At 40.4% G+C, this 144,179-nt stretch overlaps 1 protein-coding gene and 2 long non-coding RNA genes across 5 annotated transcripts; 1 reads left to right on the top strand and 2 right to left on the bottom strand.

Moving 5' to 3' along the window:
- Positions 1-33,498: 33,498 nt before the first annotated feature.
- On the bottom strand, positions 33,499-44,704 carry LOC148659292 (uncharacterized). The gene is made up of 4 exons (XR_015940398.1): positions 44,034-44,704; positions 38,064-39,650; positions 37,251-37,425; positions 33,499-36,327 (listed from the first exon to the last, which is right to left on the bottom strand). It is a non-coding gene; the product is annotated as an uncharacterized LOC148659292 (long non-coding RNA).
- A 44,881-nt stretch (positions 44,705-89,585) lies between these two features.
- LOC148659291 (uncharacterized) lies at positions 89,586-127,583 on the bottom strand. Its single transcript, XR_015940586.1, has 4 exons — positions 127,480-127,583; positions 127,218-127,322; positions 126,486-126,624; positions 89,586-89,871 (listed from the first exon to the last, which is right to left on the bottom strand). It is a non-coding gene; the product is annotated as an uncharacterized LOC148659291 (long non-coding RNA).
- A 1,716-nt stretch (positions 127,584-129,299) lies between these two features.
- Positions 129,300-138,625, top strand: LOC148659290 (arrestin domain-containing protein 4-like). 3 transcript variants are annotated; one of them, XM_088641364.1, is made up of 9 exons: positions 129,300-129,450; positions 130,115-130,403; positions 131,862-131,940; positions 133,288-133,435; positions 134,048-134,150; positions 134,701-134,957; positions 135,222-135,384; positions 135,941-136,095; positions 136,685-138,625. In XM_088641364.1, the coding sequence occupies exons 2-9, from the start codon at positions 130,136-130,138 to the stop codon at positions 136,742-136,744; spliced, it is 1,233 nt and encodes a 410-aa protein (XP_088497490.1). In that variant the 5' UTR covers positions 129,300-129,450; positions 130,115-130,135; the 3' UTR covers positions 136,745-138,625. The 3 variants fall into 3 exon arrangements, with proteins under 3 accessions (XP_088497490.1, XP_088497489.1, XP_088497491.1); XM_088641363.1 differs by lacking the exon at positions 129,300-129,450 and adding an exon at positions 129,630-130,017; XM_088641365.1 differs by lacking the exon at positions 129,300-129,450 and adding an exon at positions 129,630-130,021.
- Positions 138,626-144,179: the final 5,554 nt, after the last annotated feature.

The following is a 144,179-nucleotide window of genomic DNA, read 5'->3' as shown; positions in this document are numbered from 1 at the left end:
CCTGCAGGGCACAAACAGTCAAGCTACTGTACCTGATGGACTGTGATTATGTCCTTTCTGCTTTGTGTTTGGAGTTGAAACTCAATATATCGATGCCTGGGCTACTCATTTTAATAACACACAGCTCTTTATGACAGACTGACAGACCGACAAATAGACAGATAAATAGATAGCTCTGGCTTTTGATCAATCGAGGACAGTAGGTTAGGGGAATCTAAAAAAGTAACCCCAGAACTCTGTGGTACTGTACGTTCCAAGATAGTACAGTATGTTGCACTGACCTTTTTCTTGTGTTTCAGTGATTTTTTTTCTTGCAGCTGTGCTCATGTGTACATTAGCGGAGGGCACAGAGCATCCTATTAAACCAAGGACATTGGAGAGATTTCTCACACGATCGCTGAAACCCCATAAATGTCTCAGACAAAAATGGCAACCATGCCGGGTGTCAGTTATAGAGCTATAACTGCTTTTAAGAAGTGCAGTAACAGTGCCATTTACTTGATCCTGACAAATGACAGGGAATATCACAGGCCTATTCTAGTTTTATTTTCCAATGATTTCTATTTGATTTTGTCAAACAGTTCCCCATATTTAATTTATTTACAGGGCCAACACTTTCAAAGACTCCTCAAGTAAAAAATAAGAGAATAGCACCCGGTAAAAAAAAAAGAGAGCTTTTTATTTCCAGAAAAATTGTAGTTTTTGAGGAAACAAGTGAGGAATTCAACTGATGGAGTGCCAGAAAATGTGGCTGTTTTATGCAAGGCTCTGATGAAACTCAAACTCGGACATGTTTTAGGTTGCACTGTATGAGAAAAACCTCCAAAGCAGGTTGAGAAGCATAAACACACAAAGAAATGTACAACAGTCAAGTGTCAAGAGTTCTGCAGGCCAGACTGGAAGGTGACTTTATAACAGGAAGTGCTGATTCTCATGACTGGCAATTTCCAGAACAGTAATACGAAAAAAAATGCCAAAGAAAAAACTGTTTGGATGCAAATGTCTGTTTAACCTATAATAAGAAGAAGAATTTAATAATTTGCTTGCATTTGGAAAGTGCTTTTCATTCCACACAATCCCAACATGCTTTACCTCAGGATGAGGCTCACTTTATCCACAGAGGAGGGACCCCCACCTGCCTGTGTGCTACACTGCAGCCCAGGAAGAGCAGCAAGACACTGCCTCATCAGTTCAATTCAGGGGGGAATTTATAAAGGTCCAGTTGTGCAAACTAGGGGTAGAATTTAGTCAGGACACTGATCTATGAATTGGCTTCATTACTCTGCTCTCCTCCCCGCTGATAGCTGATGTGTGGTGAGCGTTCTGGTGCACTATGGCTGCAGTCGCATCATCCAGGTGGGGCCGCACATTGGTGGTGGTGGAGGGGATCCCCATTACCTGTAAACGCTTTGAGTGGAGTGTCCAGAAAAGTGCTATATAAGTCTAAGCAATTATTATTATAATTATTATTATTATTATTATTATTATTATTATTATTATTATTATTATTATTATTATTATTAACATCTCTATCTCTGCTATAACATCTCTGGGCTGTAGCAGACACCACCACCTGCAGGTCTACAAGCAACATTAACAGAAGCCATGTGGATTTCCCCTGGAGGCCTCCGATCCCCATACTGAACAGTACTAACCAGCTTCAGCTTTGCTTAGCTTCTGAGCTCTGAGAATACACATCTAACTACATCACTGCTAAAAAAAACAAGTTTCACAGCCACAGATAAGAATGTTTGATAAGGATGTTGTTGAACAAAGGTGCTCACCAGTCATTCTTCTTGTTTTTCCCCCCAAGTGAATAAAACAAATAAAGTCTTGCAGTGTAATTTTTGTTGAAATGAAACGTTCTCATTTAATAAACTCTTTGAATCTGAAAAATTGATTTTAAAATGTAACAATGTTTAAAATGCTTTTAAAAAGTGGGAATGTAAAATAAAGTGAAGCAAAAGATAGATAATTGTCAAGAGAAGATTATCTTCAAATTCAGAATCAAGCCATAAAAGTCTCAAATGATTCGACTCCATTAAACAGTAGGAGGCGGATATTTAATAACAGATATTTAATAATAGAATCGAGTGAGAAAATAAATCAATCATTCGCAGTATTGGTGATTCTTTGCCGCTTGAAGCAGTATCTGATTGTGTAAGGTCATTACCAAATTAGAACTGAAAACCAGTGACAAAGTATTGTTTTTAAAGAACTTCACACTTTTCTTCACTCTGAGAAAAAATGTTTTTTACTCTGCATATGACCTTTTCAGTGTGAAAGGGCACCGATTGAAATGCGTGTTAGTACTCTTCTATGCTATTTATTACCTCTGGCTGTTTGTATGAAGAAACATCAGGTTACAAGGCAATTCAATCTCCGGGCCCACCATGTCTACTATTCATTTTAAACTAATACAATTAAAGGGCCTGATAGGAATAGAAATATAATGCTGAGAAAACATTCATCCCAGGCACAGAAAGCCACAGCCAGCGTGCTCTGGCCACTTTTCAAATATTGCTGTTGTGACACCTCAGCATGCTTGAATGTAAGTGTCCACTCCAGACACTGCAGCTGTCTGCCCAGTGCTGTGGAGCTCTGGTTTCTGAATGTGTTCATATACTTAGTCATGCAAGAAATGCCTTCTTTGCCCTGTGACAGCATTTACATTGAGCAGCAATAAGAGTATGTGTTCGAATTCTCATAGCCACAATGACAGTAGGACTGCTCCCCCTGGCGGTCACTGCAGAAATCACCTACGTGTCTAAGAATTTGGCTTCCTGCTACAGTTTAAACTCTGCGCTTATGAAAGTGCTGTTAGTCATGTGATTGAAAGCTTAATTCAATCCACAGTAGAGTCTCCATCTAATATCTCCTTCAGTTTTACATTTTGTGTTATTACCGCATTACACATTAGCCACATTAGTCATAGATTACAATCTATCTCTAAGAGCACTGTAAAAAATGTTTTCTTGATACATTTACCCAAATACTCCATGTCAAAGTGTATATTTTATCATATCTTTTTATCTCAAACTTACTTTCATAGAAACAAATAAACCTGGGTTAGACCTGGGTCAAAGCAATATTAAACTGTAACTCTCAGCTTTCAAGAAGTTCAAGAATGTAATACCCAGTCTTCTTAAAAAACACTGTAGCATGCACTATTTGATTATTTGCATTAAAATATTTAAACATTTAGTAACAGTATTGAGAATATTGAAATATCTAATCCATTTTTATTCCTTACAGCAGATAATCATTCTTTATTTCCTTACATACAGTAACATGGCTGTAGTGTATATTACTGTACTGTATGTCTTAAAATATTTGCAATGTCACTTATCTTACCTCTCTCACGTGGTGATCTGAACTACTGTATATCCTGAGATATAACCTTGGAGTCTGGGATCATCCGTGCTTTATTTCACCTTTTAAACATTCATCTTGTGGTCTTTAATTTCACCTGCCTGTGAAATGTTAGTGAACTTTTAACTTCGATTTCACTCTGAAATTAATTTCAATTTTCAGCATTCAGTTAAGTATTGAAGTGGTCTCTTTAGGATTTTTGCACTTTAACATTAGCCAGAGGTAGTACTGCATCACAACTCTGTCTATGTTTGTATGTTTATCTCTCTGTCCACCTAAATCCTTCTGTCCCCTAACACTAGGATTTTTCACCATAAATAGTATTTGCTTTTTTAAGTTAAGCATTGTAGTAGGGCTCACATATTGCTCATAGTAGAGACAGGCATTGACTCATTTTCAAACACTGAAGTAGTCTTATGCTAATTCTTTCAGCAAAGATCCTGTATGGTCATATGATCTTCTATCTTACATATAATCTCTATGGGAAACAGACTTGATAAAATATGTACAGTATGAATTTAAAATTTGTTCACAAATCAAGTTGCAAACTTGTGAAAGCATAAGGATTGGACAGATGTTTTTCTCTGTTGCATGAGCTTGAACTAAACCATAGCTTTAATGCAGACAACACTGCAGATACCCAAGACACTGTATCTTATAAGACCTCCATTAAGATTCATTACAGTATCTTGCGTCTTAAACAGGGCTCTGGGACATAGAGGATGTAAAAGAGCTCAGAAAGTCTGAGACACAGAGCCCCCAAAGGGTTAAAAAATAGAACAGAGCAGAAAGAGAAAAAAATGAAAAACTGTCTGGGTGTACATAAAGACAAACTCATCATAATTCAGCTGAGCCAATAAAACAAGGCAGACTAATTGCCCCACAAAAGCTCCTTGACAAGACTAAAGAGTTAAACCATTACTTTAGAGAGGGAGGGAGGGAAAGAGAAAGAGAGAGAGAGGGAGGGAGGGAGGGAGAAAGCTGTAATTTTTCAAGGATGACTGGAAGTGCTTTGGTTAGTCCCTTCAGTGGAGTATGTTGCCATGCAAGGGATTAGAGGCCTGTGAGCCGCCAGGTCTTGACCTGCAAGCCTGGGAGCCAGGCAGTAACCTGACCCGATACCAGGTGTATGCCTTCGGGTCAAAGGGTTGAGAAAGCACGCAACATGACCCAGCTCCTCCAGAAAACCCACACTGCTCTAATTAACCATTTTCCTGCCAGGTCAAGCTGAAAGCATAATCCCAAGTAGTACTCGATGTCTGTACAGAATATGCAAGAGGACATCTCTGAAATGGGTTTTACAGACAATCTGTAATGATGGTGCAATATTTTTTTTGTTTGCTTTAAAATATCCTTTAATACAGGAAACGCGATTAGCATTATTTCCCCTATTCACTTGGAGAGTACTATCAAATTAATTTACTGCATCTCTAAAAAGCCCTGTCATCTGCAGTCTGGGACCCATAACTGTCATGAAGTCAATCATTTACCCAGTGATCTCCCAAGTGCTAGGTGTTAATGGACAGAAGAAGTAGAAAACAATCTAAAGTGACTTACGCCTACTCATTATTATGTTTGGAATCTGAAAGAATATGTGAACACAGCCAATCCTTATGTATTAGGGTGGCTGCAGCAATTTAATTAAGCACATTGTTTACTGCATTTTAACATCTTTATTACCAGTGAATGGCACTACAGAAGCATTTAAAGACATTACACAGCAGGTTAGACGCAATATTCTGAAAATCTTGCCTGTAGTCAGAGACAACAAATATTTTCCCTCTTGCATAAAATATGCAAAGTAAGGTCCAGGCAAAGAGATAAAGGTAGAAAAACCCATTTGTGGCCCGAGCTTAAAAGAAAAGTATAGCAGCACTAGAGAAAGGCACAAGCATATACTGTACGTATCCAATTAATCCTCTTTTACAGACCAGCTCTTTGAATAGTTCCAGCCGCCCATTTTTAACTGCTTAGTTAGAAAACTGAGCCTGAGCCTATGCCAGGCAAGCAACAGGCACAACGCAGGATACCCCCTGGACAGGACACCAGGATGCCAGGACGCCACTCCATCGCGGTGGATATTTCATGTCCAAGCTAAAAAGATAAGATCACTTTACTGGCCATATACAATTTCTTGTAGTAGGCATTTGTCTGTTCGCATACCCCAGCTTGGTCTCCATGAGACACACAGACAGGGAGAGAAGCAAGTGGTAAGAGTGCAGGGTCAGCCATTTATATGTCATCCCTGGAACAGATGGGGTTAAGGGCCTTGCTCAGGGACCCAACGGAGTAGGATTCCTCTGCCAGCCACGGGATATGAACTGGCAACCTTCCAGCCACAGGTGCAGATCCTTAGCCACAGTACCACCACTCCGCCCCAGTCTTTGTGGACAACAAAATGGGTCTGAAAGATACAGGTGTAGAATCAGGTTATAGCAGTACGCATAGAAAACAAAGTGTCAAAAGCAACAGTATTCCTTGCATTGCTGGAAGATAACTGACTGAAAGGTACCGTAAATGTAAAGCGGTACAGCCAGGATGGAGCCCACATCAGAGGCACCAAGTTAAATCATTCGTGGTGAATCGTTTGAAAGGGATGCAAAAACTGATGTCTTGATGAACACAGAAGGACACAGTGGAGCCTGGAACCTCAACTTATGAGGGAAAACTGTGATATCTGTACAGAGTCAGAGGACCAGCCAAGCCTTCTCTCCAGATAGTCCACGAAAGCAAATGCCTACAATAGGTCAAAGCATGCATAGACAAGTTCAAGACACTCCTCTGCAAGGCAGGAATCGTTTCTAAAGCAGGGGAACCCAAGTGTCAAGACGTGCGGTGCAACTCTGAAAAAAGTGAAAAGAAAAAAGTTAATCTCACCACTACCAAGGCTGTAAATGTGCATACAAACAAATGCAATAGCAATTAGAGGCATGGGGTGGCCCCCTGTCCAGTCAAGGTGGTTCACTTAGTAGGTCCAGTGATGTCCATCTGTGTACTGATGTCTATCTGTAATATCCACATAAATAAAAAACAATAAATATTTATGTGTGATACTATAATAATAACAGCCCAAATGCTGATTGCTGTGAGATTTATGGCACCGTAAAATAAAATAATGCATACATGGGATCGTTTATATTTTTACCTGAGAACAGATTTTCATAGGTGACCTCATCATCAGCGGGAATTATTGAGACCTCTTGACAATTTGAAGATGTAACTTCTGAACATTTAGAAGGGCAGCATCTGCCACTCTCAGTACCTGATGTAATAACACAGATGACAGCAATTGTTGTTGCTCAGATCCATCTGTTTAATGGAGAACTCTCTCTCCACTAAAGTGTGGGAGCCATTAGTCATAAATACCAGTACAGACAGTGAAAAAAACACAACAATTGGTAGAACAGGAACTTTCTTTTCCCCTTGTTCCTGTTGTGATTCCAGTAATCTTTGCACATTTAATAATCTCCCTGTTATGTTGTGAGTAGCATACAGAATCAGCCAAAATTCATTCAAATCAAGAGCAATTTTAGCAGCAATTCCTTTTGCATTTGCACATACGTGAAAACAGATTTGTTTAAAATGTGATTACAGTATGCACACTGGCATATTCATACGAGAGTGTAAATAATGTTAAGTGCATACAGTATATTTAAATATCTTTATATACATTATTCAAAAGTCTATAGTTCATACTAAAATACAACTGACATTGCTGATGGGTTTCAGAATCCCCTATCAAAATCATTACGAAATATTTTTTTTACATTTTGTTCTTTCTTTAATGACATTGTCCTAAAGCATGCAATACTGTGCCATTTGCATTTGCAAGGTGATGTCTGTTGGCTCTGTTTACAAGATAATGGCCATGCAACTTTCATGGCTCGTGGCTGAGTAGATACTTTCTGCTGTGTCCCGTCAGCAGAGGGATCCCATACCGCATCTGAACAGTGCATTTCACAGCACAGGGTAATCTCCACAAAGTCACCAGACTCCCCATTTTAACTTTATAATACAGAGTTGGCCAACTCCTAAGCACCACGGTACGATGGAATACTACCAAAACCTCACTGCATTAAAATAAGTGACGTTGACACATGGCCCGTGTCTGCAGAGACCAGACCAAGCACTAAGAAGGGAAGAACAGTAAATGGTAGCTCAGACAAACGGTACATGCAGGGTCTAGTACTGTCTGTTGCCATGAAAAAGGTGAAATTTACACCATGGGCAGAGACACCCCACTTTGTAGGACAAGGCCAGTCCACTGTGTCTTTATCTACAGTCTTAATGTGATACTCATTATTTAAAACTAGAGGCTGGGGGAGAGTAAAATTTCAACAGTACACTGCAATTTGTAAACCCAGTAAATGGATCACAAGAGAAGAAGCTTGCTGAACGATTCAAGTGTTCATGTATGTCCCTATTGAACGAGTGTAAAGTAAATGTCTGTTTCTGTCATAGCAATTCTACTATTATATCAGCTTCTGTCTCATGCTAAAACCTTGAACTACATCAGTTAATCAGGATTTGGCACATGCTTTACAGTGAGCCTGAGTATGTTAAATAACAATGACACTGTGTGAATGAGATACTCCCTCTTGCAAAGTGTTTATTGGCTTCTCAGGGTTAATTGCAGAGGCTGCCCTCCCACAATGTGTTTGGATAGGTGCTCCTTGGAGCAAACACTCAGCCCTTTGTGTTGTTTTTTTTTCTACTTTAATCTATGACTTCATTAGGGAAGGAAATGGGAGTAAATACAAAAAGCCATTGTCTTTTTTAAGGTTGCAACACTTGATTCTCATATTTCATGCCTATCTTGTCTTCAAGTTTATAACACACCTGGCTTTTCTGAGTCGATCCAAAACTTGTTCAGCTGTCGCACAGACACAAAAGTGCTATCATGCAAGTGCCTTTAATTGGGCAATATTATCAAAATGAATATGTGTGTGGTTGCACTGCTATTGCCTACATCCTTATCTATATTTTGAGTGGGATGAACAGACTATTCACCAAGTAGTTCCATCCAGCTGTTACAATTATTGTTCTTTTTCGCATGAAACAATTTCATTGCAATGGCCTAATATAGTCATAAGACTAAATGTGCTGGGTGGGCTGATGAAAAAAAACTACATACTATACATATTAAAAAAGCAGGGTGCTTATCATTGAAAAATTAATGTGGGCACACCTTGGCAAATGATCATGCAGTGGAAATCATTTTAATAACATTATGATTATAGCTAATAATCAAAAGGGAAATGTTGTGGTGTGCTTAATTGCAAAACCAGGAGCTGGGAGATACCATAAAGGGAGTTATTGTACCAAAGCTGGTAGAGAAACTGAGCCCTGCAGGCTGGAACACAGGATGCCCCTGTTGTGTCTGCCTGCAGCGTAGTTAATGTTGTGGGTTTCTGTTTAAAGGTGCACCAGTGAAAGGGAATTTAAAAAAGCAAAAGCATGGCGTTGATAAGATTTTGCCAGTATTTCTCTGGGACATACATTGCCTGCTTAAAAATCAGAGAATTTGAAAAGGATGATGATGGTTCATAGGTTTAAAAAGAAAAAAGAGGCGAGAGAAAACACGGACATGTGAGTCTCTCCTACAGCCCCCATTCTCCTTTTTTTCCTCCTTATTAAAAGAGATGTCAGCAAATGCAAATTGTAACACGGGCTCCCATTTTTATTCATGATCTCTCTCCCTCTCGCCTCTCTCCCTCTGGTTTTTTGTCTCTTCCGTGGCAAAATGAATTCTGAGGCGCGCCTGCCAAGTGACCCATGACCGTGGGCGGACAAGGTTACAAGTTCTGACTTTTCACAGCCTCTCCTGTCTTCCTGCGCTTATACCTTCCTCTGGCTGAAATGGAAAAAGGTGGATACCAATAACGGGGGAAGAAAGAAGTCAGACAAACCTGCTAGCTCCGAGTGCCCTCCAGGCCTAAACTGACAAAAATATCATGGAGATGACAGTAGAATATGTGAGGTGAAAAGAAAATGAAGGGATGTCGGGGTGTGGGGGGGGAGGGAGGGGTGGAAGAGTGTTAATGTGGAGACAATATTAAAACATGCGTTTGCTGCTCTTAATGGACACTTTCAGATTTAATTATACATTTGCACTGTGGGTTTATGTGCAGGTACAACACAGTGCACGCGTCTTTTTGTTGTATATAACTCAAGGTAACACCGTCAATCAGAGGTTGATTTTATCTCTAATAGGATGTTATATACTCCTCACCCAAGCTATAGTGGCAATACATCAAAGGTATAATGAGAGTTGGTGCTCACAGATGTCTTATATCTGGAAGCCTTGTAATAAGGTTAGTAGCTCTATATCAGAGCCGGTATTATCGCAGTGATCCCTAATGGTAAGGTATGAGGATAACAGATGGAACAGAATTGGCTATGAGCTTGTATTTCAATCCACCAGCTCTGCCGATGTAACAGCCGCGGTTCAAAACCCAAGCTTTATAACAGAAAGAAAATGATGAGTCGGGCATATTATTTTACAGTTTGAATAACAGTAATGGGGAAAAAGGCTCTCCTGCTGTATCTTTATATGCATGAAAGGAATACTGAATACATGTTTTAGGCTCATAGAGCTTTCTGGTAACCAGCACAACTGTTTGGGCTGCCAAAGACTGTGGAGAAGATTCCTGGCATCTTGTGTTGAGGACCCAGCCTGAATCATCTTCATAGCTACATCTGTCTCCTTTATCCCTCCAAGAGGAGTGATGAAACCCCTGTGTGTCTGAATGTAAGTAGGATTTGGCCCTTCTTCCTCCTTGTGAACACGACAGAGCCTTGCAGAAGCAGAACCCTTGTCATGTTTCTTGCCTGCGGCGTTGCACATTCAGAGGAGTGTTCATATTAAAACAATGATTAAACTTCAGAGGACGTGTATTAATTGGCAGACCCTCTGAGATAAAATCATATAATTGGGGAAACAATAAGGTAATTATTATACCTGATTCGACACCTCATTATCCTGCCGCAGGGCAGGCAATTTGACAACTCCGAGCAAGGAAAATGTCACCCCCCTTCGTTACTTTCTTCTTGTGAAACTTTGGTTCTGAGCTCCTGAGCACAGTTCTTGGGAAAAAAAGCAACTTTTCAGAGAAATTATAAGTTATATTCCAAGAATAATGCACTGGAATCAAAACAGGTTTCCAGAATTCAGTATTGTTTTGCCAGTTCTTCGTTACAATCTGGTATTAGCACTGACATAATTCATGCTGCTGCACTAATGTCCAGCCTATTTGATATGATATGAGATATGAGCTTCCTCCTTCTATGTACCACAAATCATATTCTTATTCTGTACACCTCTGTTTGATTCTATTTATTCCTGTTAGGGGTTCCTAAGCCTTTCTTTTGTAGAACAATCAGAACTGCCAAATTACATTGTCAAATCAGATTATGCTTTGAGATTTAAACAATGTTCCTCCAAGGACTTTGTCAAAACCGCCAACAACCTCCAAATCAAATGTACTGTATATCACCAAAAGTATTGGGATAATACATTTGCTTCCTGTCCTGATGGTTTCTGGTAATGGTTCACTGAAGTGGGTCTATGCCCATTTATCTCTAATGTATTGTGACAGCATGGATAGAATATAACATTACAAACCTCAAATCAGCATCAGCTACAATGTGTACTCAACTTCTGTAACAATGTCACTCACAGCATATGAAGGAGACGAGGGGACAGTACATCACGAGGCACCGTTCTGCCGCGTGCAAAATGCACACAGTGTAGTGCATATCAGTGCACGAGATAAGCAAAAATTATCAAACAGATCATGGTTTTTTTCACCTTTATTTCGAACTTTTCTTCAATTTCACATCAGAGTCTCGCTCAAAGGGGCTGTGCACTATCAGGCTCTGAACATAATACAAACACATTACAGAGGAGCCCCATCAATCCTCTTCTGGTGTCGACTCTTGAGATTTACTTTGAGATCTCAATCTCCAACTTGAAGGGCCCTTCTCTCCTCTCTTTGTGTCTGGTGAGAGAGGGCGAAGGAGAGGGGGAGAGAGAGGGAGGAGGGGAGGCAGAAGAGAAAGACAGAGAGACAGGAGGAGAGAGAGCGAAAGACCGAGAGTTGCAGAGGGGCTAGAACTCTCCTGGGAGGCAGATCCTGTCAGAAAGATCACAACAAGCTGTCATCCACACAATCAAGCACAGGGGGAACGCGGTCCTCACCAAGAGCACAGGATGAAGAGGAGAAGGCTGGCAGAGGAGTGGAGAGGAAGGGAACCAATATCTGAGCTGGACAACAATCCAGTAAATAAAAATGTTGTTGTGGTGACAATAGTAGATTAATCACAGGACCTTTAAGATGGAAGCACATCAGAGAACTAGAGAGGCAGTAGTTTTACCTGTAATGGAGAAAAAAGAGTGGGTTATGATTAAGAGATACCCATCTCAGTTTTGTTTTTGAGTACCACAATTATCTGAGACTGACAAGTATGTACAGTATACAGTACTTATATTTAAAGTGAGTGCACTGCAAGTACAAACATACTCATTTATTTTTTTATTAGTTCGTCAGGAATAAAATTCAGTAAATGACTTAGTGCCTATTATATGACATGAGATGCTACACACACATGTATACAGTCGTATAGAAACAGCTAATGGTGCATATGATGCCTCAGTTAGGCTATTGTATCAACACCTTCTGCCATTTTTTAACCCTCTAAAATAAGCTGTGTTTATGAATTCTGAAAATCCCATCAACAATCGAAGCATGGGTCCTGCTCTCTGGGTGTTTGATGTGTGGCAGGGCACTTTTGTTCTTAGTTATTTCCATAGAGGATACTGTTATGTTGACACAGAGGAAACAAAGCTAATCCTTTCTTCGACCAGAATTAGAGGGTCAAGTCAAGTACTCCATCTACAGTAAAAGCCTCGTATCTCATTTGGAGAGATAGATTTCAATCCAGCTTAAGTCTGTTTTAAAATTTTGATGCCATGTTTGGCAGTCTGGTTCTAACCTTTCTCACGTTCTAATGTGCAGGTGACAGAATTGACAGAAAGCTAAATTTTTTTGTACACACACCTGACACCAAGGATCCTCTTAATGAAATGTGTGTGGGAGAATCACCTTTAAAGTGAGATGTCATGAAGCACATCGGTGATGCCTTTGCCACATTGCAACATACCTCCCATTTAGGCATATTAATCCCAAAGATGGACAAATAATGACATGTAATTAAAGAGTGCATCTGCTGTAGTATTTCACTCAGAGGAAAATAACACCATGACTTTGATCTGATCTTTGTTGATGAAAAGATTGAACATACAGTAGGTAATCATGTTACATTTACTATACATACAGCATGTTTGTTTAGGAGAAAATGTGCATTAACCTGTGCTTTACTGTCAGGGGTATACATTTGACTTTGATAAGATAGCAATAGCACCATGGTTGATGTGTCAAATCCATGTTGTGGCCATACAACACTGAGAGAGGAGTCTGTTGGGGTCAGTATGAGCTCTGTGTGGTAGGACCCACAGTTGGAGCCTCTAACTTAGTTCCTAGAGCAATTTTTTTTTCATTCAAGTAAAAAACACTACACTTTAGCTCTCACCAGAAGGAAAGTCAATTCCTCTTTGCTTAGAGTGCCTGTCTTGGATCCCATCCTTGGTAAATGCTTTATCATATGGCTGAATAATCTGTTGCATTTTAATAACTGGAACACATATCTCTATCGAAATATGGGCTTTCTTGGGCAGTGTGACAGAATGTACCCACTAGGGGAGTCCCAGGGGTCTGCATTTACAAAAAAAAACTCACAATGGCAACAAGAAGTAAGTCCAGGAGGCTTTATTTTGTGCCTTTTTAGGCAAAAAACAATTAACACAGAAGTCAGCACTCAAAAACACCCAACACCCCAAGCACCACAAACACAATTTTTCTAACACATCAGATTTCTTTACACCCATGTGAGACTGTACAATTCCCGAATCCTTTAACAATTCCCTTATAATTGTCTAATCAATTCCCAATGTGGCTATTTAAAGTAGTTAAAAGACCATATAGAGGCCTCTAGTGGCAGGTAGCTGTAATCACAACACTCTTTTAGCTGCCCTGCCGCTGGCACACGTGGGTAGAGGTCAGGTGTGGTCCTTTAGCTGGGTCGTGGTGTGCGTAGGTGGGTGGGTGGACAGGAGGCTTTCTCGAAGTTATTCTGGTTCTTGTAAGCACTAGAAAACATCTCCATGCCCCGGCATTCAGAAATGCAGAAAGACAACAAATGGAAAAAGTTTTTGTGAGAGGTCCACTGTGTGCAGTATCATCACAAGAGCATCATGTAAAGAACTGATCAGATGTCAGCTCCTAATTTCATGCCGATCTCCCAGTCTGAATGAATATGTTTTGGAATGCAAAGGAAAACAGCAGGCATGCATTTTTTGGGGATTAGGTTTGCTCATCAGGTTATCATTCAGCAAACAGCTAGAGAGGCTTTCTAGGGATAAAAAGGCAAAAACAATTAAATAAAAACACCCCAGTTCCCTGAAGCTGTACCTCCCTTTGTAGTCAGCGATTAATGACAGCCCTGAAAGAATCCGATGAGTCTAAAGCTGCAGTTGAGAATGAGGTGAAAGGCAGCCAGATCAGAACAGAGATACCATTAGAGAATCTCATAAATCACATGCGCTTATAGTGGGGATACAGTTTAAATACCATCTGGTCTTTTTAACCTCAGAATTGATTTCCAGCTTCCTTTCTGATTATTCCGAAAGAGCTATGAAGTGCAATCTTTAACTCACACAGAAACTTACTACTTTCTTCTTTTCTTTACCCTGTAGACAACCACATCACCCAGCATATCCACATTACAGCACAGTTTACTACCTCATGTGGTTCTCCTTACGCCTTCCTAATACTCTGAATAAGGCACTCTAGACTGATTCACACCTCCCTGGAAATCACAAAGTGGAAAAAAAAATCACGATTCAAAAGGTTTAAATCTAACCCCGATGATGGACAGCACTGTCCCTGCTCCATGAATCAAATCTCAGCCTTCCCTCATTTCCTTGGTTTGGAGATTTCTTAGCAGATGAAAGAATGGAAGAAACAAGGAAGTCAAATTTGAGTACTCAGGAAATGTTGGCAGTATTATTTTACGACACACTAAACTGTAAGAATGATTTACAGTTCTTTAACATTGTAACCTAGATTTGAACTTCTGTTCGAAATTTCATGCGGGGCCTTTTTTTTAACATGAAATCTGAACATGACTTCACAACAGTTAGAAGACACTGGGTTAAGATTCATTTCACCTCAGGGTGTCAAACATTTAGTTGGGCACAGGCAACAAGTTTTCTCAATCCTAGAGCAGGAACTCTAAATAAAGGCTCATTTCACGAACGCGCCTGGTGAGAATGAACACATTCAGATGTCTGTACAATGAATAGCTACAGATGTCTCGACATGTAATGCCACAAACAGCTCTTTGTCCGACCTCTCACATTGAATTTCACCTGCAGCTTCAGCCGGCACAGTCTTTGTTTCGGCCTGGGTGTCACCTGTCTTCAGAATCCAATCAATCTGGCTTGATAGACGATACGTATTACACCCGAGAAAAGACAGTGACGTCTCTGATCAGAAAGCAACCTGTGAGATCTGCATTGACTGAAAATTTAAGTACATTTAATTTAATTTTGATTTAATCTCGCACGGTGGATGTCATTTTCATCAGTCTCAAAACCCTAGATGGTTTGCAAAGAAGTGCGGGAGCTATACTCCGGCCAACTACAGTACATGCCTGTTTATATTGTTCTGAAAAAGTGCTTTATTCCGTATGCTATGAGGGTGTCATAGTAACAGCCATTGTTCTGCTCTGTAATTCTTCAGTGTAAAGGAGAGATATCCCCCATTAGAAGAGATTTAGAGAGGGTAATTTATATCGCTGCCTAAACTGGTTCTTTCCAATGCGGTTGATGTTAAGTGCCTGGTGCCACTGAAGGCACGGGGCTTCACACTCTCCGCACCAGAGCCCCCCGCCGCCTCCAGCTGCCCACCCCCTGAGTCCCTGCCTCCCGGCACGTCGTGGAGATAAGCACACCTCCTCAGGCCCGTGCAGTCCGGGCCACTTCCTGCCGGCCACCTCTGCCCTGCTCGCTTCCCTGATGGTATCAGGCTCCAGAACCCCGCCGCGGCTCTTTGTTGCTCGGGACTGCGTCTTCCGCCCGCACGCGTGTGTGTCACATTATCTGCCAAGAGGCCAGACTGCATTTCCCCAGCACAGGGATGCAGGAAGGGGAAATGAACAGAAGCAAGAAAGGGAGAGGGAGAGAACGGGCAGCTTGTACTGAATGGATGTAGCAGGGGTTAAAGGACAGGCTGTTGGTAAACCCTTTCGTTCCAGTGTCCTTGCTACGGTTTTTCTCTCCATGAGGAAAAGGTTTTTACTAATTCTGTAGAAAACCGTCCGCAGCCTCTTTGTCCTGCTGCTTTCAGGTAACTGAAGTGAAAGGCACACACTGTAAGCAAGGAAACGCCTTGTACCATCTCCTTTCCTTTTTCTAATGTCCGGGGGGGGTCTATTGAGTGTTATTATTAGGTCTATGAATTAGCTAAAATTATTCCTGCATTGTAAACGTGAGAAACAAAAAAGAAGGGATATGTCATAATATATGCAATGTCATATAGGAAAGGCACTGCATTTAGAATTCTTATTCTTAATATATTATTAGTAATAGTAGTGGTGGTAGTAGTAGCAGTAGTAGTAATATTGTTACCCCCAACACTTTCTGCCTGGATTTTTTCAGGAGGGTTATCTGCAGATGCTGGGAGCCTTTCCTAAGAATGGCAAAATTAGATCTAAGAAGGTATTAATTACTGTAAATGAATAGGACAGGTGGTTCTTAATACAAAATGTAAACAAATACAGTAAATAATTTATACCAAATACCATTGTATGGCTCCCTTTTACTTACAACAATTATGGGACCGGGTTTAAACTAGCTAACCTCTAAAGTTCCCCCTCACATTCCTAGATTGCTTTTCCCCGGTATGCTTTATTTATGATTTTAAATTATTGTTGGTTTAACCCTGCTGTCTTGCACATTATGCTGCTCTCTGACAGATAGTGTGGGATACAGGAATGAATGATAAATATATCAGTGGATGCAATGACATTTAAAGCCTCCCACACTCCTTTTTAATTTCCCTGTTGCGGGTGACAAAGTGCTGACAATTAGCTGAGCCTTGTGCTAAAAAGGCCAACACTACTTAAAGTTACTTTAGTGTCCCTAAGGCCCATGTATCTTCTCAAAATGACTTGATTGCCCTCTGCAGAACTGGTGTGGAGAGAGAGATTTCCCAGCCTCAGGAAAAGCATTACAGTCCAATTAGTGTGAAGATTGCCATGTTACTTCTGAACTGGATCTAGAAGCAGCACCAGTCCCTTGGGAGAGTGTGTGTGAAGACTCATGAAGCCCTAAAGACAAGAAGCCATATAACTTCACCTGTAAGTCCATCACATTCACATTCGAGATCCAGATTCTAAGAAGTAAAAAGTGAAGTGAAAGATGACAAATGGTGATTATCTTTGCTTAAAACAACAGGGGCCCTGGTAGATGCATTGGAGATTGAGAACATGTACATTCTGGTGCACAATATTCTTTATACAACAAAATCTATATCATATTTTAACAAACCACTTACTTCACTGTTGCCTTTTCCTGATTATTCTGGGATCCACTTCAAATTCTATGTGTTTACAATATAATGAATTAAAAACTCATAAAATTATGAGTTAATTTTATGGCTAAGCTCTAAAGTATATATCAGATTCTAATGAAAGACTCTAGCTTGATAGACATCTGATACAATTTACAGTATACTGAAAGTATGCCATTAGAGTATAATTACCATGTAATAGCAAAGTAATGCACATCACTTAATTCTATTTGACTACATTCAACTATAGGGATTGTCATCTGATGCGTGCATAAAATGTATTTTGATTTGATTCAGAATCTAATTGTATTATATGAAATGTGGCTCTGGGTATAACCAAAAGTTGAGATTTTTAACACATTAATTTAAAAGTTTTAATACTTTGGTAATTGGTATATTTGGTGAAATACTCATAAATGATGGTATCAGAATAATCAGATGCATGTAACGTCATTAGATTAAACAGCAGAAGAAGCCCACTGTTTTCATCACAGGCTTCATTGGTTGGAAGGACACCTCTTATCAAGGCTGGTGTTAAATTGAATTACTCAGTGGAAATGTTATGTCTTTCACCAATAAGTAAAGATGTATGTCATATTTGATGTTCAAATTTGCATCCAGACTTGTTTAGAAGTTCAGTATTGTAAATAATTACAATTTTATTTACATATATGTATTTTATTTACATATATAAGGAATTATATGACGAGACACTTGACACCAACAGGACTTGAAAGCTGACAACCTTTGTGTGTCATACAATCAATTAGCAATGCATCATCATCAGCAAAAGAAGTCACAGCACAAGACTAAGAGAATGTGTTGTGCTGGGTGACTTGGCTGGTGTATGAGTTACAGTCTGTATATGAGCTGGCTCCATGTCCTTGGCCAGGCTCAAGGCTCCTATTTCAATGGGATCCTAACTAGAGTTTGACTTTGAAGGCTTTGATCCCTGGGCTATGATTTGGCATTTGACTTCTAGCTAAAAAAAGGCAGCGTTCCTGACCTCCAGGGTCACAGAGATCGCTTAGCACTACTGAAAATAACCAGAGGCCAGCCACAATTTTAAGAATCCAAAAGAAGGCTGACATTAGCAGGTGCCCTTAGGTGCACTGGAGACAGCTATGCAGTGGGTCATTGACCTTGGACCACTAAGAAACATCTTCAGAAAAAAGCTGAGCACTTCTGTGGAGTGGAGTGAAAAGGCCTTGTATGTTTTTAATTTTTGGGATCATGAAAATCTGGAAAATGATGGTTCAAGTTTTATAATGCCTCCAGTCTGACTGCAGTGTCATGTCTCTTTAATCTAATGGAAAGTCTTACCTAGAGAAGTGGGAAGTACTAAACATGTTGTCCTTTTAGTTGTTTTTGCTATTTACATAGATTTTGGCTCTCAAAGAAGAGGGCACCGTATCCAGACGCTGTAAGAAGGGAAAAGCGCTCTGTCTCACCCCACTAAGGCAATAAGTACAGACGTGTCAAATGCTTTTGGACATGTGTATGAAGGTGACACAGATCACAAGAGAGTCGTAAAGAGGGTGATGGAAGAAAGACTTCTGGATTTTCTACCTAAAGAAGATGGATTTCTTTTCAGCCATGCTTCATGGAAAGGATATACAGTATCCCTGTGATTCAGTTCAGAATGTTCTTTCAACTTCTGCAAAATGTCAGACTCACTTAAAAATAATTTTAAGTGAAAATTATCATTTTTCAATGAAACGTTGTAAAATCTAAACAAGGACAAGACCCCAGAGGTATTTAATATGATCAGAGCATGAAATGGAAATCACACATCCTTGTTCAGAATGACATTGGAACTCCAGCAGAAAGAATTTATTTTTTTGTTTGTTTGTTTGTTTTTCCAGATCAATATTATTGTGTTCTTCCTGGGATATGAGTTCTATCTCACTTATTTCATTGCCAACCAATTTTAAAATTTCACACTCTTTGTGTGATTTATTTTGGTTGAACTTGATTCCACATAAAATTCTGACAACGTACAATAACTGAATCACAAGGATTTAAGATATTAACTGGCAAAGAGTACACTGCTGACAGTAGGGTAACCTTCATTTGTGAAAGACTGTGTCAAGTTTGACATTAACATTAGCCACCAGATATCTTACCTGAGGTCACCATTTAACCAAAGAGCAGAAAATGATACAGTATTTCTTTACACATTACTTCAGGACAAGCTCGGGAGGCAAGACTGTCAGATGCGATTCTTGTTTCATTTTTCATTTCTCAGACCTAATTTAACCAAGCATTATCACTGTTCAGCTTCTGTCCTTTTCAAAATAATGTACAAGGCTACAATGCAGACATTCTCTAACTAAAATAAAAAAACGTTATATTTTTTGTGGGGGAAGGAAAAAACTTTTACAGTATTCCCAAACCCATCATGTCATCCACCCGTCTAGATTATTAACATTACTCATTTTATTATTGTTATTATTAGCAGTGATGTGAAATATATTCAAAACTTCTATCAAAAAACACAAATCAAGAGCAGTGTGAAAATCTTCCTGTGAATTCAATTACTAAAACGTATTTCCCTTTTTTAGAACTTAGTTTAGCTAAAACCCTTAATCTCGATGTTACTTCATAAAAGGGAATCTTCTGGGACTGGACCTCAAGCCTGTGAGACATTGCACATCACTGTAGGACATTTTTTATCCATTAAAAAGGGAATGACAGGCAGAGGTCTTAACTTACAAAAACAGCGCTGATGGCCTTCAGGATGCCTGGAGTCACAGGGATCAATTCACATTACTGAAAATAACCCTTTCCGTGCCCCCCTCCTGCCCCCTTGAACCCTCCCCCCCCCCCATTCATACCACCAGCGGCCCCAGAGCTGTGTGACACCAGCAGGTGCTCTTTGTCATTGGACCTGTAGCAAATGTGCCTGTTCTCTCGAATAGCCACAGAGAGGTCCCTTCTGTGCTTCTGCTTTCCAGCCTCTGCCTACTGTTTTAACACATCCTTTGCCTGTGGGGCCAGACAGGCTGGCACCTACAGCATGGGGCTCTCCAGACCGTATTTAGGCCAACAGCAGGTTGGAAATGTGGACTGTTATCATGTCCGACATGCAGGTGTTCAATTCTCCCAGAGAGATATAGGTTTATAAAAGCCTCTGTACAGTGATCCATCTATCTTCCTGCATTATTTTACTCAATTGCTAGATCCGAACATGAATAGTGACATTATAGTTAGAATGCAATTGTGTCCTCAGAAGTCTGCGAATGCAAAATAAAACATTTCAGTTGATGCTAAAAGACACTGAAGATCCAGACATTTCTTCCATAATGGCAGCCACTCAGCTGAAAAGAGTGCAGCACTTTTACAAATGCCTGAGTTGACATAAATTTGGAAAACAGAAACCAACAATTTTAGAAACGGCCCACTAATACAAATGTATTGATCCCAGCTCATCACCACCATCATTGTTTTACTGTCTGCTTATTTTAATATTCATGTCATGCTCCTCAAGAAGCATTTTTATTACCCCGCTAAAATGTTTAATTGTAATATGACCTTGCAGTGTTTCTTTTTTAAAAATGCCACATGCTCTTTTTATCACTTGTTAGTATTGGATATAATGTGGCTCCTAAAGTCACCAAAAAAAGAAACAAAAACAATAAGTACAGGAGAAAATTACACTTTTGGTAGTGCTGACAAGATTTCCTGTCTAGGTCACATTCTACTACACGAGCACATGTCAGTAGAAATTTCTAGCCAAAGCAAAATAACATTAGACAACACACTATCAGGCATATGTCAGAGACAGAGTCACAGTCTCGGCCCAGAGTGGCTTCCATTTCCAAAGACCGCAACTCAACAAAACACAAAAGTTTGAATTAATGGTAAATTCATTCCTAGAGCTTGTGCTGTCTTGAGCAATAATGGCTTTCATTTGTTGTGCTTTAGAAGAAAAACAGATTTCTTGAGAAAGAAACCACACTACACTGAATAGTGAGCAGAAAGTGTTCCCTTGAATTCTGCCTTAGTAACTTGTGCATTCATACTGTCACATCTGACAATGTGCACAATATTATTGTTACAAAATGTTTTGTGTCTACAGTTCATTATAATCGCATTTTTGTGTGTTTTTAAAGATTTTCTTTACTGATTAATCTGATTCATGAGTGAGGCCTTATTAATTAATCAGAACTATTGCGTTGTTGCTTTAACAAACAAGGAATGGTGTAGGTCTGATTAAACATGTTAATTGCAGTTTGAAATGCACTGTTTTTCTCTTTCTGTTTGAAAGGTATGGCTTCATTACAGCTGTCTTACAACATGATGATTGCCAGACGTTCTGCTCTGTGCTTCTCAGGCCCTTGATGTAACGCTGACCCTTTCCAATTTGCACACTAGGGTTTCCTCCTTCACTCTTTTATTTCCCTCAAGCATGCACTTGTTCCCCTCGTGGCACATCACTCTCTCTTCTTGTAGCACAAGGGCAACTACAACAAATACTCGTTCACCTTGTCTCCAGCACTCTTTCGCTCTTGCTGAGGCTTGTACCAAAATCAATAGCAGAGTGCAATGTAACTACGTCTGGGGCAAGAGCATATAACCCTCTGAGGTTCAGCTGAGGACAAGTGACACAGAGGATTAACCTTCATGTTGCTTTTATTATGTGTTTCTTTACTCTACAATGTGGCTTACAATGTCAAACCATGGGCATTTTCATCCAAAGGCACATTTCCTATCATGATTTGCAAATGCTGTAGCCCCTCTTTTTCTGCTGCTTACAGTACACCTAATGATATGACATGATGCCCAATAAGAGCCATTCGATAGCATGTGTGCTCTTCTGGAAGATAATGTCCACAGGTGCCCTGGATTGACTTGGCTAGTTGCCTGAGCCTGTGCAGGTAAGTGATCTCAGGTGTTCCACAACACAAGCTGAGAGACTGGGAGTGGATAGCTGGGTCACATCTGCCTAAATAAATGAGGAAGTACACTCCCTCTGCAATTTCTTCTTCAAATGGTTGTCAAGCTTTGAGAGCAGCAATTCTCCTACACAAAAATGTTAATGGTAAAAAATAAAAGGGAAGAAGGGCCTTCCCAAATATTGAAGTTGAAGTGGAAAGAAAACTTTGGGGAAGCCATTCATTTACATAATCTATTAATGGATGATCAAATTCTAATATGTGCCTACGTCCAATTGAAATACATTTCAGAAACTCAGTTTCTGAAGTCTGTTGTATTGATACAGTATGACTTTAAACCACAAGATACATAGTATGACAACTCCTAGAAGTTACAAGGCTTTCTGATGAAGATATCCATTGTACTGCTTAGCTGCGTAGAAATTAGGAATACAAACCAGAAAAGCACCATGAGCTACTGGATTTGTTATGTATTGGATGATTGGCAGCTAGATTTTCTATAATTAATCTGGAACTTTAGCACATACTGTATAAAGAACCTGCTTGTTTGGAAACAAAGCAAGTGCTTAACCACACCTGAGCATCTGTAAATATTTGGCACAAGACCTGGTTTTTATTAAACGTAGTTCAATAACAATAAGCAAACAAGTGAAAGTAGAAAAAAATGTTTTTTCTCTTCAGTGCAGTATAGTTAAATTGGATTTAGCAGGCAGCCAGTCATCTAAATTTACTTTGAAAAAGTAGCTGAAGTAACAGATTGATATGACTAGTTTCTTCTAATGTCAACCCACCAGCCACCCACGTAGGACACTGGATTAGAGCATAAGATCCATCCCTTCCCAGACATTAGGCTGGTACTGTGATCCTTAAGTCAGCATAACAAATTATTTAATCTAGTGTTTAATAGATTCAAAGCAGCTGTTTAAACTAAAGCCAACTGCTCCCATCACTTCCGAACGCTGGCCAAAAATCCAACCAGTCTCGCCTCTGCAAATTATTATCCAAGGGTGTAACAACACTATCTACATGCCCACTGCTTTAATAGACAGATGGTACAGTATGTTGATTCTGATACACACATCTTTGACACTCACTTTGTGATTTGATACAAAAGGTTAAAAAGATGCCAAAAGATACCTCTATTTTTGTGGGTATTTCTGTAAGTGCAATAGGTAAAATTCTATTGTCTTTTTAAGTAGGAGCAAAAACATATACACTACAGTTCCAGAAGTTTATTTTGTCTGAATAACCATAGGACTTACTTGATATTACAGGTGTGTCATCAGCCAAACAGTAGGATTTATAGAACTAAGCTGATCAGGAGTTATGAGAGTGTTTTCATCTAGGACATTCTCACAGTTTAGGCCATACTGAAGAATCATCACTATACACACAGTAAAAGCTTTGCAACCTAACAAGCACACTTAACCCAGTTTTGGTCACCAGGGGAGAGAGTTGTAACTCCTGGTACATTTATCACAACGAGCGTGATCAGACAGAGTAAGTGCAGTGTCATCACATGAAAAAGGGCTGATAATCACTCATGTTGGAGTGGGATCCACACAGGCCAGGGGAAATCAATAGCAGGTCACTGGACACAACCACAAATGCTGCAAAGTAGGTTCCCAAGTATTTCGGTCCTTTACGCCTTTTTCTAGTCCCTTGGTTTCCAGCCCCCCCTCCTGTGAGTGCACTACACATGCAACTCCAAGCCAGTGCAGGTACAGTATCTGTGCTGAAGGCAGGACCCGCTGTTATTTAGCCAATGTAAAGCAGGTCCTAAAAAGCAATACAAAGACCTGTATTAAATTCAAACAAGGCCATCTCAAATCACAGTCCTTATACCGGATTAGGAGATTCTACTGGGTAAAACAAAAAACATCTAATTTCCCTTTTGGCCTCTGCAATGCAGGTTTGATTCAGTCCAGGATCCCCACTCCTGCAGAGCCCTGACAGATCAAAATGAGCACCTTGTGCATTCTCACTGTGCAGTACAGCGGTCACTGCCGTCAGCCAAGACATAATGCCAGTGGCACCTCCATAATGGGTAGGTGCATGAGAGAAAACCACTGGCGATTCTGAGCTTCTGGTGATAAAATCCTGGTTATAAAAAGTGCCACCAAAGGAATGAAACTGTCCTGGACAGTTGAAACTGGTAGAAATGCTGGCCTTCTGAAAGAGTGTGCATTAGGTAGCATCTGGTGCATGCAACCGAGCAACCAGATATGTGTTTGCTCCCTTTGGCAATTGTACGTCTTATGCTAGTTGTACCTTCTGCGACGGAGCTGTTTGGGTGGGTCTGTGGGTCAGAGGGGCCTGTATACAGGGGTTCAGCAGGAAGCAGTGCCACAGACAACACTTAACCTCCACAAATCTTTCCTTTCATTACGTCCTCTGCAAATTAAAAAATCACCAGGCTTGCAGTTACGACCCCTCTACTGCACACCGGAGAATAAGGGCACTTGTAGACAAGCCTACCTGTCAGTAAATCACCTTTTGAGACCCTAAACCTCCATGGTATCTTACAGGAGAGTTATCTCTGATTGGACGAGCAGCATGTCTCCCTCTCAGCTAGTTTACTGGCATCCCACAAATCAGAGTGACCCTAATTTCACTCAGTTCCACTGTGATCCATGATGGCCGTGGTGAACTAGCAACTGTCCCAGGTTGGTGGCATTTTGCCAGCTGTGTGGAGCACACCACTCATAGCTGGCTCCTAGGCTACAGGGCTCCATCTGGACTTTAAATGACTGAACCACTCAGAAGCGTTAAAAGATATTTACAGAGGACTAAGGAGATTTGAGCAAAGACTTCAAGATTAATTTTTTAAATTAAATAAATGTAAAGATTTCAGAGAAAAGACCTTATATTCTGGTCCTGCATCAAAAACAAGTGCTTGTTCATGGGTAATTAATCTTGAGTAAAATGAATGCATGTCATATATATCACAAATAAATGTTGATTTCATGTGTATGTAAAGGGACATTTTGTGTTGATTCACATACAATAACTTTATGAATATCGATAGTACTTACAGATATGTGTGCTTCCCTGTTTTAGATACCCTCTAAAATAGTCTCCAAGAAGCAGACATTAAGGAGGACTGAAAAACAGTGTTGTATTTTTTTATCTTAAAAGTACTGTACATTTTCAGAAACACTTAAGAACAAGAAAAACGTTAAGGCATGTCCCAGTTATATTTGCATGATATACTGGAACTAAGCACATGATGCACAGAGTCTGTATAAAGGCTGGCGATGTACTTATTACTTTTCACAAGTAATCAGTAATAGTAACTTTGTTTTAGTAATGGGGTATTTATTGACAATGAAGTGGTGATACAAGTCCTACAAGTGTCTCTTGTTTTAGGGAATTTTCTTCTGGATGTCTTTGTTTACATGTGATGCAACATGGTGAATTCTGTTAAACAAGGGGCTCTCCAAATTTCTTTAAAATTTCTCAACTCTTCACATGTATGAACTTTGTATTAATTCAATAGACAACTTCCATTAAAAGGAAAATAAGAATTTGCATGAGCTGTGCAATTAATTATGCATTGTGCCTCATCTAATTTGCTTCCCAAGACTTTTGCAACCTACCTGTGTGCAGCGGATTTTTTGTTCCTTAAGTTGTGATTGACCTTGGTTAATGTGAAAGTTCACTTGGAAAAAGGACAATAAGTTTCATCTGTCTGCCTTTCTCTTGTTTCATTTGTTCTTCTCTCTTTCACTCGCTGTCTGACTTTCTCAAAGAAGAAAAAAAAACATCAACCATCCAATTTCAGTGGTACAAGTTGCCTGTCACTAGGTTACTCAGCCAAACCTGAGCTGCTTCAAGCTGAATCCATTTGAATTCTCTCCTGCTGAAGCTCTTTCTAAAACAGACACACTATGTGACGATATGAACACAATTGGGACATTAAAGGCAACATTATTTGCAAAATAAAGATATCATTAAGTGGGAACTTTACATTAGCCAATTACTTTTAAAAGTTCACAATTTAAATGTAATCAGCCCACAAAAGCAATTTGAATCCTTCGACATTAACACTATGCTTACACTCTTTAAGGTAATGAATTGCTCATTGTAGAGAGAACTATCTTCCTCCAAAAGATGACAACCATCTTAAAGGCTCATCTTTTGAGAAAGTGTTGTGTGGAACATTTATGTTATGTGAATGAGCTGTTCAAAAAATACCACTGAATGAAGACAGCTAAAGAGAAATGACATTCTGAAAAATATAGAAGAAGCCAGAAAAAAAAAGATATTAGTAAAAATCTCAACAGAGCATTTTAACATCCCAGTAGGAAAGGAAATCATAATGTGGATGATTGCAAACAGAGCCTGAACAAAATGTTCTGAAATCCCAAAAGGGTAACAGACAGAATGTAGTGTAGAGAGAAATAAAGATTTAAGATGTAGGCTGTTAAATAAAAAATGTACAGTGCCCCAGTATTTCTTTTTTATAGGAGTTGTGTGCTTTTGTAACACTCCTGTAAAACACATTAGGTACTATGACGTTTCTCAAACAAGATCAACTGTTTCTTCTCTTCTTGAACTTAACTGCAGCATGTGTCCACAGGAAGTTGTGTTAATAATTAGTACCCGAACCCCCCTCCCTCCTTCAACCCCTTTTCTTTCCCTTAGCTCACTAAAAAACATTAATTACTCGGTGTAATTGATACTGCACATTTTGCATGTTCGCGATTTCACTCCACTTATGTTCTCATAATTAACAGAGAGCCATGGCTTGCAATATAATAAGCTTACTCATCACTTGCTCAAAAAGATGTTTTCTAAGCGATACAAATGAATGAAAATTTCAATGATACACAGTCAATCAACATTACTTCTGGGAAGCTGTCTTCAGTGGGTTCTATGTTTCCGCCCTAGTTTACTTCATAGACTGGAATAAAAAAAATCACTTTTTTTAATGTGTGCTGCATAATCTGGAGCTCTTAAAATCCTGAGGGACAGTCACCTATAATAAACAGAAAGCAATCTTTAGTATTTAAATTGCAAGATATTCGAGTTGTTAAGTGAATCACAGTCAACAATTCTAGTACTACCAGTGCAGTTCACATCTGTTAATTATCTAACACAATAAGAGTACCATGTTTTACTGTATAACAATAGTTTTTTTACAATATTCTACCTCCCAATAGAAAATGAATGCTGAAACAGTTTCACATTTTAAATTTTCATGAATACAGATGTGTCCTAAATCTACATATTTTCTTCACCTTTTTTATTTTCTCATCTATCATTTTCAAATGATTCTGATACTGTGTAGCATTTTGAAATTGCAAGAAAACAGGAACACAATGGAAATGTCGGAAAAACATTCAGACCGATATCAATATGGGTGTCAAAAGCATCATTCTGGCAACTGGAGAAGTTGTAAAGTAGAGCACCATTTTAAAAATGTCCACACACAACTTAACCCAAATATTCATTCACCTGTAAGGACATATAAACTAAATATGAATGTTTTGCAGAGCATACTGGCTTGATGTTGATGTTGATGTTACGTTCCCAGCCTTGTCACATCACACGTTTCGGTCAATGAAATTAACTCTCTGCTTCCAGATTATCATGGGACAATTGCAATGAACTATCAAAAAGCATCACCTTGATCTGCAGGTCTCCAGCATTGCCAGAATTCTGGTAAAATCTCAAAGGGGTTGCAATGATTTAGGTCCAGTTTGCTGGCTTTACATTAAGTAAGTTAAGTATCCATTGTAAAAACTAATTTCCACTTGCATTAAAAAAATCTATTGAATTGTAGAGACAAAGAAAATGACTCTGTGGAGCGTCTTTTCAAATTACATTACCCGCCATTACCCTCCTTATTTCACTGTCTGAGCCTGTAAAATGCTTTCTATAAGAAACTGCCTTTATGTATGGTACCCCAGAAAAGGATATAAAATGGGAGCTGTCATAATCTGCCACTTAGCACATCCAATATGAAACAATTGCTTGATGTCCCCATGGGTTAGGAAACTAGGAGACATGACAAAGAACAGAAAGAAGGCAAAAAAAATAAAAAAATGGATCAATGCTGCTCGGGGAAATAAGGTAGAAAAGGTTATTTACTTGGCATTGATCCGTTGCCGCGGCAGCACAGCCCCGGCCTGCTTCTCTTTTGTTAACCTTTAAGCCTGAGTGTACTCACAAACGATGAGGGAGTCAACTAACAGGTGTAAATTATAGATCGAAGGAGGTCACAGTACCTCTGTCACTGCCTGGTGCCTGTGTAGTAACAACCCTGAAGAAATTTAAACATCAATAGATATAATAAGGGCGAATTTATCAAGCCTGGGCCTAGTCTAGCATTGGAGCCTGCCAGTGCTGTGACTAGAGGCTCAGACTGAGATTCAATTGATTCAGACATGCTTTTTCCTCAATGGATTATCAATAGTGACACTGCACATTTGTTTGCTTCATTGTGCCATGCCTTGCTTTTAGGACAAATCCTGCAATCTACGTGATGAGAGGATAAAATAAAATAAATAGCTTCCTTGTAATAAGCAGGAACCCCTTCAGCGTTGCAAAATAAGCACTTGGATATTTATTTTAATTTTCAAATTCTATAGGTAAAAGCTACAGTAATTCCTCAAAACAATCATACCCGTTTTCACCTTTTGTTTTGTGATGACGTTTGAGAACATTAATCCAGGACAAAGTGGCTACATTAGGCACTCTGACTGACAAAGGTTTCTATTGTTGCTGGCACCTGACAAGGGTTTTAGTTTAGATTGACAGAAACAGGACCTTACCTAACCTAAAGGACCTTTAACTGACTTAAATCAACATGACCCATGGAGAGATCTCTAATAGGCCCTCTCTCAGCATGAAGGGTCTTCACAACCTCCTCTGCAGACAGCCACATGTTACTGCAAGACCAGGCCCATTGTCCACAGGTTTCTTTACCATCTGGATGATTGCACACATGGTTCAGAGAAATAAGTAAAGCATTTGACAAATGCAAGCCATCCATTGAATGACTTGGGGAATCTATAAATTATGTATACTATTTGACAAATTGAATTTTATCCACAGAATGGTTTTAAGTCTGTGACTAAATGCACTTTTCCCACATTAGGGTTTTTTGGTTCAGCTGTCAATTATTTCCTACTGCAAGCAGTCACACACAGTAGCACAGTGTAAGCCTGAGACATCGTCTTAATTCTAAATGTATTATAATCACTGCAAATTAACCTGCCACATTTCATTAGTCAAACCCATTTGGCAATGTGATTTGATGGGTTTTTCTGCTTTTCCTCATTCTCGGTCTTCCTTTCCTCCTCCTACCACACAGTGAATGTAGAAGTTAAATCTTCCTGTCCAGTGCTTAGTAAAATTGCTTACATGCTAGTGCTGTCAGATGGAATTTATTTTAACAAAAGAGTGCAAAAACTCTGTCAACACCTCCCACCATTGTTGGAAAAAAAATGGTTAATTTCATTAAAGAAATTGTGAGTAAGTCTGCAGTCAGAATAAGAGAAAAATACATTTGCAGCTTTCTGACCTGTAAACTATCCTCTCTAATCTATTCAAACTGGATATAAAGATATGACTCATTCATTAGTTGTCATTTTTCCATTATCTTTATTACAGAGGCTAAATATATTCTTCAGTTCCTTGCACAACTCTTTACAACAAAAGATGTAGGCAGTGTGCTGTCAGGGACCATTTGTGAGCAGGAAAAGTTGCACCAAAACCAAAAAGAATCTCTGGAAGCAGGTTTTCTGCCCAAATAGATGCATTCCTCTTGCTCTTAATTTGCTCTGATTTATTCCAATTTGAAGTGAATTTGACATTGGCAAATGAGAATTCAACCAATAATCCCCTCATCCACTGAAATTGCAGCACAAGTCTTCAAAAGACAGAAAACCCTTTTAAGGAGGACTGTGACTGGTTGCCTAAGTGTTGTCCTTCATTGCCAGCTGCTGCCTTACAGAACTTTATTTCTGTTACCTTGAGCCAGACCTAAAAGTGTCAAGCAGGAATCGGCGTCGTGGTGAAAACTCAGGGCTCCGATGTGGAAATCGGATGCAAAGCAAAGGCTGAAAAGTCAAACTTTTGGCAATTAAAAGAAGAGCTAATCGACAGGCAATGGCACAGAGCAGCGCAACAATTACAAGAAAGGTAATAGATCCTTTGAAAGCTGCCAGACTGCTTTGACAGAGAAAGTATTAACAGGCCTCACTCACCCAGAGGCCGTGCCCACACTGACCCTGCTGCTGTTCGTATTGGCCAGTTATCTGTCTGGCTCCTTCCCAGAAATCACTTCTGTACATCCATCATTTTTTTTTGTAATGGAAGAAGATGGCACAAACCTGATGCAATGGGTGGGTAACTGTTTATCCTTCCATATGCTGGATCTTGTAAACGGTTATGTCTTGCCAAATCTTGCCCTGTGCCAGCCAAGGACACATGTTTCTGCAAAGCCAGTCTGGCATGCTGTCAGCCGATCATGTAGTAATTTAGGGTTCTAAGAACACCTTTGATTCTGTGTCAGAGAAAGATCTGAAACACGCAATTAAGTTACTCTCTGGCCCTGATAATTCTGGAATATATCTGGGAATAGTACAGATTACCACCTGCTTTCTGAGGTTGCCATTTGCAGGAGATGTATAATACTAATCACATGGCGCAGAACAGACCCATCACAAGCGCAAGGATCCACATGACTGTGTGAAACACAAGTGTTACACATTTGGTTTTCTTTAAATCAAAAATGTAATATAATTCATTTAAAGTTAAGTATTATTTTGTTTGGAATGCACCATAATACATTTTCATACATAAATCACTAGTATTGGAAGTTTATATTGCTCTAATCAACTATCAGAGTTGCTGTAAGGTACAGACCTATTTGTGATTGACCTCTTCTTGTACTTTTTCTTGAGATATATTGTTTAAATATACTGTAAGTAAGTAATTCTTCTAAATATTTAAAAATCAATATTTTATTAAACAAATTAAGACTCAAAGTTCAAATTCTGGCATTAAATATTGTCATTTTTGCACAGTGTTGATCAATTACCAACAAAGCAGACAGAAAATATGGACGAAGACCAAATTGTTTTATGGAAGAAAAAGTTTTTCTCTACCCTCTTCTTTGTCCTCCTATTTTGATTGTTTCACTTTGAAACCCATTTTGAATTTGAACTTTAATAAATACAGGGCAGCAAGCATACTGTTTGTATGTTAATATGGCATTGCTTTTAGGAGTAAATACATCCATTGCATTTCCTGGAAGGTCAGCCTCTGCCATCCTGTTTTGCAATAACAAAGCAAGCAGAATCTTATATTAAGTTCTGAGTGTCAGAGCCAGGGTGCAGGTAGAAGCACTTCGAGAATTTCGTTGCTGTGCATTCGGGTGATTCATTTTCAGGTAAGAAGTGGGCCTCTGGGGTTAAATGACCCCAAATCCAGCAAATTTGTTTTTTTTCTCCCTTCTGAACTGGCTATATCTCACTTCCTGCAAGTGCCTGTCCCTCTCACTCACTCTCAAGGACTCAACCAATCTCCCTTTGTAAATAGAACTATGTTTTATAATTCTCTATTACTTTGAGATGGCCATATCAATAATGCAGGAAAACGCATCTGTCCAGAGAGATGAGATTATTTTTCTGATTTCGGCTGACAGTTATGGTAATAGTTTGGCAAACAATCTACTCCGGCGACAATGACCACAGATTACAGCTGTTTTTAAATCACAGCAGCTCATGAGAAGTCGATGATTGATTACGCTCAGAGAGACAGAGGCGGGCAATTCAGCCTTCACATCTCTCTTGTTCTTAACTCCTGTGATACAGAAATAATCCCTTTTTATCCCTTTCCTGGTGATGTGTTTAGCAGTGTAAAAAACACAAAACAAACCTGAAATTATTTTATGTCAACAGGTCTGTCTCACTTGTTTGGGTCTCTCCATGGGACTTTTGATCCACTATTTTAATGGAAACCATTCCTGCTAATGTACATAACGTTTGGCATTACTTAGCAGGCCAATGTATTTTTATATCTTAATCTGTAGGTATATGCTCCAATTTATTTTACTGCAGTAAAACCAGAAACCATGAAGCCTTCTTTAAACAGCTGCAAATGAATTGTTTTTTTGGAGGGACAAACTAGCAAAGAAAACTATGAAAAAGTAAATAGGACAGTGCTAAACATTCAGCAGTAAATTACCTCCTGAACTAAGATCACGGAGTTGATTTAGTGTATTTAGAATCAAAGTAATTTTGTTTTTGAAAATAGAATGTCCTTGTTATTAAATAATTATTATTAATTTTCAAATGTTATTTAGTCCAGAAACATTTCATGGTTGTTGTGTAGTTTGCAATTTTATTTACTTTGGTTTTTCTTCTTCTTTTGTTCTTTCTTTCCTGCCCTGTGATATTTGTACTGCATTTTATCTTTTTTGTATAAAGATTGAGTATGGATTCTAATAGGACCCCCTTGAAAATGAGATGATACTGTTCATCTTAAGGGGTTTTATCTTGTCAAGACAGTATCTGCCTTTCTCGTCTTCTTCTAGAACGGGGGCCCAATTCTGATTCCAGAACCACCCAGCAATTTTATACATCACTAACAGCTTCTCAATTTTCTCCTCCACTCTCTGAATTCTCTTCTTAAAACTGAGATCCTCTGGTCGATGGGTCCTATTAAGCCATAATTACATTCAAGTAGGTAAAGATGAGCACAGGTGGAAAGAATGCCGTAGGGCACTGATTATTCAAGAGCTTAACTGCACCACCTTGCTGCGAAAATGTTTAAGAGAGCGTTGTGCTGTCCCGCAAAAGAACTCGTCCTCTCCAAAGACTTTCTTAAGCCATTTCTTACATTCTGTAAGAGCTCTCAAGTGCCATGAAGACACCCTGAGCCAGGTTCAGGATGGGCTTCATGTAATAGAAACATGTTTTTTTTAAATGGCCTTTTCCATACCGAATACCAGTCAACCCCACGCGCCCAGAGATGACATCATTGCGCAACTGGGAGGGGCTTGAGGGAATCGCGCAAGAGGAGACGATGGAAACCCAACCCCCCCCCCCCCCAAACACACACAAAAGGATCCCCCATTAACAAAACCAACAAGCTGACATTCAGCCAGGAAAGCCTGGGAAGCCGGCCTGGTTAGTTAAGATACTGTAATAAGCTTGCAACAACAGTGCATTTTGAGGTGTGTGAATAAAACATAATGGCAAATCTACTTCCTGGCCTAAGAGGTCTCGAAAAAGCACGGGCTGTTCTTGTCAGACATCATGACCTAATTACTCTCATAAATAAATGATTACTTTTTTCAATTTAAAATCCCATGCTGTGCCTGTGATCTCAGGTCACGTTAAAGTATATGTGAGTTATGGAGAGCACTTTAGGAGATCTTTGCAAGGCCATTCCCTCTCAGCAACCATCTACACCCTTATATACAGTACCTGCAGGAAGAGTTTTCTTCTTGGATTCTCGAGACTAAGAAATCTCTCTCTCCTTGATTTTCTGGCATTTACTCCAGCAAACACAGGCAGGCATGCATCTCACAAGCTCATGTTTTATTAATGACACATTAGCAGTAACACCAATCAGGTACTGTGCATTTGCATATTTATTAAAAAGACGACATCTGTGATTAATGAGATACAACTGTATTACATGGAAAATGAAGTAAGAGATTGCTGTCAGAAAGTAAATCTGCTCATAAGTGTAATAATTTGTTGCCTTTCCTACACCAGCATTTTGTTGCTATATGGGCTCCTCTTTTTTCCTAATGGTGTTAAAAGCTTCTCATGACTGTTACAGATGATTTGTCACTCCACACACCAGCCAAAGGCCACCTACAGATACCAAAGATCGTCCCCTCTCTTTTATTCTGCAGCCCACCTGATTTAATACTGCCAGTACTGCACGACATTCCTTGGTGTCATCTTTGTAGGCTCTTGACCTGTGCACTTCAAAGCCTTCCCAGGAGTATCTGAATATTGTAACTCCTGCAGCCTGTAAGATGAGACTGTGGTGTGAAGGTTGAGGATGGCATTAGGGCCGTGCATACCTAAGGGCAGGAAGTGCTCCTGTAGAGTTTCTAAGTGGATAAATTGCAAGTATGCAACATCAAAGAGGAGTAGAAGCTTTTACAACCTGGTAAGATACAGAAAACCAATTAATGGCCTTGTAATACTTCTTTGCTTTTTTTCTTCAAATTACTGAATCAATATTCAGTGTGGTTGCACTTGATTCTGTTTTTTATAAGTGCCCGATATGTCAAAATAATTATAAATTGTCAGCTATTGCCATATTCACAAATAAAACAGACTGCTTAATTTATATACAGTAAATCATAAATAGTCAAATTTAAATGTGTACAAATCCTGTTTTGAAAGCAAGCTTCATGAAACATATCCTAAGGTTTTCAAAAAAGTATTTCTAGTTGTGTCTGCTTTATATAGAGAATAATATACATATAAGAAATGAGCAAACTTTGTACCATTACCCTCTTAAAACTAGTACTTCAGCCCCATAAATGGAATATGTAGTTTCCCCACAACATTCTTTACTTCTTCAGGACCTTGAGACCAGTCCTTGAGACCCTGCATGACAGAAAAAGCTGATTTACTAGATATGGGTGTGGTAATGTCTGCTCCGCCTTCAGAGCTCAATGTTTAGTGCTCAGTGACCTTGCAGTTCAACCAGGTTACTCCTTTTAATAGATCAGAACTCTGTAATTACGGTGATGGAGTTTTACTGCATTTCTTAACTCTTAAGAAACAAACGGCAAATTATGTTTAATAACTTTCTTCCTTGCTGCTTCTGTGTTGCAAAACCTGGCCTGTGAAAGAGATGTAATTGATCTTTTATAGAACAATAAATCAAAATTGAGGTTAAATATGTGTTTCAACAATAATAATCTGATTCTATAGTCTTTTTGACTTTTAGAGTACAGTATGTGAAATTCTGATTGCATAAATATTGGTATTTTTTTTCTCTTTGGGCCTGCTTAGAATACTGTTGGGAGCCTTATTGGATAACAGCAGATTTTGTGACTCATAGAGGAATTATTTTCTAACACAATGAGACAATGTTACAGTGCAGACGTACGGTTAATAACAGCAGAGATCCCAGAGCGACTCAGAGTTTTGCTGTGACAATGTGCTTAACATATAATAACATCACTATGCAAATTCATGAGTGACATCCATATTTCATGCTGTCTCCTGAAAACGGGGATGCAGCAGATATTTAAACATAATTTCTGAGCATACGGAATTTGTACATCAGACCAATTCACAGGGAAAAATTTATAAAACAGTCCCCTCCGCTGTCAATTCAGCAGATTGAAAACACGTGTGCCATAAAAGAGGTAAAATGGAAAAACAGAATAAAAAATAGTCTTGACGACAAGGACATTGTCAGATAAGTGGGGAACAGCAGTCAGAAAGCTATTTAGAGTAGCAGAAAATGGCCTTATTACCATTCTGCCTCTCGCTCTCTCTCCCTGCACTGTTTGGGATGGCTTTAGAGACTGGAGACTGACATACATTTTTTATAGCTTCATAAAGTCGTCCCCTGACCAGGTCACCCTTCTCATAACTAGGGAGCAGAACGCTTGAAAAAAGCCATTCATCACCGTGAAAGGGGCTGCTTGTCCAAATGCCTTCAACATGCACACAGTATGGCAAGAAACGCTCAGCGCAAAATGCTACCTCACTTCTCTCACTAATGCCAGATGACCTGCTCACATCTATTAGCAGGGCTGACGCTAAGGCCAGACACGTGCCTACCAGTCTCTTAGAAAACTCAGCAGCATGAAATAAATTATCATTATTATTGGTAGTAATTGCAGCAGCAGTTGTGGTGGTACTATACTACTAGTAGTGTTCTTATGGTGACCAACATTAGGGTTATTAATAATACAAACACTAAGTTAATGATCTATTATGGAGGTTCTTCTGCATCATCTAATTTAAATTCTGAATATGCAAGGAATTTTACATTAAGTCACGATGCATGCTTTAATTGCCTATTATAATAGTATACCCTTTTTGATTCATAAAGCATGATGCTTCCAGAAATCCAGGGACACTTGAAGTATGGTATCATTAGTGTCTTTGGGACCCTGGGCCGGTAGTGTTGTGAAACATTTATGGCAGGTTAGAATCGGTGCACATTGAGCTGTGGTTCAGAAAAGCTTGCACAGCTGTTTTGAACTTCAGACATGAAGCATTGCTCTGGTATTTAGTAAGCTCTTACACATGAGAAGGCCTTCTGCTTCTTTCACCTGTGTGGACATCCAGTGTGATGTTGGAACTGTCCTCACAGAGCTGCCCTGTGCTGATGAACACCATTAGTGTTACACGGAGGCAGTACTGTAGGTACAAAAGCAAAGTACTGATGAGAATCAGGAAAGTTAAGTACAGTGAGTGCCTACCTTATTTATTTACAAAAATAGAGTATTACATTACTTAAACACTTTTCCATATAATTAGTTTATTTTACATTTATATTGCATTTATTCCAGGACTTTTTAAAAGCATTTCACGGTAATTATATTCTTTGTCATTTTTATTTGACGCAAACGTGAAAATACAAAGCATCAGCAGATGCACGCAGACAGAGACAATATACCATAAACTGTTCACACAGGAATGAAGAAGGCTGGCTGAGCACAGCGATACGTCACGCTTCGCAATGTAGTATAACAATCCAAGAGTGCTTGTTCAGTTCAGAACATGATGCTGTTTCTGTGCCTCTGTTGATTCGTTAACAGAGGTTTCCTGTTTAATTGCCCTGGCGAAGGCAGATAAACCCCCTACAGTCAGACAGCCCTGCTCTTGCATGCAGAGATGAGGCTGTGTCCAGTCTGGAGTGTTAACTCGCCTCTCTTCCAATGCTCAGAAACATTGGAAGAAGGGGAGATTGCAATTTTACATCAGCTCACTTTCTCTTCTTGCCCTTTTTTTCATTTAGAATAGTAAGGCTGAACTTTAAGAGGCCCAGGCGGTGGGGGGAAGGAAGAAATAAGTTCTTAAATAATTTATTTAAAAAGGGAAAAAAAAAGGCAGCCAAGGGGAACAAATAGTGTTTCTCTCAGAACCAGCCCCCTCTGACCCTAGCTCAGCGTACCTGAAGCCCCAGCCCGATCGCATTAGCGAAATTCTTATTTGATGGCATTTTAATATTCTGCCTTGATGACTTTTTAGCAACATTTACTTTCGGAGGTCTCGAGCGCTTCCCCCGGAGGAAATGAAACATGTCAAAACCCATTACAAAAAAATCAAAATTTAAATACCTCAGCCGTGTTAGCGGTAATACACACAATCCCAGCAGCTCAGAGGCACGGCTCACAAACACTCATCTGCTTGCTCGGTCGTAATGAGTCCGTTTGATGGGGAAGCGTTTTGTGGGTCACCAAACATACGTTACAGATCCAATTTAACCCTTGATTGCTTATACTCTGGAGGGCCCTGGTGGAAACACGTTATTGAAATTTAATACCAGATCATTTCTTTTCTGAGCCAGCACAAAGGTATACTAATAGGACTGCTGCCTAGCCCTCTGCTCTAGGAGAGACGAAGGAAAAAGGCAAGAAAGAAGAAAAAGAAACAAAGAAAATTTTATGCGTGGTTGCAAACCAAGTATTCTCACAGGGTCTTGCTAAACACCAAATCCAATTAGCCCCAAAGGAAACCTCTGTGCTTTCCCATTCAATTGAGTTTTAGTTTACCCTTTCAGTGATTTATGAGTTTTATAGTGTGAAAACTGTTGTGTGCACAACAATGAGATGAATACAGAAATCATCTGGACGGACGCTGAGAGAGGATGGCGAGATGGAGATAAAAGAGTGTGCATTTCTTCTGTAAAGAGTGTGGCAGGCCTGTCCCAACATCACTGAGGTTTATATGCAATAAAAAGCAAGAAGTTCATCTTAATTTATCACATGATGAATCAGGTGACAGAGCAGTTTTGTCTCTAAGAAACTTTGGTCTCTAAGCCAGAAAGACAGGCGAATGGAAAATTGTCTATTAGGTATGTGATTGTCACCGAGCAGATGATCAGTTGTTAACTGATAATGACAAGATCAAACTAACGGACGTTTACTCACCCTGCTGCATATTCAAAGCCTCTATAGCTTCTAAAGGGCTTTGGCCCTTTTACAGTCAGAATTGGTATACTCCAAGAAATCTTCTTGCTGTATTTGTTCCAGTTTCTGTGTCAATCCACCTGAAGCTTGGACACAACTACTAAAAAATTCGTAGTCAGTCAAGACAGGATGGGAGTTTTGGACTCTTGGACTTCAGTGAAATCTGTTCAATAATCCCTCCTAAAACAAATTTCTACATCTGTAATACAGTACTCTTAAGTGCTAGTGCTATTATCTGGTCTGAGTCTCATCTCTCACTAAGAAAAGAAAGATGTTAGTCTTTAATGAAGATTGCATTTTTACATCTTAACTTGTGTGTATAAAACCTTCCTGGATTTATCAAAAGCAAGAAATATTTTAACAAACGTGCATTTCTGTTACCAGCCTTCTCACCAAAAACTATATAGAACTATTTATTTTGGAAACATATATCATTAGTTGTTCTATCATCCACTGTGGAATTATTCACAATATAGGACAGAGTTTTTAATCTCCTCTTGATACAACAAAATACATGCAACATGCACACTGCTGTTCCCTCCTAGGAAAAACTAAGGTTGCTGCTGGAAGAGGTGTTAGTGGGGCCAGCAGGGGGCGCTCACCCTGCGGTCCATGTGGGTCCCAATGTCCCAGTATAGTGACGGGGACACTATACTGTAAACAGGCGCCGTCCTTCTGATGAGACGTAAAACCGAGGTCCTGACTCTCTGTGGTCATTAAAAATCCCAGGGCGCTTCTCGAAAAGAGTAGGGGTGTAACCCTGGTGTCCTGGCCAAATTTCCAATTGGCCCTTACCAATCTTGGCCTCCTAATAATCCCCCTCTATGAATTGGCTACATTAATCTGCTCTCCTCTCCACTGATAGCTGATGTGTGGTGAGTGTTCTGGCGCACTATGGCGCGAGGTGGATGCTGCACATTGGTGGTGGTGGAGGGGAGTCCCCATTACCTTTAAAGCGCTTTGAGTGGAGTGTCCAGAAAAGCTCTATATAAGTGTAAGCAATTATTATTATTATTATTATTATTATTATTATTATTATTATTATTATTATTATTATTATGAAGTGTATTTAGCAATTAATACATCTAGCAACAAGTGGGAAATGTTCATCAAGCTCTTTTGGTTGTAGTTATTTTATTGATATCCTTTCAAAGCAAATGATATTAGTAAAGCAAAAGCAATGCAAGAATTATTTTATTTTTTCCTACAAATGGTTGCTTATGAAAACAGGACTCCAGTTTGTGGCACATTGATCGGGGCCACAATAACTTCATAAAGCTTTGTTAAAAAAATCTCTTTTTTATTCGGCAGCTACATTTCTTTATTTCTTTCAAGTGTAGCCAAAAAGGGTCTTAAAAATGAAAAACTGCACTGATCTACAGTCTACAGTATGCAATCAAGATATCCAGCAATATGTGGAATGATTTTTCCTTTCCTTTCTCTTTTCCTTTCTTCTCATCCTTTTTTTTCTTTGCTAGGAAGTCCGTGCGCACATCTGTTCTTTTGAAACCCTCTTTTCGGTGCAACATCAAACAGCAGAACACAGTCCTACAGAACAGAAATACAGAGTGTTGAGTCAGGAATATCTCTTGTTCCTGCATCCTTTTCAGGAGGCTTTGAAGATGACTAATCAAACAACAAGAGAAGGAAAGTGCCCCCCCTCACTCCTCCACTTCACAAACTTCTGTTAAGAAAACAAACTTTTTCGCCATTATAACCCTTTCTCTCGATGGCTTTGAAAGTGTGCCATTTCTTCAGCAGACTGGAAGCTTTTCTGCATCAGTTTCACTCTCCATGAAACCGAAAAATTGCCGTGGCCTTATTCTAAAAAGAAAGCCATTCTGTGCAGAGTTCCTCTGGGATTGAGACTTACTTCTCAGTTATAATTCCCCCTTAGCTTCTTTATTCTCTAAGTAGAGAATTACAACATGCCTACTTGCTCACCCTTTTCTTCTGTGTGCTATCCTGTTCTTGTATCTTGTGTTGGCTGAGAACGTTCAGGAATTAGACAGCAACCACTGGACTAAATTCACAGCTACCCCACCCTCCTACCCCAGAGCATGCCAGTAATATTAGTACAGGGGAAAGCATGCTTCCCTTGGGGAACACACCAGAGAGCACCTCTAATGGATTAATAGGCTGTGGTATTTAAATGGGTTACTATGGACATAATTAAAATCAACTCTGATAACTTTCAGCATCAAGCAGCAATTACACAAAGTGCCGCTTTCATCTGCAATTCCGTAATTCCACCTCCAAGCACCTCTGTGTCGCCACCTGGGTAGTTAGTGTAGTAAATAAGGGAGGTGTGGGGAAGTCATGGCTAAATGGCGAAGGAGTTAATTGAGAGCTCACATGCATTGTGAACGGACAGGTTCAGTTCAGTGTTTGTCATTAGACGTGTCTGCGGAGGAAACTAAGCGGCACACTGCTCTTGTGTAACCAAGATTTATGCTAATGGCCCTCTGCATATGCTTATTCCACGTATCTATATTAAAGTTAATAGACTGTTACATTGCTTCTTAACCCGGCTTCCATACATGATTACCTTTGCTGATTTCTTGCGAAAGCCACATAAACACGGGGGCAAGGATTTTGTCAACGTGTCAGTAAGTTTGTTCCGGCGGCAGCGCGGGGCTTCTCGTAATCATTCTGTAACTTCGGGGCTCTGTCATCTCTGCCTGCCTTGCGAGGGAGGCATGTCTGACACTAATCTCCACAGGCTGCAGAAGAGCCTGCTGCATTCATCACAGGGCTTTCCTCTTTTGTACCCTGCATCCACGCCGAAACTCTGCACTGCCCTTTCCTCTCTGTCTTATGTCTATCGATTTTAAGAGGCGCGGTTTATATTAAACCCTTAATATAAAAGATTAGGAGGTTTTATAAGATTTCCTTTTTAATCGCTCCTTCTCTATATCACATGTACAATACATAATGAAGCTTGTATGGGCAAGTTAGAAGCACAGAGCAAAAGAAGATGCGAGATGGATGAAATGTCCCCCTCCCACTAGAACTCGTCTGGGGCCTTTGTGCAGCACTGACTCCACGCAGGCTGGAGATAGTGAGGAGGAGGTAGTGTGTATACATACTGTACGTATACAGCTCGGGAGAGCTATGTGCCCACTGTTTCAGTATGCTTTCCGTGCACTTCTCTCAATTTACATTTCTAATTTGTGTGAACAAAGAATAATAGATTTGTTTGCTCTGTGGGCAGAGATGTAGGTATTCAGAATCGCAGCGCACGCAGCCACAGTGCAGTAGACTGGATAACTACGGGGACCCTGCTTTTCCACCAAACACAATAAGCTGTTCGCTGTGCCAGAATCAGGTCAGAGACTCACAAAGCCCTCAGAAGCCAGGACACAGCCGAGGGACCTGCAGTCCTGTCGACAGGCGTGGAGGATGGCGAGGTGGCATGAGTTTGAGCCTCCCTGAAAGGGCCAGGCAGAGAACAAGCAGTGCCAGTCCCATTCAACCCCCCCTCCAGCCAAGCCACCCCTCTCCGCCTGCCAGCCTCTTGACTTACAAATTGCTGCCTTGGAGTTGGTTTCAATGTAACAGCCTTCTCATTAAAAAAAAAAACAGACAGGACACTTATTTTCCCTGTGCAATACAGCAGAGCCAGTCCTTGGCTAACAGTCAGCACATTGTTTCCGCTTGTCTCTCAAAATGCTGGCCAGGGCGCTGTCAATAACCCCTGTCTCCCTTGTCTACCTTCCCCCATCTTTTTAAGTCTGCCTGGACGGACTTCAAATTAGAACTACAAAACAAAAACAACTGAAAAAAAAAGAAAAGAAAAAGTGAAAATGCTCAGGACATAAGCCCTCCATAGTTCTGCTTAATTCCTTCTTTAATATGTCAGAGAAAATATCAGGGCCTTTTAGCATGCCAATGAGAATGCACTGAGAGCAGTGTTCCCAGTGGACCAGTGACAGGGAGAAGGGCAAATCGTCCCCTAGTATAATTAAGTGATGTGTGTGGAGGGCGACAGAGAGCAGGAGGCTGTAGCTAGGATGCGAAAATAGGTCTGTGCTCTCTGGAACTCAAAGGGATTTTATGCAGAAGTACAATATGTATGAAGAGACACTGAATTGCTAATTCTTACTAGATTCCTGCATGTCACAACTGCATGGTTTAATTAGGGGTAAATCAGCTTGTCACTGTCCATAAGGGTGCACAGGTTTTTCCATTTGTTTCTTTTTATTAAAGAGCATGATAAATTGTCTTTGTAGCAATTAGCAATCTTTTTAAGCAAGTAGCAGTTTATAATTGCTACTCAAACAAATTACCATTGTATTACAATAATACAGTTGTACATCAGTAAAGGTAAAGGGAATCTGTGGCTTTTTATTCAAAACGCACTTTATCTGAATAAAATATGAACCATACTTTGAAATAACCACAAATTTCTCCAGCATTCCATTTACATATTCACTATGGGTTAAAATGAAATGAGTATTCAAATAAAATGTTAATTGAATAATTGTGTTTTTAATTTAAGCACATAATTTTCATAATTGTACTATAAATTACATTTTCCAGTACATTGGCCACTGATGGATAATTAATTCTTGACTTTACCCTTTTCAATTTGAATGTGTTTGCAGAAACTGCTGAATACAAATGTTTGTACTTTCTGTGTGGAAAAAAATAAAATAGCAAAGGCAAAAGCCTTTTTCCGCTGCTTAATAGCTTCTTGTTTTCATGGAGGGGAGCGTTGTTTTTTTTTAAAGATATGCAAGGCAATCAAACAAAAATAGAACGTCCAAATGTACAGGAATGCTACAGAGGGAAACGAGAATTTGACTAGTCTTGCTTGTTATCCATTTCTTGATCCAGCAGACCATGGGTTATTTTGAGAAATCCTAATGGCTCAGCTACCTCAACAGGGTTTGGTTGCTTGCTTTATTAAACCATCGTTATTTATTTAAAGAATTGAAGGAGTTTAGTAATGTTGGGGAGACATCCTTTTGTTTCAAATCGATGAAAGCCCACACCTGCTTAGGGGATTGCTCTGCTGTCATGTTCCTTTCATTATCGTGATTTAACAGGGCATCCGATGTGACCCACTGCTGCTTTGGCCTTCCTGACACCAGACTCATAAGCACCCTGGCAGATCTGGCAGAGGTGTGGCAGACTAAAAGTCTTCTCCAGGTGAAGGAGGCCAAGACTGCATGACCACTCAGGCTGCAGGAAGCTGAATGAAGGACTGACTGAAAATGTGCATCACAAATGATTTTTATTTCCAAGGTAAAGCAAACGTTTAAACATTTTCTCATTTCTCTGTATTCTGTTAAATGTGAATTCATAACTCTGATGTCATTATCTCATCCCACTTAAAAAGAAAGTCTTTTGATACATCATGAAGGTTTCAAAAAAGCCAGAAGCCAAGGAACAGAAAGAAATGAGAAATATTGGGCTTAAAAGTTTGTGAAAGTAGCAAATGAATAGCAAAGTTTTTGATTAAAAGTTGAATTAGGAGTTAAAGTGTGACAAAGGAACAATTAGCAACATTTCTCAATTCCATGTATGAAATTAAAATGCAGCAACTATAAATCAGACTTGATTAAGTTATGAAGAACTGCTTTTATAATCAGATACATTTGCCTAGCATAGTATAACAAAAACATAATACCAAAATATGAAAAAACATGCAATATAATAAATAAAAGAAACAGGCATGCTATACTTTGCTTTGGTGTCCTATTCAAAGCATAGGCTGTCCTGCAATAATTCAGTGCACTATGACTACAATATGAAGATATGTGTATTCTGGTCTAAAATATTTTATTGCCATCAGTTTTCATCATAGTTATCAACATTGTGGATTGATGCATACTGGCTCAATTACACATTGAGCTGATCAGGAAAGATGAGCAGGAAACAAAGTGACACAAACTGCGCTGCAGGCTTTGAACCCTCATCACTTACAATCAGAATTCTTCTGTGTTTGTGGGGTTGTGCCAAACAAAACATTGCTTGAAGTTACATTTTGTTTTTTTGCTGATGATCCAAAATGTTGAAAGCCCTGGGAAGTTCACTGGTTGAATCAAGAATATCCCTTCGAATTCTGTGCTCATTTTGCTGCAGGCTGCTTGCTTTGGTGCCCAGAGTGCTGCGTGACCAAACCAAGTGCAGTGTTTTAAATCCATCAGCATCTGCTGCTCATTTGGATTCAAGATCCTGCTTGATTGCCACACCCTTGCGCTTCGACACAAACCAGACCCTCAGAGGTTTCCTCACGGTGGGGGAGTCTCTTCTTCCTGTCCCAGGTTAGGTTCCTTGAAGGGTTAAATCCAGGCTGGGATGCGCACTCTACTGCTACAGTATCCATTTGAAAAGCAGCAGCATTATCACTTCATAAGGCAGAAACAGAAGGCGACATATGCCCACCACCATCCTTTAGTTTCGGACTCAAAATATTCATCAAAAAGCCTACTCTCCCCTGAGCTCGCTGCCATATGCCGCCAGAAAATGTCACCAGTGAAAGACGTATTAATTCACCAGTTTGAAAAGTTCATTTGATATTCATGCCTTCCAAGTATTCTGACCCAGATTCACTGCTGTGGCGTTAGATCCTGCTCTGAGCAGGATACCAGACAGCTGTTATCATGTTTTTGTACGTGTGTGGATGTGTGTGTGTTTTTAAAGGCAATCGAAAATAGAAAACACTGGGGAGCAAAATAAAAAAAGAGAAAAGAAGAAAGAAACATTTATTGACGGCTGCCAACTTTGTACAGAGACAATATGCTAGTGGCTAGATAAACTAAGGGAAGCATATGGAGCTTCATTCTGCTAATAAGTTTCATACATACAAGAGCTATTGAATAGACTTCAGGCCCTGGTTTGGACAGGGACTGAAATAAAAAAAATGTAATGCAATTCAGTATCATTAATCGTGGCATATTAGTCTGTTTTCAGTTGTTTCCTTCACAAACAAATGCCCTCTTCTCCCAAAGGTACAACAAGGTAATGCTTATTCTACACAGTTACTTAAATATTTTCCTTGTTTTTTTTCTCCTATTCAAGGCTAAGACCCTCTCACTAAGCCTTGTCTGACAAGGGCCTACCCTTCTTTACCTTCTGTGGCAGCCATACTCATTCCTGGCTCTGGAGAACTACTGGTTTTCGTTCCACCTGAGCTCTGCATTACCTAATTGAATCATTTCGTGTCTAAAGCACTCTCAATTGTTAGCTTCTCCAAGACTTAAGCCACCAAAGACATGAATTTGTCTACAAAACCCATACAACCGTTTGCAGGAAATAGCATTGCTTCTCATCCAGCTGTTGAGGTTATTGTAGGAATACCGTGTGTGATCAGGTCCAATGCAGATTATAATCTATATCAGATTATTATATTCAGAAATAGTAATAAAATGCTTGTATGTCAATGGATTTCTTGTAATAGCTAATCATACAATGTATTAGTTAATCACTAATCAATAGAATGAATCCAGAGCAGCCATATTAAGTGCCAAGAACATACAAGCTCCCAGACTTAAAGGAAAGCCCTACAAACCAGATGTTTAAAGAACTGAGTCTCTTTGGTCTTGAAGAGAGAAGACTACAAGGGGACCTGATTCAGTTATTCAAAATCCTGAAAGGTTTTCTTAAAGCCAATTCACAAAATTAATTCAAGACTGAGGACAGAAGGCTCTTGACACAACAGCTGAGGAAATATAGAATGTCAGCCATATTACTAAAGTTTATGCTCTGGTTACTATCAGGATACAGCTGGATCAGACCCATCAACTACCAGCAACCAAACAGGTACAGTAACTGGGTCATGTACAGGTCTGTCCTCCTCTCATTTTGTTTTACATTATATGATCAAAATCTTATTGGAACACATTGTAATGAAATTATCGGTATCAGACACACTGTTTTTACACTAGCTGACATACTGTAGTAAGTTATTGCACCTAGATTCCTATAATAATTAATAATAATTGCTTACACTTATATAGCGCTTTTCTGGACACTCCACTCAAAGCGCTTTACAGTTAATGGGGACTCCCCTCCACCACCACTAATGTGCAGCATCCACCTGGATGATGATCCACCTATGGATGTGATTTTGAATGAATTGGACACAGGGCCTTCTGTTAGCATGATATGTTTTGAGCTGCTGTTCTATGAGCTTTTACACAGAAGTTAGGAAAGTACTGTGTAGGAAAAAAAAGATCAAGTGACTGCTCAATGGAAAAAAGTTTAAACACTCATTTGTACTTCAGTCTCTGATTGTAAATGTAAATTCAAAAATACTTTCTGAAATCACTGCAATTCCTTGCTTGAAAAGCATTCTAAAATGTTTTGAAGAATTTGTCATCTTCATAAAAGGGCAACGGAAACAAATAGCATAAGTGAAAACTACAGGGAAGTATATTTGAAACTGAGAACAGGAGACACTTCTCTACACAAATGCTTGTGGGAGTAAGGATCTAGCTGCCCAGAATTGTTGTCAAAATTCATACTCTGGCTTCTTTCAAGAAATAGCTGGAATAAATCCTTGGATCAACTACTGTAGCTGCTAAAAAGCTAAATGAGCTACTATAGATGAGCCAAATGGTCTCTTCTCATATGTACCTATTCTTCAGGTCACAAGCTAAATGTATTTCAGGTGTCATTTGGTTCTGGCTGCATCTGTCACTATAATAGGGCCAACTGTGTGAAGAACTGATGGCTGTTTCTGTTAATGTTATTTTAAAGAAGTCCAACCACCTTTGCTCTAAAACCTTCAGAAGAGGTACGTGTTTCAGAGCTTTTACCTCTACAGAACAATCCACTTCTAATTTTCTGAAACTGAAAACAGAAGATAAGCAAAAACAAATTCTTAATCACATGTTTTTCAATCAATCCTTTTTACATATTTTGGAATTTATGTGCACATAAAAACAGAGCCAGCTTTGCACTGCAAAAAAGGGTCCTTCTTTTTTTGGCTTGGTGATTTGTGCTGTTGTCTCAGAGCCTTTGGGTTCCAGATTTGATTACAGTCTTGGGCACCTTCTGTGTGGATTTTGCACATTTTCTTCCCATTTGTTCATGTGAATTTCCTCTGGGTGTTCTGGTTTATTCTCATCTTCCCATCTTCCAAAAGCACGCTGCCCGGGTTAATTGCCATTTCTTAAAATGCCCCTGTGTGTGGCTGTCCTGCAATGAACTGGATGATAGGATGTAGTCCTGTATCTGCTGGATTAGATTCACGATGAATCACATTAGGATAGGTGTAAGATTAAGATATGCCTCCCCTAATTGAAAAACTTACCTGTTGCAGCCTTTCAAAAGACTGTCTTTCCCAGTTTCTGCTTTTTCTACCTGAAAGTTAATATATGGGGAAACAGTGTATGCTATAACAGTTTTCCTGAGTAGGAAGAAATTCTTGAGTTGCATTTCCTTGGCAGGGAAAACAAAAACCCTTGCTCAACACAGTTCTGTTCTCTGTGATAATGTTCCAGCAGTAGACAGAGAAAGTGTACACAAACACCTTCACCAGGATTACAGCAGTTCCTGCATGAGACAAAAGCAGAGTTTTGCATCAGAGTTTGTTTGGGTGATCGTAAATAGAATTGGCAGCCATGGAGAAAGTGCACTGGTAGTTACAAAGTGCTGCTAACAGAAAAGACTGGAAGCCTTCTGCTTAAATCAAAAGAAACACAAAAATGCCTTCAGAAAGCAGGATTTAGGATTTTAGAAAACAGCTCCTGTTCAGTGACTTCACTGCTTGGAAAAGAACTCCTTTTCATTGCCGCCTTCTAATTTTTGTTATCAATGTATCACGTTTTAAGAAAATGTGTTCTGAATTTAGCACTAGTTTGTGGATGCAAAAAAAGGTTCTTGTCTGCTGTCTCAGTAGCCTCATTCAGTCTGGTGGCCACCAGCCTTGTGAGACCAAGAAGGTTCCAACAATTGACTTCATTAATCTGCTATTTCCGCAGCCCGGCAATGAGTTGGCGTTATATGAACCTGTCTCTCAAAGCGGCAGATTCGGAGGCGCTCTGACCTCACACCCGAACTAAATCAGCAAGAGCCAAATCGAGGTCCAACCCAGACAAAACTGGCTCTTTTTATTCATTATGTAAAACAGAAATGCACACGGATTGCCCCTTGAACTCATACAAAAACACCGGAAGATTCTTATCAGAAGCTTATCAACTGTTACAAGACACCTGCAGTGCTGTTAGTTCCTTCTCCTTCACCTGCTAGGCTGGAGCCCTTGTGTAACTTGTGTATGCCTTGTGTTGTTCACTCTGTTCATGAAGTGCTGGGTGCATTAACCCAGTGGCTGGGTGGAACTGAATAGTGAGACTAACTGCTGCCACATCAGTATAAATCTCAGAATTTTTCTAGGCCAGTATGGAAGTAAACAATTTTTCACCAAATAATCAAAGGATTCTGCAGTCTCGAAAATAATTGCCGGTAAACCGTTTTTGTTTCTCTAGAATCTTTGAATGTTAAGATTTGTTGATCATCAGTGGTGCTCTAATAATAGATTCTGTGCTTACGGTTCCAGAAACAGCACTTGGGTCTGAACACTAATTATTCCATCCGAGGATTTCACTAAAAATTTCTTTACATTGGTCCATTGTTGTCAAGATTTGTTTTTACAACAAACAAAAAAGCAAACTCATAAGATATAAATAAAAGAAAATATTCTGTTCTTGATGAGAGGTAGGCTGATTTACAACTGTGCTCCATTTTGGAATGAAGTAGGTGCTAAATATCATATTCCTTACACATTATTACCAAAACTAACTCCTTTGAAAAGACAAACTGCTCTGAATCGGTTTTTCTTTTCTTCTTCAAATCTTGCTCAAGGCTGAGTGATCCCAGTTCAACCATGCAACCACTGTTCGTATACCCCAAACAAGGAATCAATACATTTTCTGTAATTCAATGACTGGAACAATCTGAAACCATCAGAAACTTTGCTCAGTGTTAGATTCTGGCCTCTGGGTGATAGAATGGAATCATTTTCCTCTCATAGCTGAGGATGCAAAAAATAGCTCCAAATAAAGTATTTTCAAAAAGCAGCTGGCTACAAATGTTAATCCAGGAAGCATTATGACGTTTGTCATGTACAGCGAATAATACGATGTACTGTTACTAGCTTGTATATTGTGCACACAAGGCAGACTGAAATAAGGACTAAAACCACTGCCGATTTCTTTTTCTGGCATGGGTATGGGTTAATTGTAGTTTTAGTTTCATTTCATATGACAAAATACATTATTGTTTGTGTAATAGATTTACTGAAGATGGAGGTTAATGAAAATATATATTACTGAAATTAAAGGTATCCGTTTCTAACCAGGAATGTGTGTTCTCTGAGTCAATATTGCTAGATTCAGGTAGATCATGAGTGCTTAGGAAGCAGTGTGGAACATTGGTTAGAGTTCTAAACTCATAACTGGAGTTCAAATCCCAGGTGAGAAATTAATGTTGCACCCTTGAGCAAAGCACTTTACCTGAATTGTTCCTCCATGCAGATGTAAGTTGTTTTGAATACAATGCTTATGAGAGGCATTCAGGAACCCAGCACTGTATGTTTCTAGAAAAATGTGCATTCTTTAGAATGCGGTTTAGAAAGCAAGGTATAATTTGTAAAATGATCGGTTGCCAAGAAAATGTTTTATTTGAGAAGCTGTAATGATATTGGTTGTTGTAAGACTGTATAAGCAAGGTGCCAAAAAGAACAAGAACATTTTGGCAGCACAAAAAGATTGCTCTACTTGTCCCAGAGAAGCTTCCCTGACAGAAGTGTATGAACAGGGGTCCTGCTGCCCCTTTCAGTTTCTTCAACCAAAGTGTTCAATTCAACCATGTGATTCTTTAAGGCAGCCTAGTCACCAGGACGCACTTGAACCTCGATAAGAAATACATGATGAGATAACTTAACAGTGAAACAATGCTGTCTAAAATCTTATATACTGTATACCTCCTAGCTGCTCTTTCATGAGCACTTTCTACGCACCAGTCCACCTTCAGCAGTAGAGGAGGATGCAAGAAAATTGACCTTCTTGTGCATAGTCCCAAAACTCGAGGCCAAAAGAGTAAGCATGTTACACTGTGGAACGCAGGTCTACTGATGTGTTCATTCCCAGGGAAGATTTTACACTTCACCTCACAGCTTCTTTCAGAGGTGCACCAGGTGCATGACCTGGGGTTAGTTTAATCTGTGGAGAAGTAGAACTCTCAGTACAAAGTCTAATCTCAATTATCTCAAGAACACTATCCCATTTCAGGACTTGTCTGAGAGCTACAGCTTATAATATTAATACCACCTGTGTGGTCTTCAGGTCTTCAATGCCTCGTCTGCAAGTCGTGAAAAGAGAGTATAATGATCGCGTTTCTTCTCAGCTGGAGGTTGACACCAAAATACCAACTAATGTTCCAGAAAATGATAAGCACACCTCAGCTAGAGTACTAATAAGAGGTTTAGGAACAACCTTCCACCTTGAAAGAACACATCACCCAGCCACGTATTAACTGTAGATAGAAAAAAATATAGGTTAATTACTGAACATTACTTCATATATAAAAAAATGTGCTCAATATGGAAAATTATTCAAATCATTAATTTTTCATCTGTTTAAATATTATTCATATGTACGTTTCTGTATTTTATATTTTGTGGTAATTTATCATGTTCTTTTAACTTAGTCCCAAGCACCAGTACAAATTAAGATACATGGGTTTTAGTTTTCCTGCATGAAGGTTTTAGCATTTATAAGAAATGGGACAAACTTTATTACCAAATTCAACTACATGACAGCTCCACCACACAAATTATGAAAAATTAAATGTTTTATGCTCAGTAATATAAATCTGAGAAAAAAAAATATTTTTTCATTTCTGTTGGAAAAAAAAGTATTCTTTTCTATTTGACTACAAATGACCAACCAAGTTGGGAAGGAAAAGTTATTGGAAAAATGAAAGATGATTTCCACAGAACAAGATAATGTAGTGAACCAAAATAAGCTGAATGATACAAAAGGCTCATAAAAAAATCCTTTAATAATCAATCTCAAGTTATGTGGATTGTTCTCTTTTTTCTTTTTTTTTTCATCAAAATGGTGCGTGAAACGTGTATAATTTGTTTTCCAGCGGTGAGGTTGTTTAAGGGTTCTGGCCTCTTTGCCGTGGGGCGGAGTACTTTGGAAGGTCAGAGCCGAATCTGAGTCAGCGAAGTGCTCTTTCTCCCTGCTGCTTTGGGTGTGTGAGACGCAAAGGTGTGAAGGGATCATGGTGGGTCTCTGAGGGAGGGCTCCCTCACATCCTGTTTGAACAACAGATCTTAGTAAAGCGAAAAAATGCGAGCTCCGTTTTGTTCTCTTTCTGCCCGCCAGCGCCAAAACGCTTTAGGGTGAGTTAGAGATTTTTTCTGTTTTCCTAATTGTTGTTGTTATTGTTGTTGTGTTTTTCCTCTTTGGAACAATGGGATCCCTGGACTAGCGGCTGCCAAAGTTCTATTGTAGAACCCCCCCCCCTCCACCTCCACCTCCTCCCCAGCGCACCCCCACCCTCCATCTCCCCTTCCTCCCCTTCCACATCCACCCCATTGTCTGAGCCGCGGCAGGCCGCGCGTGTCGGGCTGCGGCCGGCCCGAACGCATTCGTCCCGGCCGGCCTCCGTTCTCTGGAAGACAGCCAACATCCTTCCAGAAAGGAAACGTCCCAGCTCGCGGCTCTGCACATTAATCACAGGGTTATGTAACAGAGAGAGGCTTCAGCTTTCACCTAAACTGTGAAGTACTCCCTCGTATGGTAAAAGCATGGTACAGTGAAGCACAGTCACATGAACTTGAAGCATGGTAACGGCCACGGAATCCATTGTGGAGAAAATCCCTGGTACGAGCAGAGTAGAACCACGCTGCTGTGAAAATACAACTCCATAAGCTTGTAATTGCAAAGCTGTCATTGCCAATTTTATTATATACTCATCTAATACGGGACCATAAATTTTGGGATCACCTGGTCAAATTGGATTGAATTGAATTGGCTCTCTGGAAATAATTCCTTCTGTACATGCACTCAGGAGAGTACGAGGCCAGTAGACATGCTCCTTTGAGCTGGAGACCAGAGTCACTCATTATCTGACCTGTGGTGAGCTCTGTTCCCCATGCAAGTGAGACAGCGCCCAGTGGAGAAGTGCAGCGTCTCTCACTGACATCACTGCCGCAATCCCAGTTACATCACTCAACCTTGAACTCATGACGGGGCCACAGAATTCAGTCTGCACTCTGGGTAGGCACCTTCACTAACTTATCTGGAGTTTACAACAGGCTCTGCTAGAGTTCAGCAGTCCACATTTGTCTAGCTTCATTTAGAAATCTGGAAACCTTTGGGAAAAACACATTTCCCTAAAAATGTTGTCCAAGGACATGATACAAAACAGTTTGTCTCATTGGTTAGAGAGATGAGTGGAAAATATCTGTTTATTCAACAACTGGCTTTTACTGAGCCTACATGTCAAAGGATAGAAACAAATAGCAGATACATTCCATGTACAGAATAAGCAAAAAAATTGACTTTTTCCACATACAATTTAAAATTTTACTAACAGTTATAAATACCATTCTCTTTGTATACATCAGCAATTTGACAATCTGTCACCATCCTGTTTCACTGAGCAATATTTAAGTAAGAAGCATTATAACTGTTAAACTTTAATTTCCAATTTGTTGATATTCAAAACAGCATTGTCAGGTAAAGATTCTGGAACTATAAGTATCACTGATAGGTGTTGGTTAGCCACAATGTCATCTTGTAATATGTCTTACTGATCAGTGAGAGCATTGAGAGTTCAAGTCCAGTATTGCCTACTGGTAAAATGCATAAAAAATGCAAAGCAAAAAGAACACTTTGGTACTCTTGAGATGATTTACAATTAGAATTTATACACAGACACTCTAATACGTTGTTGGCTAGTAAACTCAGACTGACAGTGAGAGTGATATTGGCCAGTCTCCTGCTCAGATTACTGTTCAGAGAACATTAGAACTCATGAGGTTTTAGAATTACAGTGGCAATTTAGGTTACTGGACATGATTGTGGAAGCCAAGTGATTATTTGTTAATACCAAAGACTTGGACTGGCATTTGATACATTGTTGTCTCACAGCAGTGCTGAAATCCCTCTGGAATTCCACATTTGGATAAAAGAACCAAAATTTGTCTACAGTTAAGTAAGCAATTGTGCTACAGCCATCTAGTCTGAAAAGAGTCAACTGATACTAAACATTCTGCCCAAAAATAAAAGAATTACATTCAGTTTTGTTCCTAAATAAAGTTATGAACTAAATTTTTTTAGTCCACGTGACTGGTAATAGAATTTTCTTTAACAACGAGACGGTGTTTGGTTTCACAGATGTTTTTGTTGCAGAACCTGGACTTTTCCACTTTTCAAATGGAAAATATTTATAAAATGAGATACACAGTTTGGCAGCAAAGTTTTTCGTACACAGCTTTGAGCTTGGGCTTGTGCAAGGGTCAAATCTCTGGCCTGGTTTCCCAAGAGGCCGCAGGAGAGTGCATGTGTTTGTCACAGTCCCTCGCAGGAAGGCAGGGTGGCTGTCGGTGTCCGGTCGCACCTCCTGCACTGAGGAAGTCTTCCTGTGTATTGCCTCTCTGTGGGCTGCTAATCGAGTCTTCCTGTTGGACGGCGGTGCAGTCCCAACGCAGCCTGCGTTTGCTGAGACAGGCAGACTCCGGCACGCTCAAGGGGAAGTTCTGGGATCAGCAGATAACAGTTCTGCTCCTATATCTGACATGCCGTCACTATGCTGCCTCTTTCTGTTGACACGTCCAAGCAAAGCTCATAAACACATATGACCTCAGTGCCTATCCTGCCCACCTTAACCCTTTCCCAAGACACAGGCGCCTTGGGACTCATGAGACCCTTGCAAGGAGTAAAAGAAAACCCATTTGATCAGTGATCAGAGGTACAGTAGGCTTAGAAATGTCTCCTGAGGTGTAAGACTGCTTTTTGGAAATTTGTAGCATGAAGCTGGTGGCATAAAGGAATCCATTTACTGCATCCCAAGGGGTTAGTATGAGGTGAGAGGTATCCCAAAACAGCTCCCAAAATGGCAGGCCTTCCAAATGCCTAAAAAAGCCAAAGGAAAGACCAAAACGTGGACTTATTAAGTACTTCATTACTTGAATTAAGAACTTAAGAAACTAAAATGGAAGCAAAACTAGAGGTGCAAGCACTGTAGTCTGGAGGGAAAAATGTCGGGTTTTGGAGTCCTTCAGAGTTAGTGGAATTCAATTACTTTAAAGCTTATTCAGTAAATCCAGGAAGGTATCAAGACTAAGTGAATAGATACTGCAAAGAGTGAGTGGTGGAATGAGGCTATCCAGCTTTTGACAGATCAGTAAATCCCACTCAGTAGCTCCAATTTTGTCACTTGTGGCAATCCTGCTGCACGAATTGTGTCCTGACGTTTCACTTAGGATCCTTCATACCACGAAGCCTCTCAACATGACATCTCAGTGTCTTCCCAGCAGTACAGAAGCTGTAATTAGAACAGACTGTTATCCCTCCCTTCTGAAACTCATCGTTCCTCAGCCGCCCATCCTAGAAGCTCTACTATTCTATTCAAATCTAATCGCATTTCAGCAGTATCTGCGAAAAGTGGCCTCCAAGGACCTGATTCAGATATTCAAAGTCCTTTTGAAAGAATCTCTCAGGATGGTTCCTTTTATCTGTTTAAATATTGAGGTTATTCTCACATTCATGGATTTGTCAGAGGGGATCCTTCAAGGACTAACTCCTTGAGATAGCACAGACAGTAAGTTACTGCAAGTTTTGGTAAAACGTCTAGATTTTTACAATAGCACTTCACTTTTAGAATATTAACCTTATTAGTAAAACTAAGAAACAAGGGCACCCCTTTCAAATTCAATCAATAATAACAATAATAATTAATCTTCAAAATGTATCACCTCTATCTATAATAGTTGTACACCATACCAGTTCTCTTTGCACTGCAACAGTACTTTATACAGTATGTGAAATCTTTAATGTTTCATCTACAGTAACAAATGTTTTTTTCTATGCAAATGTTCCCATATTTCTCAAACTGAAATCCCTGCACATTTTGTTTAAAAGTCTTGTGCGATATATTTAAGCACTGAGCTGTACATGACAAGAAGAGCTTCTCTTACACAGGATTCATTCTCTGTCTTTTGAAAAATTATCTTGTTTTCATCCGATGGCGTGATGAAATAGTGACAATGATCTTCATCTCTTCCACAAGAAAGTAGGAGAGAAGACACCTCCAGGGTATGACAAATTCCTGCCGTAAAACGCTTCCGATGCAGACATTAGAAGTAACTTTATTCTATTCCCTTTTGAATACACTTGCTCAGGCTGAGCCATTTCTCAGCTGCCCAAAGTCATTATGTTCCTCCCTTTCATCGTACCCCTCTGTAAATGTCAGACAGGAATACATTTTATTTGAACAGATACTGCTGCTGCAGACGGGCGCAAAAATGTTCTTCGCCTCTGTGTGTTTTCCACTAATATGATTTGTTGAACAAATTGTGCCATTAATCTGTTTCTGTTTGACAGAGTGAGTGAGGGGGAAAAAATAAGTGCCCAATGTTCAAAGGCCCCTCTGAAAGAAGCTCAACTCTCGGCCCACTTTCTTTAAGGTAAACATATATTACTTCAGGGTGCCAGGTGAACTGCTGGCAGCCTCCACACAAGGCTGTGAATGTCATCCTCCCTTTGACTTGCAAGTGACAAATGAAGCACAGCTCCCGTGGCCTGCAAAGTCCCTAGGCCTCGTCCCTGGTCAGTTCATGGGGAAAATCAGCAGATCGGCATATTCACCGCAGAGTAGATATCCAGGATCCTTTTAACTCAAGGCCATCTAGTTGATTCGAATAGCAGGAGCTTTCCGGTGGTCTGAGTGTTGGGTACAAATTGATTTTAGTGGTCAGTGTTTCTCAGCTTCTAAGTGTTAGGCTGAATCAGACAAAGACCAGTAACCAACACTAACAGCATAACAGCTACTGTATGGGCCTTTACATTTTTCTTCTGTTTGTTTTAAAGAAAATTTGGGAAGAAAATGAAGAAATAGCTTAGTTAGTATTGTGGTCATATGACTCACTGGACATGAGAGATTGATTTCCAGATACAATTTATTTTGACTGCTGCAGTATATGAACATTTTGTTGGTACTTCACAAGATGTAATGGTAAGTAATGCAGGGTTGCCAGTCTTGTGTGTTACTTTAATAGGGCAGAGATTTGGATATAAGTTGTTTCTAACCTCAGTGCCTCTGGAGGGAAGCTATGGCACTGATACAATCACACAACATCCCCAGGACTGAGAGGAATAGTGATGAAACCGTGGTAGCATGACTAAATTGGGTTTTTACAGAGATTTCATCATACAGAGAATCTCTATTTATAAACGCCTGTATTTCTGGACTAGTTTGCGACCCCAGAGTAATAAGTATTTTTCCTTTTAAATCTACCCAGTCTCTAGCCCTGAACATTACTGCAGCATTGACTAAAACATATTACTATTTGATTTTAGAGAACATGCATTACATAATGATCAACCAGTTGCGGAAGAGAGTTTGGAAGTGGGATTTACTTCATTGGTGCAGTGACATCTTTACAAACTCCGTAAAGAAACCAGAGGAAGAAGCTAAAGTATGAACATCATTTTGACGACTAAGAATTTTTAAATTGCAAATTTTTTAGGGGGTCCCTGGGTTGTTCAGCTAATCAAGATGCTTCCTTCAACTGCAGTTTGGGTTCTGTGATCCAGAGGTCACTTGTTTGAGCCTGGGTTATGGCCATAGCTGACCATGATTGAGAGAGTTCCATGACTTCCAAGGACCTGGAAGCTTGTAATGACTGCAGTGAGGAAAGCAGCTCTCCTCCAACTGATGCTGAAGCTTTTGCATGTCAGTTCAGAGCTGGTGACATGTCAAAAGATCGGTGGCATAGTGGGTGGGCACCTCCTGATTTTTCTCGATGTGGGAGCAGGGGTTGTTGCAGTGAGCCATGATCTCAAGACACAACTGGAAACTCCAGACTCAATTTCTATATACTGTAATACTAAACAAGTCGAGATGTTATCAAAGTATTTTGTACAAAGCTTTTTTATCCTTAATCATAGCAAAAGATTCCTGATTCTTTCATATCCCATTCATGGTGGTACTTATCATTGTTGCCATGTTCATGGTGCAATTGTGAGCACACCAACTGAAAGAAAAAGCTGAAGAATAGATATGAGGAAAGATGTTTAGCATTGAGTTGCACTGAGCAGCTCTGAATTTTCAAATCCATCTATCCCGCACAGCTTGGGACAGGTTCTGACCCGTACCCACACACGAGCCATCATCGAGCAAATGCACTCTGGCAAGCGTCTTTCAGAGCAATTAATCAGTGGCACAGAGGAATGTCTTCTCTCCAGATGGGGAAGCCTTCCAAAACTAAGAAAAATAAGCAGGCTAATTAATTCTTATCTGCACAGGGCAATTAGATAAATGGCCAGAAAAATAAACGATGTCACCTTTGGCTGGGCATTAGACTCCCAATATATTAATGCGTCTGAACATCATTTTAGTGAAGAGCCATCTTTTTACAACCGCGTATACTGCAGGGGAAATGAAAGTGGAAGAGAGAGAGAGAGGAAAGCTCTGGTTAAAGATTAATGAAAGGCGAGGATGCAAAAAAGTACAGTGGGATCAAACCTAGATAATAAATTGGAACTGATTTCAATTGGAAATAAAATATATGAAAACTCTGAATTCTGCTCTTCAAATCAAAAGACTTTCGTTTATCTTTTCATTGCATCATTTTACATTTCATAATCATTTAATTTATTTTGTGCATTGAAAAGGAGCTAGGCCACAGTACCGTTGAGCATACTATATAAAATAAAATAAAGAAAATAAAAAGTGGCTAAAAAAGTGTATTAGTGGAACTGTTTCGATTGAATGTAATAATAATGTAGCGTATTGCAGGTTCTTTCTCAGAACTAAAGAACAGTGGAGACGCGATTAACCAAGCACTGGCTTTATTTTACAACCACACCAAAACCAAACACAGGATCTACACACACATGAGGAGACTGACGAACACGTACACACATTTAGGGTGGTAATTACCTAACAACACACTCTACTTTTACAGGACTACACAGGGCACTAGAATTACTAGGACATTATTTACACAGGCAGGGTCAGCCGCTGGTCATCGTGCTGACCCTCAGACTCTTCCCGGCTACCACTCCCAGCATGCCCAGCGGTACTACGAGCGCCTAGGGGCGCTTCCTCCTCACCACCAGGCGAGGGCGTTACACTGCCCCCACCTGAAGCGTCTGGCGTCTCGCCGACGTCGAACACCCCCCTCAGGCTGTACTCGTATTCGGCCAACTGCTGCGGAACCCTGCGTGAGCGGCCGCTGCGCCGCGGTGACGGCTGGCGATCCACGGACGCCCCACTATCGGCCGGCTCCGGCCCCGGCTGCTCCTCTGGAGCCTCCCCACACGGCTCCTCCTCCCGGGCCCGGTAGGGGGCCAGGCGGTCTCGGTGTAGGACCACCACTCTCCCCCGTGTTCGCAACCGGACACGGTAGCAGACCTCGCCCACCACCCCGAGTACCTCAGCGGGCCCCTCCCACGACGGCGCCAGCTTAGGACTGAGGCCTTTGCGGCGCCGCGGGTTGTACACCCAAACCGAGTCCCCGGGCTGGAAGGCAGGCCCCCTGCAGCGCAGGTCGTAGTACCGCTTCTGCCGGACCCCCGCCTGTGTCAGGTGGGTCCGTGCAAAGCTGTGCACCCGCTGCATCCGCTGCCGCAGGTCCCACTCGTAGTCCGGTCCAGCCGGCGGTGCCGACCCGTCTCCGGGCGGCGGGCCGAAGACCAGGTCCACCGGTGTTCGCATTTCCCGGCCCAGCATGAGCGAGGCCGGGGTGCACCCGGTGGATTCCTGGACCGCGGTCCGATACGCCCAGAGCGCAAGGGGGAGGTGGCGGTCCCAGTCCCGTTGGTGCCGGGACACCAGGGTGGCCAGCTGGGTGGCGAGCGTCCGATTAAACCGCTCTACCAACCCGTCGCTCTGGGGATGCAGCGGGGTGGTCCGCGTCTTAGTAATCCCCAGGCGCTGGCACACTCTGGCGAAGACCTGGGACTCGAAGTTACGCCCCTGGTCACTGTGTAACTCCTCCGGCACCCCCAGCCTGGCAAACATCCCCTCCAGCAGTGCATCGGCCACCGTGGGGGCACTCTGGTCCGGGAGGGCGTAGGCCTCCGGCCACTTCGTAAAGTAATCCATAGCCACCAAGACGTAGCGGTTCCCGGCCTCGGTGCGCGGAAACGGGCCCAAAACGTCCACTCCCACCCGCTCCATAGGAGCCCCCACCTGGTGTTGTTGGAGGGGGGCCCGAGAGCGCTCGGGGGGACCCTTCTGCGCCACGCACACCGCACACGTTCGGCAGTACCGCTCCACGTCCCGGTGGCAAAGACCCCAATAAAAATGGCCTCGGAGACGCTGCAGGGTTTTTTTACCGCCGAAGTGCCCCACACCCGGTTGGCCGTGCACCGCTCGGAGCACCGCCCCGCGGAGCGACCGAGGCACCACCAGCTGCCACCGTACCTCGCCACTGGAGGGTACCCGCCACCCCCGGCGCAGCACCCCGTCCTTTACCTCCAAGGCCTCCCACAGGGCGCAGAGGGCCTTGACGGACTTCGGGTGCGGGGCGAGCTCCTCTCGTGTAGGCCGCACTCCTGCTGCCCTCCAGCGGAGCACCGGGCCCACGTCAGGATCAGCTGCCTGACGCTGCGCCAGGTCTGGCAGGCCCACCCCCAGCGGCCCCTCCCGGGCCGTGGCCGCGGCGCTCACCCCCGCCACGGTGCGGACAGCCTCCTCACGCTGCTCCCGCCGGGCGCAGTGATGGCAGTCCGCGGCCTCGCAGGGGCGCCGCGAGAGAGCGTCGGCATTGAGATGGCGAGACCCCGCACGGTGCACGACAGTGAAGTCGTACTCCTGCAGGATCTCTATCCATCGCGCCATCTGTCCCTCTGGCTCCTTAAAGTGGAGCAGCCAGGTGAGGGACGCATGGTCGGTCCTCAGCCGGAACCGGGTCCCGAACAGGTACGGCCTGAAGTGGTGGACCGCCGCCATCACCGCCAGCAGCTCGCGACGGGTCACGCAGTAGTTCCGCTCAGGCCTAGTCAGAGCCCGACTGTAGTAAGCCACTACGCGCTCCCCATCCGGCCCCTCCTGCGCCAACACCGCCCCCACCCCCGAGTCACTCGCGTCGGTGTCGAGTATATACGGCAACCGCGGGTCGGGGTAGGCCAGCACGGGGGCTCCCACCAGAGCTTCGCGCAACCGGCCAAAGGCAGTCTCACAGCCCGAGTCCCAGTCAAAACGGCGGCCCTTGTCGGTGAGGCGGTGCAGCGGGGCGGCGATGCTGGCAAAGTCCCGGACGAACCTCCGATAGTACGAGGCCAACCCCAGAAAGCTGCGGAGCTCCGCGACGGTGCGTGGAGTCGGCCAGCCCCTCACTGCGGCGACCTTACCTGGGTCCGTAGCCACCCCTCGCGGTCCAACAACATGTCCCAGGAAGGTCACCTCCCGCCGCAGGAGCTCGCACTTGCGGGGGTTGAGCCTCAGGCCAGCACGGCGGATGCAGGCCAGCACCGCCTGGAGGTTCGTCAAGGCCTGGTCAAAACTCCGTGCATGAACCAGCAGATCGTCCAGATATAACACGCACTGGTTCCGCGGGACCGATGCCAGCACCCTCTCCATCAGCCTCTCGAACGTCGCCGGGGCATTGCACAGGCCAAAAGGCATGACGGTAAACTGCCAGAGGCCCTGGCCGATGGAAAAGGCCGTCTTCGGGCGAGCATCGGGAGCAAGCGGTACCTGCCAGTAGCCGCAGCGGAGGTCCAGGGAGCTGAACCAGGTCGACCCGGTGATGTAGTCCAGGGCGTCATCTATCCTCGGCAGGGGGTAGGAATCTTTCCGGGTGACCTCATTCAGCTTGCGGTAGTTGACGCAGAACCTCCACGAGCCGTCTTTTTTTTTAACCAGTACGGCTGGCGCCGACCACGGGCTCGCGGAGGGCTCAATCACCCCCGCTGCGGCCATCTCCCGGATCTTTTCCTCGGCGGCGGTCCGCTTGGCGTGGACCATGCGTCCTGGTGGGATGCGGATGGGCCGAGCGTCGCCGGTGTTGATCTCGTGTTGGACCAGGGCAGTGCGGGTGCAGTCCTCATCCCTCGCCGCAAAGAGGTCTTCGTTCTGGGCGAGTAGCTGCTGGAGCCGCTGCCGCTGGTCCTGATCGAGGCCCTCGCAGCTCCGCTGGAAGAGGTCCTCAACGGCACGCTTCGCTTCCACGCAACGCTCGGCCCCCGCCGCCGCCTTGTCTGGCCCCCCGGCCGACTCAGGGGCAGGATCCGGCACGCTCGCTCCCCGGCTCGCAGGCCTGGTCTGCCCCGGCGACTGACGCCGCCGCCGCCGCCGCCGCTGCCTCTTGTTCCCCCGGCTCCGGCAAGCCCGCGTCCCTCGGCCCTCGCCGGACCTGCCCTCCACCAGGTGCAGTCGCTCCCCCTGCCACACCAACTCCTGCCGGTCCAAGTCCAACCTGGCCCCCACTCGCTGCAGTAGGTCCAGCCCCAGAATGCAGTCCTCCTGGATGGGTGCAAGGTAGCAGGGGTGGCGCACCGTCGCTGCACCCAGACGGAAGGCAAGCACCCGTTTCCCCCGGACTGCAGCGAGCTGTCCCGTCACGGTCCTCAGCCGCAGGCTGGAGGCCTCCCATCCTGGGGGGTTGGTGCCCTCGGTGTCGGGGAGGACGCCCGGCCGAAGTAGGGTCACTGATGAACCGGTGTCGAGTAGGGCCAGGCAGGGTTGGTCCTCAATCCGGCAGTGGAGGTACAGGCCCCGGCTACAGCCGACTCGCCCCACGGTGGCGTGAGGGGCGCCGGTTTTTACAGCGCTCTCCGGAGCGGGGGTTGAGGTGTTCAAGGACGGCCTTCCCCGCGCTGAGCCGCCCCGTTCCCGTTTCCCGACGCCGATCGGGGAGAGCGAGGTTCGGGTGCCCGGCAGACCCGGGCTCGGTGTCCTCTTTTCCCGCAGCGGACGCAAATCAGCGTGCGGGGCTGTTCCGCGGCGGTCGCTGCACGGGCTGGCTCCTCTTCCCCCTCGCTGGATTCCTCCGTCGCCGCCTCGGTCAGCCGGCAGGGCGCACTGCGTCTGCTGGCGCTGCCAGTCACCCCGAACACTACCTCAGCCCGTGTAGCAAGGGCCAAGGCCTGCTCCAGCGATGTTGGCGCGGCCAGCTGCACGTGGCGCCGCAGCTCCTCGGGCGAGAGGGCCTTGAGAAAGGCCTGGAGAGCCATCTCCCGCTGCGCCTCCCGGGGGAAAGTTGGGTATCCTCGGCGGGCGAGGAACATGACATCCGCGGCGACCGGGCCCAGTCGCTCTCCTGGTCGGCGCCGCCGCAGGGCCAGCCTCTCCCGCATCAAGTCCGGCGCCTCCTCTACACCGAAGCGCAGCTGGAGGGCTGCTGCCAGCGCCGTGTAGTCGCCTCTGTCCTCCTCCGGGACGTCCAGGAGCACCTGGCAGGCCGCTCCTTCCAGCGCCGCCGCCAGGTGGCCGGCCATCTCCGCCCGGCTCCAGCCATTCGTCCGGGCCGCGAGCTGGAACTGCGCCTTATAGGTCTCCCAAGGCGCCTCACCATCGTAGCGACCTGGTCGCACCCGCGCCGATGGGTGTGGGAATCGCTGATCGGCTCCGGCAGGGAGGGCATCCTCTCTCCGGGGCGGCCGCCCCAATTCCACTGGCGGGACCACTACTGGGTAGCCCTGGTAAGGGCTGTGGCCACCTGTCGCACCCAGGAGTTGCTCAGGCTCCTTATGTGCGCCGCCGATGGGTTCTGCGTCTTCCAGCGTCAGCCGGCGCTTTATGGAATCGGGTAGTGTCTGCCACGAGTTGTTCATTCTGCCCGCTTCTGACACCAATGTAGCGTATTGCAGGTTCTTTCTCAGAACTAAAGAACAGTGGAGACGCGATTAACCAAGCACTGGCTTTATTTTACAACCACACCAAAACCAAACACAGGATCTACACACACATGAGGAGACTGACGAACACGTACACACATTTAGGGTGGTAATTACCTAACAACACACTCTACTTTTACAGGACTACACAGGGCACTAGAATTACTAGGACATTATTTACACAGGCAGGGTCAGCCGCTGGTCATCGTGCTGACCCTCAGACTCTTCCCGGCTACCACTCCCAGCATGCCCAGCGGTACTACGAGCGCCTAGGGGCGCTTCCTCCTCACCACCAGGCGAGGGCGTTACAATAATAATAAAAGCTTACACTTATAAAGCACTTTTCTGGACACTCCACTCAAAGCGCTTTACAGGTAATGGGGATCCCCTCCACCACCACCAATGTGCAGCCCCACCTGGATGTACCTGTATATGTACCTGTATATGGAATGCAGCAGAAATGTTTTCATCCACCACATTATAAAAATCAAACTCCAGATGAAGCAAAATAAAAAAAAAATCAAAACTTGACAAAAACACATTGGTTGAGCTTCTAGTGGGCCAAAGCCTCTCATGTTCCACCACTGTGACTCTCTCCTGAACCTGCAGGGCTAGGAATCCTCCTTCCTGTGCTTCTGCTCAGTGAAAGGGCTCACCTCGAGATAATAAGAGGAAGGCCTGACAGTGTGCATTTATGAACTCACGTACAGTACACCTGTATTGTCCCCATCCTTGCACACTGAAGATGCCACTAAAAACCCAGAAATGCTGAAGAACTTCCAGTTTAAATTGTTAGAGGAGGCAGGAAAAGAAAAATACTGTAATTGAAGATGCAGTATTTTTTTTAAAGAAACACAAGAGATACTATTTAAACCTCCAATGTGGATCCTAAATCAGCATTCACCATCATGAAAGATATGCATGATACCTTGTACGCCACGTGTGGTTGATATTTGAAGAACATTCAGAACAGAATACAGTATTTTATACAGCATTTGTCATCCATCCACTCTGACTAAGTACATTTTACCACTTCAAAATATATCAGTGAAATACTGTTTTTTAAGTAGGTTAAATAAAAGATTATTTTGTGTCTAATTTTCCTTAAACTTTTTGTTTTGCTGCACTTTGCATTATTTTACTTGCATTCGGAAAGATATACAGTAGAAGGTGTACATTAGGCCAGATTCATTTGTTCTGGACATATTAAATATTAAGGAAAGAAATTGCATTCACATGAGTAACCAAACATGTAAAACAGAAGGGAATCAGGGAAACATGGGTCAGACCGTAGAGAGATTCATGTTTCTAATTAGCACAATTCAGATGCCACATATATAATCTCAGCATTTGTAGTGGTGTGGCTCCCCCATAACATCAGAAACACTGTGTTTGGATGATTTACCCCAGGCAGATTATTTTTCATTTTCCTATGGTTTGTCAGGTTCCACTGTGAATTCCTGCTGAAGAAAGTTGACTGGGGTACACATACATATTAATTTCCCGCTTTGCTCTGTTCCTGTATAGATCCAATCTTGTTGTGGATAATTCAGTTTTGTTTCAAGATTATTTAACCATTTTAACCAAGTTATTTTTAAGGTTAACTGCTTAATTATTGATTTGGACTCCTTCAAGATTTAAAACTTTTCAGGCTAATACTGGAGCATGGGAAAATCATTTTGCAGGTCATAGTAAATATTAGGGTGTACAAATAATATTATTTTCCTGTATGTTGCCTCAGGTTATTGATATTGAGTATTGATTGTCTTGGAGTCACAATTGTTTGAAAGTTGAGGCTTTTTTTTCCTGATATCAGTGTAATATAGGCTCACCTAAACCAAAATGCATTATCCTTGATAAGTTTCCTTGTCAAGTCAGTAGTTTGTTTTACAAAGGTGTTCTGTCCACAGTGTGCTACTGTATATTGTATCTCCATCAGACAATAAAATGCTATGTTATTAGAAATGTCTAAAGCAGTACAAATGTAGTTTTCAAAGCTTTCAGCACCAGTGCCTATGTTGCTACAAGTTGTCTGAAAGTAATTATGAAATTTTAAAGGTGCAAATTTAGCAAGACACCTTAGTTGGTGAAAGAAATTAGTAAAATATGAATTTTTTTCTCACAGTTGCAAAGTTTGAACATTGTGTCATTGTCATGGAGAGATATACAGTATGAGATATATAATGCACAAAATATGTTGAAATGATATGTTGAAATTAATTTTAAGGCTTTGAAAGTTGTAAATATTGTATTCTGATGATCAGAACAACTGGAAGTGTATAATTCATAGACTGTATCTGGAATTTGATACATACATTATGTTTTCTTTCTTCTCTTTTCAGCATGGAATGAACCTATCACTTGTTCCTTTGCAGCCTATGCATGCTGAAGCAGCTACCCACCTGGAATACATTGTTTTATTTTTTTACTTGATTTAACTTTTAATATATTGAAAGTTTGATACTTTTTCATAAAAGGGTCAAGCTTCTCTTTCTGATCAGACACCTTTTACAGTGCCTCGGAAGACAAATGGAGCCTCAGTGTCGCACAATCTGTTACAGCATGTCTCTGAAATAGTTGCGCCAGCACTCTGTCTCTGAGATCAGCATGCCAGGACTCTGCCTCTGAGATGGTGGCTTTATCATTCCAGCTGATGGAGACCTTCACAGCTGTCAACAATAAGGCCCACAGAGGGGGGGAGACTCATACAAATCGCTTAAAAACAAAAGATGAGCCTGGAGCTGGACTCAGAGGGCAGTGTGCTTGTTTCTGAATGCTCTGGCTGTCATTCCACAAATCAGGAAGACATTAGACTGAGTCTGTGATACCCATCATCCTAGATCTCTTTTACCTTCTTCTTCATCATTCTGCTGTTGAATTTTTTGGCACTTTTTCATCACCGTTTCCAACTGTGTTGCGCTGGTGTGCCAAAGGAGCTGCTTCTTGTGCTGGAGTTCAGAGGAACTGCTCAGAGTTAACTGCACAGAGAGCTGTTCCCCCCAATGAAGAAGCCATTCTTAGAGGAAAGGTCTCTCTTTCTAGGCATCACTGTTTCCACTGACAAAGCCCATGCATTAGATGCCCGTGTCTACACTGCATTCTTTACTTCTTTACTTTTCTACAGACCCTGCAAACCCCCACCAACTCTGTGAAGACACTTAATCATGACCTGAGCATGCCCTGAGAGTCTTTCCTCACCCTCTCAAAGGGTACACTGTTATTCAGCATTCAGTGTGACTAAATATTGGGTGGGATGGTCTTACAATGTAAAACAAAGCTTAGGTCAGACTGAAATCGGTACTACTGAAACCAGTAGTGTGTGCCCTAAACTGATCTTGAACCCAGGAGCTCAAAGATAATGCTATTGAAATGCCACTAGAGCCTTTTAGTCTTCTTAAGTCATCTCAAGTTAAAATGTGTTTGATTCAGTCCCTTCAGTCACTAAGACACTTCAGTGTGAGACCCAGGTGGGTGGAGCAATTTCCTTTCCTATTTTTTTTTCAGGTCCTCAAACAGCAAGGATCATCGAAAAGTGTTTTTCTCATGATGCAATCGTGTGTCTGATCAGGCAGTCCACAAAAGACATCAAAACCTTCTTACGGGATGACCTTCCAGTAAAATGCTTCTGACAGCATCTATCTGTGGCTAGAAAAGGTTTCTTAGTCAACTGATTGTCTAACTCTTCTGTTTTTGGACATTTTGCAAAATGTAAAGATAAGTACATCATCTGTTTATCCTCAGCAATTTATTTTCAAACCCATTGAAGTCTTTTTTTCCCATGTTGTTTGCTTCATTCATAAATAAATCCACAATAAGTGTCTGTGGAAGAGCACATTGTATTTATTTTCTTTATGTACATATACTTCTGTGTCCATATGCAGGCATTTCCTCCCTTCTGTTTAAGAAAATCCAGCCTTAACTGGGCCTGGATCTGTACATCTATAAATGTGTCTTTTCCAGTTGATAACTCTTTAAAAACTCCTTACATATAACACATACATGTAGCTGCAGAGTAAGGTTATAAAGGTCTGGACTGATAAAATAAAAATTGTTATCTAAGAACATATTTCTAGGTCTTTCTCCCTGTTAGGTGCAGGGATGTTGTAGCACATTTTTCTATCAGAAACTTTGGTTTGCTCCTTTCTTCTCACTTAGATGTGACCTTAACACACTTTTACATGGAATGCAATAGATTTCCCTGCATGCTCACATTTTAGCATTTAGCAGCATTTCCTATGCATCACTGAGATGAAGGCCAAAGTCACATGCTCCCCAGCTTGTACAGCCACTGTCCTGCCTGACAGTGTGAGCCCACTCCCCTACCCCATCTGCAGTTGTAGGGGAATCTATTATTTTTCCAATCCCAGGGGAAGGAAGAGGTCTCCAGCATCATTATTTCTCTTCAAAATGTAACTGACTTTGCCGCACACCCTAATTTGCTTGTCGTAATTATAGGTCGTGCTCCCCCTTTGTAATTTATAAAACCTTTTGTTCTTATCAATAATGAATGGGCTCGGGCGAATCACAGAGCTATAATATTTTGATATTATGAAAATGCTAATGCGTGAGGGACCCCGAGCCTTATCGGCCGGGTCCGATGCTCTATTAAGCAGTCAGCGGAAGAAGTCGGACGCAAATTGCTTATGTTAATACCCCTGTTGTAGTTGGACAGGATGAGGAGCCGGCAATTAATTTTTTCCAGGCGGTGGACGGACAGGCATATTTATTTCCCTCTCTCAAACCCTGGCATCCACCTCGCCTCCCTCTCCCCAGCCCCCCCTCGCTTTTCCTGGGACTCTCGGCAGGGAGGTGAGGCGAGGAGAGAGAGGGGGAGAGGGAGCTCGCGAGCGATCCGTGACCTAATTGAACGGCGCTGAAACGCGAGGCGAGGCGGCGGCGAGGAGAGAGCGTGGCGGCATCTTCATTCATTCCGCTGACAGTGTTTTCGCAACTTAAACCTGTTTTATTAATTATGTTTGACATTTCCTTAATTAGTTTCATTTACATCAAATCAGCTCCTACCAGACTATTGCGCCGTATATCATTTCTCTGGGCCCTGAGAGCCTTTAGAAGCACAGAAAAAGGTAGAACCCAGGTCTTTTCTGTAATTACATGGAAAAGGTAAGTGCTGGTGAAGTAAGCCTCCTATTAAAAACAGAAAGCACAGTCCTTGTGGATTACATAAAACCTTTATAACATTGCCCATTAAGTTAGCATGCAGCATTTTTTAAGTATTCAGATATGTTGCAGTTATATTTCACTGAATAATGACTTTGCTTGGGTGGTGGGGAAAAGCTGGGAACCGCTGTTTCTTTACTGTCCCATAATAAAGGCACAAATAGGAATCCAGACTTACATATCCTGTAAAAAGCATATTAAAGGCTTTGGAGTCCACTGTCAGCTCTAAACTTGGGCTGCCCTAACCCAGGGTAGATTTCCTGCACAAGAGGCTCTCAGGCTGAAGTTGTGTTGCATCGACAGAGCAATCTCCTGAGCCAATCCATTGAGATGAATCGTCTCATTTACAAGACGGTCCCTGGGGAGGCTTGTAGGTTACTCTCAAGCTCCTGCTATTATCCCATATCCTATAATAAGCTGGAGCGGGTGCATTTGTTTTCTAAATAGGACAATAACTAAACTTTAAAGGTTGTTAAAGTGTCTCATGATAGGTTGTTCCAGTTAAACGGTCTAGAATAAAGGAAAGGACATTTTTACCATAGTGCTTTTTCACCAAGGGAATCTTAATGCCTTAATGTCCCTAAGGATTTCACTGTTTAAGAAATGTCAAGCGGAACCAGCTACTGTCCCTTGATGTTGTAGTTAGTGTTGCATGTTGCCTGCAGTGCGTTTGCAAAGAAACTGCTCTCCATGTGCCAAAGCCACTGAATTCTGTGCTCACAAAAGGTTCCAAAATGAAACCAAGACTTTATTGAGGACAAGGTTATGAAACAAATCTTGATAGAGGCTTTCCGTTGGGTGCAGCGTGGATGGACAGTTCCTGTCCTTAAGGGTCAAAGGCTTTATTTTGCTCCTGTACGAGTAAAGCAAATTGCCAAGTAAATTAATTTACTACAAAGAATGAGAATCAGGCCTAGTTTACCTAAGAGTATTAGTGCTAACGGAAAATATACTGTATTGTGATTCAGTAATTATTTTAAAATAATGTAATATTGTTATTGGGTGGTAACTACTGTATATACTCTACCAACCTTTACTCTTCTTTCAATTTAATGTAACAAAGCTAACACTTAAAATTCTCATAACTTAAAGATAACTTTACCTGAAGTATTTTTGAAGAGAAAATAATTTATATGGCTTATTTTTACAATTCACATTACAGTAGCATTCCTATTGAATAGGTCACACCAGAGGTTATGCAGAAGATGTGACTTTTGTAAGTGATTTACCAGGGATTAGCTGAAAGCAAATGATAAAGTTTTGAAAGTCAGAGACATACATCTCTACTAGCACCGTTTAATACTCTGAGTGTTTGAAGTTATGCAGTCATGATACAATTTAAGTCCTAAGCAATGAAGTAGACTTTCAGTTGCCTTAAGAGGAATGATCCATTTATATCTTAATACTCTTCTGCATTTAACAGGATTTATAACTCTGAGTAATTGCTCTGTAAGTATCCACAAAATGAATGCTAACATCCTGTTCCCTTGTACTGTTCTTAACGGTCTCTCCTCTAGCCTGACCCCTTCATTTCAAAATTCCAAGAAACATCACAGCCCTGTTTCTGTCAGACCTACATTTAATTCAAAAGCTAAAACAGGGCCACATGGTTGTGATGAAAGCTCTGCTGGTAGGTTTGATCAAGTTCAGGTCAGTGAAATCAGCTCAGGCTAAACCCTTTGGTTCAGTAGGTATTTTGTCAATTATTTCCTGAATTAAAAGTGTACAAAAGGTTGACCATCACTGCCTTCTGCATCCATTCCTATCCCCCCTTCCCCAAATATGAACTAAAAAATGAGCGTCACACAGTCTGTCATCTCGTTCCTGGCAAGACCTTTGCCATTAAAAGCATATAGCAAAGGATGAGCCAAATATGACAGACAGGAAGATTTTAATGTCAGAGTTTATTAACTGTCAGGGACTGCTCTTTCAAAAAACCACGCACACACTCTCCTTCACACACGCTCACGCAAGATAACAAGACAGAGAAATAACCTCAGCCCAGTGGGGAGAGGAAGCTGTTTTGTGCAATTGATTTATTTGTCCTTTTATTGTCAATTCCTTGATGCCATCCTGATAAGTAATGAAATTCCGGAGGGCCCACTGAGTTGCTAATTGTACAGGCGAGCACCAGGAGATATGCTAAAGTGAAACAAAAAGCTAAACCTTCTGGGCTGCCCGGTCCTCTCCGAAGCCCCTCACCACACTGCCATGCTGGGCTGTAAGTCAATGCAGCACGCCCGTTCGACCTGTTCCAAGTCTGGAGGGGCATAAGCAGCAGAGCTCCAGGTCTGAAGACCGCCTATTCAGAGTTTCCAGAGTATGCCAGACATAATCGGACTGAGCACCAAGGTTTTTCTGAGACTTGCAAAATGATTTTGAGATATTTAAAAAGTTTTAAAGGAGGTTTGTACTGTGATTGTTTATACTGTTTATTGTGCATCTAATGCAGCTAAATTGGGTGTCTCTACTTTGCTGAATTGAAAACTGTGGAAAAACACTAGATGAGAAGGACTTCCTGATCATATACTGTATATACTGTATATCTTCACTAGTGGGACCAAACTGCTTGACATGGGGGGATGGAGCATTGGCATGATTTCATTGCAAGCCAGCTGCTAATGACCTGAATCATCTCATTATTTATTTAATTGGATCAAAATGATTGCATAATAATAAGTGTTTAATAATAATTTGGTTGCTAGAACCTTACTGATCTAAGGTTATCCTCTTGCCATTTCTTAAAAGGTCCCACGACTACAACAGCTTGGCTTGGCAGCTTGTTCCAGATACCAACAAATATGTGTAAGACAGTGCATCCTGTTCTTAGTCTTAAATAGATTTCCTCAGAAAATCCGTTTATGCATAAAGTTATGCATTGGGTTGATTTTGCCGCTGCTTTTCAATTGTTCAGACTCTCGTATCAAATCGCCTCATAATTCCTTCTGCTTAAGACTGAACAGATTCAATCCCTCGTGTGTGACTTTCTTTTTTCGAAGAGGAATTATTTTGTTTGCTCATCTTCCAATTCTATTTTAAGACAGCAAAGGCCTTCTTGTTGTACAGTATCCAGAATCATACCCATCAGACAGCGTGACCTGCAGGGATGACGAAATGGAAGATGCTGTTGCTCCCAGAGACCTGGGCAGGACAGCCCTGTGTCTGACAGCAGAGCACCAGTGCTCACCCTGCTGCCATTCCAGTTGAGTGCAACCTGCACCTTCATTATTCCTTTAATTCAGCTAATTATCAATTAAATGATGTAGGAGTCACTCACAGCAAAATACACAATGGAGCTAATTAGAAGAATCTATTAATTGAATGGTTTTATGTAGAGATTGAGAACCAGAAGTCACATTCATTATCAGAAGTCATGTTTTATCTTATTACCAACAAATCTAGGATTACCAATGGGACAGGTAAAGGTTTCAGCTGAAAGGTTGTGTCTCTTTGTTTCCTTTCCATATGAAGGAAGAAATCTTTACCTGTTACTTTGCAGCCTATGCATGCTGACGCAGCTCCCTATTAGGTTTTCCACTTGTGCTTTTCATACATCTTGGCTCATGATGATGATCCTCATACTTACAAAGGCACTTAGAAAAGGCAGACAGGCTTCTGCAACTTGCCTACCCATCCAGCCATCCATCTTTGGACATGATGCAATTTCTGCAAAGACCTTTGCATGAACCTTGGAGAAGAGGTATGTCTCTCCTTAAATAGTGCCACCCAAACCGTTTGTGATTCTGACTGTGCATCACCACTAGGGGAATCACAATAAAGTCTGTTATCGACGTGAAGCAGACTCAGAGAGAACACCTTTACTGAACCACTCATGAGCCCCCCATTAAACTGCTGCTTTGATTTTTGAATGGTATCGAACAGGTGCATATTCTGGCACACACAATTATCTGCAGATGGTTCAGATCAAACAAATAGATGTGTGGTGTACAGTTATAAATCACACTCACAGCATTACAATTAATTATGTAAGCAAAGTTGATGCAAAGTTCCTTAAAGTAAATTCCCTGTATTATAGGTGAGGGTCCAGCAGAGGTCTTGCCGAACAAGGTGAGGAGATAAAACAAAGCAAAAAGCTGACAATTGAGTAGAGATATCCTGGTTCATTCTATCAGATCATCAGAGAATGTACGTTGAGGAATGTAGCATCTGTTCTGGGGACTCTGGGCTTACCCCCTCAGGCTTTACTGTTCTCAAAGGTGCTAGTTTCACCAATGCCATGTACATCTTCCTTATGACACTCACACTTACTTGGCTGCACTCTGTCAATAGGACAAATCCTATCATCATACAATTAAAACATCACAATGGAATCACTAACACCTTTATAAGCCTCTAATTATATGGGACTGAAGGAAATATGGTACTTTCAAATGGGTTGCCAAACAACCTACAATGTTTCAGAAATTCAATATATTTGTTTAATTCAAGAATTCCTATATAAAATCTATAAATCTATAGAGTAGAATTTACATTTTTTACCTTCATGTTCCTATATTTCTGTATTTTTTTCCATTTCTATATTATATCCATTATATACGGAAAAGAGAAACCAAGGAAAAAGGTGGGCTAGCACATAGAGATGATAAAATTAAGAGGGAAGGTTACCACGGTCACCACCAGCATTCCTGAGTGAGCATCATGAGAAGGGAAGCAGCTAGCCCGGCCAGGTCACGAGAGCAGGAATCTGTGATCTTGGCCAGCGGGAGATGTTCTCCCAGACAGCGATGACGGACCATTCCAGGGACACAGTAAATTGTCTCTGGGCTAGCCCAACCAAACTGGCATTTAAACATGATCTCATTTCTTCTCTTTTTAGCAGTGATACTCAATTTAACCAGAATGTTTCACTCAATGACAAGTTTGATACTTCTCGTCCCCTTGAGCTGTAGACCTGCTGGCTTTGTGAGTGGCAGTGGTAATTTGGGCAATTATTAATTAATAAATCACAGAACTGAGTGATCAAGTTGAATTTAATCCAGGGAACGGCAGCTCTGTGGGTCTAGGAGTAAATATATGACCTTTTATAAATCCCATGAACACAATATGCCGATGAACACTAAGACAGTCCTCTACAACAAAAGGAAAAGGAGAAGTAGTACAGGGTTCTACAAAAAAGGAAGCCACACTGGCAATTTACAGAGGAAATAGGCACCAGGGTGCGTTAGGAATCATTATACAGATCAGTCAGCTGAAGTCTGAATGAAAATACAGGCAAATGTGTTACACAAAATAGCAGTTGGTTCCTTCCATTTCCTCTCGAATGCAGTAGAAAACCAGTAATGTGTGTATGCTGTATATATTTAAATCTGCCAGTATAAAAGAAGGCCTGGGCCTGTACATGAATGCTACATAATGCTTCTCGGAAAATCATCTAGTTCGCTCTGAAAAGCGCAGTACTCAAGGAGAGGTCTGTAAACATTTTAATTGACATCACTGCTGCCAGTCAAGTTAGGCCCAGCTTTGAGTCTTTTCAATGGGGAAAAATAGGAGAAAGACATTATTTTTAGCCCATCTTGACATCAAAGGTGTCTTTTCACAGGAAGCAGGTCTCAGCGCTGGAGACAACATAACTTTGCCCTTAATTTTCATCTTGTTAAAGCCTCTCAGCGAAGCCCTCAGCGGAACAGGCATCTCCCAGCCTTACTCTCTTTCTTGTGTGCGCCTCTCTTATCTGCGTTAGTAGTGCTCTCCCCAGATGATTCCCAACAACTACAACGGAGTGAATTGTAAAGCAGGCCCCGGCGATGTAATGATAAGGTTACACGTGTCATCGGGTAATGCATACGATATAGTCCCTATTGACCGCTAGAGTGTCTTATTTTAACATTCACAGGGTGAAATCCGTGGCCAATTAAACTTAGGCTCCCTTGTTAGAATTTATCCAGGGGAGAGAATCGCAGCCAGGCAGATTACAAAGTAATACCTGCTTACCTTTGATTAAGGATGCACACTGGCTGGTGAACAGATAATGTGATGTGACCCAGTGACCATACATTGAGGAAAAGTTGAAACAAACACTAGCTACTGACACTGATAATCACTTTTCAAAGGCTAGAGTCTTAGACCCTACCCAGCTTGAAGGAGGGCACATACAGTATGAGTGATAATATTATTCTATCATTTGATGTGGACAGACACTGTGGTCTGCTCAATCCATTCCCTCGGTAGCTTAGACACATGTTAAACTTGGCAGCTCAAAACCCAGATTTTATAGCATCCAATCTGATGTAGGTAACAAACCAACGTGGAAGAATGGTTTGACTGTAAACATTGTTACATGTACTGATTTATTTTGGTACTACTTATTTTTTTTACATGCTTAAAAAATATGTAAAATACTCTGTGCATGTGTAAGAAAAAAACGTTTGGTTCTAAAACTGTTGCAATTACAATAATTCCTTTGTTTATCCATTTTCTTTTTTAAATAATAGTTATGCAACGTGGTTCCACAGAGATTACTGAACGTTATTCAGCTCAGAAGAGCTGCAGGTGTGGAGGTGTAGAGAGGTACTGACATGCTGTGCACTTCATGAGTTGACTCTTCCCCGACGGTTTGCCTAAATAAATTCAGGAGTTTGCACAATTGCAAACTCAATCAGAATCACAGTATTTCTTTCATTTTTAAACACATAATGGAAATGTACGAGCACTACTCATAAAAATTTATATCTCTATAATTCTACCTCCTAATTTATGGCCAACCCCTCCAGGCACATATTATTCAAACATTAATAAAAGACCTATACATCAAAAAAGCTTCAGGTTTCACATTCACTTACAGCCGTATTCATGCATATTATATATGGGGGCGAGTCTTGACGGCTGCCCATCTTACAACAATTATACATTAGAACAAGTGGATTGATAGGCTGTTTTAATCAAGCCATGGATTCGGAGGTTTTTGTATTAAATATAGTTAAATTTTTAATGACCTTTTCGACACCGTTACATAAAGCCTTATATGTTTAGATAATAAAGTTTATGCAAATGCTCTAATTCTATAAATTTTAGATTTGTCTCAATCCATCTTTCCATGTTTTTGATGTGCCTAAGACTGACTCTTAGTGGGATGTGATTAAAACCTAAATTAAATGATTCATTTCAGTCAAAGGGGCTAGAGTTCCTTCAGTAGATTAATTCTGGGTGAAAGCAGAAAATCACAGGATTTTTTCCGTTGACTATATTAATATCCTTTCTTTAAAATTCTGAGAATTAATTTACACAATGTCATAAAATTGATTTTTTTTTTAAAAGGTAAGAAATGATAAGAGTGTTCAGAGACAGGAAAATGAGGACCGTACTTAAGAATTTTCTACCAGAAAATTATTTGTATTTATTTTTATTTATTAAATGTAAATTAAATTGCTTTTATATTTTTCTTATTTATGAAGTTTACAATAACCCTTTGCACACAGCATGCAAAGGCATTGCCTGAGTTTTTCTGTAAGAAATGAAAGGCAAGACCCAACACTCAAGGTTGTACTGGCAGCTTTGTTAAAAATCTCTCCTAGTCTATGAAAAACTGTTTTTCTGCCTAAATGGTACATTAATGCTTTCATCAACATCAGCAGTATTTTACAGAGAAAAAAATGAACTATCCAAAAGTCTAATCTTCAAATATGCACATGTATTTTTTGCAAGCCGCTAGTTGACATTTTCAAAGGACACTTTATTAAGAGTAGTAAAATTTGCTAATAGAACTCAGTATGTATATTCATATTGTTATACATACAAGCTGGTTCTATCTATCTTACAGCTTTAATTATTCTGCCTTGAAAATTGAAGCAGTTAATAGTGCATGAATTGTACTCAGCTGAAGACTAAAGGTAAGCATTTATCTTTTTTTAGTGCCTAAATATATCATGATCAGCTTATGATTAACAACTCATCATTGTTTGCAGTGCCTCTAATGGAATTTTTCTCTTTAATTCTATTTGGCTTCCCCCACATCATTTATTATTCAGTCTTTTATAATACATTAAAAAAAGATTTAAAATTGTTTAGAACATCCTTCAAAAACATGTTGTAAGTATTGGTTAAAGACTTCCAAGTGTTAGCTTATACAGTATGTTCAAATTAATGTGTGAGATTCGAGATGGTGTTCCAGAAGAAAAGCTCTAGTAATGGAACTGTAGGGTGGAAAAAGCCGCCGTCAATCTTGCAGGATTTCGTCAGACTGAAAAAAAAAAGCTCAGGGAAGAATGGCAGCCCGAGAATTTGCCGATCAAAGTAGTTTTTCGGACTGGAGTCACTCTGTGCAACCTAGCGCTACAGATTGTGAAGCAAAAAGATTTTTTTGCAAATAATGTTATAATAGAAACAGCCAATTTTCAAAGTGACAAATATTTTGATAAACAGTGCAGCACCGGAATCCGTCAGCAGTGTGTATCCTCTCTTCTCAGCCCTCTATTTAAAACTAGCAGATTGTTTTCCAGAGCTACAGGGGTCTAAATAAACACTCAAAAGGCATTGTTTGTTTTCACCAGTATAGCTCCCTGATGTCTGGTATCAGGGACAGTAAGTCATAAGACATCAGCTCGACTCTATTAATTACCACCTGATCCTTCATTCCTGGATAATTAGGTACCCATTAGTTCTAATCAAGTAGTTACTTAATTATTGCAGTAATTAGTCTAATGGTCTAGCAAATTGAAGCTTTATCACTTTTGGATACTTAATGTTCTTGGCAGAGCGCATCACAAGTGTCAAGGCTCAGGCTTCAGCAATCAAGCTACAGGGGAAAAAAAAACACACACACAAAAAGTTATTTCCACAGTGCAAGTGTTTCAAAGTGTTTTCAATAAAACACATTTTTGCATCTGATAGAAAACAAGAGAAAACGAGTAACCTGGAGGGGAACTCTGCTCAGAACTGAGAGCACACACTTCAAAGTGTGGACTATATGTAAATACCACTTATCTGAAGGGGGAGCATGGGATTTTAAAAATATTTTAAAGAGCTTTCCCCAGTCTCTTTAGGGAAAGATAATGCTAATGCAGAATTCTGACATTTTATACAGGTTCAGAACTCAAAGTTTGAACTGCAGTAATAAAGGATGCAGGATGCAGGTGAAACTTTCAAATGTCTAATAAATTTGAGATTACATGACCCTTCTTTTTATGCAGAACAGTTATGTTACAGCCGACCTGTCTGTTGATAAAACATTTTAATCAAGACATATATTGCTGCTCATGAAGAGCAACAGCCTAACCAGGACATGCAGGGCGAGATGTTAATCCTGCTGCTATGATGAACAGTACTTGGAAATTTGAGTGCTAAAAAAAGCAACAATGTATCAGATGGTAGTACTTATAAACTAATACTTCCACAGCCAAGAGGATGTATCACTGCAACGTCACTTGTAATATGGGCCTGTGTCTGGCATCATCACTACTGAACAACCTGAGACTAGGCTGGAGCTTAAACACACTTAATTGATTTTAATCTACTAAGTGAAACGTGTGCCTATGTGCAAGATGGCCACGTCTCTTTCCTGGCACCATCTCCATCAAAAACGCATTCCTAGAAGGATCTCTCATCAATCCGTCCGGAGCACCTCACTGGTTTCCATTCATTATTTTGGTTGTACAACTCTGTGTGAAGACCATTAACAAAATGAAAGTAATAATAAATAAAAACTGGGACACTGAAACAAGAAAGAAACTGGGGAAATAGGCCATTTCAGGGCAGTTAAATTTATTTATATAAAGTCTTAGTTGTTCATCTAGAACTAAAAACAGTTTTAAGGCTTCCATAAATCAACATACTGTACAGGTAATGCTCGATTTACACATTCCTGAAAAGTTCTGTGTAATTCGAAAATGTCTAAACTTAAAAACTAATACACGAATTCATGTGAATAGGGAGTAATGTGTTCCAGGCTCATTCCCAACCACAGCTCCTAAATGAAGAAAATGACACTCATAAATTCCTGGAGGATGTTTATGTAGTTGTACTAAAAGTCATTTTTGAACTAAATGTTTCTAAATGGAAAACAAATCAATTTCATGTAAAACACTGGGGTGTTTGGCTTAATGTATAAAGGGGAAGAGCTCTGTTAGTGGTGGGTAGTGAACGGTGTGGAAAACAAAGAGTCATGGTCATTCAGCTGCATCTGGTCTGCTAAACTATCTTCAGTTCTTTTACTCTCAGTGGGCCTTTGAAATACTGCTTATTTTAGTCGTAACATTGCAAATACATTTTTATTATCTGGGTTTTAGCTGATCATAACTGTTCCAATCATTTTCTTTAATGAATGTTTTTTCACAATTTTGTTTTTTTTAAATTAAGAAATGGTATATATTTTGAGGTATGTTCAACTAAGATAGTGCAAATCAAGGTGAGTCAATTGAGAACTCTGTGGATTCACTATTGTACAGGACTTTACAAAAGAACTGAGCTCTGTCCATATAAGTTTGTATCTGCTTATTGTAAGTTATGGGTTGAAATTAATTGATTGATTCGTGTGTGAGGTCAAGTTGATGCAGGTGGATATTATATTACATTGAACAATGCAGGACTAGGAGTTAAATAATTAAATAATTCACTTCTGCTTTTGTGTTATATTCTACAATGATCAAGCCCACCCAGAATTTATTAGGTCTTATTGATCTGGATATTGTTTTTAAATTTGCGGTTCCCATTTTAAAAACTAAGCTGCATGGTTATACTGTAGGACAAGGAAAAGACGGGTGAGGAACTCAGAACACAGCAGTGCAACAAAGCTGCCGAATCGTTTAATTCATACAAAAGTCAAAGTAATTAATATGTCAGATGTTAAAATAGCTTTGTTATAGTTGTTTATAGGTTTTAATATTAAATAACACAAAACTGCAAATGTTACAAAACATCCCAGATATCCCACATGTATTCACATATAGATGACATGAGTGTATGTGTATATGTGTGAAAAAACTTCCATTATCCATAGACGCTGAATCCTAAGGAGTGCCAAGGTAAGCCATCCCTGGGTGAACTCCAGACTGGACGGGACGCCATCTACAACAGGACACATAACCACACACACACCCACACTGACAGTTGAGAAGACACCAATTAACCCAATTAACCAATTAACCATCATGTCTACGGGGAGAACAAACTCCACGCCCAGGCCCAGGGAGGTCACCACCCTGCCACCCCCATCTCAACACAAAATATGAGTACAGTCCAAGAGCACTCTGGGACTGGGGGCTGGCCGCAGTACAAAGAGGCAGCCGGAGACAGTGCGCGCCGGCAGGCGAGGAGAGGCGTCTGAGGGGTGCTGCAGCCGACTGGCCGGCCTGTCCGCAGCCGCCTGCAGGTCCCCAGCCTGTCACTTCTCCAGAGATAAAGAGCAGGAAGACTGAGAGGGTGGGCTGGGAGTCTCACAAACAGCCTATTTTGAAACTCAATAAGACTTTCATAGATCAATGAACACAATACTTTTTATCTCAGTGTTTTGAAACACCTGCTATTTGTTTTCCTGGTGTATTAATTTGTCAGTTGGAAAACGTAGAAATACGCTTAAGCTTCTTTCTTTTATATAAGAGGTATGCAGGGTCTCTTTTTATCCTCTACCCTTGTTCACAAGACAGCACTTTTTCTTATTCTTCCAAAGGTGGGGTAAAATCCCGGTTCCAATGGGAATAAAACCCAGTGTTTTATGGTGACTTTTTGAAGGTCATTGTTCTGAACAATTTATAAATACTAATGTAACATGAGATGTTGATACTAATAAGGATGATGAACAGTATAACTTTGCTAGGGCTATGTAAAACTGTGAAATACCTTTCATAAAACTATTTTCCATAGAAACAGAAGACCATTTGCAAGAAAGAGGCTCTAGCCTGTTTGGTTGCTAGAAGCTCAATCATCTGAACATCCTATTCAGTCATTTCTTGAAAGAAGCCAGGATATTGGCTTCAACTACATGGCTGGCTAACTTGCTTCATACTCCCATAGGGTGTTTAAATTAAATCTGGTAACATCTTGTTTGAATCTGGTTGGGTAAAGTACACCTGTCAAAGTAATTGTTACAAAGTAAACACGGATGTCTCGTCTTGTAGGCACCCTGGAAGTGATAACAGAGAAGACCTGACAAGCACAGATGACCTGTTTGTACTTAGATAAATAAAAAATAAGTTTGTAATGCTACAAAATTTAATTTTAGAGACTTAATGAATTCTTTAAAATATTATAACAAGGGAGAATTGCATAACATGATGACAGCATGTCTGAGTCGTTCAAACAATAAGGTAAAGCAATCCATTGTTATTATTTTCTCAACTGCATGGTTCATCTCAGTTCTCGCAGTCCTGTCATTCTATGTGGGCGGTTCTTCATGAAGATTATGGATCAAAGAGCTAATAGCAACCAAATGAGCAATGTGGGCAGCATAGCACTGCTGTATTGGAGTGAGGTGCATTGGAGAACTGACATGTTTGTAAATGTCATGTTAATTATGTTGCGATAACCAGCCTGTGAGATGATCAGTGCCATAACTTAGCTTGCTCTGATGGTCCGGGATATCGCACTGCAAAAGGAGTACTCTGCCAGATGCCTTCAGAAAAGAAAAAAAAACAAATTCTGTAACGCTCCTCGCCGCATGACAGCAATGTGTGAAAACTGACACGCAGAGTTTTCAAATTGGGACCAGGGGAGCTCAAGCATAAAATAACTTCAATCTCGCCAGCTCTCCAAGGAATAGAGCAGAGGTGCGACCAACAACAGCACAACAACAGAGAAGCAGGGAGGGTGAAGGTAGGAGTTATTAGAGGATAAAACACACCTCTCCATTTCTCTCTCGTGCAGGAACCCCGAGGATGATCAATGGATTTAGTCAGAGGGATATTCAAGCAGAAAATTGCTGCCTTTTTGCTTTCTTTGATGTGTTTCCAGAACACATACCAAACCCTCCGTCCACCAGGGTTGAAAATAACAACACAGGAGAAAAATCTCTAAGAGTAAGCCAGGAAAGAGAGAGCAAGTTTAGAAAAAAGAGTAATGTGAAAGGAGACAGGTCCGTCTAGATTGAAACTTCACATGTATGAAATTGAAGGCAGCCAATGGACTACAAGAGCAGCTTTTTATAAGGAGGCCTCTCTGACCACTTTAGGTCAATGCAAACAAAATTGGATGTGAGAGAGAGCCAGAGGTAAGACATTGTTCTGTAGATATTACGACACATTTAATAAAGCACAGATATAAAAAAAGGGCAGTGGCTGGACTGAGAACCATTATGCTGCAAGACTCATCAAATAAATAATAACACCTGTTTCCTAAGACTGTAGAGTTTCACCCAAAAACGTATTGGCATGTAAATCTTTATAGCTACAAGAGATGTTTTTGGAGTCCAAAGGACATTGTTTATGAAAGAAAATTAATTTTTATCAGCCCCTGTCTATACTGTATGTATGGAATGCACGTAGCAAATACTATGACCTACCTGTGTCAAATTGGATCGCTGGGTGCATCCGAGTGAGACAGCACTCCTTTCATTTTAACTTCATCCTATGCATATCTCTGTACACTATAAATATGCAAAGGTTGTGGATCCCCAGCCTATGGAACATGGAAAGCAATGCTTAAGTGTAAAACTCTCAACATATTCTTCATCTGAAATGTTTTGGTGGTTAAACATTAAAATGCAAATATGATAGAAACAGTGCATGTATAAGACACTCTGGACTCCACATTAAAAAGTGTCGCCAACCAATAGCTCTTCAGTAAGAATAATTTGAACTTTTAGTTTTATTATTAATAGAAGTCATGTGCTTGTGGAGATGTTTATTTTTTAATTTATTTTTATTTAAGACAGTATTGGTCCATTTTCATCTCTCCTGTCCTCTTTCGCCTGTGTTTGAAGAGCAGCGATATTTGATATTAAATATACTGCAGCGTTTATGAGAAAATGAAAATGAAAAGATTGCTTATTATTAAATATTTATGACAGCTACAGGTACCCAGATTTTCATTTCACAAAGTGCAATATTCTAACCTTGAAGCCTTTGTGTGGCAGGTTTAGAAGGAAATGTGGTCTCTGCTGTCCAACCGGAATTAACTCCTTTTCTTTACGATCATTTAACCTGTTACCTGCACGCAGCATCAATAATAAAATACATCTTTCATGCTTCTTATTGTTTCTTATTCTTGTCCTTTTAGAATTGTACATATCAGGCATTTTCGCTCACAGAAGTAATTGTCTGCATCTTTACTACGATTGGGAAGTATTCCAGCCTTTACTCCATTCCTCACCCTAACCCAGGCCTAACCTTCCGCCTAGTCATCCTCTTTCAGTACGGTGCAAAAGATGTGCATGTACAGAGAACCTGAGAAGAGAACAATATTGTTCATTGCTCTTCACTGTAATTCCTAGATACCTCTGCATCCCAAAACAGATCACTGCCTTCTTTTTTCCACAAAGAAGCAGTCAAAAAGAGATGACTAATACACCCCTGTTGTACTCAGAAAGATTTGATAAAAAGTAAATTCAACTCCGGGGGAGTGAGTTGGTTTCATCCAGGTGTACGAGCTAGACCATTTGTTCGCAGTGTTTTTTCTATCTTTTGTTCTTTTTTTTCACCTGACAAAACAATTTGGGGAATTGTCCCTGAAAGAATGCAAAACGCTTGTTGGAAAATCCGCTCGGGGGACTTTTTCTGCTGAAAGCCGTGTGGTGCTCAGTGCGCCAGGCAGTGAACGCCGGCCAAGGCCAACCTGTGCTGAACAAAAGTGCTGGATGTGGAAGCTCTCGCCCGCCCAGCGGGTCTTTTCCTCTTCGGCTCCTACCCACAGCCGAGGCTGCTGACAGCAGGAGAGTGTGGCGCGTGCGCGGGTTATGGATAGGGCTGGGTAATTAGGGAGTTTGCTCCGGTGCTCCCTGCCGCGTTGCGTGACGGCCCCATCCGTCTCTCTCCCAGCCCTAATAGATCCGCAACGCCTTCGATCCAATTAAAAGACCCCACCATCTATTTGTCAAAGGCAGGAGAGGACGGCAAGGAGAGTTTAGTGTTTGTTTTATAGTAATTGCCATGCAAATCACTGCAAAATGGGAAGTAGAGCCAAGAAGAAGGCAGAGAATGGAGTAAACTTGGCGTGCAGGGGACAACTGCTGCTCACTGGGTTTATTTTACCTTGAATTATAGCACTGGGAGGAGGGTTCGAGGGGAGAAAATCCCCTGCCCTAAGCTTCTCATCCTGGTGGGAAATAGCAAAACTAGTAAGCATCAAGTAAAGATGTACAATTGCCTGTATTGATATAATTCTGTTACCAAAACCTGTGGGGCGTGCTTTTACCTCAGGTGTCCCACAAGAGTTTGGATGAACTGTTCAGTCTACTAAGATCCACCTCTGATTGCTATATTTAAGAATTTGGTTCTCTACAGACCCTGCAGTGATTCAGGGAAAGCAATCCTACTGTTGCTCTCTAAGAAAATGTGCCCTCACTCCGGGCCCACTAGTTTCATTCTTGGAATGCGAGATTACCTGAAAGTGTCTATTGCAGTTCAGGAAACCTGATGTCCCATGCAGCATGTTTCCATTTGGTGTTACGCCGTTCCAGTATACCCAGGCAATACTCAACTGTTAAAGGCCTGATTGTAGATGAGTGAAGGTGGAACCGGTGATAAGTACATGACATTTCTAGTACCTGGTGGTCTAACACACAGGCAAAAAACACCCAGCATTACTTACAGTAGTTCACATGGAATAACAAGAAGTAACCCAAGAATTAAATGTATTGAAAAATGTTAATGTAGTATTTAGGTATAGTGAGATTGGGCTTAACCCATAGGACCAGGAGGCTATGACCCCCATGCAGAGTGAAAGTGAGCTGCACGGGTGGAGATTGGGCATAGGGGGGATGTAAAAGATGAATGTGAAAAGAAGGGATTGCTAATGGCATTTACTTTATAACACAACTAGGCTGGAACCCCAATACATCTGGGATGAAAATGACTTGGATGTTGTCATTCCTTCCAAACTTTTGTAATGAATGCCATTTCAATTAATGAGTTTGCTAACAGCACTTTAGATTTGTTTTGGGGATAGACCATTACAGATCCACTGGCAATCCAGCCTGTGTTGGTCTTCAGCCCTTCACATCTAGGAGGACCTGCTTGGAGCAGTGTTACCACCTATAGGAATCAGGATATCATGGACAGTACTGGTGGCAACGTACAGGGGCCCAAATTCCGCTCAGAGATTTCCAGCCGAAAGGCCGATTGAACACCTCACTAGTAAATTTATCTCACTAGGGTTACAAAACAAGACACTCCACGGCTGAGGCTGTAAAAAATGGTTTAACACAACGAGCAGTGAAAGGTTACGTTTAAAAACGCACTTTGAGAAATGAAAAAAAAATCAAAATAACAAAAAGCTGTAAGGCACATCACTGCAAATCTAAATTCCAGCTTCATGCTGCACACTATTTTTTTTAAACATTTTTGAGTCCAAAGTCTCATTTGGAGATAAAGAGGCACGAGTATCTGATATGTACAGAGTCTTAGGCGTTTCATTTTATTTATAAAAGCACACACACACATTATATATATATACAAAGAGGGAGAAACTTTATTATCTTTTTTGGTGTGTTTCCTATCATGTCAAGGAAAAACAGGGATTTCTTTTTATGGTTTAATTCAACAATAACATTTGCGATCAGGGTCTTGGGCATCTCAAGGGCATTCCTGGTGAAATTACTGAGACTCTGCACCATTTATCATAGCCTGACATGTGTCATGTTCCAGACTCCAGCGCGGAGAGGTTACAGCTGAAGACTGCTTGCTCTTTGTTGAGCAGCCATCACAGACAACATCTCTTATTTATTAAAAAAGAGTCGAAAACCTCCAAAAGAAAAGAGAGCTGTAAGAGCACTATATGATTTTACAAAAATAAGATGGATTATTAACAGTGTACAATGTATTTTATTTTAAAAATAAATTAGCAAACGTCTGAGTGTGAATTACAGTGGGATCTGGTCTCTGTCTGTAAGTCAGCTGGTATTATTAAAAATAAATCTGTTATACATTGTGCAGGGAAAACTATTATTTCAATCATACAAGTGCAAAATTTTATACAAATACAGAATGGCTTATGAAATGTGGATCTTTTGCATATGGTATTACAAGAAAAATGCCAAAAGGCTTTTTGTGTGTCCTTGACTTGATATCTTGCATTGTTTCAAAAGAAATGCATGAAACATTTTTTCCTTACCATTCCAGTATAGAACAAACAAACATGAACTATAGTTTTATGTTGTGTATTATTTTGTTTTAGTTTATTAGGTGTGCTGTGGTGTGCACTGTTTAAATGAAGAAGTGCCTATCTTTATTCATGCACAACAAACATGTGCTGTATCTCAAGGAGTTATTACCTGTGGTGTGTTCCTCTGAGTCAATGTATATTAAAGTATTCCAACCCTAATCTGAAGTCCAAACCTGATCTCACCATTAATCTTATCCCTAAACATAAATCTATGTATTTATGTATGTTATGCACTACATACTATAGGTATGATTCAAGTGTTGTAACTATCAAATCTGGTAGTGTGCCATATTATCAATTGCTGATGTAACTCTCATTAATATTTTATTTGGCAGATGATAGTATACATATTATTTATATAAATACAAAACAAGAATAAAATACAAATAAAACCAGAATGAAATCCAAAAGTAAAACATTTTCATACAAAATAGCAAATCATAAAAGATTAAAGACTCCATTCACATACACTCAGGGCTGCTCAGTCTTCCTCCCAATCAGAGTTTTCTAATAATCACAATCTAATACATGACAGTTAAGAAACTGACAGTTATGTAGCTCCAGATCTCTCTGTGCTTGTGTGTTTGCAGGTAAGAAAAAGCATTGAGCAAAAAGATATGCTTGATCAACACAAAGCTCTGGTAACGCCCCTGAGGAAGTTCTTACCTGGGAAGAGTCGTTACTATAAATCTTCCTGTGATGTCTGCAGCTAAAAGGTCTCTGATTGTGTCAGGGTTTTATTGTTAACAATTGGTATCCATTAAATTCTAAAGAATGTAACCACTTAAGGGTGTTAGCTGGGCTGGCAGAAGCCGACCCATTTGAGTGTCCATCGAAAGATATCCTCTGGAAACTCATATCATACCTGCAAAGCAATTTGTCTTTTACCTGTCAGCTGTACGTATACTGTATTGTACCTGTGTGTTGTTCTGGAAAACTCATTTAGGAAACAAACACCTTCTAACTCTTCTTTAATACAGTTAAAAGGGCTTTCTGAAGGGAGTTAAGTGTCTGAAATTGAATTTTGAGGTGGTGTCAGACCATGAGCAAGTCATGGTTTTGTTTCATTTTAATGCCTCGTCTGTCTACTGTATTAATCGTACAGCTGATGTAATCCCTATCACTCGAATTTCTTGTTTGCTTGTCTTTGTCTTCTTTTGTTTTGTTTTAGTCTGATAATAAATATTTATTTGGCATACAATATGTACAATCATTCTTAGTCTCCAGTGAGAGATTTATGGAATTAAAAAATGTAAGTCATACACCATTTGTTTCTGTTGTAGTAGAATCTTGCCAATTTGGATAGAAGTCTTTTTCTTTATTTTTTGTGTTGAATTTTGAGATGCCTAACTATGTTGCTGAGCACATTCCTCCTGTGTATGGTAAAGACAGAGCAGACTAAGACACAATGGGAAAGACTGACAAAGATACAAAGGAAGAGAGTTGTGCAGTTTCTGTACAAAAATACATTTTTAACCATTAGCTGATAAAATCCTCATCATATTTTTCATTTCTTCAGATGTTTATATTTTGTTTAGACCCAACATCATTATCAGACAAAATATATATCTAAAATTGATACATATTTATATTATCTATTTAAGGATTAAGCATTATAATGTTCTGACAGCTGTAGAAATATTTCAAACAAAAGGCAGCTTCTAGATAAGATGCTGCAATGCCTGTCCACCTTCTCTTAATATCATTATAAAATCTCACACTTTTGCAGGACTACAAACATTCTTGGAAGACAGATTATCAAGTGCACTGCAGACACAATGCACACTGCCAAGCACAATGTTTCGCCAAGCACTGTGCTTAGGTTACATAGTTACAGAACAAATGTCAATACAATAATCAAGAACATATGAGAAAATACAACAAATTTTCAAATAAGAGAGGCCATTCAGCCCATCTAGATCATTAGGATTTATCAGATGAAGGTTTTGAATACTCATCCAACCATATCTTGAAAGAAATAATATAACCGCCTTTGACAGGATAGCCTGATATAACTTGATCCACACCTCACTACCATGTGCCTCTTGTAATAACATTATTGTGAATGCCATGTTATTAATATCACTTCATACATTAAGTGCAATATTTGTTCCACTTTAAATGTGTTTTTAAAAGTCAAAGCTGGATATGAAAATCATAATTAGTGTATATGTGTGCAATAACATTGTAATAACATATCGATTTTGTTTTGTGATCATTTTTTTTTATTTTAATGCAAAACAAAAATGAACATTCAAACAACAACAGAACACGAAAATAATCCCTCTAGCCTCCCCCAAAACTCAGTCTTTCCCAGATAAAATTTTAGGAGTCCTATGAAACCAGTAGTAACTCAATGAAGAGCTGCTCTGTATACTCTTAAAAAATAACTGATGTCTATTAAAGAAGATGTTGGTAATGTATACTTTGCTTTGTCCTTATCCCCAATGCAACATCCTTTTTCATTAAAATGAAATCTGAATGTGCTCTAGATAATACACGGAAGAAACAAGCAAACAGTAAGAGATAAAGCATTTCTCATTTCAGTTAAATCAGAAAGGGAGTAAGAGTGATCTATCGAAATTACCTTGAACCAAGATTCTTAAGGTTCAATTTGACTAATTATAATTTGAAACATTGCCTGTATAGATTTCAAATGAAATTTCTGGGTTAATGCTGTTAACAGATTCCCCATACAAAAACAAAAATAAGTAAATACAGAAAGACATTTCAGAGCCCCATTGTATGTGTGATGGTTTAATTAACTCTGCGTATTTTGGTAAATGTAGCTTCATTTAATCAGTCCGCTAGTAATGTCTGTGACAATACGCAATGTAGGCAGACACAATTACAATTCAAATAAAACATGTCCTTGATGCCTGGAGATCTATTAATTTATTGTTCTCTTAAAAAAGACAATTTTAAAAGAAAATAAGGTCTCTTTCTTCACTCTGTCACACTTAGATTTCTTATGTTGCCATATGTGGCTCTCTTAACACAGTGCCCCTGTGCTGCAGTGTCTCGGTGAATATATCCGAGCACATCAGGCAATCCTTTGACCTTCTGTTTTTCTGAACTACAGCCTCCAATAGACCCTACAGTATGTCAAGTGCAGACTGGGCCTGTCTAGATTTCATCAAAGCACTTAGATTAATTAAGGTTTTCTCTATACCTGCAAAACTAATATCATGTTATTGCGGCTTACTGTACCTGTAGGCTTTCTGCTAACAGTTGCTTTTTTGAACTTCCTCTGTCACAATTCACACCTCTTCTCCTCTTTAGTCATACACCTAGTGATGGCTGTCGTATTGAATTATCATTTTCTGGCAGTTAAGGAAGCTGTGCATCTCATATTCATGTGCAGAAACTTTTGGACTTCTCACTGTCACAGAAGAGACAAAATGTAAATCCTACCCAATTACAAATAAGCTAGCTCTGTCGCATTATAATCCTCTGCACATGGGATATCACTCAAGAGCCGATACAGTAAGTTATCAATTCATTGTAAGAGTACAGTATGTACAATATATATTATGTTTAATTTCCTAATTTACACTGACCTATCACAAGAAATATTAATGTTTGGCTGTGAATAAGGAGACCTACAAGGGCCCTTGAAGCAAACACTGGAAAACCTGAAAGGTACTGAAACAGTCATCACACGTGCAGAAATTCAGAGAAGAAAACTATGTCAGAATGAATATGCAAAGGCCTTCTTTGCACAAAGGGATGCTGGTATATGGAACTTGCTGGCCCAGCCATGTTGTTGCAGGAGAGTCCTTCAGCCAACAGCTGAATGAGACCTTTGGATCAATATGTCATTAGAAACTAAACAAGCAAGGTGGGCTGAGTGGCCTCCTCTTGTTTGCAAGCCCCTGTATAAATGGGTACTCTCCAGGGCAATAATGTTAATTAGAAATTGTTCTCAATTAGCGAATCTGGTTAATAAAGCATCAAAGAAAAATATCCTCTGCTTTAATATTTTTTAATAAAACTGATTGCACTGTACACACGTCGAAGATATCGCTTGATTTATTTTTTCTAAAGAGCCTTCATCCCCTTCGTGGCCCAGCTCCCACCGTGGCTTTTGGGAAGCAGAAATCCGAGCTGGCGGCACTGCCGTTGTTGTGGATTGCTTCTGCTCGTCTCCTCTCTCCGCTGCTCTGGCTCGGGCTGCGCGGAGGTCAACGACGCCTCTTCCACCGTCGCCCGGCTCCTCATCGGCACTTTGTGAGAAGTTGTTTGCTGCGGTGGCTCCGTTCCAACACAGAGAACCTCTATTGTCTGCTCTGCGGTTATAAATGATAATAATTAAAGGCAAATACACAATAATTAGTCACACTAGGTTTATCCATCTGGTGTACCTGCTTCCCATCACTGTGTCTTTGAGGGAACAACAAGCAGCAGATTGTACGGTACACAATGGTGGGTTGAAAGGTATAGTGGAACTGAATTAAATGAAGGATCATTAACAATGTTCAATTTTTTGGAGAGAGGTAGCAAAAGAGAGCTCATTCAGCACTTTTGTTGGCCCTCTCACTCTCACTTCCCCTCAAAGTGTAGAGTTCTATCAATTGAGCTCTTAACCACTTCCTCCCTGCGCTTGTTCTGTCCTGTGCCACACATGTGGAAAGCCTGTGCTCTGAACTGAGGGCCCAGAATCTGTACTGGTTTGCCATTTTGCCTTTTAATATGCTATGGTCCACTTTTGTAGACATTTTATTAAATTCATATTTGCCGGGAGACATTGTGTTTCTAGAGCACTTATCATCCATTCAAGTGTTAAGCTGACAATATGCTGGTCTTTCCCTTCGGCTGCCTGCTTCAGGTGACTGTGGAAATCAGCCACTTAGCCACAGATGAAGTGAGAGCAGGGCAAAGAGTGAGATTCATTGTGTACTTTTAATATTAATTGATATCATCTGAATCTGACTGAAAGTGTGCTTTGCTCTAAATATCAAGTGAGTTTCAAATGTTCTACAAAAATTCTTCCGCAACTGTTGCACTGACTCTTTATTCCACTCTTATCCATGACTGAGCAAGGGAAATTGGTTCCAACTAACACTATATGGAGGGAGGAGAAACATTCATTCAGTTATATTAGTTCAAGTAGGGAGCTGTGTAAGAATGCGTAGGCTGCAAAGTAACAGGTTAAGGTTTATTCCATGCTGAAAAGAGAAGAAAAGAAACACAACGTTTCGGCTGTGGAGCCTTCTTCAGTTATATGAAATAACTAGGACCTGGGATATTATGACCAGCCAGCCAATTGCAAGTTGCTGAGCTGGTGCATGATGATAATGTTTTTTTTCAGTGACTTCTTGTTTGTACCCACTGGAAACCTATCATCAAGTACCGAGTGTGCTACTAGCAATAAGTGGGTAGGTTTAAATTTTCATTTAAGAATCTAGGTAACTAGATGTGCAACCTTGCTTGAGTCTGGAACAAGCTTAGTTGAAGCACATACCCTGGCTTCCATCAAGAAATGTCTGGACTAGATTCTTTCATCAGTTTGATACTGAAAACCACATCGTATAGATGGGTCTCCTCCCACTTGCACTTTTCTTAATGTGCTCATCTTGGTTTCAAAGGCTCACTATACAGGAGTGATAATATGTCGTAAATTATATTAATACATTCAATGCAAAAATAGCTCATATAAATAAAAATATAAACACATAAAAACATTGTGTAATATTCTCCAAGGTTGTACTCTAATCGTTTTGGAAAACTTGTTTTTTTTGTAGTACTGTTAAAGTAATCCACTTATGATTTACACATTTTGTAAATATAAATAAATTACTAATTATTGTCACTTATTATTCAATTATTGATTTTTTCATCGTAACAATTATTGTTTTTCACAAACCATCTCTTATTAAAATCTATACACAGTGGATCTGAATGAGCCTCAAGCATTTTCCGCATCTTTTAAAGATCTACAGGTCTTTCGTATCTGCCCATGTTTCTATCATTATTGAATGAAGCTTGTTAAGCTTTTATCCATCTTCACTATGATCTCCCAGGACAGTACAACTGCATGTTTTACTACATTGTACCTGTGGCTTTATGAAGGGACTGCATCTTTGTACAGATGTTTCAGGATTAAAATGGATCTTTGCGGAGAGCATTCTACAGCTACAGGAGTGTTGTTGCTCTTGCCAGATGCTGACATCCCTTCAGCACCGCTCTTCAACATTATACAGAATCTGAATTAAATCCCTATGCAAACGCTGGTTTAAGGTGTCTTTTGCCTTTGTCTTCTGGCAAGTGAGAGCACTAGATACAATAATAAAGTAAATATCAAAACGTTTTTGTGTGTTCCACGGTGAGCAGAGGGGATCGTGATGCTTAACAGAATGCCGAGTCAAACCACGTCCAGCGCCATCACTTTTTCACACCGAGTGAAAACTAACTGATCTTTAGTTTATGATATTCCAGCGAACTCGATGAATTTTTAAACAGCTGCTATTTAAAACGGTCAATTTCTTCATAAGATTTTATTAGATCCCTCTGGTCTGTTCAATATAGCTGTCAATTAGCTACTCTAAAACTTCCAGGCTACTTGGCTTTATTGTAATGAAATATGAGCGCCTGTGTGTTCGCTCTAATTTCACAATAGACTGCTTACCTTTTCTTTTTCCCCCGTGTTATTATAAAATTCCCTGATTTAATTGATGTTTGGAAATTATTACTTTTCTTGCAAGGCCTTAAAACCCCTTAACTTCCATTATACTGCATTTTCCCACACAAATGCTCAATAATTTGTCCTTCCACATTTTTAAAGCAATAGCAGGGCTTACTTAATTATTGACAAAACAATGAAATTCCATAATAGATCTTGCAGTGTTGTGCATTAGACATAAACCAGTAATTGCTCTTCTGAAAACAGAGACAGACAGCTACTTAAGGTTATGCATATCTAAGTGTACTCTATTAATAAGAATAAAAAATATATAGAGTGTGCAAACAATTAGTGCTATTACACCAAGATTTATCTCTCAGTTCTTGGGCCCATAAAAGTACAGTAGTTTTGAACATAGACATTTCAATGTGCTAGAATAAGGGAAGGAGAGCAATTCAGAGAAAACAAAGGATTATTCACAATGGTTAAAACCACAGCAGAAAAAAAGAACAGTGATTCCTTATTCCCATTGATTCTGCTCTGAGGTTTGGAAGATTGCTCTGAAACTTTGTAAAATTAGATGTTTGCAAGATAAAATGCACAAATGTGAAACAAAATCAAAGCGAGAATATTTTACACAAACTATGCATGTTCAGTGTTTTTGCTTCTTTATGCAAAAATACAGTTCTATGAAGATCCACTAAAAATGTATCCATTTTGTTTTAAGGTAACGTTTAATCCTGACTTATCTGTACTTTATAGTGCAAAAAGTAGCCTCTTAGCTGGATGTGTAGACAGGAATAAATGATATTATTAATATGATACAGTATATCTGACAATGAGTCAATTATATGTGATTGTAAAAGGCGATGGATTAGCTAACAACACTTAATTTTTAGCTGTAGAGTTTTCATTGAGTTGTAATCAGGTTTTTGAAGACTGTGATCAATGTTATCTAAAAATCACTATAGAACAAGGCTGTGTTTTCAACCAAACTAAACTCTATTAATAACAAAGTTGTAATAATAGTAGAAAACACTAGTGGAGTTTTTTATCCTATGTACTATATGTCATGTCTAGTTATATGTACTTTTATTAAGGAATGATATCCATGTTCAACAATCATTTTGTTTTTTCCTGACTTGATTAGACTGATGGTACTATAAAATACCATGTTGATCAGGAAGGCACAGTATACAGAGTAAAGAGTATAAGTTTATTTGTAAATGTCAGATTCCCACAATTAGACCGTGTGCAAAGTACTTGTGTATCTACTCATGGAATAAACTACTGAATCTTGGAAATGCTTATGTTATGTTATGTTATGTTATGTTATGTTATGTTATGTTATGTTATGTTATGTTATGTTATGTTATGTTATGTTATGTTATGTTATGTTATGTTATGTTATGTTATGTTATGTTATGTTATGTTATGTTATGTTATGTTATGTTATGTTATGTTCACTCTGTATCACAACATTCATCTGATTTCATTCTTATTTCAACAATCGTTTATCTTAAAACTTTTGAGGTTCCAGATATAGGAACACTATATCCTTGTTACATACAGAGCATGACATAACAGATTGTTTTCTGAATAATTCATTCTACTTATGAATAAGCACTCTTTTAGTATTTAGCATGCCACATCCAAGCCGAGACAGATCTTCGGTATATGTTGTAATTGTTCCATCAAAGCCAGTGGCTCAAAAATCAAACTAACACCTTAATAACAAACACCATAAATGTCTGTCCAAGAGCAGAATGCGTGTCTATTCACCCAAACTGTGGAATGTCCCTACACTGTCTATTATTTGCCAGAGAGACACAGTGGAACTTTTTCTGATGGCTTCTTTAGTTGATTTTAGTGCCTCTCCATTTTTCTCTCACTTCCTCTTTCTTTTAAAAAATCTGTTGTAGGTACAAAATGTGTCTTTAGTAAAAAAATGTGTGTGAAAATCATTCTATTTTTTTTATTATTTTTTATTTTATTTATCTGAACTTTTTCCAGAACACTTTTTATTGTCAGATTAATTCCTATTGCATCCATTATAAATTTAAACAAATGGTCATCCATTTTGGACTGTAATGCTCAACTCTCTCTTAAAGACAGGAAAAGTTTGTTTCAAAACCCTCCTATGTGTTGGTTTCTTTTGTAACAGAAAGGTTTATTTATCTATCTATCTTATTCCTTATCTGATTGATTTTCTTAACTGTGTATTATTATTTTCAACAAGAAAGCATTACCGGTTTCTTTGTTAAAACTAATAGTACTAATCATAAAACTAAGCAGATCTCCATTGTTTTATTTGTTTATTGTATTTTACCATGTGACTTCACTGCCCTCTACAGACTGATAGTGGGTCTGCATTAGGGGATCAAAAGTACGGTACAGAAAAAGTCAAATTAGTGCATTTTACCCGTAAGTAATAATTACTGTACTAAAACTAATTAATTGGGGGAAATTGTTCCATGTTCACACCAAAGTCAATCAATTATTAATTTTTGGGGAAAGTGCATTTTTAAACTATTATAGTAGTTTACTGTCGATAAATATGCCTTGTCCTTAAAACTATATAGGCAGGTTAATCTCACAGTAGCGTTACTTACCTAAATGTATAAATAAACAAATTAGTGCAAGCTTTGATGTTGTTTTGCTTTATTGAAGTTAAGCTTCTTGAGCTTCTTTTCTGATCATGATGAGAGTGGTGAGAGATGAGATGCCTCACTAGTTGGGAGCTCCATATCTCTGAGCTTTCTGCTGGGTCTGCTGTAGCTAGACAGTGAGGAGACAAGGCAGTACCACATCTCTCAAAACTGAAACCTGTGGCTTGGGGACCCTCAAATTCCACCTTCGGAGAAATCAACTTCTGCACAATTCTCTCGTGCACAACTATGGACTCTGCAAAATATTGTCTGGTATTAAGACGAACAGTCATATTCTGATATCTGGATAAAAAAAAATTGACTTATCGAAAATGCTTTTCAAGATTGGATAGGCCCATTTTTCTGTTATGAATTTTTGTAAATGACGTTTCTTGTTTTATCACCAACTATCCAGGTGGATGCTGCACATTGGTGGTGGTGGAGGGGAGTCCCCATTACCTGTAAAGCGCTTTGAGTGGAGTGTCCAGAAAAGCGCTATATAAGTGTTAGCAATTATTATAATTATTATTATAACTATGGATTAAGACATTCAACATTTTATTAAAAACAATAATGAATTATTTAATGTTTGGAATGTGACCTTCATGTGTTGAAATTTACAACCTTGAGGTCAATTTAAAAAAAGGCTCTCAGTGAAATGTTCAGGAAAGGCAGTACATGTTTCAAGTCTTCAAGGAAAGAGGAAGACCACACTGTCTTAATGAAGTTTTGTCCACTGTGGGAATTGTTTTGAAATTCTAAGCTTACGCCAGCTGAACCACTGAAGACCAAGTGCAAAAAAATGCAAACCTCCTTCTTTCTCCCACTTAAACTTGGAACGCCAGGCGATTTCTAACAGCAATAACAAAAGTAAAGAGGTCTAGAAATTAGCTTCATGCAATGTTTAACAGAAACAAGCCTGGTTATTCCTGCTCTGTTGTTCACTTCTTCAGGAAGAGGGGAACCATTTGAAGGCAGGTGTGCACTGCAGCAAGTTTTGCCAAGAGTTAGTTATCAAGAAAGACAGGAAAAACCCAATAAGACCCAAAATGCCCTCTGAGAGCTCTTCAGCCACATCCCTGGCTAAATTCCCTGACTCCCTACCTTTGGATTACCTAACGTTAATCTGGGATGACAGATTTAATATTAATAATAACAATAATAATAACAGTAATAATATTTTTTACACTTATATACTGTAGCGCTTTTCATGACATTCCACTCAAAGCGCTTTACAGGTAAAGTGCCCCACAGGTGTGCAGCCCCACCTGGATGATGCTACGGCAGCCATAGTGCATCAGTACACTCCCCACATACCAGCTCTCAGTGGGGAGGAGAACCGAGTGATGAAGCCAGTTCAGAGATGGGGATTATTAGGAGGCCATGATTGGTAAGGGCCAATGGGAAATTTGGCCAGGACTCCAGGGTTACACCCCTACTCTTTTGGAGAAATGCCCTGGGATTTTTAATGACCACACAGGCAGGACCTCAGTTTTACGTCTCATCTGAAGAACGGCACCTGTTTACAGTATAGTGTCCCTGTCACTATACTGGGTCATTAGGACCCACACAGACCGCAGGGTGTGCGCCCCCTGCTGGCCCCAGATTTCCTCAATATTCTCCTTAGCTTGAACATTATGCAGTACTTTCACCCCCACACAAGCCCACTCACCACCATCACCTTTTCAAATTGCCATGGAAACTCATATTTCTTTTTTTACTGAAATCCACAAAAAAACAGAGAAGGTATGAGTATAAGACACCCACCCAGTTTGCTTATCATTTGAATTCGGGGTACTCCATTAAGCTATAATGTTTCTATCGAGCGAAAGACAGACTCCAATTAGTTTTTGCTGACTCTATAGTAGGTAGTGGCCACAAATCCAATTAAGCATCACTCTGATGCTGAAACAATCAGAGTTGTTATTCCAGTCGGGATTACAAACACCATTTGTTGTTTTTGATAGTTTGCTTAGTACCACTCTTGATCTTTAACCCCTGCTTTGCTAGTATCCAACAGAGAACCAAGAACAATCAGCAATATTTCTCTTGCTTAATTGCTGACTACTGCGTATTTCTGTTCTTTCTTCTTTCACTGAAACATTTTTTGAAAGCTTCACCATTTTTGCACCATCAGAATCCTCTCTGCTGTGACCTGAAAATCAAACTGGCTGTTTTCTAAAGGATTTTCTCCTTTTCACATGTAAAAGAGCACCATCCAGTGGACAAGTAATGTATGTGGTCTGTGATTTTTTAACATTACCTTTTTACGCAGAACTCTCTGGTGATGAAAGGTTAGTTCGTGGTTCAAATGATTCTGTGAAAAAAATCTTCCCTAGTAAAGCTTTGAAAACAAGAAGAAATTAAAAATAGCAAAGTCTGAAATCAAGGTACTAAGGATTGTTTTTATAAAGTAGCTAGATGTAATATTTTTAGACAGTTACACATTTGTAACTATCATAGTGCTTTTGTAATTTTGTTGTTGTATATTGTTAATATTTTATACCAATTTTGTTTAAGTGTGCAATAAAAAGTTAGTAAACCGTTTTAAATATTGGCTACATACATCTGCAAAGTAATAGCAAAAACCTAGCTGAACTGTATTCAAACACATACTTATTGATTCCAGATCATGTATGTTGTATGTACTGCTAGCATGTTATCCATCACGGATTTCTTGTTTTGCCCAAATTCAACACAAATGCCAACTTTAAAGTTCCATTTTCAGTCCCATTCCTGGTGATCACAGGCTGGGCTTGATGTTGTGCACTGTTGATGAGCTCCTGAAGTGTGCGGGAGTCTGCTAGGGCGATAGGAAAGCTCAGCCTCTCTTTTTAGTCAATATACAGCCTCTGAGGAGTAACGAGCGCCAGATGAGGTAAATGTGCCAAACTGCGCGATTGCTATTTACTGTGGATCACAGTTCACAGGGGACTCAACCTGGCCAGCATTCAGTGGGTAAATACTGAGACGGAGATCAGCAAATTTAACCCCTTTAGTGCCGTTGCTCCACTTTTCTAAAGGGGGCCTGCCTCCCTCTAACAGGATTTGAAGCCTGCACAGGGGTCATGCTAGCAAAGGAAATAACAATGCGTTAAAAACATAAGTGCAATCTCTTCTGTATACGTTTGGATAATCTAGAACGATGACTTCATTGAGTCAAAACCATTTCTCCCATTCCCCTCTCACTTGATGTTGTATTGAGCAGATGTGTAGGGATTTACTTATGTTACATGCTGCCGTGGGGTGGAGGGGGGTATTGCAACAACAATATTTGGGACGGAGCATTGTTCGATTCTTGGCTTCGGGACATTCCCCAAATAAAGCTCGTCTACTGGCAATATTTATGTGGGCTGTTACGGCACTGTTTCTGAAGATTGCTTCTCGGTGGCGTGGGTGGTAATAGGTAAAGGAAGGGGTGAAGTCTCTGTGGCCACATTCCTACCAGCTGGGCATTCCCTCTTTCTTGCCATCTCCAGATCGGCCGGGCACGGGGGGAAAATGATGCGCTGTGCCTTTAAGAGGTGGCAGAGGGAACAGGAGACAGCTCGGGTGCTGCCAGACGGAGCAGCTGCTGTCACTTTTAATGACATTACAGATTGCATTGGAGCTGCTGCTGCTGGGCTTCAAATGTGGTCGCCACTGGAGAGGGAGGACAGCATTGTGCAAGCTCCCTGGCTTCACCTGCAGCAGTGCGATTACATTCTTCCATTGCTTTCGCTGGGCCCCTTTCTCTAAAGCACGTGTCCGTCCAGCGTGCTCTGACACTTCCCACTAGTGTGCAAATGACAAGGCACTCCTTCCCCCAGGCCTCGACACAGACGCGTCTTGTTCTCTCCGCTAGGGCAGCAGGAAGTTTGCCGAGGTTCCCGGAGGCGAGAATTTCATTTCCGGAGCTCCGTTATTCAGTCGCAAACAGGTCCCAGGAAGGGAGGGAGTACGCACAAAATATGACGATGTATACCCGTAAATATCATAGCCAGCACGCCTTTGCTTACAGGAGGCTGGATTCGAGTAGCTGCCAGTTACTGACTTGCCAGATGGTCTAGCCTTTAACAAGGTAAACTGTGGTGCAGGAGAAATGAGATCTGTTCCATGGGCGGTCTGCCTCTCCCTCTGTTGATGCCAAACACAGTATATATTTCTATATACATGCTCTCACCATCACTCTTCATTACTATGTATGTATATCTCTCCTGCACAATCTGTTATCTTACCCGCTTCTCAACACAGTGAAGTCTTCCTACTGTATGTACTGTTTTGAGTACTTTTGACTGTAAGAGGCCCTATGTTAGTTCCTCCCTGAACAATCAGCCACCAGGCACCTTCACTGTTGGAAAACAAGCTCTTTCTTTCCCACCAGGAAAGTGGGCTTCGCATGAAACCTGTCACCTGTATTTCCTACAGGTGGACAATGAGGACAAGGACTTGCCCTCTGGTATGTCACCTTCCACTCCACGAGCCTCCTAACTGGTGACATGAGCATGCACAAATTAAACACAGCACCTCTTTGATTGTGAGAGAGTGAATCCCGTTCCTGGTATTGGATTGTTATTATGGCAATTCCACCAGTGGAAGAAATATTGAGGCCTCAGTCCTGCAAGGCTGGAGTGTGAGATCTGGGCTGCAGGGAGCTACAGAACTGCAGGTTGCGAGGCTTCTGCCTCTCAGAGCAGTGACGACAACTACAGATTGAAATCTTACTGCACAATAATTATTATTATTATTAAATTATTATTTATTGACTAACATGATATTTAGCACCCCATTTGTGTTTGTTCATAAACTCCCCATCACCATCATCAAGCTTAATTGCTGCTGTTCTCTTTCTTTAGAAGTGACCTTTATTCATTTCTCTTTTTTTCCTTTTTGCCATCAGTCGCAGGGCGGGTAATAACACGGCCTAGAGAAATTTGTCACAGCACCTAGTTGTTGGTAACATACATCAGCCATTCTGAAAGATGAATTCGGCAATTGTTTGTCTGTGAGGGCTGTTTCACATAGGGTCGTATTGTTCAAAAGTGCACTTAATGAGAATCATCAGGGAGGTGGCTGAATAAAATACATTGATTTGCGTTAAGAGTTGCAATGGTTAGCATTGCTGCCTTGTGGCGTTGTGTCCTTGGGTTTAATTCCTGGGGTGTCATCTCTGTGGAGTTTGTATTTTCTTCCCGAAAGTGGGGTTCTTTTGGGAACTTGGGGTTCTAAGTGTGAGTATGTATCTCTGTTTGTGACTGGTATCCCATCCAGGGTGTATCCTGCCTTGCACCAGTTGCTTGCTGGGATAGGCTCCAGCTCCCCTACAACCCTGTATTGAACGAAGTAGTTAGAACATGGATGGATGGTTTGCATTAATGGCTTCATACATGGTTTTTTTGCATATATATAATGCAAAAATGTATCGATGAGACATCTTTAAGGGCATGAAGAAGATTGAATCCCAGGACCTCAGAACTGAAGAGTTCTCTCCAGCAGTAATCTGCATTGGTGTTCTAGGAAATCTAATTGTGGGTGGGTGGGGGGAATTCAGAGATCCCCTCCTGAAACTCAAATACAAGCTGTTTTTTAATCCTTCATCCTGACTCTACTGTTTCCCTATAGGGCCCTTTAAATCCCTGTTGGAGGCCTGGTGTCTTTACAACAGCCTGACCTGTGAATCAGGAGGTTAACTGTCAATCTGTCTTTTCTACAAGCTCATGCCAATTCAAAATATGTACGCCTCCTGCTGCTTATATACTGTAAGCGTTAAAATCTTATTAGTGCTCCGGTCTTGCTCAGTGCTGCCACCAAAGAGAAAGTTTGTTCCAAGTTTAGAGTATTTTGTAGGCTTAAGCACTCTAAAGAGTCCTACCCTTTCCCCTGCCCATGTTGAACAGTAATTCAGCTTATTCAAAAATGTCCATTATACACAGGGAATCTCTGAAAAAGATCACCTTTTTAGAAATTAAAAATGTTTACTTTTAAATAAATGCTGTTGCTTTAAGGTTTGCAAATTTTAGTTTTTTATGTCTAACATATACAACTGGAATACATTCCTTCAGGTAGGAAGCTGCGTCATCATGCACTGGCTGCAAAGGAGCAAGTAAAGGCTAATTCCCCTCTGAAAAGTAGAAAGCAGAAACTTCCTTCAGGAAGAAAAGTGTCTGAAAAATACTTCTTCCAATGAGCAGTTTTAGAATCTCACCATTGGCGACTAATTCCACAAGAATTGCAGATTCTGTGCTCTTCATCTATTTCTTTTTTTTTTCATTTTTAAATGATCCAACTCATACTAAAAGAGAAGAAGAAGCTTACTCTCTGGAAGCTGTAAACAATTATTGAAATCACATATCCCTTTGGGGAAAGTTGTGATTTTTTAAAACAAATCCTGTTCTGCATGTTCAGACAGCTCACCTGCACGTTTCTATAGCACTTGTACATGTAAGTTTGTTATGACTTTAATAGACCTCAAGGCACTGGGAGTGAATGCACTGTTTTATTGTATTTTTAGCTATATTGGTCTAAATAACTTGTGTTTTATTGAATTTTGTTTGCCATCCTACTTCAGAGGTGCACACATTTAAAAAGAGAGACTTCTCTGTCTTGTAAACATAAATGTTCCTCAATATGTAACGTGTTATGGGAAAAATCACTAAGCAAAAAATTGTTCTAAAGCTGGAAGCCACAGATTGTGATTTACCCCACATTACAAAAGTTATGATGTTACTTTTTTAGGACACATTTTTAGGCAATTTTTCATCCAGTTTCATAGATCATTGACATAACAATAAACTATCAGAGGCCTTTGTAGGGCAACATTGAATAACGGATGATTTGTTTATCAATAATTTTATTAAGGAAATGACTAATTCATTAAAGCAATATTTCTGTTATTCTCTTCACTGAGCAAAAGCCAAAAAAGTTATCACGAGCAGCAGTGGAGATGCTTAAAATATCAATACCAAAAGGTTTCTCTCCCTCTGGGTGGACAGACTGTGCTGGGTGAATGAGTTTATTGGTGGGAGACAGATCAATCATGACCTCGGCCAACTTGTACAAATATCGAAAATTCAAAGCCAACATGAAGCAATTAGAACGCAGAAAGGCAGCACTGAAAAAAGCCCCTGCCTGCTTCCCCAGCTGGAGGATATTAAATGATACTGTTGTTGTTTTTTAAAATATGCTAAGTCTAATTTTTTTTAAAAAAGGAAAACATAACACTTGACAATTTTGCCCATATCACATGACCATACTTAAACTGGTGGAGAAGCCAATTTTGAGAGAAGGAGATAAGTGGGCCTTCTTCCTGGAGTGTGAACAGAAATTTACAGTACTGGTGTCTCTTCCCTTTGGTTTTGTGCAGTTTCAGCATGAAGTCACTGAATCTAGAGCTAGAGGAACACATTTAAAGGTATGAAAACTGCAGTTTCACACCAGCGACAGAGACAGAATGGCTTTTGGCAGCATTATCTAACAGAACAAGCTAGACTGCTCTAATCTGCCTCCCGACTGCTGTTCGCGATCACATTGCCGTACGAGATCTGGGGTGCCGTTATTAAGGACATTGGGTTTAATTGTTCCTTCTGGTGTGCAGGGTTGATTATTATTTACCAGGCATCTGGGCTGGGATCAGTGAGTTCCTGGACTTGAGTCAAGGCAATTGAATTGAGATCCACAGCTCTCTCTCTCTCTCTCTCTCTCTCTCTCTCTCTCTCTCTCTCTCTCCCTCGCGTGCTTCACCCTGGCCAAGCGACAGTGAACAAACTGTGGCGTTTCTCACTACCCCTGCTTTGCATAATTAGAACAAATCAGAATATCACATCCCCTCCAAAGGTGTTGTTGCTTGCGCTTGGCTCAAGCTAGGAAATCAAAAGCTTTTCTGTGGGTCCTTTCACTTGTTTCCTTCTTATAACAAAACCAGATTGGGAGTTTATCTAGTGTGCTGGTGGATTGGGTTTTCTTAACAAGATGTGGTCCATTCAGTTTGGATCCAAAGGTTCACCTCACCACAGTCTCATACCATCAGCTATAGGGTGCTAAAAGTCACCAATATGACTATACTGTATATAGATTTTATTAAACATACACATTGCTCATCGGCTTTTGACAAAAGCTGTGTAATGTGGTATTTCTATTTTTTTTTCATATGACAAAATTTAACTTGACTATTCAGCTTCAGTTTCATTTCCTGCCACCAACTGTTCCACTGTCACTCCAATATCCTGCTCCTTACCCAGAGCATATCTAAATACGACACTGAATTTCCAGCGAGCTCTCTGATTCATGGAAACACGAAGTAGGCAAAATGCAAATGATGAGAAAATAAATAAACCAACACAAATTACTTCTCTGAACATATTCAAAACATAACAGCAAAAACTAGACTCTAAAGCTCTATTATAATATTGGTCTGAGTTTATGAACATAAGCAGGATGTGCAGTAATTTGGGTTATGATGGATAACTATATAAATAATATAATATGACTATGATTTTTCCCCTCTGTTAATTGTGGTTGAAAGTGACCAGTGCACTGATCCAGTGCTTAGGAAATCTATAAGGCACAAAGTGACAGAATATTGCTGAGAATGAACAGTTGTAGTGGTAGGTCCAATGTTCATTAAAGAGAATTGTAGATTGTGGGAAAATGGAGAAAGATCGTTGTGGGACAAAATGAGCCGCCATTTCTAAAGGTAGCGTGTGTGAAGATGTGCCTTTGGGGCTGCTGACATACCAGAAAGTCATGCCCCGGCGTCTCGACATCGCACAGCTTTTCCTCTGTGTGCTGCAGAGACCGGCTCTGAAGGGTTAATTCCTGGAGCTGGAGCTAAAACAACTGGATCACTGCAGCAGCATTAATACTCAATAAACAGTGACCTATTTTACAGGACTGGGGGGGGGATCCCGACCTGCTGCCCTAACGCCAGCGCCGAAACTGATCTAATGGTCCTAAATGCTCTGTTTAATCTGAAAGCACGCTCATGATATTAATGTCTCATTATGTGAATGCAGTGCTTGCTGATGGGATTAATGCATGCTCTCTCTTTCTCATTTGACCTCCACAAAGAAACGCTTTACTTAAACCATCTGGCTGCAACAACCAGCCCTAGAACTTCACTTGACCTTTAAATTGTAAAGACAGGGACTGCCAACATCCTTTCTCCTTTTTTTTTTCAACTTGTGGAAATATGTGGAAATAATGAATGTGTCTTAGTTCAGAAATGCAACATATACTGTACAATAATATAATCCCCTTTTCAGCTCTAATAATTATATGAATAATAAAGTTAACCATTTCTTCTTTATATTAAGAAAATGATTGTTGCTGTAATTATTTATTTTTATGTACTCTCTTATGTACCTAATAGGTCTCTTTCCCCCTGGACACTTTGCAGTATTATAGATATTTAACTATTTTAAGTATCACTTGACCACATCTTAAGTAACACCATTTTAACTGTTACACAGGAACAAAAAGTGTTCAAACCATGGACTTTCTTTTATAACATAAAGCTCTTCTGACTGGTAAAGATACAGCTCCATACTTAGAAGACGATACCAAGACAGTAGAGAGGTGCAGACAGAATATTGTGGTTATCAGTCTACATGAGTTCTGAAGCACCTCATTAGACCAGTTATTTGCATAATTTGTTCTGTATGTCTCTAGTCATTGTTTATTTAAAAGTACTGCAAAACCGTAGCTGCCAAAGATTACTGTATATAAGTTGTAAATGCAGCTCACTCAGAGTAAGTGCAAGTGAACCTAAATAGTATAATATTGAACTTGTTGCTCACCCTACAGATTAACTACCAAAATATCTCCATCTGTGGCTGAAACTTTTTTCTAATCATACTGTACGCTCATTTAAGTAGTTGCTGAGTGCTCCAGGCTGCTTTATTTTCCTTTGCTTTACCACCAGGGGGCAGACATTCCTCCAAACCACTTACAGTCAAACCACAGAATTACTTTTGTGGTGATTTTGGAGTCTGCAACACCACTCAAATTTAATTTGGGGCTTTTTATAACAGCTCACCGTGTCTTCACTTCCAAGGAACCGAAATCCCTCACACTTTTAACACTTTGTTAATGTTAAGTCTTGGTTTAGTTTGTTTCAATAACTTTAGAGCTCGGGGGTGTAGCAGAAGAAGACCCTGTCACCGATAGTGTAAACGAGCTTGGGAACAAACAAGAGACCAGAATAAGATGAGTGAAGGTTGCAAGATGGGGAGTAGGAAGATAATAAGACAGACAGATACTGAAGTACTAAGCCATGTAGGGAATTATGTCTGAGCATGAGGATTTTGAAGTTGACACAAAACCTGATAAGAAGCCAGTGCAAGGACTCCAGGACAGGTGTAATGTGATTACTTGCATGACACCTGGTCAGGATTGTGGCTGCCAAAATGTGGACATTTTAAAGTTTGTTGAGTATGAATTTTGGTACCCCAGCAAGAAGGATATTGCATTTTGTACTGCTACAGCTCCTTCAAAGCAGATTGGTAAATGAGCTGCTGTTTGTTTCTCAATAAGTCAGTTAATGGGTTTTTTTTAAGTAATCGGCTTGTAACTTAGCATTTTTAATGACTAATTGGACAAATTAAAACCACACTGATCCAGCAGATGTTATTCAGGACAGCCACCTACAGTAGGTTATATAGGTCACACAGAAACATTTATTTGCAGAGTCTTGGAACAAATATAAATTGTTTTTTAACAATTTGATAAGTACATTTTTGAGTCAGCTCTGCAGAACTGCAGGGTGTTTAGGGTTACATTCAAACTGACCCGTTAAATTTCTTATAAGACACAGTATCTGCCACAGTGCCAGTCTTTTCGCTTTTATAGATCTAAAAGTGATTGATTCAACTCCCAGGAATATGTCTTTCCATTACTAGGGTGGTTTCTATCTGGCACTGTGTATTTAAGTTTCACTGGAGTATAATAGGAAGGTTGATTGAATTTTAATATATTTGTAATGTACAATACAGTGTTAACAGCATATTTGAAATACAGGTTAAGTATTTTTTCTTTCAAAATAAAGTGCCATTTTCATTTAGATTTTCCAGGCAGAAAAGCTACTGTTTGTGTCATAAGCAGTACCTGTAATAAAAAAAAAGATCACTGAAACAATTGTTCAGTCTCTGAAGACAGTGCTGGGATTTCAAAACTGTACAGTCAAATACACTTTAGTAGGATTTGGCATTTGCGGATTTCTAAATCTGCCATTTGTTTCAGCAGACCCTCAGACAAGACGCAGCACCAGGCAAGCTAGCAGGTGAGATCCCTGCTCGAGAAGGCTGCAGGCCCCCTGTCTCGGGGAGGTGACTTTGACTAGCAGATGTAGCAGGATCCTTTGCCTCAGCCTACTACAGCACACTCCTGCTGGAAGTGCCAGCAGCCTCGTCAAGCCATCAGGGTAATTTGGAATATGAAATGTGCTAAATTATTCAAAGGGCTGAATAAGCATAAACAGAGCGCTACTACGGGACAGAGATGCATACCTAACAATGTCGACATGACATTTAATACATCATATTACCCGTTACAGTTAGCACAAAAAATGGAAAGAAGCGATAGGCATGAGGCAGGAAATATATGCACACATGCATGCTGGGGGCTTGTTAGTGCAATGGGAGGCTCTTTGATGTGTCCTGGATTCAACTGGTTATTAAGCGAAAATGATCCGGGAGAAAAACAGAGGAAATGTCTTGTTTTTGCAGATCCGCTAATTAGTTAGAGACTCAAAGCAGGTGTTCAGATTTCTGTTTTTAGGTAGCTGTTATAAGGCTGCAAAGTGAGGCAACACAAGCCATTTATTTGCAAGCTAACCATTTCTGTTGGCTCAATAATGAAAACAAGAACAGCAATCAAGAGAGACCTTGCCAAGGGAAATCTTTTTTTGTAATCTGTTAGTTCAGAAGATTCAAATATTGAATATGAACTTTACTTCTACCAATTCAAAAATGTTTTAAGTTTGGGAGATGGCTTTTATATCAATATCTTTGGAAGAGACTCTGTATACAGTGTATACTGTATCTGCTGAAAGCTATGGAACGCTTTTTTTTTGCTATGAGGAATAACAAAGAATTCTGTTCTTTGGGTTCTTCAGAAATGCTCAAGTTTCAGGTCTGATGTCATATTAAACCTTAAAAAAGCTAAGCAATACTAAGTAGTGATTTTAAACTAAATTTCACAGCGTAACCCATGATTTACATAACTGATGTTATTCTAAATTTTATTTCTCGGATAATAGTGGTTCAAAATCCCCTCTGCCAGACTGACTACTTAGACTCAATTGCAATTCCAAAGTTACGTAAAGCTTGATAGAAATCCAAAGTACAGAGGCTAAATCTGTTCTTTGGAACAAAACGTCAGTTTCCCTGTGATTACAGGCACCGTGGAGAATTAGAGAGAAACGACCTTGATGACTTGCAGAGTAAGGGGTGTGTTATGAATGGAGATTCAGAGGGAAATTAAATGGAATAGTTCTCTCGATTTTACCTCAGAACAGTGCAGAGGGCTGGCAACAGCATACTGGAATCTCAGCCATTTGCCAAGACGTCTTGTTGTATATGTATACTGTATTAATTTTTGGTGTATATTTAATGTGGGATTATGGCAGTTTTTTACCCCATCACACATGCACATATTACTTTGGAATCAACAAATACATAAGAAACATCTGCAAGACTTTTCCAGAGAAGCATTCCAGTTTCTTCCTCTCCCTCTCGCCCCCTGTCTCTCTTTCTGAGCTCTAATCTAAAAAATCTCTCTTAAGCTGATTTCGTTTGGACATGTTTAATTACTGTAAGCATGCCTGCTCTAAAATGTTTCTAAACTACAGGCAATTAAATTATTTACTCCACAAGAGTACATACAGTAAATTGCTTCAGTGGAGTTCTGATGGCCCTTTTTAATAAGCATCGTCTTGATTTCTGTGTGTTTATGAAATCAACATTTAATGGTGATGCATTACAATCTTAGAATTAATTAGGAAAACAGTCCTATCTGAATGGATCCAATCAGGTGTAGGACCATTAGTGAACATTCATTAATGCTTTTATTCTGTACAAAACATATGCTTACTGAAAACTACATTAAAAGACGTTTTCTTAAGTTAATTAAAATGTGTTTTTATTTATTTATTGGGTGAGAGGTGCACACTTTATACATTGTACAAACAGATCTGTAAATCAGCGATAACTCAGAAGATTTGGAGAATAAGATAGGCGTGTTTTACAGTTGTGATGCAAACTTCAAAAGACAAATGCATTTAAACCTTGTACCTTTAAGATCAAAGAGTAATCCCCTTGCAGCGGGTGTAATAAATTATTTGCAGGGGAAAAGGGATGATGCATCTTTTAACATGTGCAGTCATTTTCAGAGTGCAAAGCCTACAAATGTCATGTCCTTTTAACATCAGAAGTAATTGGCCAGGCTGCAGAACAAGATGCAAGAGTAGCGAGGCAGTTTGCCTGTGTAACAGATTCAATGGCACACGAAGATGAGCTAATAGACTCCAGTACATTGAGTAGCAAACTTACTTCGCTGATTTTCTAGGGCTTTACATGGGATTTCAGCTACAGATGTTTCCTTTTTCTTCAATTACATATGCCTTTTTTGCAGTTTCACAGCACCTTGTCCATATCACATTATACCTGCCTAGTACCAGAATTTGACTTAGCATGTCTTGCTATTAGCCTTGTTTTTTAGGTATACAGTGACTACATGTCTGCAAATGTTCATGGAAAAGCATCTACTTTCTAGTTTAGAATCCAGCTCACAGTGTTACTTTGTACATAGTTTGTTTCATAAAACCTTGAGCTTGTCTGTGATCTTGAGTTCGCATGAGTCTTCTGTAAGATGAGGCGGAAGGGAAGTATGTAGTATTTTCCAACCAGCAGCTACAGTATTTAAATCATATACTTGTCTCACATATCCACATGCCTGGCTGCAGTTATAATTGAGCCATTCTGGAAATCAGATAACACAAGCCCTCTTCTCTTAAATGAAGGACCTGGCAGTCTAGGCATGATCTCTTTGGACCATCTCCATCACCCGACAGGGGCCTTGTGTTTCCAGGGAGACACGGGCCATCAATAAATATAAGGAATGTAAAAGACAGGTCAAAATGTGAACCTTCTGAAAATGAGGAATATGCAAGTGAAGTGAAATGCAGCTTACAAAGTCAGGAATGTGTAGCTCTCTGTGCGTATTATATAGATTTTATGTCTTCTTCTTCTCTGATTTTCAACTCCTCTATTATGCTATCCCCATCCATTCTGAACAAATGGCATGCACAATACAACACTGGGTCCTTTTACAATGTTTTAAAGGTTTTCTACATGTGAGCATTTAAGGTGTAGAAAAGAAAACAAGCATGGATCTTCAGTTTTATTCTCTTCATGCTGTGAGATTTTATCATTCGGAAAAAGTTGGTGTTTACCAAACTCGACACCAGTGAAATCTTTATTCGCCTGGTGCTCAAGCTGTGCATCTGGTCTGGGATGCTTGTCTGTGTTTCTGAAGGCCACGGATCTCCTAGTGCCAGTGGCACCAAACCGACGGATTGTCAGTGAGTCAGTGGCCCTGCTGAAACTCTACTAGCGACGACACAAACATCTGCGGTATGAATATGCAAATGAAATGAACTACGACTCTCTGCAGCTGTGGAACACAATCATGAGAAAATCTCCTGTAAACCCAGAGCACATAGCAAATACGCCATGGGAGGGTTGCACTGGGAGGCTTTAACTACGTCATAAGAAAGATGGAAAAAAAAACAAGTTCAGCCAGAGCTGAGCAACTACAGAGAGAACTCTGGGATCTAAACACTGAAAAATGAGGACAGTAGACATTTAGAACGAAATAGAGCAAATGTCTCAGATTTTGTTATAAATGCCAACCTTCCCCCTCAGTGCAGTCACCAAGAAGATGATTTGTCAGGATTCACACATTGTGTTTCTCAAGTCAAAACCTTGGACTGCAGCATATCTTCAAATAGAAAATAAAACAGATTACAGATTACATCAGGCGTACAGTACTCCAAATTTATTTTAGCACAGGCTTCAGAAGTTAATATTGCCTGACCTTCCTGTAATCTGTAATTCCTACCGCAGCCCTGCGGCAATCCCACAGTATCATACAGACACATAATTGTGATATGAAATTAATATTTAGGCCTTGTAGGTTAGATTTCTAAACTCATCAGTTAACTAAAAAAGATCACAAAGGAGGGGATCCGGGCACAGCAGTACTCTAAACCCTATGCAATTCTTCAGGATCCCATGAAACGTTCTAAAAAACTAACCTGAAACAGGCTGAACTCTCTGATCAGCTCTTCTGGCTCAATCCAGCCAGGCAGAGCGATCAGGCCCACTATCCAGGAGTGGAGAGGAGTGCCCTCCTGCCAGGCTATGGGCAGCCTGCAGGAAAGAGGTCATAGAAAGAGGAGCAGGTGTTGTGCTCCAAGTCTCACTCCCTATCCTACTTCAAAACCTCTCCCAGCACACCCTTTGGACAACATCTGTCAGCTTTAATCAGGGTAGAATTTAACTTTCTTTACACTTCAGATTTTTTGTGCCAAACAAAGTGGAGTTTTTGCTTTAACACCAAAGTATAGTGTATATCCTGCAGGTTATTTGTTCCATTTGAAATGGAAGACAAAATATAGAGATGGCTTCTTCACATTTTTACTTATTGGTCAATTAGTGGAAAGATGCTAGCCCAAGGGTGGTGTGGTGGTTCTGTGGCTAAGGATCTGTGCCTGTGGCTGGTAGGTTGCTGGTTCAAATCCTGTGGCTGGCAGAGGAATCCTACTCAGTTGGGCCCCTGAGCAAGGCCCTTCACCCCAACCGCTACAGGGGCGCTGTACAATGACTGACCCTGTGCTCTGACCCCAAGCTTCTCTCTTCCTTTCTGTGGAGAGTAAACTGGGGTATGTGAAAAGACAAATTCCTAATACAGGAAATTATATATGGCCAGTAAAGTGATCTTATCTTTATCTTATAAAAGACGTGGGAAAGCTGTGAGAATGTTAGTGGTAATGTCTCAGATCTGTTGGAGGAAAATGTTGCCTGCTGATTGGACAGCCTGCACAGTGGTGAAATTCCTAGTTCAGGATAAGATTATTGTATTCACCATTCTGAGTACTCTGACTGGAGGCATGGATGGGTGATACCACAGCTTTTTGTGTATTATTTCAACAAGTTTCATAAAGGGCCAAGATGTAGTGATTAAACACTAGTTGTGTTTGTGTGCTGGTGTACCGCAAAACTCTCTGTTTCAGTAACCTTCCTCTATATGTCTGTGTGACAGGCTAGGGTGTGTTCTATGGTTACTTTTTTATTGATGAGATCTTGAAGGACTATGTCTGAATATCTCTGGTGTCCTGTAAAATGAGACATTAGTTTTGTGAATAAGAAGAAAGGCTTATTAATGCATATTGTTTTTCCAGCAAAATCCCTCCTTAACCCCCACGTCACCAAGGGAACAAAGGTTAAAACCTTAAATGTTAAAGAATGTTTTTCACAGTTTCTCACAGGAATAAAACAAAATGTAGGATACTTGTAAAGATCATGAATGGATTGTTTATTTCTAAAAACAGGATGTATAACCCATTTCCTGTGTACAATGGGTCTTGTCTTCATTTGGCAATAGAGAGGTCTTCATTCTGCATGTTGTACATCAACAGAAACATCTGTTTGTGTCAGAAATGCTTCAAAAGCGCAGTGGTATTTTAATGATGAGTCTTGGGAACATCATCGACAGGAAACAGTTTGAATGTGTAGAAATGAATGGATCGAAAATTCAAACAGGACCACATTGCTCCAGTGTACAATTTGCCACTCTCCTACTCTAAACAAGATATCCAACTTGATCATTTTAAAAGTTGCTTTACAGAAAAAAAGATCACATAATTTCTATTTGAAGCTTACACTATTTCTCGCTTGATACCTGCAAACATTAAGATTACTTTTACAAAAACAGTAATAAATTTTGCCCTGGGACAGCTTTGATGATCACGCTGTTAATCTAAATTATAACTGACAGTACACAATACATTAGGAACCCCATGCCAAAGCCGAGCAAGTCTATGAGAACGTTCTGCCTTAAATGTCCAGTGGAAGACATAACTGAGTTCATGGAACAAGTAATGCAATTCCAGTCCTTTCTTATGCTTTTGGGGGTTATATTCCAGAACCAATGATCAAAGTTCTTAAGTAACGTACAGTCGTAATAGCCATTCAGCTCTATAATCATGCTACCATCCAAAATCAAGGATCTGGGCTACAATAAAAATCTTTCTCCCCTCTTGTTAAGGCTTCTGTCAATATTCCTGGTACTCTGCAGGAAAACAGGAAGTCACAGCTCACACAATGAATGTGGCACGAGGGACTGAAGGGAGTAGCTGCTGACTGCAAATATGTTTCCATACCGCTGTCACGATCGTCACCCCTCCTCTAGAGGGCGCTCCGACCCTTTTGTACTTTAGTGTCATTATCATGTTCACCTGCCCCCTTGTACCGTCTAATATTTAAATCTGGTGCTCCAGAAGCTCAGGGTTTGGCATTGGAAGATGAACGTCTGGAGGCCCGCCTAGCATCAAGTCCCCCTACGTCCGCGGCTTGAAGGCTTAGGCTTCTGATTGACGTCCTGATCAGCTGACTCCGGGGCTCGCAGCGCCTGGTCTCGTCATTCTGTTTTTAACTCCCTGTTCAGATTTTACTCGTCTCGTTGTGGATGGATCACCCGGCTTTGGATTTTGGACTGTACTCGAATTTCTCCCTTGGACAGTTTTGGACTTGTTTGCCTGTGCTCCCCCCTTGCACCTGGATCACTGTCGGCACCGCCCCCTGTTCGCCATCCCTTCCATTCCTCACCGCGTTTTCACTGTAGCCCTTCTCCAGTCAATTCCAGATTATACCGTCTGCACAGGGTCCTTAATATGCACTCCCATTACAACTGCTATCTGTAGCGAATTCATTACTCGGAGTTTGTGATTTTTAATAAAAAAGTCATGTGTTTATACTTCATTTTATATTAAATAGCGAGATTTACCCTTCAAACACATACGTAAAAACTGAAAGTCACAGATATCTTTGGCCACTACAAAGAATAACAGGTCTTATGGAATGTTTCTTGGACTTTTTTGTGCATATATGCAATAAATGTGAATGCGATTCATGCTGCATACCGCATATCGCAAATATATAGATGTACTACACACACTGCAGTACTGCTTAGATTTTCATCCTTTATCTTACTACATGCTAGCAGCCTGAGTTTCAACAGGCCTTAGGCAGTCTGGTATTTGTTTTGTCATGACAGCCACACCTTTTGTGGCCCTAATAAAGTCAATTGCGACACAGCTGTGTTTTACAGACAAACTATATGTGACAGCTCTGTTAATTAATAACTGCTTAGTCGACATTATATTCTAATTTTTCCTGAGAACTGCGAGAGATTGCTTTAGGATGCTTTGGCTCAATTCCTAAAGCTGTCTACAGCTGTGGTCTTTCTCTGTGCCCGCCTCTTAGCAAAGATAATGTCCCAAGGGGCTCTGCAGAACCCAACCAGATGAAGAGAAACTCAGAGAAACTAACAGAGCTTCCTGGAGGGCATGCCCAGCAGAGGATGAAGAAGAGAGAGACTTCGATGGCACTTTAGGAATGGCTGGAACAATATTGTGTTCTTTCTGAAAAAGAGTCTCCAGTCCTGCTCCTGGAGGGACGGTGTGTCTGCAGGTTTTCTTGCAGGTGTCTTGCAGATTTAAATTGGTCCAATTAAGCCAATAATGAGCTGTTTTTCTGGCCATTAGAATTGCTGATGGATGAAATTACACACACTGGCCCTCCAAGATCAGGACTGGATACCCCAGTTCTAAAAGATCAGTACTTCATATATTTTTCTGTACAGTCAAAGTAGCGTAGTAGGAGTATCATCAAAAAGACTTACATTGCATTACATTGCAGCATATCAAGCAAAACATATATCTTTTCATCTGTGTTATTATTGGTGTTTTGGCGCTGAGTAACAAACAGCTCCTCACAAAGCTAAAAAATGTTGTTCCTTCATGTGTTCAAATGTACAGGATATCGCTGACTGACATTTCATATGCTAAATAACAGAGACGCATTTGTAAGTGAAACACACATTGAAATCAGAGCTTGGTCTTTCCCCTGCCTATGCAGCCGGTCCATAATCTTAGATACTATGTGGAGAGTGGCTTGTTTGCCTGATGAGGTTAATGGGAAGGAATATGTGTATGTTTGACAGAGCAGCAACCCAATATTTTATGAAGGATTAATAAAAAGTAACAGAAAAAATCTAAATCCCTTTGTTCGACACTCCCTTGGAAAAATGGATAAACCTATGAGTTTCTATAGAAATCGCACAATAGATACATTCTATCGGAAAATGAGAAATTTCTCCAGAACCTAAAAGGTCATCCAGACATGATTTTCATGAGGAATGTCTCTCAGCAACTAGTTGTGAATGTCTAATTCTAATAGGTCTCGTAACTTATGCATTTAATTTAAAAAAAAAATTGGGATGTTTGTTTGGTCGGGACGCTTCTGTTCAGAAAATAATTAAATTACCACATAACCACAAACAGATCAATATTTATGTGGGATGTAATGGTACAAAAAAATCAAATACCACAGCCCCCTCACATTTCCAAAGCATTGGTGACACGCAAAATTCAACTTTAAAATGGAAAGTACAGAATCGGAATGCAGTTCTGAATAGCAGAACACATTCTTTGCTGTGGCACATAGGGAATTCTTCGCATTCCTTTTTATTCCTATACACATTTCCTATTCCTTGTACTTTCATTTAAAATAATGTACCTTCTGTTCTGACCGGCAACAATCAAATTAGTGGTCTGTTTTATAAAATCTAGGCTACATTCAGTCTTGGCGTAAAAAGTTTTGTTGTGTTTTGAAATCAAGGCTGTCTTTGTGAAGACCTGCCTGCGAAAGATTGGTATTAAAGAGACATGTCTCCATACATAAAGTCACAGTCCAGCCATTCCTGCTGTATGGTATTATCCCAACTGACCAACCCAAAATATTGTTCAGCACAATTGACATAATTCCTCACCTCAACTGTCACGTAAACTGACACCCAGGGATACTTTATAGCATTTTCCTTGGTCAACAGTGAAAATCTGAAAGAAATTCTCACATTCTCATTTCAAATTTTCTCATCACACTTAGTATACAGGGTAAAATGTAGCTCTTACTGTAATATATGCTATGTACTGGATTGTAAAAACACAGTGGTAAAAACATCTATTTTGGGAAATAAGATTTACTTAGCACATATTTAAACACTTAGGTTATAAAATGTTTTTTTTGCTTGGATTTATTCCATTTTTATATTTTATATTTTAGTGTTTCTGGTAACAAAGGGAAAAAACAAACACACTTGGCCTAACTCTTCTGTCAGCCGAGCAGCTGAGTTTGTAATTTTAGATTTTCTTCTGTTCCGTCATCTCTTTAGGTACTCACAGAAGATCGTATGTTACAAGATAGTGCTGTAACAGTAATTATTGCCAATTTAAACCTGACATTTAAACTGAGCTATTGACTCAAATGAAGTGATTGGCTACAGCACTTCAATGAATCAGATCCGTTAGCTTGATTTGTCTGTACAGCTATAATGCTTCAAAGAAAAAAAAAACACTCTCAGACTTTCAGCCTAGAAATAAAAAAAAAAATATATATAATAAAAAATAGCAACACTGAGGTCAGACTACCTACAGTAACTCAAACAGACACTTACCAACGTAGGGCAAACTAGCTTCATCTGAAAATACAATAACAATATTACTGAAACAATGATTTAACCTTACATAACTTGTTTATTCTTGAGAGAATCCAGCATCATACATTATTAATCTTTCATTATTTTGTCAACAATCATGAAACATTTCTCTAAAGAATTACTGTATACCCTGAATTTAAACATCTGCCACTAGGAATTAAACAAAGCTAGCAATAGAAGCTCTCCTCAATGATTATTGGGGTGTCTTATACCTTTATAATTGTCTTTGGAAGACAATATTTCTTAAATAAAGAAAATAAAATTAATTAATTCCATTTTGGGGTGTAAATATTACTAATGCATTCTTTTTCCATTATAAAATCCACTGTAAATGTGAATAAACAGATTCATGCTCTTAGATAAATTATTATGTGAATCATTTGCAAGTACAGCCCTGCAGATTGGCTTAGGAAAACAAAACTGACTTCTTGCATTGATTTTCTCTGAAAACTGTTTTCCGAGAAACCAAAAGTGAATTTGTTCTACTTCAGTGGCAAACTGCTGTCAGGCTTCCCATCACTAGCAACTAGGTTACAGGACTGTACATGACCCAGACATCAGTCTAACCCTGAGGGTCAGAGGCCAGTCAGGCATGATTCACCAACTGTGTTCCTCCGATTTTCCCTCAGCTGAGTGGATGCCACAGTCTTTTCAGCACAGCCAGCCTCCCGGCAGACTCCAGCTCAGTCTCAGGCCTCTGTGCCCCAGAAAGTGTGCAGAAAGAATTTGCTAGGAATCTAGAGTTTGCTAGGATGCCTTCCACCTTACAAAAAAAGGGAAACACTCAACAGTTTGACAAATTGAAAAACTGTTGTTTTTTTTTCTGCCGCACAGCGTGTGTCGGTGAGTCTGCGTGTTTGCTAGGTTTGGTATAAGGATTGAGAGTGAAGCACTGAGACAACCTCATGTGTCTGTATTGGTTATCAATAAAAGCCCTCCAGAAACACCCCAGAAAGAAAAGGGATATCAAAGTGCATGTTTTGTTACAGCAGGAGAAAATACATAATTGTGTGTGTACTGTAGATGAAATTAAAAATATGCTGAGAACTGTTCATCGTGTTTTGAAAGCTAGATTCTACTGTGGTTTCCCATTTGTTTCATTATGGAAGTACGGCAGCTACAGTAAAGACTGAAGCCACTATTTTCTAAAATAGGAACAACAAATAGACCCATTAGCAGACTTTTCTTATCTTCTAAACTAATCTATTAAAAAAACAGTTTTAATTTTTATCTTTTTTAACACCAATTACATAGCTTCCCCTACTGACCCTCTGCTGTGCTCACTTCAGACACCCTCCAGCTTGGAGGAGCACATCGTTAATTACTGGGCTCTCTGTTCAATTAACTCCGCTTTAGAAATCACTTGGGGAGAAGGCCGATAACAGTTATCACTCATTTTGAAATTTCAGAGAAAATTGCTTCAAATTTCAACACCTGAGTAGGTCCTGTCCAAGCACTGGGGATGATGCGAGCTTGTTTTCACAGCTGCTGTGATAAACCTCAATGCACGTTTTGGTTACACTTCAGATATGTGCACAGTAAACACACATAAGTGCCCCAAAACGTCACAGCTTTCCAAATTCTACAGTTTCCTAAATTAATAAGATGGGAGGTCATGCCCATCATTCCTTAGTTCATCTTGACCTGCCAAAGGTCTGGGATGCATTTACAGGTGATATGAGTGAGTCCTGTGGCATACAGCAGAGCACAGAGATCTCCAGAATCAACTACCATTGCAGCAATGTGGCAGGGAGATACTGATACAAGGAGTCATTAAGCCGGGTAAAACTATGAGCTTTTTGCCTGATTATCTATGACAAAAGCTGATTTCTGAATTAAGATTTGGAGTCGGAGCTTTAGTCTCTGACAGCAAGAGGGTTCATTTTCCTACATGCATGCGCACGCTCTCTAAACAAGGACTTCACTCTTTAATCCTGTCTCGCTGTCTGTTCCTCTCTCCCATGGCTCCAAGAGTGGCACTCTTTGCCTAGCTGATAGCGCCCTCTACTGTTCACATCTTGCCTCAGTTTCCTTTCAGCAAGAGATAAAAAAGAAATAGAAATTCCTCTAAGCAACATATTAGAGGGATTGAGGCAACTCTTTGGGCTCTTCTGAGAGCTCCACGTTTCATGTGAGAGTGTGACACCAAAGCAGGATGAAATGTGAGGCTGTTGTTATTCTCTTAGCTTACCGGAATTGATTCTTGTGATCAAGATAATGGCCACGCTGCCCACATACAGTCCAGGGTAATTACGGAACTTGATAACAATTGCCTTATCCACAGAAAACAGTGCATGCGTGAAAGCATATCGAAAACATGCAACTTCAGCCATGAGTGTAGATCATGTTTTATTTCTGTGTCAAAAATATTTTCCTAGAACACTGTCAGACAAACTGAAAACAAATGTGTTTAAGTAAATTGTGGCGTGTATATCTTCATTAATCATAACATTTAAATGCCTGAATGAGAGTGTGAGTGTGCTAATAGCAGCTATGGAGTTGGCTATCTGTTTCTGTTATCAGAAACATTTGAAGCACCGGTAGTTGAGCAATTTGAAAAAAACAATTTATTGGTATTGGAATGATCAGTTATTCCCAAAGTGTTTTTTAAATGTTTAATGCCTTCTAAAACATCTCACGGGTTGTTTCTTTGCTTTGACTCTCACCTCACCCATTAACGTATTCAATACCCACAGATTTACAGTATATTGTAAAAGTAGCTTTTCTTGAAGTGATTTAAGGCTCCTAACAGTTACAAACTTCAGGCTTCCTGGATCATTATTTACAGGACTTTAATATGATAATTATGTTTCACATTGACTTCTACTTCAAACAATGGTAGGATTGTACATAGCTTGACCTAGATGAATACAACAAGACAATTGAGCTCTCACTCGTGCTGTAACAGGCTCGTCTTTTACACAAAAAATCTCTCTCATTTTTCAATATGTTACCACAAGGACAGAAAGGGATCTTTCTATTATCTACAAAGCAAAAGGATCAGCTTCTAACAGAAGGCCTATGCTTCTCAGATGGCTCAGGACGAAAGTTTTTTTTATTTTGTGACTTCATAGAATTTTTATGATATTTTTTTAATGGCCGGAGAGCAACAAGAGTTCCTCTGTGTGGCATTTCGAGGTTTCCATGGATACTGTCAGGAGACGCAGTTAAAAAGCAATTATGCTGGAACAGAAGGAGGAATGCACCCTTTTGTCAGGATTTTGTAACAGCTGTAATAACACTAAAGCAGCAGAACTAATGTAAAATAACGGAATATTGCTGGCAAGTCAGAAGGCAGACAGAGCATTTTTTATGTTCACAAACAAGGGTCTTTCAGTGATCTAAAATGTGTTAAATTTAACAAGGCTCTGCATGAAATGTATTAAATTATGCCAAAAGACTGCCTGGAAAAGGCTTTTTTTAAATACGTTACAACTTCATCATATAAATATACTGGACCCATAATTATTACTATGCAGGCATTTCAATGATATTTGGAAGTCTGAGATACTGCTAGAGATACCAGACACCCATAAGACCCTGCTTTTACAAGACTAAGGCTTAGATGTGATGCCATACAGCAGCTTTAAAATGAATATCTCCTTTACTGACAAAACATATGTGACAGCAGAGGGACACGAGCAAAGCCACCTTCGTCTTTTGCTTGCTGCGTCTGATCTTAACCCTGGTGCCGAATGTTCAAGGCACGCGAAGCCCTCCAAGGTATGGTGTTACCCAGCCAATTTCTCGTCTTAAAGGAAACGGCGTAACATGTTGCAGCCTTAAATAAAAACCAGAGCGTAGCCCCTGCACACACGTGAAAAAAAATAGCTGTACTCCCGAGGGAGTGACAGATCCTTTAAGTGGGAAATAAGATGTTACTTGCGCATTGAGCTCTGCAGTGGTAAAGCTCTCTCCCTCCGCTTTTAAAAGACTCTACCTGCTTGACATGAACTGGAGGCCGGGTGACAGTCGTATTAAAACGCCATTAAAGTGTGAAATAGGAACACAGTGCGAAAATAGATTTAACCTCCAGCATACATCGATCTACCACCCGTGTTCAGGCTTATTTCTTAGACAACCACTCTGTAATAGGTTTTTTCTTTACTTGTTTTGCCATTCCTGGTCCCACTTTCCCGCACTTCACTGCAGATGGTGTTATTTGTAAGAGCCGCTGACAGACAGGGGTAGGCTGGGTTGCGGGTTTACCTCTGGAGCACATTGCTGCCAGATGCTTTAATCACTGATCAGCTTTTCCCAGCATGAGGAATTATTGCTTTCTGCACTGGCCCTGTGTGTGCAAGGGTGTCAAAAGCGGTGCAGTAGATTTATGGACGTCCCTTTGTGTTGCTTTCACCTTCTGTCCCGGCGTTTCCACCAGCAGTGCCACTGAGTGTCACAGCTGGGCACCGGGGCTCCTGCAGTCCATTTAGGAGTGGAGTGTGTGGAAGACACATGACAGCACTATTTTGGACAGCCTGGATATGAACTGCAGTCAGATAAAAGGCCGAGGACTGCTCTCCAGACTCAAACATGAGATGTGAAGAGGCCCACTGGGAAAGTCTTGGCTGTGATAGCTCCACTAAGGGCATGAATACATGCTATATAGGCTGCTTATGAAAAATACTTTGTTATTTACAGTACTGTATGTTGACATTTCATGCTTATTGTATCTCCTAGACAATGTGGGGAAACAATTTAAAAGGCCAAAATAACGCTAGGAAGTGAAGACCAAGGGTGTGTCCTCATGGCACCCACACTCTGAGGTGGCACTCTCAGGTCTTGAGAAGAGGCAAAAGTTTTTTGGTTTTGCCATTTAATCATCGCCAGTTTACCACAGTCTGACATTCGGGCGTGAGCTCTCTCAGCCTCTATGTTGCCCACAGTGACCAGTGCAGAGAAACCATCAGGCAAGAAGACTCACAGTCTTCAGCTGCAAGTGTCAAAAGGCAGAAATCACAGTAAATATACTGTTAAATGTAGTTCAGGTGGGGAGCTGTGTCAGCATGCTTAGTCTGCAAAGAAACAAGTAATAGGTTTATTCCATGCTGAAAAGAGAAGAGAGAAAACACAATGTTTCAGCTGTAAAGCCTTCTTCAGGTGAAGCCTTCTTCAGGTTGCTCACACCTGAAGAAGGCTTCACAGTCGAAACGTGTTTTCTCTCTTATCTTTTCAGCATGGAATAAACCTATTACTTGGTCACTTCAAGCACATGTTTCATGATGGAAGACACTCTGGTGTTATTTTGGACTCATGCTGATTGAAGGCAGACAATTGATCGCAATAGGTTGTTAGCTGGATATTCAGAAAAGCGTGTGGTTGTGCTGAAAACGAGTGCTACGGCCTGCAAAGTGCCCATGCGGCTGTTTCTAATGTGGCACAGTGGTAAAGCGTTTGGCTGATGGGATCTGGAGTTCAGAGGTTTATGAGTCTTAATAGATGATTGTTTCATTGTAAGAAATCGCTGTTATCAGGAAAGTGGAATTATGGTATAAAACACAGCCAGAATGATCATAAAATATCATCAAGTATGAACCTGCTAGGCAAACAAGCAAAAGACATTGTAGAGCTAGATTCTCCCAACAAATAACACGACATACTCAATATATAATACCGTGACCATATTATTTGAACAACAATGCTGGCTCGCAGTCCCGCTTAATGGGTGTCAGTTTACTAACACTAATTTTAAATGATTCAGGAAATTCTCATTTTAATGCCAAGAGTGAACTCCAAAAATACTATTAAGATATTTTAAAGACCTAAACAGATGTAATTTAATGAAACTGAAAATTTGAATGAGATGTTTGCACCTGTGTATTCTCCAGCGAAACTTCACTAGCTTCTCAAATATCGCTCAGCTGTGATGCTCTGAATGATCTCCCTTTTGAGTAGTATTGTGTTAGTGTTTGAAATGATCAACTTTATGCAAAAATATTTAAAAACAAGACTTTAAAGAGTGCATTTAAAAACAATAGCTTAAATGCCAGCTGAACGTCCTCAGGTGAGTGAGATTAGTAGATGGCTAATTCAGTACAGGTGCACTTTATACAGAGTGGATATATGTTTCTTAATTCATAGTGGAGTTTTAATCACTAGCAATTTGTGCCACTGCTTTTGTGGGTAAAACTTAAAATGATAAGATTTAGGATCAAACCTTTGAAAGGTAATAATAATAAAAGACTCCAGCTGGGATACATAATGTTTGAGCTGGGATAATGACTTTAAAAAAGGGTCGCCGTTAGACAAAGAATTTCTCTTTGTTTAACTAAGCACTGGGGGAAATGTTGATGGTTTTGATTTAGATTGTCAAGTCCTGCCAATCTGAGAAGGGGGAGGGTCAGAAATAACAGCGACAAGGGGCAATAAACACCTTTTACAGACGATAAAGCAGGCAAGTGCTATGAGCAACACCTGTATGGTGATTCCTCAGGAGGCTGACTGCTCGTATGTCAACTTCATCAATAGGCTGTTGAGTTTTTGTATGGGCTCCAAGAGGCTTGACAGGAATGTTTCCCTTTATCTCAATTTTTCAGCCTAAAACATGATTCTGCAGCCTCCTCTGCCTTTCTGGTGAATGCCAACACAATTCAGACATTCAATCGAATATCTTGTACTAATATAAAACCTTCAGGCATTTTTCGTGTTTGGAAAAAGGTTATCATCTTCTAGGCTTCTTCTACAGCAAGACGTTCTGTTTAGGTCTGTATCAGTCCGATGAAACAGATAGCGTGACAAAGAGTTAAGAAAAACAGTTCTACCTTCAACCAGCTTATGATCAATTATGAGCATAATTGTTTTGAACATTGCATCTTTATAGCGAAGACAGGATGGGGGTCGCACCAATTGTGAAAAAAAAAACTTGATGGATGAAATTTTGTATGCTGTTTTAAAAAATTCAGAGAATAATTAATAAGGGGTTTCACTGCAATCCTTAGTATACGTTTTTAATTACCCCCTTTAAAAACATTAGACAAAATCTCAAAGTTTAACTCCTGGAGTGAAATTGCACATTGTCTGTTTAACTGTTAGGACAAAAAAAGGAAATGATTCTAGCAATGAATGTTTCAATAGCGCAAGAGGAGGTGCAGACCCTAATGGCGGTTTTGAATTGGTTTTATATAGAACATTTTAATTTGCCATAAAGAAGATCAAGTGACAGAAAGAATTAACTTGAAAGCCGATATCAAACCATTTAAACATTTTTTTTTCTAGTTAGAAAGTTGAAGTAGGGGGGAAATAAGAATTCTTTCCTAATTAATTCCAGTGCCCCATATAACCCTCAGACGATTCGTAATCCAGAAGGGAACATCTTTATTGATCTTGGGAACGCTTGAGCAGACTCCCGATGCTTATCTCAGCATAAATAGCATCTCTCGTGATGAGCCGCGATTTAATTAGATGACAATCACTGTTAACAATGCACAGCCAACATCAGAAAATATGCACACTGGCGCTGGCAGTGATAAATTCAAGCGCCCGGCAGGGACTTTCTTCATACTCGGCTTAACTGTTTATCTACAGAGTGGTGCTTCGCAGTTAAAGGAGGTTTTATTGAACAACTGCATTTATGTGCTTTACAGTGTTTTTTCCACCTTCGTTAAGGATATTCCATATTCTTCTCTTCCTGGGCATACACGTGGTATGGAGACAGTACATTCCTCAAAAACAAGCCAAGAATAAGACACTAGGTATGAGTCTGTGGCCTTGTATTGCTGTGCTCTGTATAATCCCTGCTTCTGTGCAATATCTTCACACAATAGCTTACATTCATCCCCCTTCTAGTAACAGCGAGTTCAAAGTACTTTCAGACTTTTAATTAGCACCCCAGTCAAAGACATGCAATCTACATTCTGATGATAGTGATGCCTGATTGTGCAAAGATAAGCTCTTTGGTCTTGTACTGAATCAAAGAAAGACATGAGTCTGCACAGAAATCTGTGCCTCTGGTTATATTCACAGGTTGTTTCAGGTTTTTGTACGGTAATTTTTCTATTTCCTACACAATTTTCCACTAGGGGGCGATTGAGAGAGTATTAACGGGTCTCCTAAAAAGAGTCATAAAAGTAAATGAATTATTGAGTTGTAGCCCATAGTTATAAATTGACTTTGGGCCACACTCAGAGTGACACTCCGTAGCTTTTGTCATTTGCAGGTTAAACATTGTTTGTGCAAAAGACATCTCCATCCCTTTTCTGCTTACCAGGGCCTGTAATTGAAAGGCTGTAACAAACTGTCACAATCCAATCAGAACTGTTTCTCAAGGCTGTTTCTCAAAGTTATACTTTGTATGTGTAACGAATACGCCCCTGCGCATCACAGGGATCTCAGCCACCCGGGCTAGTTCTCCTTTAGCTCAGCTGGCAAGTTCCGTGTTGCGTGACGCCAGAGACCTGGGTTCGGGCCCAGGCAGTAAGGGACAAATTGGCAGGGCAGAAGCAGCAAGGGTGGAAACCCCAAGAACAGTTACACATGGTATAAGAAAGTATGCTCAGAATCCATATGCACAGGTAATATGTGCACAGGCTGCCTGGCAGGAGTTATTTAAAAGGCGTCCGTTTGTTATAGTATTGTCTTCTGTAACACAATCCGTATCACCCAGCCATTTCACACCACTCTCTGTGCCTCTTGAGAAAGGTTGTGTATTCTAAATATACATCTAAATACACATTTGTACAGGTCTCTTCTCGGCTCATCGTTTTGCATGAAGCAATTTTACGTTGTGTTTCACCTTGTCACCTTCCCATATGCTCTCTTCCATTGTAGATCAATGGCTGTACATGTAGGTTGGGGCAAAACGTCTGCGAAAGGCAAGCTTGCTTTTGGAGGAAAAGGCTGTCTAGGCACAAGTAACATGTGGACTGGGGGCAAGCTCACTGGTGAAGAAATGTCCTGACAGGACCCTTTTAGTGCCATTGCTGAGAGCTCATTATTAAAACGATTACCATACTGTGAGTGAATCATCCAGGTTACCACACACAGAACACTGCTGGTTAATTAAGTAATTGTGCCCTAATTAAGCTTTTTAAAACTGAATATGTAATTATTTCGAGAGCGAAACTAGAATGCGTGGAGGCGACGTGACGTTTATTAACAAAAAAAACAAAAGAGGGAAAATTTCAGAATTTTAGAATTTGCGTTAACCTGCCTCTTTAGTGTTAATTTCGTAACACTCAAGCCCATGCGGTATATCTAATGACCTTCCCAAGGCAGCATGAATAAAACGTTCAATGTGTATTATTCAGGGTGGGAGAACAGAACAAAAAATAAGCCCTAAATAACCGGCAGTTTCCTGTGACTCAACAGTCATGCGTGAGGGATATTCGACTGCATTACCGTGTACAGCCTGAACGTCTTTAATAAAGGCTGTCAAGTATAAAAATTTAGGAAGGCCTAAAACATTTTTGGGAGTTGGGTTATAGGCGTAAAGCAGGTGGAGGCCAGGGGCTAATGGCAATGAAGGATTTGTCAGTCAGAGCAACATTTAATAATCCTTGGCTCTCCATTTTCTGCTGTTTGTTTATATTAACCTTCGGGTGAACCCACTTTAGAGGCTGCCTTTCTGCCAGAAAGTTCAGTGAACATTCAGCAGTAAAGAGGGGAGCGTGTCATCTCGTATCTATCAACCCACAGGGGAGTTTACAGCATCCCACAGCCTGCTCGCTGCAGCTCACACTAGGTGAGCTCCAAACCTTCACATTTTCAACGCTTATGGCTTCTGTAACTGAGTTTATTGGTTCTGGTGACCTGGTTTTGACCCCCTTTCGCCTATGACAAAGAATCTAATCTTCCTGTGCACCGCAGTATACATTTGTAATGCCCACTTCCTTTTAAAAATCTCAAGGCTTTTTATAAGGTTTCGGTACACTAAAAAAATTGAGGGGTGTGTTTTTTTTTTAAGAATGTTTCTATGTTTTTTTTTCAACAAATAGAGACAAATTGCACGGATTTCAAAATCAGCCTGGAATGTAGCACTTTCTTCAAGCCAAGGAAAGCATTTCTAATGGGCAAGATATGATAATTAGGTCCAATTGTATTTTAAACCACTTCAAAGATTTAATGGTACAATCAGCTGGTTGGTCATTACATCGCTTTATAAGGAAATAAATAAATGGAGTAGTTTCCTCTTCTTGATAAAAATATAGTTCTATTCAACTCATTTTAACCAAAAAAGGAGTATGTATATATTTCAAAAGCTCTTTTTTTCTACACAGTGCTGGTATTGTGTCTTTCATAAGTGGTCATTGGTTTAGTCATACTGCCTTTTTACCAATATTACTCAACTCTTTTTAAAACACAATTCACAATAATCATCAACAGCACCGACTTCATCATCATTTGTCATTTAATTTGAAATGACCGACTTTAAAACGTATTTTTAAAATTGTTTTACCAGCTGCATAGAACAATTTAAAGTCTTGCTTTACATGATTGGAATATTTTGGTTTCCGTTAGGATTTATTCCCTTCGTCATTAAGATTAACTCCAGTGGCAATTGTACTGATTGGTCATAAGGTGGCAGCAGAGAGCAACGCAGATTTAATCTGTGGCGTCTCCTCACAATCTCTGTATCATAATAAATATATTTGCCAAGATAAAGTAATATAAGAAAAACTGTAACTTGGCACTATGTATGCGATGAATCGCATCTAAAAACAATTTATTGAATGTTTAAATTAGCCTCTCACTACTTCTCTATTGCAGACTCGAGATGAAATACTGTAGTTATGTTTTTTAGAGCCGCAACAGCTACAAAGCGAAAAAAGGGTAATTGCAGCTGATCGTTGTGATAGAGGTAATATTGATTTTCATTAATGCTTACAGGATGATGCTTAGGAGTGATGTAGGGGACTGGCAGTTACTGCTAGGGTCCTGTGCTCGTTTCCCAGAAGTCTGTCTAAGAGGAGTATGCATGGTGTATCCATGTTCGCGTGGGTCTTCTTTCTGGGAGCTCCGGTTTCCTGCCAAATACATGTTGTGTGGGTTAATTGGCATAGTCGCATTGCTCCTCGAATGTAGTTCGGGTGGGGAGCTGCGCCAGCATGCGTAAGCTGCAAAGGAACAGGTAATAGGTTTATTCCATGCTCATAAAGAGAAGAAAGAAACCACAACTTGTCGGCCGTGGAGCTTTCTTCGGGGCACCTATCACTTGTTCCTCTGCTCCTCGAATGGGCGAGTTTCGAGGGTCGCCAATGCATATTCATAGGAAGGGGCGTGGTTTATTGTCAAACAACAGCCCACCGCTAATTCGGCTGCAGAGAAATAGACTGGAGTGAAATAAATTCAAAACAATACTGACATCAAAACAGTGTGGACAACGTGAGCAGTCTGGGTACTCAGGCGCCCTGTTTGTGACTGTCATTCCACCGCAGTGGAATTTGAATGAATTAAAATGAATCTTTTCAAAAAATGAAGAAAACTATTTGGGAAAGGATTTTATCTGCGATTCTTGAATGTACTTTTCTAGTTATAGAATATACCCTTCTAGAATATAATTTTCTAATTGCGAGTATACATTTTTTTTTGCTAGCGAGAGGTACGTTCAATCGATGACCTTTTCAATGGTGCGAAAAGAAATAGAAGTGGGAAACCTGCCGGGCCGCAGTTTCTGCAGCTGAATTAATTCAGCAACACGGCCTCGTGTTCCACGAGCCGTCCCCTGAAAACACACGAATATTTTAAAAGCACGGGCTGCCAATATTTTGGCGACGTCATCCACCTTTGGGTGTGGGAAGTTGTAATTAAAAGTTTCTGTATTTTAAAAAATTCTGAAATTCGGAAGAAAGGCTCGGATGAAGATGTGTTGCCCACTTTACCTCCCCGAATCGCTCCCTGTTGTATCCCATAGCTCCCCGCGCTGAGCGAGGTGGAAGACAGGATAGAGACTTTGTCTCTTTTGTTTTGGCTATGTCCCAGGGTAAAGACTTTCTGGACTAAGTTGAAGACTTATGTTAAAAATGAAACCAATACTGATATTTGTTTTGATGAAAAAGATGTTATGTTAAGTTTCAGCCATACGTTATTAAGTTATTACCGTTTGTAATAAATTTAATTATTATAATAGGACGTTATTATATACACAAAATAAAGTGGTCTGGAAAGAACCCTTTTTTGAGCATTTTAAAATGGAAGTAATGGAGTATCTGCAGACTGTTTCAAAATCCAAAAATATGAAAGCGGTGCTGACGTTATTTTTATTTAACTTGTTTAGTCTTTTTTCATAATTTGAATTTATTTTGTAATGTGTACCCCTGACGATGTTTTGTCTTGAAATGTTATATGTATTCTTGTTTGTATTGTATTTTTTGTAATTTTGTTATGCATAAATAAAAAAGAAAAAACTGAGACTTTGCCTTCCTAATCTCACTTACCGGGAGGCCTAGCTGTGACACTTGTGAGCAGTGCTTGACCTCAGCTGCGGGAGCAATCTGCATGTGCAGGGACCCATGCTTAAGATTTGAAGATAACTGCCCTTAAATATGTGTTAGAATTATTATTTTTTATTTTTTCAGGATAATTTACAACAAACATTTGAACCCTCTCAGTAGTGTCCCCGTCACTATACTGAGGCATTAGGACCCACACAGACCACAGGGTGAGCACCCCCTGCTGGCCCCACTAACACCCCTTCCACCAGCAACCTTAGTTTTTCTCAAGAGTCTCCCATCCAGGTACTGGCTAGGCTCACACCTGCTGAGTTTCTGTGGGCTGCCAGTTGGGTGTTGCAGGCTATAAGATTTTAACCAGGGATCTCAGTCTCCTAGTTTACAGATGATCTAGTCATGTCTTTTCATTTGTTCAGATCTGAGTCATTAATTGAACGATGAACCTTAGCGTTTTCTGAGAGATATAGAAGATTTTTCTCAAGGTCTTTTACTTGTCTGTTACTCAAGAATATGCACTTAATTAATGGCAAAGATGCCTATAAAATGCCTCCAGGTCTGGTTAGAAACATTACAGATATTAAAAATGTAATAATAATTGGACTAAATCTGGAACTGAAAGCCCAAACATACAACGTTGCAAGGGGCCTACAGGAACTCAATCTGAGACCCCTTTAAACTGCTCCACACAAAAAATATCACTCTGCCCCAATGGTTTTTGTGCTCCACCGATTTATATATAAAGCTGATCAGTGATAATAATATTCATAATGATCTCAGAAGAAAGACCAACCCAATTTGATTTATATGTGGAGCTTGTATGAGTATATTATGAGAGGGAGGCTTTTAGCTATAAAGCTCTAACGGATTGGAATAATTTACCTTATGAACAATGAGTTTAATTTGTGTATTTAAAAACAGAACTCTCTTGTAATTGAAATAATTACGTTCTTATTAAACTTCAGATTTTGTTAATTCCAGCCTTTCATGACAGCTGTATAGTTTGAATTAAATTTGCTTTTGTTTTTCTTATTTTTCTTTTTTGTGATATGTGTGTTGTATCTAGTATAAGTACGTATTCTAACAGGACCCCTTTGACATCCAGATGACGCACCTCAAGTAGTTTAATCCTGTCAATAAACTTTGAAAATATATATATATAATCTAGCCTCTGCGCATCTCGTGGTACTGTTTATATCCGCGTCATCCGCATCCCGTTTCTATGGAAACAGACATTGTGTCACTCCCTTTTCCAGCGGCTGTCTTTTGGCCATCGGCTGTTCACACGCCTGAAAGCTGCCCGTTATTGGCTAACGCGCTTTCCAATGTCTTCCAGAAGCCAATCATAAGGTGGTCACGTGAAGGGACTCGCTGCTCATTGGTCAATAGCCATTGATCACGCAGGTTAGTAAATATCACCCTGTATCTTCACGGAGCGGGTCCGCCCCCGTGACTCCCGGAGGTGCTGTCCAATCCGAAACGCAGTATTCGGTGAAATCCCGCCTTTATTTGTCATAGACAGATCCGTAGACCAATGGGCGCAGGAATTTCGGTTTCTTGGCGTTTCCGAAGGGCTGTCAGACGGCCTCGGCGTGATTGCTCAATGTATCAACAGTAGAAGCTCAGCTCAGGTGTCGCGGCTCTTTCCGATCTCTGTTGTAACTCTTTAAATGAATTGCACCAAGACTAAAAAAAAACCCACAGTTTGCGTTATGTTTCAGATGTCCAGTCAGGGCGGCACAAGTAACCCCTTCAATGAGAACCGGTGTTTTATTTTCGAGAAGAAGGCGGTCGAGTCGGTGTTTTCGACAGTTAACATATGACTGAGCCCCGAGGCTGAATCAAGTCACAGAGCGCTAAATTAAGAGCAACGGGGCAACTTTAAAAAAAACAAAAACAAAAGCAAAATAGGGAGGAACACCTGAAAGGGATTTTTGTTTTTGGAGGGAGTCAAAAACATATCGGGACTCGGTATGTTTTTTGGGATCACACTTACGGCTCTTGCCGATTTAACCTTTTATTCGTGAGCGTCTGCTCTAAGGCTCCGGCCGTTTGCGCTGTGTTGCAGGTGGGCCGAGGGGACGCCGACATGGTGGTCAAAGTGAAGGCGCTGGGCATCGTGTTCGACAGCGAGGACGGGAGTGCCTACGGCAGCGGGGAGGCCGTGTCCGGGCGTGTGCTCCTGGAGCTGTCGGTGCCGGCGCGGATCCGGGCTCTCCGGGTGCTGGGCAGGGGCTGTGCCCGGGCCAGCTGGACCGACGGGCCGGGGTCTGCCCCAGCGGCACCATCCCCGGGGCACGGCTGCAGGGAGGAGGTCGATTACCTGAACGTCACCCACACTCCCCCGGGAGCGACAGGTAAAAGACGTACCCCCCACCCTCACCCCACACACTCACACACACCCGGGGAAACCGTGAATCTCAAGGGACAGAGCCTCTCAAAGGACGCTCGTTGACACCTGAAGGTCGATGGAGGGACACCCCACAGATGCGCTTTGAAACAGACTTAAACAGTCTTGAGTACGGTTACCCACTTCACTGCGGGTGTATACAGTATATATACACATGCACACAACTCGGGTGATATTGACCTTTATTTTCGACTGTCCGTTTGAAAAGGGCTGGGACGATGGTGTTGTGAACCCAGGTTAACTCGCATGCCTTGCATGTGTTTGTTAGGATGTGGAAGTGCGTGCACACAGGCATACTGCAGAGACCAGGGACGGAAATGCGAATTGCGCACATGGTCGAGAGCTGTTCAGCGCCCGTGGCTCTCTGCTTCGTCACTGGGGAACTGGTGTTGTGGAAGAACAGAGCTTTTTTTTCCTTGAGATTTGAGGGGTTCAATTGAACTGGCCCATAATGCGAGAGGCGTTTTCATATCGCCAGTTGAATCCGTCGGGAAAATAAAAGAAGCACTGAAAAATGGGGGAAGACGTCCATGCGTACTGTCCTGCATGACAGTTGTTTTCTAAGTGGTGTTGACTTCCTAAAACGATTAAGGGAAAACTCGACTGTAAAAGCTTGTGTTTCTACCATGGTTCAGAATCAAAACATTGCCAGGGTTCTGATTATATAACACTTGTCTCACTTGACTGACAATACAGAAACCTTGCAAGGTGCCTGCAGCGTGTTTAAATGTAACGTCCAGGTCTTACTGTAGTCTTCAATTTTGTTCTAATAAGTTACTTGTCCAGATAAGAAACTGACTGTTGGACAATCTGTTTTTTTTTTACTTCAAACTATATCGGTCCAGGAGAAAATGATGGGAGGCTTCAATATTCGTATTTTACTAAGGTGCACTAGTACAAAAGGTGTTTAGTTTTTTTGTCCATTGCAGATTAATGTAACGCATAGCCATGAACTGCCATGTATTCTTACATGGGTTACGGTTAGGAAATGTTTGTATTACTACAGTTACACCAGAGAATTACTTTAGTCTCTGCTGTGAATCGTATTACCCATATGCAAAGTGATACTCATGCTGTTGACAATAACCGCTCTTAGTTCAAGAACAGGTGACATTCTCATGTGTGTACACTGATGCTGTAGTGTTTACCAAGATGCTATTTATAAACACTGTATTTTGTAATGAGTAACCCAGTGGCAAAATATCAGTTTCAACAAGGCTAGTACAGTAAGACCACAGAACTGATTTTCTGGGAACTTTCACTTTCATCTTGACTAATACTTTCAGGCTAAGCTGAAGGTGCACTGTCTGAAAATTCTCTTCTCAGACTTTCAACCCTCCTCCGAACCTGAAAGTATTTTTGAACACCAGCCCTTTAAGACTTGTCGTTTTCTTTGGGTTTGCAGGCGAGGACGTTGCCGAAGGTTTTATCTGTTTACCCTCAGGGAAGCACGAATTCCCTTTCAGCTTTCAGCTTCCACAGGGGTGAGTAACCGAGGAGTTATCAAAGGGATGGTGGAGGTTTCATATCCCGTCTTCATCAGAGTTTGGGAGAGGGTCACTGGAGAAGAACTGATGCTAAGCATCTAGTGGACCAATTTGAAAGAAGTATATTTCCACTTTTCAGATTTTTGCAAGTGTGCCATTTCCTTTAGTCCTGTATTAAGAAAATGTTTACCCAGTATGTCTGGCATAGAAAGCTTTTAAACACTTATTGTTTAAAGTTTCAGAATTATTATGTCTGTGTACACCCCCCTCTTCAGATAAAGGTATTGGTAATTCAGAATTGTGGCTGACCACACAACTGGTGAACTAGAATCCGAAATATTATTCGTAGCAGCCTGAAAAAAAAAAATCATTCTCAAGGCCTTCATTATAGTTTCAGATAACAATTAGAAACCTTGTTTCTGTAGATATGACTTATTCTAGTACAGTCTCCTGTCTAGAAGAGTCCTGGAGGGATGCCACCCACCAGCTATTATAAGTAACTTATTATCTTCAAAGGGAATAGTCCTGTAACTCATAGCAATATAGAGAAAGTAAGCAAACAGTCGATTCAAATCAAGTCAAAAGTGGAGACTGGAATGAAAACAAGAGGACACAGCAGCCACCCACAACTAGAGGGAATATCAGTGGCCTCGACTGAAAATAATGTGCAAACAAGGTAGTATTAAATTAGAAATAATGCCCCTGCCCCCTGCCAAAAAAAAAAAACTTATTTTCTTGATTGCCCCCACTTTCCACATCATTAAAACCATCTTTCCAGACTTGGTGTTTTTTAATGAATCTGAATCCCAGGGCTTCCTGTTCTAAGTTCACTTAAATCCAGTGTCTGTTTTTTGTTCGAGCTGAGTTGTTGATTGGTTAATTGTAACCCATCTTTATCATAATAAGTTATTAATTAAAAATGTCTCATCTCTAGAGTTGTAGGGAGGTTGAAACTTTTGTATTAATATTTGTAAGCTGAAACAATTTTTAAAATCTGAAAACAATTCAGTGATCCAACCTATAACATATTATTTAATTGTTATTTCTGGAATTAAAACATAAAAACAGAAGGAAAAATTCAAATGAGAAGAAGTGACACAATTTATCTAGCCTGTTAGTGAAAAAGAGATCTATGGGGATTGGGCGGAGAAGACCGTTTTTTGGAAGAACCCTGATCTAGCATGTGACAAATTGCTCTTCTTTGAAAGGACCTTATGTCTTGGCATGGCAATTCTTGATTTTAACCAGTTATACCCATTCCAAAGAAAAAAGGATCCGATGGTCATGTCTTTGTGTATATGTATTTGTATGACTATTTTGTTTTATACATTTACTGTGTTTCAGGCCCTTGGTGACCTCATTCTGTGGGAAGCATGGAAGTGTCCAGTACTGGGTATCAGCAATTTTACAGAGGCCATCCATGCAGGACCTTATTGTGCACAGAGAATTTCCTGTTATCAGCCATGTAGATGTCAACTCCCCAACTCTACTGGTGAGATGCCTATTTAGATACAGGACGGTCGTTCATGATTAGTTGCTTGAGTACATTGCTAGTTTACAAAAGACCTAGGAGATAAATAGCATCATTGATTCGGTTTGTCTTTTAGTATCCACTTGGAATGCTGTGATTTGAAAGGAATTGAAAAAGTATTTTTTGTAAAACACGTTATGTCCAGTAGCTAATCAGCTAGCCTCTTTCTCTAAAATGCTAATTAGTGCTGAACATATAATTCTAACAAATCAATCTTCTTGTATAAGAAAAGCTTCAGCTTTAAGCAGCCATGATGCAAGCTTTCGCACACACAATACTGTAGTCCTAATTTTTTGTTTTTTTTTCCTGGAATTTTGTTTTGGGTATCCAAAGATTCTACATTCTTTCAGTTTATCTCGGAGGGAAGGGATTGTAAACCAAATTTAACAAGCAGCATATCAGTCCTCAACTTCAAAGCCATTTCTGTGGGAACGTGTTATCAGAGGAACTGTTAGTATGCTAATATAACAGTGAGTAGAAACCTAAAAGCTCATTATGTGTTTGGGGTTTCTGTGATAGAGTTACAGAGTTCATTTGTGTAGCCATAGTTCGAATGATTGTTTTTTTGTTCAGTCGCCTATTTCTACAAATACAGAGAAGATGGTCGGCTGCTGGTTCTTCACTTCAGGCCCTATTTTCCTGAGTGCCAAAATTGAAAGACAGGGCTACTGTAATGGTAAGAGAAGGGGATCATTTTGAAATACTTTTATGACGGTGGAATAGTCATAAAGAGTTAAAATGTTTCTGTAATTGTTGAAATTTTTCAAACTCCATCTTCCTTATAGTATTAGCCTTTCATTATTATTTGCTAAGCAGACAGAAGTGTTAACTATATAAGTCATAACGTTTTCTTTAAAAAATGAAGTGCTCATCAGTAATACAAAACATATTGTACTACTAGTTCAGGTGGGTAGCTGCGTCAGCATGCGTAGGCTGCAAAGGAACAAGTAATAGGTTTATTCCATGCTGAAAAAAAGAAGAAAGAGAACACAACGTTTCGGCCGTGGAGCCTTCTTCAGGTCTTCACCTGAAGAAGGCTCCACGGCCGAAACGTTGTGTTCTCTTTCTTCTTTTTTTCAGCATGGAATAAACCTATATTGTACTACTAGGCTTGCAGTTTGCAGTTGGCACGTGATTGAAGAGTTCTGGTTCAGCTTGAAACGTAATGACGTGAAATATGAACTGATTTTTGAGTGTATTGATTTGATTTCTAATCTGTTGAACAGGAGAAGCAATCCCCATCTATGCTGAGATTGAAAACTGCTCTTCACGTCTCATTGTGCCAAAAGCCACAATATATCAAACTCAGACCTGTCTTGCTAATGGCAAAACGAAAACTTTCAAGCAGGAAGTTGCCAGTGTGCGTGGAAACCATATTGCCTCAGGCAGCACTGACACATGGAATGGAAAGACATTGAAGATCCCCCCAGTGACTCCATCCATCCTGAACTGCTCAATCATCAGAGTTGAATACTCTTTAGCAGTAAGTAATGTTTTCAATGAAATTTTTTTTTTAGTCTGAAATAGAATTAAAAAATGTATTCTGAAATAAATATTTTATTTTACATTTGGAAAGTAATCCACAGAATTACATTAAAGAGGATCTTTTTTATATTTCAATTTGCCAAATAAAGCTTACAGTGTCAGCATATCATCAGATAAAAAGTGAAGTACTAAATAAAAGTAACTTGATAAAACTGACAAAACCTATGATTTAATTCATGCTTTTTCTACTCAATCTTATCAGGTATTGGTGCAGATTCCAGGTGCAAAGAAGCTGAGAGTAGAGCTTCCTTTGGTTATCGGGACCATACCATACAATGGGTTTGGGAGCCGAAGTTCAAGTTTGTGCAGCCAGTTCAGTATGGACATGAGCTGGCTCACTCTGGCGCTACCTGAACAGCCAGAAGGTGAGGAGAAATTACTTGCAATCCTGTTAAGTCATTTCAGATGCTGAGCTGAGCGTTACACAATCATTGGCATGCATGATCTCGCTGCCCTATTTTGAGGTGTGCTGCAACACAAAGACCTTGTGCGATCTCCTCGCCGTCTGTCCTGATGGTTTGTACTGTGCTTGGAAGTGTCGGTAAAGGGAGTGTCGCTGTTACTGGTTATCCTTGTGCGATTTCAACAGAATAATAGATGCTTTAGCAGATGGACTAGGAGATGTTGGGAGGAGGAACACCATTCTGAAATCATTTGGAAGGGAAAAGTTATAATATTGACTATTGCTTTCCATGCATTCCAAAACTGCAGGTTGTTGAAAAATGATATTTGGAACATCAAAACATGGTTTCTTGTACGTTTCAAGAAAACATACTCTTGGTGCTTGCTTAACATCCTGCATAAAAGACTTAATGGAGATCAATTCTTAGCATGCTCGAAATTCTTTTATTAGAATTCACAGCTTTACACAACTTTTGTTGTTCTTCATGGCTCATAATTCTTAAATATTATTTTCCCTAGCTCCTCCGAATTATGCAGATGTCGTGTCGCAAGAAGAGTTTGAGCGCCACACCCCCTCTAACTCTGAGCCAGATGAGCTGGAGCGTGAAATTGGGCGGCCTGTCTTCGCTTATATTCAGGAATTCAGGTTCCAGCCACCGCCTTTGTACTCAGAGGTGAGCTTTCCACTGATTACTTAGATACACTGGTTTTGATGGCTACATGCAGCTCGAGGTTCTGAATTATTGCAGAGGTTTGTATTGTTTGTATTTCTTTCCCTGTATAAAATGGTATATGGTCAATCAGGAAGCTTATAGCTGAGAGGAGGCCGTTTGGTCAATGTAACTCGTTAAGGTGTATCTCAGATCTTATTTGGCCATTTCCTGCAGGAAGTGATGGCATCAGCTTAAACTTGGCTGGGCCACTTGTTCCAGACTCATCTTCAAATACATTTTCCCGTAGTTTACATTTGTGTCATCTGGTTTGTGTTTGGCTGTTGATTCTGAAGTATTCCATTGAGTTGAGTTTAACTGTGCTTTTGATGATTCTGCTAATTTGAATCTTGTTCCTTTGTAGTTTTGTTTGATTATTGATAATGAAAACCTCTGTAATTTGTCTACAGCAAGCTAAGAAAGTGTTGTGCTAACTGGTTCTCAAAATTCTGGATTAGTTATAGCACTTGCTTTAGATACACCGAGAGAGTGGATTATTGTGTTTTGGTAATCAGCACTAAATTACCTTTATTGCTTTTTTTTTCCAATGCAGATTGACCCACATCCAGTCCAGACTGATGATCATCGGGGTCGTGTTCTGTTTTCAGTCTGAAACCTACATGTCTGCCACGTTTGCAGGGTGGTTGATTTCATGGTTTCTTTCCAGTTAGTTTGAATAAATCTGAAAGCTTTGAAATAGTGTTTCGCCACAGTTGTGGATTGAAAGGTCAATGAAAGTGCGTAGCTGGCATGAGTATGGGTTGTAGGAATTGCACCAAGTCCTTGATGGGTGATTGTGAGATTACCAAATAAATGGAAGAGCTAGAATGTAGGAATTTAGAAGTTCTGTTTCCAATGTGTTTTTGCGCCTTTGCGTGAGCTTGGAGAAGAAAGAAGAAATGCAGAATAAAGTGTGGACAAAAAGATAGTCTGAACAGAAGTGTTCTTGCTAAAGAAAGTGAAGGGTGAATATGCAATTCACAGTCTAACAAGATGTGAAACATCTTTAAAAAGAAGCAGTCATAAGGACAGTATGTTTTATGTGCACAGAAGAGTAAATTATTTAGCACACAATTTGTTAAAATATTATACTCTTTTATAGCTTTAAAATCTTAAGTTTCACTATTAATACAAGTGAAATGCCAATGGACACAAGTATGTCTTTTGCACTTTTGAAAACCAAAGCCTTAATTCAAAAAAGTTGTGCTTTACCCTGGATGGGACATAACTTTGTTTAAAGCCCTACAGTAAATGGATGTTTTGAACTGAAAGTTCAATTATGTTTACAGCTAAGAAACTAAATGCTTGACCTTTTCCTGGATACATGATTTGTAAAGGGAAGAGGAAACAGTATAGATATTAATAACATGACAAAGTTTTTTTGTTACCAAAGACTTAAAATATATAATTCATATCCCATATCATTGCAGTTTTAATTAATCTTTTTCTGGGATTTCACTTGGTGGAATTCATTTGTGTTATTCTCAGGATATTAAGGTTGGGTTTTACACGTGTGTGAAGAAGATTAATGATCAAAAGTAGAAAGTACAGTGTCTTGTTCACCTAGATCTTAATTTTGACATAGTATGGTATGATTTCAGGCAGTCTTTGTTTACAAAAGGCCTACCTATATAAAGCACTTGTTTTAAAGAAATGTTGCATCTATATTGTGTGTTAGAGAGGACTAAGCAGCAAGCAACTAGAAAATATGCAGTGTCTAAATTGGACCAAGTAAAGTGAAGTAAAGTGCCTCATGGGTCTCATATTAAAGTTATGCCTTGTGCATGGATCATCCATTCCTATAGCTAGCTGTCAACAAGTGACACTGCAGTTGAAGTTCACATTGAAGAACAGTGGGAATGTTATTTATAATCCTATACTAAAACATTCAGAAACCACAATTTGGTCTAACCATGCTTACATAAAAATGCAAGCATATAAATTACATTAAAGTGCTATATACATTTAATTTGAAATAGAGCACTTGAGCAAATATTACAATATGGAATAATTATTTTTAGCTGCTTTATCAGCATCTCTAGGTTTGTGTTTCCTTTATCTGAAAGCTGCTTATCCTGGTTGAGGTCGTGGGTTTGCTGTAAGCCCATCCAGAAAGCAGAGTCCTAAGGTGGGACTGAAATCATTTGTCTGCTATGTTTGTCTTTAATAGTATAATGTGCCTACAGTGCCACTTAATATTAAATAGTGCCCTGGTAAGTTTTAGATATTTATATTTAGCACTTTGAATATTAAAATATGTGGCCTTACTTTTTGCTGCAATCATTCTTAACAAAATATCTAAAATGTAAGGTTTTGTAAGTTATAAGCACAGATATGGTTCTTGAACATCTCTTAAGCTGTGCAAAGTGATCAACTTAAAATGCTGCTGATGGGTTATTTTGTAAATGTATAATGTATATCAACTACCTTACTGTTATTTGTAAAAAAAAAAACTAGTGAGTATATTTTTGTAAATAAAAGTGGAGAAAATTAATATTTTGAGTCTGATCATTTTCTTGTATTTTTACAAAATTTTATCATCTACATTAAAAAAAAATGCCAAGCTTAACAGGTTGTAGGTAATTTGAAATGATGTTGTACAGTAAGACAAGATGTGGAATGTTGTGTAAAATAGAGCGGTGTAATACAGTGCAGTAGAAACAAGTACATTTTTAATTTTATGTTTGGGATGTAAGGACATAAAAGCTCAGTGGGGCCTATTTCAGGTAGGAGAAAGAGTACTGTAAATGTCTTCCATCTGCTTAAACCTTGGCTGCAACTCAAGTTTCTTTCCTTGGAAGACTGGAATTAGTCCTAGCCTGGCATCTTCAAGGACGGTGTCGGAGAACGTGCTGTACAAAGTCTCCTGCACTTCAGTGTGCTTAATCAGCTTGGTAAATTGTTGGTCACTCATAGGTGTTACAGTTAATAGCGGCTTTTATTATGGGTCTGATTTATCTGACAAGTGTTACGTTTCATTTAGTACAATTAATGGTTTGGGATATTCATTTAACAGTTTTAAATGATTTTAGATTATGCGCCTTAAAAATGTTTTTTTTTTTTTTAAATGCTGTAGTTACAAAATAGAAAAATGCCTACCACAATGCAGTTTGCAATATCTTGGAGATGCAGAAACCTGGTGATATATCAAGACATTTTATTACTAATCTCATAACGTCCCTTTAAATATTTTGCAATCTTCCTTTGGTGTAGGGGCAGCACTTTGGTGTGACAAATTGCCATGCTGAGTTTGCACGTTCTCTCCCCATGCCCTAGTTTCCTCCTACAGGTCAAAGATGCACTGGCAAGATTTGACTGCCCCTGACTTTTAGCCTAAATGTACAGTAGTATTGTTATCAACGCATCTTGATATCTAGATTTTGAAATATATATATAGTACATTCTTGCAATAATGATACTTAAACCTTCAGCCCAGGGCAGTCTGCATGTCACAACCTTGCTAAAACAGAAAGTAATATTTCAAGTAGGTAGCTGCGCCAGCACACGTAGGCTGCAAAGGAACAAGTAACAGGTTTATTCCATGCTGAAAGGAGAAGAGAGAAAACGCAACGTTTCGGCTGTGGAGCCTTCCTAGCGTGTGAGAAAGACAGGGCAGACAGCAAAGATTAAAGAGCACAGGAGAACAAAAGCTGGGAGAGTGGAGGAGGCGACAGCAGGGGAGAGGCAGAGAGGCCACTCAGGTGTGAAGTAGAGAGAGGTGAAGTCTAAACCTGCATGTGAAAAGAGAAGATAACACAAAAAGTCTGTCATCGAGAGAAGGGGGAAGGTGCGAACCAAGTTTCAGGATAATTTTTGTTTCTGATGTATTTCTGCTATGGGAATTAAGAAACCCTTCTTTGAGAACGCAGATGGAGAGATCAGTGTGATCATGGCCGTCTGAGGTGAGATGAGAAACTATGGGCTTGGAGAAATCTTTAATCTTCACAGCCCTAAAATGTTCTCTGAAGCGGTCTCCTAGTCTCCTTCCGGTTTCCCCAACATACAGTAGAGATACAGTAGATGAGGTTGCTGGAGGTACAAGATGTCATCTGAGTGATCTGGAATTGTCCTGAGGGGCCTCAAGTGAGTGTGGTGTTAGATGTGTACTTGCAGGTGATACAGCGAGCTCTGTTGCAGGGGAAAGTGCCTGGTGTGGATGGTTGCTGAGGGTGGTCAAGGGAGCTGTGAACAAGAAAGTTACGCAGATTAGGTGGTCAGCGATATGAGATGATGGGGAGGTCAGAAAAGAGGGGCCCAGAAGAAGGCTCCACAGCCGAAACATTGTGTTTTCTTTCTTCTCCTTTCAGACTGAAGCAGTAGTTAACCTTGGTGAGGTTCAGGCTGGTTTTTGAACTTATATTTGTATGAGGTCTTGTGACATCTGGTTCAACATTCAGTGTCTTTTGCAGCAACGCGTAGAGTAATCCAAAGTACAGTACTTTAAGTGCCTGAAAACTAATTGTAATACTAATATTTGATTCTGCATATTTAATAGAGAGTAGGTATACTGTGTACAGTACATATAGCAATAGAAAGCAGAGGTCATCTGTTTTTAGAAAGAAAAGAACGTGTGTGCTTGGTTGCAAACAATCATTTTTCCTTTCTAACTCTGCATGGGAACAGCATTCAAATATATAATACCAGGCACCACTATGAATGGCAACATAGCCATCAAAACAAGTTCAGTTTAATCTGTGTTTCAGTGAAATTGTGTGCACGCATTTTGCTCGTTGTCATTTCTTAGCCTAAATATGTATGGAACAGATGTGCTTAGCAAAGGGGCTTTTATACATTCCCTTTAATCTGTCAGTCTGCTTCCAGATTCCTGTAGATTACTTCCATCACAGCTGGAGTGCTGGATGGCTGCCAGCACAGAGTTGTCCAACTAACTGAAGAACAGAATGTGCTTCTCAGACAGAGCAGCACATACAGCACGTTGTCATACTGACAACACATCCTGGAATATCCCCGCTTGTCATTTCATTGCCTGTTAGTCTGAGAATGATTTGATTTACAGAATTCTCCCTCAGTCTTTTTTAAACCGAATACTGTACATGTGTACAGGAAAAGGCTGTAGTGTATCTTTGTATCTTGCGAAAGGGGCAGAGACGACGGGTGGCACGGTGGCACAGCAGTCAGCATTGCTGCATGACAGCGCTGGGCCCCCGAGTTCAATTCCAAACCTGAGGTGCTGTCTGTGTGAAGTCTGCATGTTCTCCCCACGTCCCTGTGGGCTTCCTCCCACAGTCAAAAAACATACTGGTAGGTTAATTGACTTCTGGACAAATTGGCCCTGGTGTGAGGGTGTGTCCTGTGATGGACTGGCATCCCTGCCTTGCGCCCGGTGCTTGCTGGGATGGGCTCCGGCACCACTTCAACCCTGAACTGGAAGAAGCTGTTAGAAACTGGATTTATCAGGCGCACTAACTACTGGAGAAGGCCCTATCCCCATTTAATAGAGACAAACCAGGATATTAGGCAAATGGTGCAACACATTGCCTCTGTCACGCAGAACCTAGCCTAGTCATAACCTAGTATTGGGAGGTCCAGCTGGTTTACTGGCTTACTGGACCAATTTAATAGCTGTTCAACTATTAACTGTTCAGGTGCTGCCACACTAAAGAGACCTAGGTCACCTGCAGAAACTCTCACTCTCAGGTCCAGGATTGGACTCCCCTGACCTAGGATAGCTACGTTTGTACCAAGTGTAACGGAAACTTGAGACTGAAATGAATCGTTGGTGCTTGCTTACATCTGGCAATAGATCATAAGTAGGTCATTTAAGCATGGAAGACAAACGGCCAAAGTACAAAAGGCCTTCTAATGCAGGCCCTGTTTATTTTTAATGAATATGCCTTTAAGTTAGGAAAACTGAATTAAAAACAATGTTGTCTTACTGTTACTGTTGTAGTGTAACATTGTTGTAAGAGAACTAGATAACTAGACAGGAACAACAGGGAAAATCCCTGCACTTTCCTCAGTGTGGTTATTTTGGTCTTGTGTATTAAAAGGCAACAATATATCATCTTATTATTCTATTGTGTTGATAAAAGAGCACAAGATCTAATATTACATTTTGAATTACTGTATCGTATTTAAACCTAAACCAAAGTGTTGTAGCAGTTCAAATAAATGATGGTAGGCAAAATTAATTTGATCTAAATTTAACTAAAATACCGCTTTTAATAATAAACCACCTGGAGGTTGTTAGTGTCTTTATATTGTGTCAATATATAGTAGCTATTTCTAAAGTAAAATGTTTGACAATCCAGGTTAATTGCAGGCAAGCACTCGTTCTGGAAATGCATCAACAGCCAGTGCTGTATCTTTCATTATTTTATATTGGAAGCCTGTGAGCTTTTATCTGCGCCCTGCCAAATACCATATGCGCAGCAGTGCAAGAAAGACTGCGTAATGAATGGCAAAGAAACAGTGATTCCTTACTCTGTAGGCGATCACTGTGGTTTTCATTGTGCGAGACATCTAGTTATATTTTTTTAGGGCAGCACGATGTGGCCCTGATGGTTTTCAGTTTAACCTGACGGGGAGAAAATGCTGGACAATTTGACCCTGTTCTAGCACTGCAGCCTCTGTTGAACATGGTATAGAGGACCTCTCAGTGCTAGAGACAGTGGAATGTGTGCTGTACTGTCAGCATGATCTCCCCTGTTTTACTTAGCACTGCTACTCTGTTGTGCTGAGCAATGAGATACATTACATTGCTCTGGAGCAAAGGACAGCAAAACTGTTACTACCTCACTCTCTCCCACTGTGTGATGCACAACACAAAGCAATTGTTTTTTGTGTGCAGCGCTGCAACATGACGCAGAATGGTGGTGTGGTTATCAGCCCTACAGCTTCCCAGCTCCAGATTCCTGGGTTCAAAAGCTATTAACGTTCTAACCTTCCATATTCTTTTGCCAATCTTAAGAGTTGTCTGCTTGCTGGTCTAAAATCAGCATGAAAAACGGTGTCAAGGTTTCATCGAGAAGTTAAAAAACAATGTTCCCATTTTTGATGTACATTAAAACTGCCAAGTATAAACTCTGAGAATCAGTTTCAACAAAACAGTTTCGATTTCTTTCTGTGCGTTAAGCCAATGCATACAAAACAATCCAAAACAAGAACAAAATAATTAAATCTCAAACTGGTTTTATCCGTGTTTTATAAATTGTGAATTTAGAAGGGAAAATGAAAAAAACAATTGCCCTTGCTTATAGTATATGGAATCTGTTGTACAACCGTGAAGCACAGAACTGCAGTGGTGGTGTACATGTTCTTGTAAGAAGTTAACACCATGTGTCTCCAGTCAGCGATGCAAAAAAACATGATTAATAACCTACTGCAATGTTTTACCTTTAGTACCTTTAAGACTAATTATCTTCAATGAGTGCTCATAGCATGAACATTAATCTTAGGCAGAAACTATCCACTGTATTTTTTTTTCTGTTTTCTTCTGCAAGTGCATCTAAAAGTTACAGGCACGTTTTATTTGGTTTCCATTAATGCATATCTCTTTGAGGATGCATCATAGACTGGCAGTGGGCTATCTTCTCTTCACAGTGCTGAAAGTGTCCACACCCCAATGGGTAAGACATTTTGGGGTAACATGAGAATGGGGTGAAGGGAGCAAGTATTTTGAGGGGGTTTTCTCAGGCAAATCTTAAAATGGGACTTTTTGTAAAATAGCGCACAAGAAAAACTGATTTACAACAAACCCACACACACCTCCTCCGCCATTCTCTCTTTGAAAAATCCTTTTTGTCATGTGTGTTATGGAGCAATGAGGCAGTGATGTTTCTCTCTGTTTAGACAGTCAACTGCTGGTGCACAGACCACAGACTGAAACTCAGATTGACAAATGAGAGTTATATAAGCCCCACAGTTCTAGTAATTTGATGCTGCCATGCATTTCATTTCTGGAGATCGTTGTTCAGAACACCAGCTGGAGCCTTGAAAGGATTCCATACTGTGGTTGGACATGTGGCACAGTCCTGCGAGCAGAGATTCTTCTCCGTTTCAAATCACTGCTCATTATGTAGCACACA

This window comes from Lepisosteus platostomus, chromosome 7, assembly GCF_059453375.1.
Source record: "Lepisosteus platostomus isolate fLepPlt1 chromosome 7, fLepPlt1.hap1, whole genome shotgun sequence".
Classification (NCBI taxonomy): Eukaryota; Metazoa; Chordata; class Actinopteri; order Semionotiformes; family Lepisosteidae; genus Lepisosteus; species Lepisosteus platostomus.
Note: the sequence above shows the minus strand (reverse complement) of the source record. Positions and strands in the feature narration are given on the sequence as shown.

Coding starts and splice junctions, on each gene's coding strand:
- LOC148659290 (XM_088641364.1), top strand. CDS start 130,136: ATGGTGGTCAAAGTGAAGGCGCTGGGCATCGTGTTCGACAGCGAGGAC. Junction 134,958..135,221: donor GAGTTGAATACTCTTTAGCA/GTAAGTAATGTT, acceptor CAATCTTATCAG/GTATTGGTGCAGATTCCAGG. Junction 136,096..136,684: donor CACCGCCTTTGTACTCAGAG/GTGAGCTTTCCA, acceptor TTTCCAATGCAG/ATTGACCCACATCCAGTCCA.